The sequence below is a fragment of the Labrus mixtus genome, chromosome 8 (assembly GCF_963584025.1).
Source record: "Labrus mixtus chromosome 8, fLabMix1.1, whole genome shotgun sequence".
NCBI lineage: Eukaryota > Metazoa > Chordata > Actinopteri > Labriformes > Labridae > Labrus > Labrus mixtus.
The window spans coordinates 3,101,731-3,232,364 of record NC_083619.1 but is presented as its reverse complement, the minus strand read 5'-3'; the positions used below and the strand labels follow the sequence as shown (position 1 = coordinate 3,232,364).

The 130,634-nt window shown below is 39.2% G+C and overlaps 5 protein-coding genes across 6 annotated transcripts; 1 reads left to right on the top strand and 4 right to left on the bottom strand.

The window, feature by feature from the left end:
- Nucleotides 1–21,985: 21,985 nt before the first annotated feature.
- On the bottom strand, nt 21,986–40,322 carry LOC132978614 (polypyrimidine tract-binding protein 2-like). 2 transcript variants are annotated; one of them, XM_061043849.1, is made up of 17 exons: nt 40,211–40,322; nt 38,244–38,265; nt 37,883–37,934; nt 37,036–37,199; nt 36,268–36,339; nt 36,096–36,167; nt 35,827–35,985; nt 35,123–35,233; nt 34,235–34,403; nt 33,196–33,273; nt 32,109–32,221; nt 29,260–29,293; nt 26,928–27,020; nt 25,827–25,943; nt 25,065–25,164; nt 24,875–24,952; nt 21,986–23,648 (listed from the first exon to the last, which is right to left on the bottom strand). In XM_061043849.1, the coding sequence occupies exons 1-17, from the start codon at nt 40,216–40,218 to the stop codon at nt 23,519–23,521; spliced, it is 1,572 nt and encodes a 523-aa protein (XP_060899832.1). In that variant the 5' UTR covers nt 40,219–40,322; the 3' UTR covers nt 21,986–23,518. The 2 variants fall into 2 exon arrangements, with proteins under 2 accessions (XP_060899832.1, XP_060899831.1); XM_061043848.1 differs by having other exon boundaries at nt 38,214–38,265; nt 40,211–40,233.
- A 1,148-nt stretch (nt 40,323–41,470) lies between these two features.
- dpydb (dihydropyrimidine dehydrogenase b) lies at nt 41,471–66,513 on the bottom strand. The gene is made up of 25 exons (XM_061043851.1): nt 66,198–66,513; nt 63,083–63,193; nt 62,805–62,887; nt 61,255–61,342; nt 60,907–61,068; nt 58,637–58,833; nt 56,550–56,631; nt 56,164–56,251; nt 55,445–55,552; nt 54,470–54,639; nt 54,172–54,382; nt 52,852–53,036; nt 51,440–51,655; nt 49,651–49,815; nt 49,014–49,082; nt 48,792–48,875; nt 48,459–48,579; nt 48,230–48,349; nt 47,286–47,428; nt 46,774–46,828; nt 46,462–46,583; nt 45,739–45,894; nt 45,538–45,600; nt 42,429–42,506; nt 41,471–42,335 (listed from the first exon to the last, which is right to left on the bottom strand). Exons 1-25 carry the CDS (start codon nt 66,225–66,227, stop codon nt 42,171–42,173), a joined length of 3,072 nt encoding a protein of 1,023 aa, XP_060899834.1. The 5' UTR covers nt 66,228–66,513; the 3' UTR covers nt 41,471–42,170.
- Nucleotides 66,514–67,313: 800 nt separating this feature from the next.
- Nucleotides 67,314–75,060, bottom strand: odr4 (odr-4 GPCR localization factor homolog). The gene is made up of 14 exons (XM_061043852.1): nt 74,976–75,060; nt 74,511–74,620; nt 74,040–74,156; nt 73,758–73,850; nt 70,834–70,940; nt 70,715–70,751; nt 70,342–70,485; nt 69,721–69,816; nt 69,564–69,611; nt 69,276–69,392; nt 69,079–69,187; nt 68,597–68,800; nt 68,226–68,279; nt 67,314–67,425 (listed from the first exon to the last, which is right to left on the bottom strand). The coding sequence occupies exons 2-14, from the start codon at nt 74,607–74,609 to the stop codon at nt 67,355–67,357; spliced, it is 1,296 nt and encodes a 431-aa protein (XP_060899835.1). The 5' UTR covers nt 74,610–74,620; nt 74,976–75,060; the 3' UTR covers nt 67,314–67,354.
- A 990-nt stretch (nt 75,061–76,050) lies between these two features.
- Nucleotides 76,051–114,358, top strand: LOC132978613 (nucleoprotein TPR-like). The gene is made up of 55 exons (XM_061043847.1): nt 76,051–76,310; nt 77,518–77,622; nt 78,514–78,578; nt 79,108–79,198; nt 80,283–80,386; nt 80,693–80,857; nt 81,602–81,694; nt 81,994–82,074; nt 82,157–82,244; nt 82,857–82,994; nt 84,048–84,142; nt 85,154–85,351; nt 85,455–85,562; nt 86,344–86,567; nt 87,744–87,907; nt 88,001–88,125; nt 88,251–88,399; nt 88,509–88,671; nt 90,197–90,331; nt 90,619–90,759; nt 90,876–91,080; nt 91,256–91,452; nt 91,604–91,744; nt 92,373–92,489; nt 92,637–92,840; nt 94,242–94,426; nt 94,593–94,740; nt 94,892–95,029; nt 95,735–95,866; nt 96,082–96,212; nt 96,474–96,684; nt 96,786–96,872; nt 98,172–98,285; nt 98,982–99,086; nt 99,263–99,475; nt 100,196–100,234; nt 100,660–100,854; nt 101,687–101,798; nt 101,875–102,068; nt 103,319–103,389; nt 103,520–103,719; nt 105,126–105,320; nt 105,982–106,088; nt 107,910–107,966; nt 110,131–110,355; nt 110,433–110,622; nt 110,709–110,911; nt 111,280–111,345; nt 111,451–111,542; nt 111,746–111,858; nt 111,955–112,053; nt 112,145–112,286; nt 112,483–112,580; nt 113,679–113,780; nt 113,995–114,358. Exons 1-55 carry the CDS (start codon nt 76,160–76,162, stop codon nt 114,048–114,050), a joined length of 7,467 nt encoding a protein of 2,488 aa, XP_060899830.1. The 5' UTR covers nt 76,051–76,159; the 3' UTR covers nt 114,051–114,358.
- A 1,095-nt stretch (nt 114,359–115,453) lies between these two features.
- Nucleotides 115,454–127,196, bottom strand: prg4a (proteoglycan 4a). The gene is made up of 14 exons (XM_061043846.1): nt 127,031–127,196; nt 126,529–126,645; nt 123,747–123,860; nt 122,890–122,949; nt 122,353–122,415; nt 120,918–121,043; nt 120,639–120,836; nt 120,112–120,228; nt 119,728–119,814; nt 119,386–119,525; nt 118,455–118,614; nt 116,704–116,787; nt 116,356–116,484; nt 115,454–115,796 (listed from the first exon to the last, which is right to left on the bottom strand). The coding sequence occupies exons 1-14, from the start codon at nt 127,095–127,097 to the stop codon at nt 115,618–115,620; spliced, it is 1,641 nt and encodes a 546-aa protein (XP_060899829.1). The 5' UTR covers nt 127,098–127,196; the 3' UTR covers nt 115,454–115,617.
- Nucleotides 127,197–130,634: the final 3,438 nt, after the last annotated feature.

Below are 130,634 nucleotides of genomic sequence, written 5' to 3'. Positions count from 1 at the left end.
TGGGGTTATGGGGTAAAGTGATCATATGGATATTTAATACATTTTGAGCAGATTTCCTTCCTCATTAGCATTTGACACAGTAGACCACAACCTGCTGTTTCAAGCCTTACATCACACTGGCTTATCTAAACATGCAGCTGCCTGGTTTGCCAACTATCTATCCAAGAGAACACAATATGTTCAGGTGGCTGGAACTACCTCTTCCTTTCTGGACATTACTAAAGGGGTGCCCCAAGGTTCAGTGCTGGGACCCATTTTATTTTCAATCTATATAAACAATCTCTGTAATAACTTGTCAAATGCAATGTATCATTTTTATGCAGATGACACCATTATTTATTGCTGTTCAACCTCACTCACCCAGGCTTTTGAGTTTTTACAAGCTGCTTTTAATGTTATCCAGTCTCGTTTATATGATCTTAAATTGGTTTTAAACACAGATAAAACCAAGCTCATGGTTTTCCCTCATACAAAGGTGCTACCACAGAACATTACAAATATTGTAACATCTAAAGGAAAACCTATAGAGCAAGTTTTAAACTACAAGTACTTGGGTTTTATCCTAGATCAGGAGCTTTCATTTAAAGCTCATATCAATAATCTGGTCACTAAACTTCGCATGACGCTTGGGTTCTTTTTTAGAAATAGAGCCTGCTTCTCTCTCAAGAAATTAGTGACAGCGACCTTCTTGCCCATTCTTGATTATGGGGACGTGCTTTATTTGAGTGCGTCATCCAAATGTCTCAAGTCCTTAGACACTATTTTTCATTCGGCACTGAGATTTGTCACTGGCTGTAGTCGTCTCACCCTCCATTGTGAATTGTATTTGAAATCGAACTTGCCTTCTTTGAGGGCACGCAGATACGCACATTGGCTGACCTAATTTATAAGGCTCTTTTAGGCTTGATTCCTTTATATTTGTGTGCTTTATTACGGAGAACAAGCAGTCGCTATGCCCTGCGTTCTTGTACTACACTTGTTCTATCTGTTCCATGGGTAAGGACTGAATTAGGAAAAAGAGCTTTCAGCTTTGCTGCCCCTCGGCATGGAATACTCTACAGACTGAATTAAAACTCCCTGAATTTATTCCACTTGGAGCTTTCCGTTCTATCTTGAGGGACAGACAGTGTGAAACCATTGAACAGTGCCTGTGTTTTTAAAATCTTAAATTGTTGTTTTATTGTTGTGTCACAGCTCCCACACTTTCTTTTTATTGAAAACACTATGTTGTTAATCTATACTGTCACTTAATTGTAACTTGTATGTGCTGCTGACCTATTGGCCAGGTCACCCTTGTGAAAGAGATCCTGATCTCAATGGGTTCTTTATCTGGTTAAATAAAGGTTAAATTAAACATGTGCAACCAACATATTTAATATCCATTTGTGTCTTATATTGTGTCATGTTAGTCAGATACAGACAGAACACTCTGGATTTCTCCTTAATGAAGGCTGTAAGCATTGTGTACCCGCGTGCTTGTGATTGTGCATGAAGTGTACCGTGCCTTAGGTTGAAGCATGCTTGGGCAGCGTACAGATTGCCAGTGTGACCGCGCCCTAAGAGCTTTTACCAATCTCATGTATGTTGCATTGAGAGCATGATTAGATATATGTATTGTATTCTGTTACTGCAGCTCCTTCAATGTGTGCTCATATAGTTTCCCTGAAGATAGAAACCAGAAAACTGCAGTCAACAAAAACAAGACAAGTCTCTCCTGGTGTTTGACAAAAGAAACGCTCTATGTTCTGGTTTTGTGCCGGGAGTAAGAAGAGTCGTCGTTTTCCACCTCTGCTTTGTCATTCTCTGCTTCAGGTTATGCTGTACACCCTTACATGTTTGGTTGGTTCATAAAAAGTCCCTCCGAGCACCCAAGCACACTCCATACTCTCAAAGTTGGACACATCACATTTATATGTTTGGTATTTAAAGTGAAAATTAACAGGAAATCCTTTTTTTTTCTTCCATTGCTGATGTGAAACCTGTTTGTTGATTCAGAAAGATTAAGCTCCGCCTCCATTTCTTTTACCGGGCCAAACTTTCATACAGGATACATCAAACATTTGTAAAGATACAGTATATCTTTTTAGAAATCCATGGATTAATATAATAATAATAATAAAATTAAACTTAAATAAATATATATACTGACAGAATTACCGTAAATTCAGCTTGTATCAATTTGAGCCCACTTGGGCATGCATTTGGTGAATTGGTGGTAAATGGACCAGAGCTTGTATGGTTCTTTTATAGTCAGGTCATCAGGTTACATTCATTCTCACCACGTTCACACCATAGACTGTTCACACACTGATGGCAGAGGCTGCTAGAGTCCATCAGTTTTAACTTTCATACACATTCACACCCCGCTGAGGTAGCAGCGGGAGCAATTTGGGGTCAAGTGTCTTGCCCAAGGAGATGTGGATCAAACCCTCGACCTCCAAGACGAAAGACGAGCGACTTTGCCAATGATTCACAGCTATCCTGTTTCCTAAAAGCACTGACAGGTTCAATGATTGCCTTTTTTTTCATCAACACAATTTGGGGAGAAATTAACCACAGATGCCTGGTGATGAATTCAGAAATGGAATGAGAAATGTGGCCAAAAGTCAATGAAAGGATAGATTTATATTATTATTAGCTCATGTTAAATCCTATATTACAGTTTTGACGACTTGCCTTTACCTGAGGTGATGTACCATGGAGTCTATTCTCTTTCACTGTTATCCCATCAGGTGCAGACTGAATTGGGTGATTACAAGGCGTGTTGTTCACCCTTTTTCATGAGTCTGAGTTTAGCATATTAGCATTTTAACATTTGACCATTACAGTAAAACACAATGTATGGCTGAGGCACACAAGTCCTTATTCTGAGTGTTCATTTTGGTCTTAAAATCGTAACCCTCTGGTTACCTGTGTCCATTCTGTGGACATTTCAAAACTTATTTTACTGATATTTTTGTCATTTCTGATGCTATGACATTCATTTTTCACACAGGTGTGTATTTTTACTAAATTTTTATAATTTGAACAATTTCAGTTATAAAAGGCCTATAATGCTCTGTAGAACAAAAAATGCAACACTTGTGACCCTTGTCCACTTCTTAGACACATCTAAACCCATTATAATCACGATTTTTGAACCTATGGCCATTGCAGCATAGAAACATAATTTTCTTATTATAGGCAATCAATCTGTGGACCAGACTTCAAATTTGTAGATTTGACCATTTTTTATCATATTGCGCCATTTTTCAATTTTAGATTGCCAGCACAAATACATGCAATTTTCCTAGTAACCAGTAGGGACAGTGTTGAAGCTCCTACAGCCCATAATAATAAATGAGTTCAACTAAAATGATATGTGAATGTAGATATGAGAATAAATAAAGGTTGAATTAATTGATTTCAACTGAAGAAGAAGTTGGTCAAAAATCTAAATATTGAAGAAATTTGAAATAAAGATGCTAAATGAAAAGTCAGGAACCTGGAATGTGTGTACCAACTTTCATAGGCTTGCCATCCATTTAGTAGATACTGAGATCTCTGGACGTTTGACCAGCTGACTGATATTACTCTTCTCGAGCCAAACTGATAGAATATCTTAAAAGACGAGGTTATGAAGATTCCTAAAGTAGCATCGTGTATTTGGAGTTTCTAGAAAGGTGGAAGCTACCTACACTCGGGTTTACAGCCTGGATAACATTTGAAAGGTGATCGTTTTAAGAACCTTTTGTTGAAGAGCACTCATGTGAAATGATCGTAGATTGTCACATGAAAGAGAATCAAATGCATCATGTTTGTTTATGGGTGGTTCTTTGACTACAAGCACTTTCATGTCCTTTGGTCATATTTAAGAAAATAATAACTATTTTACAAAAAAAAATCTCTCTTTGATAAATAAACAATAAAATTATCTTAAATGTTTTTAACTTCTCTCCAATATGTATTTTACTTACTTTTCAACATCTTTATATCAATCAATCAATCAATCAATCAATCAATCAATCAATCAATCAAACTTTATTTATAAAGCACCTTTCAGACAAATTAAATTGCAGTTCAAAGTGCTTTACAAGAGTGCAGAAAAGTTATTGACGAAAAAGTAGTTTAGAAAATCATTGAGAGACTAATGCACACCAATAAGAATTAAAAAAATATGTATAAAAATGAAAAAATAAAATATGACACATAAAAGCAATAAAATATGAAAATTAATACATAGGAGAAGAATATTAAAAATAGTAGTAGGATAAAAAAGACAATACAATAATGTTAAGATTTTAATTTATATAAAGCAATATATATAAGTCAGACTGAATAAATTAGAGACTGCGTTTAAAAATCTCAACATTGTCGGCTCCTCTCAGACCCTCAGGAAGGTTGTTCCACAGTCTCGGAGCGTAACAGCTGAAGGCAGCATCACCAAATGTTTTTGTCCTGCTCTGTGGAACAACTAAAAGAGAGGAACTGGAGGATCTGAGGGGCCGTACTGGTTCATAAACTAAAATCATATCTGATAGGTAGTCTGGTGCAAGGCCATGTAATGCTTTATAAACTAATAAAAGAAAACTAACAGGCAGCCAGTGTAAAGATTGTAAAACAGGTGTGATGTGTGCTCTCCTTCTGGTCTTTGTCAGTACTTGTGCAGCAGAGTTTTGTAGTAGCGGTAGCCGATTGGTTGTAGTTTTGGGAAGACCAGAAAGGAGAGCGTTACAATAGTCCAGCCTGCTAGTGATAAAAGCGTGCATTAGTCTCTCTGTTTGGCTCAGAGAGAGAAATGGCCTCACTTTGGCGATGTTTTTCAGGTGGTAAAATGCTGTTTTTGTGACACCCTTCACGTGGACCTTAAAATTAAAATCTGAGTCAAAGATCAACCCAAGATTCCGTACTTCTTGACTTGGGTTGAGTCCTATTTTTTGTAATTTGGGGGCCAGTTTCTCTCTCTGAGCCTTTGAACCGATGATTAAAACTTCCGTTTTGTCCTGGTTGAGCTGCAAAAAATTCTGTGACATGCAGGCTTTTATATCTAAAATACAATTAAAAAGTGAGTCAATTTGTCTGGTGTCATCAGGAGACACGGCCACATAGAGCTGAGTGTCATCAGCATAGCTGTGGAAAGAGATTCCGTGCCTCCTGATGACACCACCCAGGGGTAACATGTAGAAATTAAAAAGTAATGGTCCTAAAATTGATCCTTGTGGTACCCCACTGGAGACCTCGTATTGTTTGGAGGTGCAGTCTTCTATCGATACAAAACATTTTCTGTCACACAAATACGAGGTGAACCAGTTAAAAACATTTCCAGAAAGGCCTACATGCTCACTTAGTCTATCTAAAAGAATGTGGTGGTCAACAGTATCGAAAACAGCACTGAGGTCGAGTAGTAACAGAACAGAGGGCTTGTTGTAGTCTAGGATTTTTCTGATCTGTGAATTACTTTTAGCAGGGCGTCTCAGTGCTGTGGCGTGCCCTAAAGCCAGATTGAAACATTTCAATCTAAACTTTTGCTTAAAAATGGCAGGTTTGAGATGGGTCTAAAATTACTAGGTGTTAAAATATCCAGGTTCCCTTTTTTTAAATGAGGTTTAATTAAGGCAGTCTTAAAATCGGTAGGGACGACACCTAGCTGTAAGGAGTGATTTACTATGTTGAGGACATCTTCTGATACTGAATTAAAAATATGCTTCAATATCACTGTTTTGCCCTTGACCCGAACTTCACATGTTCAACAATGAAAATGTAGTATCTCTGTTGGTTTACTTAACACCAGAAGAAACAGCTCGCTTAATGTTTTGTTTGTGCACATGATTTCTCCTCTTATTATCATTTAATAGGTTACAACGTCCTGTCATGTTTTCTAATATCGAGCCCATTTTCCCATGTATATTGGGGGAAAAAAAATGTCCTCACTATGATAGTAAAACGTGTGTTAGAGCCAGGGTGTGTTTACTCCAGCAGACAGGAGAGAGAGGTGGAGTGTGTGCGTGACAGACGTCTGGCCTAATCGCCTTGCTGGAGGAAGTGGGACGTGAAATCCACCAGCCGCCCAGTAACACACACACACACACACACACACACACACACACACACACACACACACACACACACACACACACACACACAGCATGTTGTCTTCTACCCTCATTGCTCCTTCCAGGAATTTAAAATAAAACATCTCGTTTACAAGAATCCTGGTTGTTCCAGGGACTCGAGTCATGATGTAAACAACATGTGTACAGAAGCCTTGTAGGACACTTTTCAGAATAATTATATTGTTTTTTTAATCAACTATCTTCATAAGCCTAGCAACCAAGTGACAGTCTGTGTTGCACAGTGATGTATTTGAACAAAGCCTGCCTTTGTTTCTGAAAGCCCTTCAGTCAGAAGTAGCTCCTGGCATCATGGCTCCGTCTGTATCCGTTACCCTGCTCGCCGCTCTGCCAGGCGCCGCTCTGCCAGAAACTTGTAAGGATTTTTTTCCTAGATTAGTGTATATCCAGCCTTGTCATCCAACATACTGTTCATTAAGATAATCAAGATCTTCAAACCCAGATAACAAATCTGTGTTGGAAAAAAATCCATATTAAAGGGACAGTCCACCAATCTTACACTCGCTCCGGTTCATTCATCTGTAGGAGCATCACCTGCTTGTGAAATCACTTTGTTTATTATATTTGGGAAGAGTTTTTCATTAACCAAAAAGAATAAGCATGTTTATGTCGTCATGATTGTTGGGGATGATGTCTTGAGAATCTATTTGATTAAGACAAAGGTATTGTTTTTAAAAGGAAGGTTTTTTATGGTCAAACTTTCTCCACTGCTTTGATGTTGAACCAGAATAACTTCATTGCTGGTCTTCCCATTTTAGCTCATTCCTTGAGCCAAAGTATTACACAATTTTTTTTAAAAAGCTCATATTGCTGTTAATACTGTTTCTGAAGTTTGGGCAAGTTATCATTTATTCGACAAGGGACACTCGACCGTCTCATTCAGAAGAGGAAGCAGGAGCTTTTCCGTCTGAAAATGATTCTCTTTCATTATTCACTGAATATGAATAACAAAATAAGTTTCTGGTATTCTCCTGAGCAGAATGGGATGTTTTCAGAAATGCTTTTATGAAACTGCAATACTCAGGGATGACTCTGTAGGGTAACCTTTTATTTCAGATCAAAAGTCTGTATGGGGAAACTAAACCTCCTGTAGCCATAGACACATTTTTCATGATTGATATGCTGAAGTGATCGCATTATTCTATTATTATTATTTTATCAGGATACAATGTGACTGAGTTTTCCTTTAATGTGCACTGCAGCTACACTACAACAGGAGCATTTTTGAAGGAAACCTGAAATATATGATTGTTGCTGGAAAATTCCCCACGGTCTCTACTGAGGGCAACTTTCTAGTTTAATGCCAGGTAATGTCTTTTATTTTACCTTACTTACGACTGTTAGTCAGGCTCTCTTAGGCCCTCATAATGAAGCTAAAACGTGCAACTTAAGTGGTATGAAATTATAAAATGTTCTTGCATTATGAAGCAAATGGTTTATCTTTAAAAAGTTACTCCATTGCATTCTTGTTAAATTTTTAATATTTTTAGCTTTACTATCAATTTTACTTCACTTGTGTTTAAGTTTAAGTTGATGTGTTAGCGTAATTAGCTACATTTAAGCTAATGTTGTAAACAGTTTAGCTGGATTAGTTTTTGCTTTTTGTCCCTAACCCGCTCAGATTAACAAAGACATTACCAAGAAATGAAAGTCACGTGGTTAATGAAAGAAATATTTTTACATAGCCACAGATAGCTTTGTATCATAGATTGTTTTTCATATACAGTGATGGCGAATTTCATAGGATAGCCCTTGGAAAATCCTTCCAATTTTACATCTCTGCCTTTCAGACGTGGATTGCATTCACTTGTGAAAATATTAAAATGTTCTCCATTTTTCTGATATCTTGTTAAATCTGAAAATCATCCCCATTTTTTCTAAACTAACAACTTAACTATCTCATTAATTGAGAAAACGGGGCATATTTTTATTGTCATAAAAAGAATTGGGGTATCAGAAAAACAAAGTTCATTTTATTCAAGTGGATGCAACACGCTTCTGTTCTGCAACACTTTCCATATTAATGAAAAAACTCAGCTGCTAAAGCTTTACGTGATAATGACAGGCAGTTTTTTGACAAAATGGAAGAACTTTAGACGGCCTAGACAAACAAGGATGCATTATTTTACAAATAATATTTTTCTGAGGCAATACTTTTGCTTTTTTTCCCCCCCAGTTTCCCCACTTATCAGATTGTACAGAATGTCTGTGTGTCCTGTCCAGATTAATTTTTCTCCACTCGGCTGGATGTGTCACTTCCTGCTCTCTGCAGTTGTCATGGAGAGGCCATGGCTCCAGCGATAAAGAGCCATCTGCTGTCGGCATGGCCACCTACAGCCTTGCAGCCATCATAGCTACAGTGATTGATCGCCCCCAGAGAGTGGCAGAAAAAGATAGAGAGAATATGATAAAAGGGCAGGGGCACAGGATGAGGTGATGGAAAAGGAGGGGAGGAGAGGAGAGGAGAGGAGAGGAGAGGAGAGGAGAGGAGAGGAGGGGAGGAGAGGAGAGGAGAGGAGAGGAGAGGCACAGGCCCAGATGTCCATTTTGAGTCTCCCTCTCTGTTTCCAATGGAGACAAATGGTAGAAATATGACATTAAGAGCTGGTGCATCAATTGCCCACACACACACACACACACACACACACACACACACACACACACACACACACACACACACTAAACCAAGCAACAGTTGAACAAGCTCTGATCTGAAAACTAGGAAGGTCTTGTCAGCTAGGTGGGTGAATCGAAACTTGCTTTGAGTAGATATTGATAGTGGGTCGTTGTCAGGCTTTGTTTGGACTGAGCACTTAAGTTTCATTCTCTGAGCATCAACAGGAGAGGCAGTTGACGCGTGTCACACCCTCTGTTGATTGCAAGCTGAAAATCTGGGGCGGGATTTTCACGACCACTTCTCCCTCAGGCACACCCACAAATGGTGTCATACCACCAAAACATGCGATCGCTCAAGCCAGCTCAGCTGTCTAACGAGGTAATGACTGCCATGCCTGCCCATGAGGTCTTTACCGCACTCTCTACAGACGAGGCTACAGACACACTCTGCTCCACACTATAGCCTCCTCTCTGAACAAGCTCTGCCCTCTGGTGTCCACTCGCAAAACCCACCCTAGTCCATGGCTCACGGAAGTCATAAGAGAGCAAATAGCAGGACTGAGGTCAGCAGAGAGAAAATGGCAAAAATCCAAACAGTCCGCTGACCTCAATGACTATAAGCAAAGACTTGTCTCATTCTTCTCCAGCCTGAATACGGCCAAGACAACATATTATCAGAACAAGATATGCAATGCCACAGATACAAGAAAAATGTTTTCTGCTTTTAACTCACTGCGTCAACCACCTCCTCCTCCACCCTCCGATCTGTTCACACCAGACATGTTTGCCTCGTATTTTACTGAAAAGGTTGCAACCATCAGTAACCAGTTTTCTGAGCCTGACCAACTCAGCCCAAAGGCACCAACTAAAAGTGCCTCACTTGACTCATTCTCCTCTCTGACTGAGGATGAAGTCTCTAAGCTTGTACTAGACTCCCACCACCTGTCCTCTGGACCCAATACCATCAAGCCTCCTGCAGACCATTTCCTCTCCGCTTAATGCTACACTTCAGCCCAGGTTGAAAACTACAGACCGGTTTCTCTTCTGCCCTAAAAGAGCACATGTCACTCCGCTGTTCATCTCCTTACACTGGCTCCCAGTTACTGCTCGCATCAAATTTAAAACTCTGCTGCTCGCTTACAAAACAGACACAAAAACGTCTCCTCCTTACTTTAACTCTCTCATCCAGGTCTACACTCCCTCCCGCCCCCACTACGCTCTGCCAATAAAAGGTGTCTGAACCAACCTTCACAACAGGGTCCTAAGTCTCTGACTAGACTCTTCTCCTCTGTCGCCCCCCGGTGGTGGAATGAACTTCCAAACTCCATGTGATCTGCAGAGTCCCTCTGCACCTTTAAGAAAAAGCTAAAGACCCAGCTCTTTCATGAATATCTACTAACTTAATGATGATGGTCTCCATATTATTGATGATGATGATGATGGTAATGACGATGGTTTTTGTTTGATAACGATGACTTATAAGATGGTTTCTATACTGATTATAGCTCTCAAGAACTGCCCTCAATGTTGTGCTTTGCCTCTGGTCACTTCCTGTCAGCACCTGTGTGTCCAGTCAGACTCAAAGCTGATCGTTTGCTCTTACTGACATTGTTCCCTTTTTTCTAGATCCTTGCTTGTGTTGTTCTTACTCTCTGATGTACGTCGCTTTGGATAAAAGTGTCTGCGAAGTGAATTGTAGAATTGTAGAATTGTAGTTATGTTATGGCAGTGTTGCCCTACCTCAACTTCTCTGATATCAATTCCATACAGTTTATTAGTGTTATCATGATGAAAGGGTTAATTTTCATACTCTGATGAGCTACCTTCTCATCATTACAATGAAAGAACAGTGAGAAGCCATAGCTTCAGGCTTTTCCCTATTTACTCACAACGCTGAGCAGAATGAATCAATCCAATCACTGTCGTACAGTCTGCAGAATATAACTGTGTTATCATGCCAGCTGAGTCATCTCAACTCACTGAGTTGATTAAGAACGTCAGGCACCAGGTCTATAACAGTTGGATAATGTTTTTCTCAAATATTAGTGTCATCGACATAAGAAGATTGGATCAATGGATCTGAGAGATTTAATTCTTTTCATTGTTGAGATTTACAATTTCAAAAAGATTATTGAGCAGTTCAGGTGCAGAAAATAAAAACTGGAACATGCAGTCCTCAGCAGCCTCTACCATCAGTGTGTGAATGTGTAGGTGTGACCTGAAGTGTAAAAGAGCTTTGAGTAGTCAGAAGACCAGAAAAGTCCATTTACCATTTGTTTGTCACAGTAATGTAAAACCCAGTAAAAAGGCGGCCATTATCAGACATCAACTGGCTAAGTCTATTGGTGTTGTCCTCTGTCCCTGTTAAATAAGACATTTCAATGTCACAGTACAAGGCACCATACAAGCCGTTAAACATCATTTCACACTCATGACATGCAGATAAAAATCCATGAAAGGCCAGAGTTTATGTTTCACAATATTAATATGTTGGTTTTGAAATGAGTCTAGCCGTGAACGCTCACTGGTTCACTCAAAATGTGAAATAAACCCATCCAGTCCTTTGTTTATGCTCTGCATAAGTCTTACAACACAGAGAAAAATGCTCTGTTTCAAATGTGCTCTCCTTGTGATGTCACAGTGGGATTCTGGAAAAAAAAAATCCTCTCCCCATGGACTCCACCCTCAGCCTGTAACAAAACTTTTGGGCAGGTCCGCCATTTATATTCTCACTACAGAGGAGTAATGTCTACTGGGAAAAATTGACCAAAGCACAATTGTTACGCCACTACACAAACCCACAGCTAACTGCTATCCTTGCACCTGACTCTAAGGCCGGTGAGCCTGTAACGTAATGCCTCGCCTTACAAACGTTAATGTGTACCCTGCCTTACCTGAATGTGTCTGCAACTGTCCTGCCTGTTTGAGGGGTGTGTGTAGGTGACTCACCCCAAAGATCCTCGTACGTGCCGTGACCAGCTCACTCGGACAGCCCGATCCAGGGAGCCACTTGGGATATGATCTCCTCCGCCAGCCCTCTCTTTCATATCAGTTTAGTTCATGTGTAAAAAGAACTCGTGAAGTGTTGAAATAAAAACAAACGTTACTTCAGATTCAGTCTTTCAGGTGTCTGCGTCTTTGCGTTTCCCTCTTGGCGTCTCTTTGACTCAAAACCAATTTCTCCGCCGGCTCCTCCGCCGGTGCTGCTAATGAAGGTTACAGAGACAGAGCCACCACACCCCCCTCAGGTGTGTCATCAGTACTGACCCTGCTTCTCCTCCTACTAACCACACCTACCGCTAAAGACACTGAAGTAAATCCTCCTAACGCATTATCATAACAACAGCACAGATGTTTCATTTAGACCACAGGGGACTGTTTGAAAAGGTGGAGAAGGGGGATTATATGTCCTCTTTAAAGGGATACTTCACCCGTTGAAACATGAATCTGTATTGACATTGGGTCATATATGTAGAAATGTGAAATACATTTTGAAGTTGGTGCCTTCTTGGCCGAGAAAAGGCAGAAAGTGTCTTTTTGGCTCATGTGGATGAAAGACACCAAATCCCAGAATGCACAGCACCGCAGGCCACTCCCACTGAAGCTATGATCTATTTACAGACATGTTTACTTCAACACATGAGGCCGTTTCCTCAACTGATTCAGAAATGTCTTCCAGAAGGAATTGGTATCTTGTAAATTCCTGGCAGAAAACAGACTTTTATACATCTTCAAGAGGGAAGCCTGAAGAGGTTACTAATATAACAAAACCATACTGACAAAACTCACTCCCTGCTTGGACAGGATATTGTTGGCTTGTTAACTTGTTATCGCATCAGCTTGTGCTCTTTCTATTGCTCTGCTTCACACACACACACACACACACACACACACACACACACACACATGCGCGCGCGCGCGCACACACACACACACACACACACACACACACACACACACACACCCCTCCTAGCACATACAAACACCTCTCCTCTTTCGTTGTCTTTTGACTTGGGCACAGTGGGGGTAAGAATTGTTGATTTTGAATGTCTGACAGACCACTACACATCTCATCTCGCCAACGAAAACCAAACATTTGTATTATCTGAGTTTTTATTAACATATATCGTCATTTATGAACATTTATTTGTTGTTACAGTTTTTTCCAATTGCTAACACACTAAAATGACATACATAGCACAATTATTTAAACTGACACACAGAGAGCAAAACCTCTTCTCAAGTCTCCAAAAGTCTAAACACATTTTCTGCTTTACACACATTTTGCAATTCAAAATGGCACTTTTTACATGCACTGAACACAGTTCTCTGCATAAGACACAACAATCTGACATAAAGTCACATGTTTGCCATTTCAAAACAGTACCATTCAAAATGACACTACATGAACTAATTGGCCAATGTATGTGCCACCTGGCCAAACACCTCAATGGTTAATTGTTATCACTTCAATCAGGAAGTAAGCACTATGAAAAGACCACAAGTGAGCACCTCTTTTTTTACAACAACAAGGGAAGAGGTTGCAGAGAGAGGAAGAGGGAGGGTGAGAATGAGAGGGGGAGGAAGAGTGAGAGGTAGGGGTAGAGCTGGTAGAGGAGTTCATGGCCAAAGAAGACAACAACTTTCAAATGAAATCAGAGTAACCTTAGTTGATCATGTCATCATGGGCTGACAATGTGAGAGGCTGGACAGAGAGTGCAGCCCAACTTGAGCTGTTTTTCTGTACTGGTATATGTAGCACTGACTTGTTTGGTGAAAAATAAAAAAATAAATGTTTCAACAGCGTGTGTATTGTGTGCATGTGAACATTCTGAAGAATTTTCTACAATTCAAACTATTTTAGTATTATGGCAAAGCATACTAAAGATGAGAGTGGTCTTCATTATGACCAACAGTGTGTGGTTGGTTAGACAAAAATCTGGTAATATGAATGAATGAATGAAGTGTGTGCCATTTGGTGCAAAAGCATTATCAAAATTTTGATAATGCTATATGTAGTTTTGGTTGCAGTGCTTCATTTTGCAGGATATATGAGGTATTTTGCAGTTTGGGTGTGTGGTTTTGTGAATTGTTTTGTGAAAAGTATTTTGATAAAACCAGCCTATTTTGCAAAATTGTGTTTTAGCAATTGGAAAAAACTGTTATGAAATTACAGTAACACCCTACCTGCCTTTAACTACCAAAAGCAGGCCAGCATTCTGCAACACTGCCCTGGTGGTAACACTGCATTATGAAAAGTGAGATCATTATCAACAGATTTTCAGTTCATTCCCCTGAACTAAGATGTCCCAGTAAAAACTTGGGAGGACTGACATTCTCATAAACGTTCAGCTGCTGTATTACCCCATGTTCACTGTGACAATGTTCTCTGTGGTGGCTTGTGACATTCAGCAGTATTTTTTGTATTAATTCCACGAGAAAGCTTCACACCACTGCAATGTCAGTCTGTAACCCACATTTTAAAAATATATTTATAACTGTCAATGTGTAAATCTTGAACAGGGTAATTTAAATAATATCTAATTTATTTATCTTATTTCATCACTCAGTTCATCTCCTCATCTAAATCAATAAAGATATGAATCAGCCCCTCGTGGCCCACAGGGAAAAAATCCATTACTACTGCAGGAGGTACGAGATCCACACTGGACACTGTGAGTGTGTGTGTGTGTGTGTGTGTGTGTGTGTGTGTGTGTGTGTGTGTGTGTGTGTGTGTGTGTGTGTGTGTGTGTGAGTGTGTGTGTGTGTGTGTGGTGTGTTTGTGTGTGTGTCTGTGTCTATGTGTGTGTGCGTGTGTGTGTCTGTGTGTGTGTGTGTGTGTGTGTATGTGTGTGTGTGTGTGTGTGTGTGTGTGTATGTGTGTGTGTGTGTGTGTGTGTGTGTGTGTGTATTTGTGTCTGTGTGTGTGTGTGTCTGTGTGTGTGTGTGTGTGTGTGTGCGTGTGTGTACGTGTGTGTGTGTGTGTGTGTGTGTGTGTGTGTGTGTGTGTGTGTGTGTGTGTGTACCAGTGAAATATGACACAGGGTGTCTGGGGTACATCCATTTCCAGCAGTGTCTGCTGATGGCAGTGTGTCAGCCTATCAGATTGCTTAATGACTCTGAAGTCATTACTTACCTCATCTTAACATCAGTTATTGATTGGCTGACTAAGAGAAGGATGATGGACGTGACGAGTGGCCGTGATGAATGGACAGCTTAAGATGTCTAATATCTTATATTTCTTATTTTCATTTTATATTAGTAACCTATAACAGATTAAAATAAAGGGATACATCACATTTCTCCATAAAACAAAAGCCGGCCATGTTGTATATGCAGGCGGGAACAGTCTGTTTGGAAACCAAAGGAAGAGAGCTAACTACAGTGGCTGGGAAGTGTGAAGCAGTGTGAAACATTTTGAAACACATTTTTACGTGGCACTACAGGTGTTCAACTGCTGTTCACATGGAACCCTTCTCCACTTCGGCCTTCAAAGTTCTCGTTTGAATATTTGCGACTACCACCAAGTTGAGACAATGTGTGAGGGCGATTTGGGACTTCAGTGGCTCTTTGATGCTCAGCCCATCTTCACAGGGACATCCAGCATCACACAAAATGAACTGTTAGACTGCATGAATGAAGTGTATCAGGAGGACAAAGAAGTGGACGAGACATCATGTTGCATGACAATACAGTGGCAGAGAGATTCTTGGAGTTCTTTGAGGTCAAAGGTCAAACTGCAGTCGGCCACTTATAGCATCAAAGTTGTGCTGGAACACCTGAAGCTAGAAGATAAGCAGACTGTGCTGTGATGAGCGGAAACGTCTGTGGTGTGCTGTTGTTGTTCACTGCTACACCCACCAGCTGAACCTGACCTTACAGCAACTCTGTTCAGTGAGGATGAGAGTCCTGAAGGTGTTTTTTGCAGATTTAAAGGCTTCATATGTGATTTTTTGATCCAGCAGATGTCGCCCTTGAGCACCAGCATGAAACCAAAACTACTCGCGCTGCATTGTTGTGTTAGCATGCTAATGCTAGCGATCTTTATTATGCTCGTATCTTCACACTGCATGTAAATTTACCTGAAATGAGCGTGATCTAGAAACACAGTTAAGCAGTGAGTACAGTATGTTATTCTTCTTTTCTCTAGTCCCTCAATTAAACAACTTTTATACGTGAGGGGAGGAGTCAGCCGGCCGTCCGGGCGATGTAAACAAAGTGAAGATAGGACTCTGAAAACTCTGAAAACATCACAGACAGTGGGACTCGGGTGTTACACCCATTGTAGACAGTCATGACTCACAGAGTTATTTTCAGAGGATCTACTTGATTTATATTTAAGTGTGAAAAATCACATAGAAAGACTTTAACTGCTTTTTCCAAAATTTTCTCTGGCACCCCTAAACATGCACCTCCAGCAGTGAGGTGGAACCTCAAAAGCAGGACTGTCGATGCAGTTTGCCCTGCGTCCGTGTATGGAGGACATACGCACACAACCAGGATGGGACGAGGCCGCCATAAAGTGAGTCTTATGGACTTTCAAGAAAACTCCGGGACAGAGCCCTTTCTGCAAATCCTGGAATTTGTTTCTTTACTAATGCCAGAAGTGGATGTTTTGAAGTGGAGCATCGATGCACCTGTGGTTAGCTGTTAGCTCACCCGATTCAAGGACAATGTTGAGATTATACCACAGCAAACTGATGAATTGGCCGCCGCCGACACGACGGAGCTGACCAGCCTGGCCGGCCTGTAACCAACACTGAGCCAGTACCAAGTCCATATGATGAAGCATCTGCAGATCTGCTTTCATAGATTATTTTCATAGGTGGTGTAAGATCCTCCTTCAGCTGGTCGAACGCTTTTTGTTCTGTAGTGTTACAACCCGGCTCTTAGGCTGCAACTAAAAAAGGAGTCGAAGACGAGGTATACCAAAATAACACCAACATTATTTACAGCATAAAGGGGTTCACAAGGGGTGTGAGAAGAAGATGAGAGCCAACGTCTGTCCTGAGAGGGTTGTATGGTTGAGGACTACACCAGGTGTAGCTCGTTCAATTCTCCTGCATCTCATCGATCTAACTGTTTTTTGTCCAGCTCACACTTCTCCATGTTTAGTGTGAAGCTTGTGCAGCACAGTGTGATGCTGGTGTTGGTCTTTCCCTCAAACCAGAATGTCATTCATATGACATGAAACTCCTTGCAGCCCATCGATAATCTGCATTCTCCGTTGAAATGTTTTAGGACTGAAGACCTGAGATCTTACAAGAGAGGTTCTGCTCTACTAAAGGCAGGATGTACTTTACCCAATAAAGGGGTTGGGTCTCCCCACAGGTATGCCACATATCGTTTCTAGCAGGGCAAGTTACTATGAGCGGTGGGCTCTACACATTTGTAAAATGGCTGGTGATACACTGATATGGGCAGTTTTTTGTTTCCTATTCTTTGTTGTCAGTGCTTCTCTTTAATTTTCACTTCCTCATTGATATCTGTTTGCTGTTGTATCACTTCCGACTGCCTGACCATGTGACTGATTTTACTAGCGTAAAATCCTTGTCTAACTGAATTCTCTCCACTAGACCGGTGTCTGTCAGTCTCACTGCAGTCTCGTATTAGCTCATCATGAAGTGCTTGGTAGTTGCAGTTTATTCTAGTACATATAATGCAGTTATGGAAGAGTCTAGCATTAGCTATGTTAGCTTGCTGCACTCTTTGGTTGAATCTTGCTCTCCTCATATTTAAAATTTTTCCTGGGCAAAAAGTATGTCTTAACTATGTCGTAGTGCTGGCCAGTCTTTCTTTTATATCATTGATACATGTAACATGGTGTACACAGAATCAACAAATGAATAGAAAAGATGAATCGTTTGGGTCAGGGTTTCATAGAAAGGACAACAAATAAAACCATGGGGCAGATAACCTGGGATACCAGAGACAGTTATAATCACCTGGTGTTTTTGTTTTTGAGCCAGCTGTGCTCTGTTTATGTGACTATGTGAGCTTAAAGGGATACTTCACCCATTAGCATTAATCTTTGTATCATTAGAAACCTGGTAGTATTTTTGAATGGTCGCCCTCATTTTCCCCTGAGATGAGAAATCTTTGTATTTCTGAGTCTGAAAAGGAGCTTCCAGTGACGCAAAAATCATCATATTGCGTCACTGGAAGCTGTTGTGGTTAGCAGGGTGAAACTATAACGCTAGTTCCTCATATTTTCGACCACTGAAGCTACAGACCAATCACAGATCAGTGGGTGGGAACTCACTCCCAGAATTGAAACTTAACATCTGCCATATTGCTTGGAAGCTATGCTAACAGGCTCTATGGAGAAAGCTGACAATGGCGAAAAAATATAAATATAGCTGCGAGACGGTTGCTGCCGACAGGCCGGTCTTGTGTCTCGGCTGCTGAGCTGGCAGCAGCGGTGAGGACGAGGAGCCGGGGCCGGCTCGAGCTGGGACGGACTGGTAGTGTCGGTGCTCTCACTGTTTGCCTAATCTCTGAATCAGTTGAGGAAACGGATTTATGTGTTGAAGTAAATATGTCTGTAAATAGAGGACCTTAATGGGAGTGCCCTGCGGTGCTGTGCATTCTGGGATTTGGTGTCTTTCATCCACATGAGCCAAAAAGACACTTTCTGCCTTTTCTCGGCCAAGAAGGCACCAACTTCAAAATGTATTTCACATTTCTACATATATGACCCAATGTCAATACAGATTCATGTTTCAACGGGTCAAGTATCCCTTTAAAGCTACTCTTGTCAACCCTACCAATTTAAATACTAGTAGGTTACACAGAATTAAAGCATGAAGACAACGTTAGATGGTCCCTTATTGGAGCAGAAACACACAACCTCTTGTCAGTCCTCACAGGTGACGCTGAATTAAGGCCATTCTGTTTCAAGCAGCCACTGTGTGGTTTAAGTGTGGTTATGGGAAAACTTCATTATTTTGGAGATTAGGAGCAGACAGTCCTTTCTTCATTGTTGTATGTCATTTTTTAAATCTGAAGTGTTCTAGTTGATGGTTATAAAGGAGCTTTATGGTCCCAGTAAGTTATGGATATTAGTTTGGTTATCTGTCTTCAACCCGCTGCCTAATGACCTAAACCTCCTCCACCCCGGAGTCCCACTCTCCCCTCCCCCTCACCACCAAAGGACTGTGGGAGGAAAATTGAGGTATGGATGGGGGGGAGGGGAGGATCAGACCAACCACAGATCTACGGATCATCTGCATCACTAAACACACGGACACGCGCACACACACACGGGGTGGAGCTCTGAGGTCATCAGGAAGACTCAAATCTATTGGTCAGCTGTAAGGTCCACAAGTTGCATGAGGAAAATATCTCTCCCCCGTTCTTTCTTTCTTTCTTTCTTTCTTTCTTTCTTTCTTTCTTTCTTTCTTTCTTTCTTTCTTGTGATTGGCTTACATGCAGGAATATTTTCCTAGATATATTAGCATCGGCTGCTCGACTGACTTTGCACAATTTATTAAGACAGACAGATTCTACAATGAATCTTTAACATAACGTCTTCCTTCTTTCTTCCTTTTTAATTGTTTTTTTACACTTTAAACAGAGGACATTTTGATGTGTCACAGTATGAATACTACAGATACAAATTGCAGAATTAATGATAAAATACAAATAGTGACATTGTGATGTCATTGGAGACAGGATGCAGCGAAGAGGCCTGCTTGTTAAAAAATGTTTCTCATATTGATACCACTGTATGATTGTAATAGAAGAATATAATAGATAATAATAATAGAATATGCTAAGCTTAGTATTAATGAAGATGAATTTGTAAGAGATAGTCTGATAGAGTCATAACAACAGTTCTCAGTCAAAGACCAGAAGAGAATTGTGTTTTCAAACAGGTAGGTCACTTGTGGGTGGCTGTGGATCAGTGGTAGAGTCGTTGTCTCTCACCCGGACAGTTGAGGGTTCGATCCCAGTTCCCGCAGCAACATGTCTGTTGTGTCCTTGGGCAAGACACTTAACCCCAAGTTGCTCCTGCAGCTTCATTGGAGGCACATGAAGTTAGTTACTTCTGCTATCAGTGTGTAGGTGTGACCTGCAGTGTAAAAGCGCTTTGAGTAATCAGAAGACTAGTAAAGTTCTATATAAGCTCAAGTCCATTTATCATTTACTTGGGTAACAGTTCACAGGATCTCAACCGTAGTGGAGGTCCATGACATCAACTGAATGCCTTCTTTAGAGTTCAGTGGAGCAGCACCTGCTTACAGCTCCATCCTCCATCTGTGTGGAGCAACAGTTGTCCAATGATCTGGATACAGTCTCACTGTAACTTTATCCCCCTTTGTTCTCCTCTCGTATTGCATGTATCAGGGTTTGTCCTTCTTAAAGAAATGTTTTAGGAGATAAACCTGACAGATTAAAGAAAGATGACATCGCACATCATTTCACAGGAAATCTCCCACTTTGAGCATCTTTCTCTTAGTGATGGAGAAATCAGAGTTTTAGTTTCAGCCTTTTATTGGTGACAGGACTTGGTTAACACTGACCTCTTATGGATTACAGTAGAACTGCATCTAATGCCAGGTGCTGACTCCAATGGGGCACCCAACAAGAAACAAGAAATGTAATTTATTTTCATGGAGAGAACCATTAAAAGTATTCAAATTGTCTCCTTTTTTTTTTTTTTTTTTTTTTACATATTTTGTGGCTCTGTAAAAAATCTTTTAAAACTAAAACTCCTTGGTGATCAAGATTATCTGAGGCTTGTTGGGAACTTTTTGATTAAATTCAGGGTATCTTACCTGAGTCTGCTTTAAAATGAGCCATTTTCATTGAATTGGTCACTTGCACAGAGTGTATGGGAGTTTTGTTGTAAATGATTGGTTCTCAACTGGTCTCTCAACTCTTTCTCACCTTTACTGACAAATCGCGACCAAAATGTATTGAATTAAAAATGTTGGCCGTATGAAAATGTCATTGTATTTCATCATCACAAAACAGAACATTAGTATTTTGAAAGTACTCAATTGTCTTATAAGTATGTTGTATAATATCTTAATTGTGTAATTGTTTTGATGGCTTCAGACTTTCATGTCGCAGAACTTCAGTACACACAACACAGTAAGCTTTTGGTCCCCCAAAAAGAAAACTTATATTTGATGTGTCCAGTGTGGTGATTCTGTTTCCTCATGCAAAACTGTCACCATAAAATCAAGCTTTATGCTTCTTCTAATATTATTTAATTGCAATGGCAACCACCGTTAAGGAGCATTACTGCCACCTACTGTGTGAATAAATTACTCAATAACGGCACGTGCGCTACATCATAGAAACATGTCGTTCGATGTAAAAATGCAGCATTAAAGTCTTAATATGTGATTTTACACATTTAAATATAATATAAATCAAGTATATCCTCTGAAAATAACTCTGTGAGTCATGACTGTCTACAATGGGTGTAACACCCGAGTCCCACTGTCTGTGATGTTTTCAGAGTTTTCAGAGTCCTATCTTCACTTTGTTTACATCGCCCGGACGGCCGGCTGACTCCTCCCCTCATGTATAAAAGTTGTTTAATTATCATCTATCTATAAATCTCAGTCACTAACCACCTACTTTCCTGGGAGCTCTTGAGCTCTCCTAGGCTCCTCAAGATCGTCGGTTGACGGCTTGCCAGAACAACCCCCTATCCCTTTCCAAGCCCGGCGCAGTCTAGGCCTGTGAAGACTGTTTCGTCATGAGCCGGGGATCCGGCCGAAGATTTCTGCCTTTTAATAAGACAGTTTTTTCTTACCACTGTAACTTTTGCTGCTTTGCTTAAGTGCTCATGATGGATAGGCCGGATCTTTGTAACATAGCAATAAGTAAGGTCTTTTACCTGCTTTTTGTAACATAGCAATAAGTAAGGTATTTTACCTGCTTCTTGTAAAGTGTCTCGAGATAACACTTGTTATGAGTTGACGCTATACAAATAAAAATTGATTGAATTGATTGATTAATTGAGGGACTAGAGAAAAGAAGAATAACATACTGTACTCACTGCTTAACTGTGTTTCTAGATCACGCTCATTTCAGGTAAATTTACATGCAGTGTGAAGATACGAGCATAATAAAGATCGCTAGCATTAGCATGCTAACACAACAATGCAGCGCGAGTTGTTTTGGTTTCATGCTGGTGACATCTGCTGGATCAAAAAATCACATATAAAGCCTTTAAAAAACAACTATATTTGCATTTCTTAATGTCAAACAATTTAAAGAAGAAAAACAACTGACAGAAGTGAACAGAGAGAGAGAAGTTTATTGACAGGTAGGCTATAGATGAGCCATGAGGCCTGGAGTAAGTTGGAACACAGACATACTGTAATTTCAATTGGGTTCATTGATAGAAAATACATGAAACTATGAAATCTTACCACAAAAGAAACGAGCTTAGGTAGAAAATGTGCAACTATCTCCTTAAATAAAACCTTTGTAGTCTAAAATAAGAACCAGAGATGAGGAAACACAGTTTGAAGATAAGCTCAGTGGAAAGTGACCCAGTTTTCTTCTGCTCATGTTTTTTGGACAGCTGGGCTGGGTTCACATCTTAATTAAACGACTGTATCAAGGCATGAAAGATTGAATCAGACCACAAGCTAAAGGCACATGAACTTTGGTCCAAAAGGTCTCCTCCCAAAATCAGAGACCAAGACCAGAATCACATGTTGAAACCTTGTCTTTACAGACAGTATTAGCATGCATTCTACCTACCTGGCTGTGTGCGCACCAAGTTAGCAACGGATTATTAAAGCATCAAATTTAAACAGGAACATCTATTTCTGGTGTATCCAAATGTACTCAACAAGCAGCCTTCTCAAATTATTTTTCCAGTTTCCATATAAGCATTGTGACTCTATGCATCAAAAACGGTCAAAGCACACCCTGTAAACTGTTGTTCTGACCGTGTTAGCCTGTGGGAAAAAGAGCGGGAAACTACAATGTCAGACAATACAGCTTTTCTTAACTGGCATACTGGCCAGTTAAGAAAAGCTGTATTGTCTGACATTGTACCAAAATGTATGAAGGGTGGTTTAATTAATTTCTTTTGAGAACCTCTGACCACTTCAATTACATCTGGTGTTCAAACTTCATGCAAAGTTATCCTGTATGCTGCAGAAAACATTTAAATCTGGACTTAAAATAAGATTGTGATCTATTCAAAATGGAGGAGAGAACATGAATCACATTTTGATTATTGATAACAATTCTCATCTACTCCTGTAAACTTGAAACTAAAATGGTCTGTATTCGTTTTAAATTTAAAAGAACGTATCTGTAAAGATGAACACACTGATCTTTGAAGTCTGTTTCACTGCTGACCAACATCAGTGATCGCTGTGGTAGAGTGACGTCGAAGGGGCGCTCTGCTGCAGCTTGAAACCAAAACCAACAATATCACAGTGAGCTAAATCACCCTGGAGAGCTTTAAGAAATCACTGCAGAGTTGCAAATTTAACATAAAGACAAATCTTCAGCTGATGTTCACTATTTATTTAGTTGCAATTTGAGATGTCATAAAGCTGGAATTTCTTAACTCTTTAGGATACTACTGACATTTACACAGCTTCTACTGGTCAAGAATTGGGTTGATTTGGGTTTTCATAATCTTTAAACTAAAATCTATTCAAATGCTACTCATGAATTGTAACTTTGGGGTTGAAGCACATGTTGGTGTTTAACTACTACTTATTTTGAAAGGTTTTGGAATAGTGCACAAGAGGTTAACAGAAGATACTGAAAAGACTAAGTATGTGAGGGACTTCCTTGCTCGGTTAGATGGTGGACTTTGAAAAGGAAACTTTCAGATGGTGATTCCCTCCCATGTCATAGTTGTGAAGCTCCATTAGAGCCTGTATGGCTTCCTCTACCGATGACATCTGGATCAAAGACATCTTACGGTCCCTGATGAAGGAAGAGCAGAAACAGTTTAGTCGTTTAATATTAGGGAGGTTGTTCTTTGTCGTCAGCTCGGTGTGAACCAGCCTTAAGATTTACCACTGAACATTATAAACAAATATAAACAGGAGGTTTGAAGATGGTAAACGGGCTTAAGTTTGTAAAGAGCTTTTCTAATCTTCTGACTGCTCAAAGTGCTTTTAGACCGCAGGTCACACCTACACATTCACACACTGATGGTAGAGGCTGCTGAGTAAAGAGTCCATCAGTATTAACTCATCCATTCATACACATTCACACACTGATGGTAGAGGCTGCTGAGTAAAGAGTCCATCAGTATTAACTCATCCATTCATGCACATTCACACACTGATGGTAGAGGCCGCTGAGTAAAGAGTCCATCAGTATTAACTCATCCATTCATACACATTCACACACTGATGGTAGAGGCCGCTGAGTAAAGAGTCCATCAGTATTAACTCATCCATTCATACACATTCACACACTGATGGTAGAGGCCGCTGAGTAAAGAGTCCATCAGTATTAACTCATCCATTCATACACATTCACACACTGATGGTAGAGGCCGCTGAGTAAAGAGTCCATCAGTATTAACTCATCCATTCATACACATTCACACACTGATGGTAGAGGCTGCTGAGTAAAGAGACCATCAGTATTAACTCATCCATTCATACACACTCACACACTGATGGTAGAGGCCGCTGAGTAAAGAGTCCATCAGTATTAACTCATCCATTCATACACATTCACACACTGATGGTAGAGGCTGCTGAGTAAAGAGTCCATCAGTATTAACTCATCCATTCATACACATTCACACACTGATGGTAGAGGCTGCTGAGTAAAGAGACCATCAGTATTAACTCATCCATTCATACACACTCACACACTGATGGTAGAGGCTGCTGAGTAAAGAGTCCATCAGTATTAACTCATCCATTCATACACATTCACACACTGATGGTAGAGGCTGCTGAGTAAAGAGTCCATCAGTATTAACTCATCCATTCATACACATTCACACACTGATGGTAGAGGCTGCTGAGTAAAGAGTCCATCAGTATTAACTCATCCATTCATACACATTCACACACTGATGGTAGAGGCTGCTGAGTAAAGAGACCATCAGTATTAACTATTACTATTATTCATTCATACACATACACAAGTGAATGAAGACTCACTCAATATACTTCAGTTCTACTTACTGGAAGAATTTGAAGGCCTTAACGCTTCCTCCACCGTTGGAGAACAGGAGACGTAGATCATCTTCTCCAAGACCATCACTGCACATAAAGACAAACTGTTATTGTTTTTTTTTTTTTTAAAGCAGAATGAATCCAAAGCAAAGCTGAAGAAATGAACCTCTTTGTCCAGATACAAAAACATTACTCCTACCGGACATTGGAGAGGTGAAGTGTTGCAGACGGAGGAAATATATTCTGGAAGTTTTTGGATCCTGGTTTCTTAAAACGATGGAGCGGAGAACCAGAAAAGTCTTTAAAAATAAAAAATAAACAAAAACAACAATTAGACATCAGGGTTAAAACATCAGGGTGAAAGTTATTTCATGTGAATGCTACACATAATATGTTTCATTTTTCTATCACATGAACTTCAGCACTTAATAGTCTAGCTTCAGTCTAACACAGATTCAGAAAATATATTGTAACGGCCCCCACCCCCGGCCATTACACTCGGTATAAATAATGTAGCCTTTAGCTATGTAGCCTTTAGCTATGAAGCTAGTCCCAGGAGGAGATTATGAGTGAGCTATGAGTTCTGGTCACTTCAGTCTAACTGCATATCCAGATTTTTACCATTTTCAAACTCAATGTTGATTCAATATAGTTAGTTTTTGAAGAATCACTTAATGAAAAATTTAATTTCATGTTTTGGAACCTAGAAGGCTTTCTGAGCTTTAAAAGTTATTGCTGCTGGGAATGATTTTTTGTAAATCGCACACAAACTTTTTTGGAAACAGCTTTTGAGGAACATCTTTTAAACATAAAGAAACTTTAAAAGTTGTAACGACACTTCAAAGTTGACTTTGACACTTTAAATGTCTGAATTGAAAACACAACAGAGAATGTCACGAGTAAAAGTAAATCCTTCAAAGATATTGAAAAAGGTCCTTCTTGGATGCACATAACCTCCTACCTTTAGTGAGTAACTGATCATCCAGTCCTTCTCTGGGCAGAGCCACCGTTTGGTGTTTTGACAGAGTCACTCTCATCACTTTACCAAACACCTTTTGGCCATTCAGATGGCTCATTGCTACATGTAAGGAACAACAGAAATATGGAAATTACCATTTGCAGTCATACAGAAAGAAAAACCCTTAAGATCCTGATTGGATCTGAAGTGGTACATGGACTTTAAAGTACAAATATATATGTATTTATATATTAAAGCTACTGTGAGGAACTTTTGGTTTGTGTTGACTTTTGGCCCCCCTGTGGACAAAGTAGGATCTACTATCTAATGGCTGATTAGAGTCTTGAGTCTGCCACCTTCCCTGCTTTTCCCAGTTTTTCAGGTATTAATAATCATTAAAGAGGACATATTATCCCCCTTCTCCACCTTTTCAAACAGTCCCCCTGTGGTCTAAATGAAACATCTGTGCTGTGCTTTGGTTCAAAATATAACATCAATCAAGCACCAGAGGAGGTTTGTGACCCTGTATAAACCAGCTCTCTCAGAACGCTCCGTTTTGGTGTGTGTGTCTCTTTAAATGAAATGACTCCCCCCCCTGAGTTTTCCCCATAGACATCACTCCTCTGTAGCGAGAATAAAAATGGTGGATCTGTGTGAAAGTTTTGATCTAGGCTGGGGGTGGAGTCCATGGGTGGAGATACCAGGGGAGGGGAGGGGATTTTTTTTAACCAGAATCCCACTGTGACATCACAAGGAGAGCACATTTGAAACAGAGCATTTTTCTCTGTGTTGTAAGACCCACAAACAAAGGACTGGATGGGTTTATTTCACATTTTGTGGGTCTGTAGACACTCAGGTTACCCAAATATATGTTCAAAATCACTAAAAGTGTATTTTTTATAATATGTCCCCTTTAAATATAATCAATCATATCCACTATAGTTCCGATTCCATTCCGGTCATTTATCTCAGTCTGTTTTATAACCACCTAAAACTCGCCATAAGTGTTTTGATAACATTGATAAACCTTTTATTTCTTGATGTATTTCTTGCAGTCCAATACTAGTGTAGTGATTGATATTGCTTACATAAAGAATAACTCACCCAGCTGAGCCTGGTTTCCATCAGACAACTGAATCAGTGCACTGTCCTTTTTGTTGTAGAGGATCTTCACCCTCTGGACATCACCATAGACTCCTGAAGGTTGAAGAGAGAGAGAGAGAGAGAGAGAGCAGAGGAGGGTAGTACAGACAGAGCAGGAGAGATGGAGCACACAGAGATAAAAGAAGGAGAGGTGTAAAGAATGTAAAGGAATAAAGTTAGTGGAAGAAAGACAAATGAAAAGAAAAGATGGAATCTTCCCAATTTGACTTCCACAAGACATTCAATCAAAAATAATCCAGAAGAACCAAGAAGAGCTTTTGATGTCATGTCAACCAGTGACAACATTCAGACACCTGAAACTTCCCCGGTAACTGGCTGAGTTGGGAGAACTTTGACTGGCAAGTGTGCACAAGATTCCATAAACCAGCTTGGAGACTGGTTATGAAAAGGTGAATCAGCGATGGACAGTGTAGGGAACAAAGAGAAAACCTCTCAAAGGACACAAACTGAATACTGCATGCCATGTACAGTAAATCCAGAGAGGTGACCCACCCCTTTTTGAAAGGTCTCTGTATATCCTGGAGTAGCTTATTATTAGTATCTGGGCTGGTTGGCAGTCTGATTCTTAGTTTAGGGCCAGAGCAGCAGTTCACTCTGACTGGAAAGTATCTGATTAATGACACATCTTAACAAACAGACATAAAGAAAGGACGAGGTGTAAAGATTGTAATATGTGGAATAAGTCAGGAGGAGCACACCAGACTGTCATGATCAATTTAACGGTGAGAATATACATTTTTCATTTGGGTACTACATAAATATTATTCAAAATATTGTACCAGAAACTACAGTTTGCGGTTGTCGTTTTGTTGTTCTTTCAATCACTAAAAAGACAGAATGAGAAATTGAACGTTTATAGCTTCTTTTCTTACATCACAGCTTAGCAGATAGCTCAGATACTTCATATTTAACTGAGGGACAACTCTACTCCACAATTCTTCCCTTCAAAATGCACTCGCTCTACATTTTTCCAATGACAGCTCTATGAAGTACAAGCTCTGGGAAGTGTTGGTTTTGTTTCCAAAAAAATCATTTTGTCCTACATTTGCAGGTCACATTAATTTAAAGGAAAAAAATGATAGTACATTCACAACTTTCAGGATAGTAAAGTACCCACAAGGATTTTAAACAAGTCATATTTGTAGTTATTCCTCCTGCTCCTGCTGGCCAATAAAATAAAACTCTGTGCATTTCACCCTCCGAGGGGGATATCTTCCAAACCTAAATGTTTTTTTAACTTGAAAATTAAAATGTTTTTTTTTTTTTCCATTAAAGTCAAAGGAGAGGAAGGACACAGCCCCACCTTCACTTTCTCATCGGATAAGGGATGTACGCTTGAGAAAATCAGATGCACACTGCGTGGTTCTGAAAATAAATTCAATAAAATCTGGAAATCGTTCCTTTCCATTCTTTGGCAAACCCTCCACACATGTACAGGATTAAATAGTGAATTTGCTTTGCCTTGACACATTCTATCTTCTGACCTGGTCGTGCTGCTTCTGGCTTTTATTTATTCATTTTTTATTTTTTTTATTCCACCTTATCTATACATCAGAATATTATTATTAATACTTAATTGTGTATATTTATGTTTATTTTATTTATTTTTCACCAAGTGCCTCAACAACTAGTCTTTCATCTTAGCCGTCAACAGAATATGGCGAGGTAGTGAAAGAGTCTTTATACGTGAATGACAGCAAGGGGGGGGGGATTGTATGGGGGTGGGGATCTGTTTGTGTTAATGTGTGTAATAATTCAATAAAAATAAAAATAACCTTGAAGAGAAAGTCAAAGGAGAGTAGATGACGGATGAATTTTCTTTGGATGATTTATGATTAAGTCGTCTAACTCAGAGTAGCAAAGACTCATATCAGTTTTGGCTGAGTGGAGACAGTAGATGCTGTGTTGAAACACCCTCATGCCAGGTCAGGATCACACGCCCCGAGTGGTTTCTAAAAGCAACACACTGAGAGAAAGTTATCTAACTGAAGGTCCAGTACACTGTGTTGTTTGACAACAATGAGACTTTTTTTGTCTTTGTTCTCATCAGTTAACAGATCAGCTGACCAAACAGACAAATCCCCCAGACTCACTTTTCATTCAGAGTCGACAAAGCAGACTCAGTTTTGTTCAATCTTAAAAAGGGGAGAAGTTTAGAGATAAAGAAAGACACAGAGGAAAAACCGATTCCACGACATCACTGAAAAAAGTGAAGCAAAAATTGGATTAACAGAGAGAGATTTACAGATAGAATAGAAGAGGTTGAACATACCGAAGAGGGTAAAGAGACTTTGAGGCGTGACCATCTTTAGAGAGAGAGACCGCAGAGCAGAGGACAGGAAGAGGAGGAGCAGAGGAGGAGGAAGAGGAGAGACGCAGGTAGAGATCAGACCGCCCAGCGTTGGACGAGAAGGGGGAGGGTGGTGGTTTCCATGACGATGCAGGGGTTGAGAAAACATTAAAGGGCATGGGGGTTGGGGGGAGGGGGGTCAAACATGGCAAATCATAAGTTAGGTTAGACCCCATTTAGTTAAGAGAGGGACAGGAAGTGAGGAATAGTTGGGGTAAGCATTATGGGGAGGAGGGAGAGGGTTTTAAGATGAACGGCCAATCGGTTGATGAAGTGTTTAGGAATGGAGGAGGGAAGAAAGGAGTTGGGAAAGGGAGAAAGGAAGAGAGGACAAAAACCAAAGCAGAGGTCAGTAAACAGAGCATCAGCGGAACATCAACGGCGTCTGAATGATTGGTTGTTTGATTCCATACACGTACACACATACACATACACAAACACACAAACACAAACACACACTTTCTGCTGGATGCATTTCTCAGTTAGGAAAAGAAAGGATTGGAGGGAAGTAAGAAATAAGACATTAAAAGGCATGTAAAGCATAAAATAAATAAGTGAATGACAGAGAAAGAGATAACCAACATCAAGGGGCGGTACCACCAAGGAGATGGTCAACTAGAGCATGTGACTGGAGGAAACAGGCGCCATAATGACTGCGGACCATGACTGGCATAGACATGTGGAAAGGAAATGTATAAAAAACAATGAAACTTAACTTTGAACTGTTTGGTGGAAAAATATTATTTTGTTGGAAATCTTCAAATACATTACGCAAAATCATCACTAAAAGCAACACATGTTAGTTTGACATAAGTAACCTCTCCTCAAGGTGTACGATTATCAGCTTTGAATGAGAGACACGGTCCATTTCTGAAACAATAGTTTCTGTCTGATGTGGAAATTTACTCAGAAAAAAAATCATTTATATCTTAATTTTCAAAAGTCTTCTTAACCAATCTTCAAGAGGGGAATAAATGTAAACTAGGACATGTGTTCATTTCCATTTAACAAGTTTAAGAATGGGTTTGGTATTAAAAAATAATTTCATTAAATGAACGTAGAACAGCGATACACTCTGGGGTTTGTTTTGCAAAGCCACCAGAATACAGGGAACACAAATCTTAGAACAGCTGTTAGTCTGTCCTGTTGATGACTCAGGTGAGAATGGAGTCTCGACTGAAAAACAATTCAAAACATGAAGGATGGCTACATCATACTCAACCTTTACCGAGCCACAGGATTGTATTGCGCAAACTCTGCAGGGTGCAGGAGCTACTGCTGACAAGCTGATTGGTCAACAGGGAGAATACTTCTACTGAGCAGTCAGAATACAGGAGTTTCACTAAAAACTATCCGGACTGTTATTTAAGCCCCTGTGACGTTTGGCTTTCAGTATGAAAGTCAAAGAGGCGACATGTTGGGACCAAGTCATCAGAGGAAGCACCAGAGGCATTACAAGGGTGTGACAAAATCTCTGGAAGAAGGCAGAGCCAGAGGGGCCTCTACGTGTGTGTGTGTGTGTGTGTGTGTGTGTGTGTGTGTGTGTGTGTGTGTGTGTGTGTGTGTGTGTGTGTGTGTGTGTTTACATGCTATGCTCGTCGAGCTTCTGCATCCCCATAACGCAATAAAAAAAAAAAACACACTGGGACACCAACATTATGCTGAATCAATGTGAAAGTAAAAAGGTGTGATGATGGCTTCCTTACAGAACTGTTTTGTTATAAATAAATAGTATTACTGTTTTGCAGTCTGACAAAGACTAAAGACTCAAAGTGTGAACACCACCGCTCCACCAGAAGCAAGAATGAGAGACAGAGAGAGCAGGACTCTGACAGGTGGAAAACTCAGAACCAGTTAACAGATACTGTGGATAGAGAGGGAGACGGATGAAAGAGGACAGAAGACGCACATTCACAATCAGAGAAGAAACGAGAGACTGACAGAAGAAGTAGAAGATTTAAGTGTTCAGTTAAAAAAAAACCCACAAAGCTTCAAAAACACAACAGAACATTAATGCTGTCACCATCATCTGCCCAAGGACAACAGATGGAAATTAGCTAGTTAGCTAAATCTGGTACAAAGCATCTCTTCTCTTCTGAGACTAATGTTTTTTTTTTGTACACTGTCCCTGATTCAAATAAACCATTAAACTAGATTAACAAGTCAGATCAATTGTTAAGGTTCTGTTATTGAAAGTTGTCAAATTTAGGACCTGTCACAGTTTACCAAGCACAAAAATCCATCTTAAGAATCAAAGCATGAAACACACAAAACACACTCGTGCTAAAGAAAGGATCCTTCTCTTTAAACCATGTCATGCACAAAGAACTGCCTCGAGTCAAATACATTTATAAACACTGACGGTAGTCTTCAGAATTAGTTTTTTTAGAAGCCCAAAATTTAAATGTAGATAAAGCAGTAGTAGCCATAGCTTTAAGAAAGAGTTATATGCAGCTAAATACTTTTCATGTGTTTTGTGTAACATCATTATTTCCTTGACATTTATAAAAAAATACGTTTTTGGTGTACAATTTAAAAAACAACTGGAGCATCAATGTTTCAGATTATTTAACACTCTAAAAGGTTTAAAACTTGAGATCATGTTTACACATTATGACCGGCTGTCTGGTTGGAAGAGGTATGATGATTCCCGCTGTAAACTGTTTCCAAGTGATTACACACTCACACACACACTCACACACTCACACACACACTCAGAAATATGCATTAATAAACACACTGGTTCAGAGTAATGCTTCAGGTTTCTTTACCTCTTCATTCAGGTTGGATGCCAACAGGACTCCTGACACTCCAGATCCAGATAAAGCCACACGGCCTGCAGCTGCTGCTGCTGCTGCTGCAGCGCTCAGAGGACTGATGGCTCCTGATGGTTAGAAACATCAGATAAACAATTTACAATTTAACTGCATTAAACTAGATTCTGGCTTTAAAAGGATTACATAGACCAACAACATTTTCAGAAATGCAGGTCCTGACTTTCCCTTTCAGACACTTTTACACAGCAGGAGATTTCCAGAATTGTACAAGTTGTCACAACTTGAAATAGTCTGTTTTGGTCTATGTCAGGGAGAGTGCCGTGGTAGAGCATGCAGGGGGAGGAGTCCTCTGTTTCTGGGTCGATAGCACTCTAAAACATGTACCAGGAGTTACTCATAATACAAACACGATCATGAAAAACAATGTACAGGACGCTGAAAAAAAAGAAACCAGAGAAAAACAGCTCAACAAGTTTACTGTTCAGGTTCAGAAAGGTTTGGGTACTTGTGTTCCAGCTATTTTCAAATTTTCAGGAGTGCAGTGCTTGTTTGAAAGGGCTCTAGATCCAACAAAGGCACAAAACAATAAAACACCCAGACATGACAGTTTACAATTTCTCTGGGAGGCTGCAGCATAAAAAAACATGCACTGAAAAAAGGAAAAATCAAATTGAGGGAGGGTACTGTGCTTCATGACATGTTATTATACTGACAAACATCAATGACCCTGTTAAACTATGACTACTTGTTCTTCTTCTTAAATTTCCCTTTTACAATCAAATGTTGTCCATGCTGGTTAAGCACAATTTTTTACTTCAGGATTGAAAGAAAAAATAGTTTAATAGTTTTGCCAATTTTAAGGAGCCTTACAGGACTAGCATGGACACAAGGATAGAAGTCCATCTAGTATTTAAAATAAAAAAGGTTCAGTATAGTCTCAACTGAGCACAGAGGCACACGAGAGTAATCATGTTAGATAAATAAAGCAGCTCATGACATAATAAAAGCCAGCAGCAGGAGACAAACAGCAGCGATAGACTGATGGACAAACAGAATTTAAGAAACATTTAAATATCAGTACCTCCACCCTGCGAGAGGGAGAGTGAGGACGAGTAACCTCCTCCACTAGAGTAGGAAGCTAGCGCTCCAGATGGGGTACCTACAAAACAACAAAAACAAGATTTACTCAACAAAAACATCACCAACATGTACCTGAGGAGAACAATCAGGCAGTAACAGTACAAGTATTTTACCAGAGGTACATTTATCTTATATATAAAGCATCCATAAATGTGATATTATGACCTAAGAGCAAGGAACAACTTGAATTCAGTTCATCTTATTATCTTACTCCTGACACACTATTGGACAATATGATGTTGATAGCATTCCAATATATCAATACAGACACGTAAAGCATCTTTGAAAGATGGTTCAAGCCCCTGGTTCTACAAAGATTTATTCATGTTTAGGGAAGGAGACAAAGCCTGAGCTCTAGCAAGAAACCAATAAGCTGACTTTTAAACAACTCAGACATTAATGCCACATCCTCCTTGAGAAAAAAAAGCCACTATTTCTGTGGAAAATATTTCCAGCTATAGTAAAACCCCAGCTGTCTCTTTTCCTGAGATAACCGAGGAAATGTAAAGAAAACAAATCCTGTATAACTATTCATTTGATGTCACACGAAAAAAAAAAGGTTCAATAAATGAAGAATGAAATGTGTGACTGAGCATACTAAAGGGTGTTCTTTATTTCAGGGGTTAAAAGAGGGGCGTGACAGTAGAATACTATTCAGCGCCATGATGAAGTTCCTCTGTCATCATTCCTTTACACTCACACGTTGAATCTGTAATGTTGATGTGTGTGGTTACACATCACCAAAGGGTTTGAACACAAGGTGGTAGCTTCACATACCCACTCAGACATACACACACACAGCCCCCATTACACCTCGTCCTCTACCTCTGATGACCTCTGATTCTGCCTCCATGCATTACACATTGCAGACAGGGGCACAAAGTATTCAGCCTTCAACTGGCAGTGTGGAGCCAGTAGAAACCCCAGAAGAAGATGTAAATAAATGTGGTGCAGACAGATAAGGACAGAGGAACATTTACCCAATAAGGAATGGTCCTTGTTGGCTGACTCTCCATCTCCTGTAGGAAGGTCAGGCCTGGTGTAATCTCTACTTTTGTCGTTGTTGTACTTGACGTTGAGGTTGACCAGTTTACTAAAGTCTATCCGCAGCGTGCAACATGAGTTATAGATGTTCTGTCCATCCAAAGACTAAAGAAGAAGAGGAAAGACAAGTTATTGATGAAGAAGTTTTAGTCGGGTCCAAAAAGAAAAACATCAGTTTAAATCTGAAAACTGAACATTTCTTAAAAAGTCAAGACATTATTGGAATACTAACGGTTCAAACAGACTTCATTAATAAGTTCAACTTTCAACAAAGGATGGGTTTTTTTAAAAAGAGAAAAAACTGCAGAGGAGACACACACACACACCAATTCAACTGGACTAACAGCCCCTTGATGTATCTGCAACAATAGTCTATCTTATCCATCTCCAGAGACCACATCACCCCCGTCCTTCATGACCTCCACTGGCTCCCCATCCCCGAGCGTATCAACCACTAACGCCCCCCCTCCCCCCCTACATTACTTCTTCGTTGTACTGTCCTCGTCGTTTTTTGTTTTATTGTTTTATGTTTTTGTCAAAGCGTCTTTGAGTTTTCAGAAAAGCGCTATATAAAAGTTGAATTGGTGTGCTGAGTAGGTGCAGTTTCACAACATCCTGACATATTTATTAAAAAGTACAATGTTTTGTATCACTATCAGATATAAGATGTGATCATTAGCCTACTGTTAAGGCTACGGTAGCTAACCAGATATTCTTCTGTCTAAAGCCAGGACACACTAATGAATGAATGCTTCAGAACAAACAGCACAAGTCCACCTGGTGTTACAAATTGTTCCACTGCTTTGCTAGAAGTGTGATCCTACCAGTTTAGCTTGCTGTGCATTGACGGGGTCGCTGAACTGCAGGAGAGCCTGAAACTGGTTGTTCTTAGTGAAGGTTATAATCTTCATCACGGTCCCAAACTTACTGAAGATCTGGAAAATCAAACCATTGAACAAGAGAATTGAGAAAACGACCAAGCTTGATCTGAATAATACTTTCGTCTTTTCGACATGCTGACTTTTGCTATATGGAGAAAAATAAAGAGCTTTAATGCAACGGCCAAATAAAAATCCCAGAATAAGCTATCATCTGGGGATGAATTATTTTTTTAATCAATAGAAATAGAAATTTGCATTTATGTTCTGATAAAATCCAGTGGCAGACATCATCTCTCAAAGTCTATTCTAGCTTCTGGAGTTACTTGTGGTTCAGTGAACAATTACCCGGAGGGAAATGTAAGTGTTGGCCTGTAAACATCTGGAGCTCCCAGAGGCTTCATAACAACATAAGAGGATAGTCAATAGGTCGGAAGATATGTGTCTGAGTGACTGCTTATCAAACTTCATTTTCAACATTCTTGTTTAAAGCTAGTAAGAAATGCATAGCTTTACAGTTTTTGTCAAAGTAAGAGGTCAACCAGTGTAGCCTAAATAAAACCTCTTTTAATTTACAGTGTCAAAACAATATGAAAAACATCAAATAAACCTGACTTCAGGGTTGATTTGTTCATCTAGTGTGTGTTTACCTGTTGCAGCACATCAAGAGTTACAGGATAAAACATGTTGTCAATGATAATTCGCAGAACGGGGCTTGGAGGCGGAGCTAGGTCCAGAACTCCAGGGTCGGAGGATGGAGAGCTTCCATCCTGAACTGCTGATACCGCCTGCAATACTGCCTGGGCCCTCTGGTTGGAGAGAAGGGATATGGATACATAATAAGGAAAGGGCTAAATGTTTCCCACACACACTTGTGGGGTAGAACTGTTTGATGTTCAAATATTTATAATTTGCACACCTGGTTTAGAGCGGAGTCAGTTTTCAGCTCCTTGTGGTTTGAGTACTGGATGAAGACAGGAGTGTTTCTGACCTGAAATAACAACAGTTTCATAAACTAGCAACAACAACAACAACAACAACAACAAAGGTGACTGATGTATAATGTGAATGCATGCTGGTGTTTTTCAGACCTGTGGTGTGACAGCTGTATAGTAGTTCACCATAGTCATGGCAGCTTCCTCTGTTCCCAACTCCAGAAATGCCTGGACAAAATGTTACAAGGTGTTTTAGCAGTAAAAACAACATCTCACTGTCCTTTTCTTGTTTAAAGAGGACATATCATCCCCCTTCTCCCCCTTTTCAAACAGTCCCCTCCTCCACCTTTTCAAACAGTCCCCTGTGGTCTAAATGAAACATCTGTGCTGTGCTTTGGTCAAAATATAACATGAATCAAGCACCAGAGGAGGTTTGAGACCCTGTATAAACCAGCTCTCTCAGAACGCTCTATTTTGGTGTGTGTGTCTCTTTAAATTAAATGAGCCCCCCCCCCTTTTTTTCCTGGTAGACATCACTCCTCTGTAGTGAGAATAAAAATGGCCGACCTGCTCAAAAGTTTTGTTCTAGGCTGGGGGTGGAGTCCATGGGTGGAGATACCAGGGGAGAGGAGGGTATTTATTTTTTTACCAGAATCCCACTGTGACATCACAAGGAGAGCACATTTGAAACAGAGCATTTTTCTCTGTGTTGTAAGACTTATGCAGACCACAAACAAAGGACTGGATGGGTTTATTTCACATGTTGTGGGTCAGTTACACAAATAAATGTTCAAAAACACTGTAGAAGAGGATTTTTCATCATATGTCCCCTTTAAAAAGAAAATAATTTAAATGATAAGACTGTATTGTTTGATCTTAACCCTTAAGTATTGGCTGATGGTAAAGTGTATCATTAAAGTGTACCTGGTTTTTCCCCTTCAGCATCAGTATATTGGTCACCTTCCCAAAAGGCAGACCCAGAGCAATGACTTCAGTCTCTGACACTTCATTGGGAAGTTTCCTGATGTGAAGAACTCTTGAGGGAGGGGATTCATCCAGACGCTGTTTCTTACTGTCACTGCCATTCGCTGAACATGGACACACACCATCACAAAACACACACGCAGCAATAGAAAGAAGGAGAGTAAGTCACTTACTCACACAGTAAGTTATATAAATGACTGAAACTTAAGCAGCTACATAGAGCTTAATCTTCAGAGTCCTTGTATTGTTCATGCAGCCTGGCTCACTGTCACCTCGTGGTTTCTTACTGCTTAAAGGCATATTTAAATAACACCTGTCCTTTTCCGACTTTGAAAAGTGCTCTGTTTTTGCTCCTTTTTTCTTTTCTTCAAAAAATAACTCCAATCCTTTCTATTCTTAGTTTAGCCTGACTCATTGTTTTCCAACACGTTTTTGTCCTGTGGTATTTTAATATTTGTTTTCCAATTTAAAATTGTCTTATAAATATATTATTTTTTATTATTTTAAGGTTTCATGTTATGTTATTTGGCTCTTTTATACATGCTTCTAATATTTTCCAGGTTTGTGATCACCTGTGAGTATATGGGCAGCTGGTTGAACAAACCCTTGATTATAATCCTAAACCTTTATGTTTTTAAAGGGTACAAGTAATTATTTTTTAATCCACAACAGTAGAATTCAATATCAAAGATAAGACAATATATGTATAATTACCATTAATTTCTCATAGCACAGTTAACTATGATACCCCGTTAACCCTTTCATTAAAAACTGAAAGTAAACGTACCTGTCATCGCGTTGGGGCTGCTGCTGTACATGCTGAGCTCATCTGAGCCTCTCTAGAAAGAAAGAAACACAAAGATCATAATCATAATCAATATTACTCCTAAAGGTAGAATAAGACACTATCAAACACTATGTAACATTTTGTACTGGACAGTAAAGGAGGGGGGGATCAACAGATATCCTGTTATAGGTCAGTGTAACAATTTGAAGAAAACTAAAGTGAAAAATTACAATTTGTTTCATCCTTTAACTTCACAGACAGTTTTAACTAGGTATTAATCAGAACTTGTGGACAGGAAGTACACAGACAAAGTAAATACAAATGTGCTCACTAAGTGAAAGTAAAATGTAAAACTGCTTGCCTTCACACCAACCGCAACATCACTGTGGAGAGAAAGGTGGAAAAACCCAAACAGACACAAATTCTGTTATTTATATTATCAAGAAAATTAAGGATTACTAATTAGGGATGTAAAGATGAATCATAAAAATTGTGATAAATCGATTCAAAGGTGTCAAGGTTCACATCGGTACTCTGAAAAATGAATCTCAATAATATGGTGAGCGTCAGCAGCTGGAGAGCAAGATTTAGAAATTGAGGACGCACCAGCGTCTTTTAAATCAGAGGTGTGGAAACATTTTGGCTTCAACAAGACAGAAAATGAAAGAGGAGAGAAGATAACAGACGAGACAAAAACTGTGTGCAGATATTACAAGAAGACAGAGAACTACACAAATAACACAACCAACATGATGCAGCTTTTAATCCACACCACAGTGAGAAGCTCCAATCACCTCCCCTTGTTGAGAGGAAAATTAAAAACATTAAAAGGCCAAACCGGTTAGCAGCTCCTAAAGGAATCTGTTTCAGTCATACTTTGTCTACAGTCTCATTTTGTAAAATAAATCGGGAGAGAATCGTATTGTGACAGGGGCGGTTCTAGACCACTTTTACTGAGGGGGCCAAACTGGGGCCAGTTGTTTTGTCAGAGGGGAACATTAAACCCAGGTGAAAAATAGACAAAGATGATGACTCATGCCAAATAATAGCGCACATCATTAAATACCACAACATAAAATACCATGATTTATAATTATTTCAGTAAGAGTATTTAATACTAGATTGTGAGTCCAGTTGTTGAGTCAAATACTGTGTATGCATTATTAGGGGGGCTCTTCCTTCAGGAGGGGTGGCCACAGGGGGGACCAAGCTCAGTGTTACAGGGGCACTGGACCCTGTTAGCCCCTGTCTAGAACCGCCCATGCATCGTGAGTCGTTACATCCCTAATACTAATCCCAAGTATTCAGGAGACTGATTTATGATGCCCAAAAATTAACCATTAAAAAATACAGTAATTGCGTCATTACTTTATATCTTACACCCGATATAAATGATAATACATTAAAGGCTGCCTTCACATACATCAACACTATGATGAAGGTTTAAGCCTTCCTCAGACACAATTCCACAATTGATACTTAAAGTCCCTGTAAAGTAAAATCAGCAATACGTCTTCAAGCACGCTAAATATGTTGCAAGAAGATAGCTTTAAACATGTGCAAAGACTGATTTCCGATTATTTTCTAGGTTTTAATGGGCGGAGCTAAATCGGGTCGTTATTACGTAGATCGGCCCTTCTGCTCGCACACTTAAACAATGTAAACGTGAGAAGAAAGACTTTTATTGCTTATCAAAATTTGACGTTTTTTGTTGGATTGGTTTGGAAACGTGACGTCATTTTCCCATGTGACGATTGCACATAATGTCGATCCATTTATCTGTCAAATGTGAGATGTACAGACAGAGGTCGCTTGGGCATTAGTATACACAAAGACAAAGGGAACGCACCCCAATGACAGGTGACGTGTGTGAGCTATAACAGGGCTAACAGCTTCTTTCACTCCTCATTTCCGGACGTAATATTAAACTCCTGATATCCGGACGTACAACTAAATATTAGACCGGTTGCTGTAGTTACGCTGACGTTGCAAAATAAATCACATTGTATCCTATAAAACAGGCGAGAAGGTGCAGCACTGAATCAACGTGTAAATGTTATCTCTACCTATGAGCTTGTTGAGTTGACCGAAAATAGCTCTTGTGTCATGTTCTGTCATAAATGCATGCACACGTTTCCATATATGCCAGACAATAATAAACCATTTCTTCCGTGGGGCTGGGTGTTAGCTTCCTAACGTCATGCTATCTTCAATATACAGTATCAAGGTTCGCAGTTGAGCTAACACAAAGAATACTAAGAGAAAGACTAATCATGTTCAAATTCACCGAAATGCAAGGTGCACCCTGAAAGAGAGAAACACATTTACCCGTCCATTGCAGCTCTTTGTCTTCTTCTATCTGATTATACTATTTCCAAATCACGTCGGTGGCCAGGCTGGGAAAGCAAAATGGGCGTTCTTCTTCTTTTCATGGCCTTTGACACCTAACAGTACCAATGTGTGCATTACCACCACCTCCTGTTGAGGAGGTTAACTCAGAGTGTTAGTAATCATGTTATTAACTTCAAAGTAATGGCTCTCATTTAAGGCCTAGTTAAATGCGATTTAATCCGATTTTGTGCAGGGATTGTCTACTCCATAAAACCGCAGGATGAAAGTAAATATCTCAATCAGAATCTGTGTGGTACATTAAAGTCGTAAATTAACGAGATTAAAGTCGTAAATTTACGAGAATAAAGTCGTTAATTTACGAGATTAAATTCGTAAATTTACGAGTTTAATCTCGTTAATGAACGAGTTTGAGACCTGCCCGCGTGAAGACTTAAAGTCTTTAAAGAACAAAATAATAAAATCGTTATTTTAGTCTATGTCTATTTTGCACAGGATGGTCTCGAACTCGTTAATTTACGTGTTGAATCTTGTAAATTAACGAGGTCAAGACCAGCCCGTGCGAAAATGATTGAAGTAGAACCCTCAATGTCTTTAAAGAATAAAAGAATAAAGTCGTTATTTTAGTCTATATCTATTTTGTGCAGGCTGGTCTCAAACTTGTTAATTTACGAGTTTAATCTCGTAAATTTACGAGTTCAATCTCGAAAAAAACCCAAAAAACTTTAAAAATTAACATGGCCCTAATCCTCCGTCATATGACAGGCATGTTAATGTGTTGAGGAATAAGTGGAGTATGAATGGAGAGTTCAATGAATCTTTGGCAAAAATCTGAACTAAAAGCTCTTTCAAATAACTGGAGCCAGAAATTTAACAGCAGAATTGTGATTTCTTTTGTAATTTCATCAGCAAAAGCAAAATGAATGCTATTAATAGAATGATGGTGTTCTGTAAAGTGTAGAGTAACTGCGGACATAAAGCACTGCTCTGTTTACTGAAGTACACTTAAGGTATTCATAAATGTCAATTAAAGATCTGAATACTTCCACCACTATTGTCCAGAAGTAAGACAAACCCTTTTACTAGAAGGTCAGAACAATTTATAAAATTAAAATCCATCAATTTCATTTTAGCATAATCTACAATGTCTGAGATGTGACAGGACATGACCTTCCAGTGACCTCCTGTTCGTACTGTTCCCTCCAAGTATGATTTAGTTTGTGCTCCAGTGTAAAGATGTTTGCTTCTGAATATCAAAACTTTATTTGAATCATAGATCAATCAAAGATACATTTCCCTCTATATAATACAATTAAATGCACATTTAATTGAAACAAGTGTCCATCATTACATTAAACAAAAAGTGGTTATACAGGGATAACAACAATGCCAAAACCAGCAACTTATAAAGCCCTTTCTGTTAGATTTATTTATCAATCAACAACAGATTCACAGATTCATAAAAAGGCAATTAACCCATTTCATTTCTCAGTGCTATATGTAGTGTTGTCTGTAAAACTGTTCAATTTCAAATCTCTGGCAGTTTACAAGTCAAAGTCAAATTTCCCATAAAGGCATAGCCATTAACGTGTGTGTGTGTGTGTGTGTGTGTGTGTGTGAGTGTGTGTGTGACTGACAGTAAATGAGGTTTGTTTGATCCAGATGGGTGGATCAGTGCAGTCAATTTACAGTTTACCAAAATCAACACATATCAGTTACCTTCCTTCTCTAGCAGGTAAATAAAAAATAGTGGATGTCATTGTCCAATCTCTTTCACATATTTTACACAATCAATAATAATTTAAATGCATGTTTATAATGTTTACAGCCATTTTTCTTATGACTCAAAGATCATTAGGAAGATTCACTTTTCATTACATAAAATCTAATATCTGATCTCCACGATCACAAATGTGGTGATTACATTTTGGTGTTTCCTTTAGTAGACAGGACTTATTGGCACACCCCTCTTAGGTGTATAAGGCGTTGTCCTGGTAACCATTTTGATGCAGTCTATGATCGGGCAAACACTGAGGCACAGAGTGCAGCCCGTACAGCTGTCAGTCACAATGGGAAGGTGGGTTTCTGGGTCGAATTCTATAGCCTGGAAAAACACAATATGACACCAGTTACATCTTGTAAATGGTGAGAGGAATAATTACAGAGAGAAATGTCTTTATCTAACAGACAGACATACCTGGTATCCAGAGTCATTGCAGGTCATGTAACATTTACCACAGTTGATGCACATTTCTTCATCTATCAGAGCCTGGACCTGGGGACACAGGGAGGAGGGGGGGGCGTGATTTTTACGAGCTTAGAGAGAATCATTCTTTGTACATTTCCATTTCCTTATTTGACAAAATAAATGTTTTTTACACTCTTTTTCTTGGTAAGATCATTACAGCGGCCTCTTTATGAAAAGTCCCAGTTACATTCCTGAAATATTTCTAAAGGTCTGTTTGCTTATGTATGAAAGTAAAAGGTTAGTGCTTTATATACTTATTCAAACTGTGACATTATAGATGGTAAAAGCTGTCTTTAGGAGAGGCTGCATTTAGTCTGCTGAATTAAGATGTGTCTCACATTAAAGTCTTTATACACGATTTTTCACACTTGAATGTAATATAAATCAAGTATATCCTCTGAAAATAACTGTGAGTCATGACTGTCTACAATGGGTGTAACACCCGAGTCCCACTGTCTGTGATGTTTTCAGAGTTTTCAGAGTCCTATCTTCAGTTTGTTTACATCGCCCGGATGGCTGGTTGACTCCTCCCCTCGTGTATAAAAGTTGTTTAATTGAGGAACTAGAGAAAAGAAGAATAACATACTGTACTCATTGATTAACTGTGTTTCTAGATCACGCTCATTTCAGGTAAATTTACATGCAGTGTGAAGATACGAGCAAAATAAAGATCGCTAGCATTAGCATGCTAACACAACAATGCAGCGCCAGTTCAAATTCAATATAAATTCCAAAAACTTTATTTGTCCCCGGGGGGCAATTCAAGTTGTTTTGGTTTCATGCTGGTGCTCAAGGGCAACATCTGCTGGAAGAAATTGCATATAAAGCCTTTAAAACTTCACATATCAAATATTAAAGATCAATCAAGATGTCAACAACATCACATAGTATGAAATCACTGCCAAGATTTCCTATTGGCTTCTACAATTCCACAATTCACTTAGCAGATGCTTTTTTTCAAAGCAACATACATCAGAGAGTAAGAACAACACAAGCAAGGAACTAGAGAAGAGGAAACAACGTCAGTAGGTGCAAACAAACAGCTTTAAGTCCGATAAGAAACAGGGTCTGACAGGCTTTGCACAGAGGCACAGCACTTTTTTAAATAATCAAAGTTAATATATAGAATAGAATAGAATAGAATAGAATTACTTTATTGATCCCAAACTGGGGAATTGTGATGTTACAGCAGCATGTTATCAGAGCAAATAAAACAATATAAGAATAGATAAATAGTGAATAAGCACTTAAAGTATAAAAAAAATAAGAATAAGAAGAGATTTATACATCAAGGATTTAACTTAACATTCCTGAACATTTATTCAGGCTTGTCAACTGAATGTAAAAATACTTACTGGAGGTAAGAGATGTAAGTTTGCAAAAACAGTGATGACAGTGGTAAATATGTAATAACAATATAGGGGGTTCTCCAGAGCTGTGCAAATTTGTGGCTGAATATCGAATATAATAAATAATATATAATATCTGAATATCTAGAGAGGAGGAAACAACGTCAGTAGGTGCAAAGAAACAGCTTTAAGTCCGAGGACACAGACAGAGGGTCTGTGAGGCAGAGCACAGAGGCACAGCACTTTTTTAAACAATCAAAGTTAATATATTGTCATCAACAACATCGCTCTTGAGATTTCTAATCAGCATCAAACCATCCTAAATATCATCATGGTCATTACCAACATCAACAAGATCATTAAGTGTGTTGGTGTTAATGACAGAGCTCGGTCTTTAGATTTTTTCTTAAAGGTGCAAAGGACCTTTGCAGATCGAATCGAGTTTGGTACTCAATCCACCACCAGGGGGCGACAGAGGAGAGGAGTCTAGCAAGGGACATGGGTCCCTTTAGAGCAGACTTTGAGAGGTTGAATTGAATGGGGCATTCATACATTTAGTCATATCAGCAAGACTTTACGAAAGCTGAGACTGTAATGTCATCTGGCAGGAATGGTAGGTATCGTCAGCACAGCAGTGGAATGATAAGCCAAGTGAGGTGGTGTCTATGGAGAAGAGAAGGGGACTGAGCACTAACCCTTGAGGTACCCCTGGGGATAAACTGTGCCCTTTCAAGACACTCTGCTAAAAGATCTCCTTAAGATGTCGGACATGAAACAGCAGAGGGCAGATCCTGTGAAGTTCACAGAGCGTAGATAGGAGGATTTGATGGTAACTGTGTTAAAGGTAGCTGACAGGTATATCAGCAATAGAATTGAGAAATGACCCGCAGCTCTAGCCAAACGTAGCGACGGTAGAGAAGTTTGGCCCAGCTTAAAGGCAGGGTTAGTCATTTTCTCCACTTACCCACTGGTTTGATTTCTTTGTAAAAGCCTATTTGTTTAGGAAATTCTTTGTTTGCGGGGTTTTTGATTTTGTCTATGCAAAAGTCAGTCTTACCAGTTAAACGTAAACCGCGACAGTCTTTAATAATCTGTCAAGACAACTGGGACCAGAGTAGATCATCAAACAGTGAGTAAACAAAAAACACCATTGCGTTGATCATGTCTTGCATTATGGCGTCTGTGGGCAGCTATCATATACATAAAATCTTTAGGAGCAGTAACCATGATTGCATGAGGGGGTTGTTGCTCAATGGGAAAACTTATTGAATTTCCAGGTTTTGGAAATAATGACATTTGTTCCAGGTGACAAGAGGAAATGAAGGCGAGGGCAGTAGGAACAGATGTCCTGGCTCAGTTGACTAGCTGGTCTTTACCCAATTCGGTCTTAACACAGTGAGAGCTGCAGTGCACCTTATGGACCTATGTACCCAAGAACCACAACTGAAACGGCTTTTTCTTATTTTTACAAGCCTGAACCTGCCTTGCTTGAATTTCAGTGGGCAATCATCAGCTGACGTCTCCTACTGATGCTCAGAAGGGAAACTTACTGTAAGTGCTCAGCCCAAACAAAGCCAGGCAATGACCAACTATCAATCTCCATTTAAAGCAAGTTTTGCCTCACACACCTAACCTGACTTAATAAACAGTATATTTATATTGTATATTAAATTATAAAATGGCTATACAAAAAAGAGACAAATGGGTACCTGCTCTATGTTGTCAAGTTCCTGGTATGCTCCAATGTAGCGCAGCGCTCTGGCAATGACGTCCTACAGTAGAAACATAAACATTAGCAAACACACACACACACACACAAACGTGGTATACGTAAAGAAACAAGACACTTTCCTGATTTAATACTTGATTCACAGAAGAGGATGTTGTGCGTGTCTTTGTGTGTTTCATACCTTGACAGCAGGAACAGGTTTTGTGGGACGCTGAGTGCTGATTCTGCTGATGGTGTCTTCAGCTTCATCAGTTTGATCAGCATCTCTGAGCTGCTTCTTGTACTCTGCAACGGCCTCCTTCTTCTCTAGAAGGTACGGACCAAAGCTAGGGAGGCTCTATGTAAACACAAGCACACACACACACACACATAATTTCAGTATGACTGCAGATACAAATAATTAGTTAAATTATTATTATTATTTTTTTAAAGATGTAATTTTTGGCTTTTTGTGCCTTTATTCGAGAGATGGGACAGTGGATAGAGTCATAAATCAGGGAGAGAGAGAGAGGGGAATGACATGCGGGAAATAAGCCACAGGTCGGATTTGAACCTGGGCCACCCACTTGAAGGACTACAGCCTCCATACATGGGGTGCGCGCACTAACCACTGCACCACCAGCACCAGAGTTTAATAATTATTATGAGAAAGAAAACATTACAGGTCTTTGGTCTAATAGGAAATTGAATTTAACTTCAGAGAATAATGTTTTAAAGGAGTTGTTTGCACATCCAACTATGAGGTATAACTTATAGCATTGAAAGGTAATAAATAAAGTATGTCTTCATCATTTGACACAGGTGTTTTCTCAGGTCTGATCCAGTGTCTCCTTCTCTAATCCCAAGTGGTCTACCTGTACAAAGAAGCTGTACTGGTCGATAAAAAACTAATTGTTCTGTGTACCTTTCCAACGAGATCTTCAATTCTTGGCACTGGTTTTCCTTTTTGATGTTTCACTGTTGGAGGAGATTGACCATCCCAGTCCTTCAGCTCCAGACTCTTCAGGTACAACAAGGTCTTCAGACCTGAACACACATGTTCATCCAAATGGTATCGTTATATAGTCTCAATATCTTCTATCTAAAGTAGAGATACATCTGGAGGGCTGAGAGCATGAACAGTTGATATTTGACTCTTTAGGCTATGGATATAAAGGTATATGAGGAGGATATCAGGGTACTGGTGTCACAATAGAGGAGAAAGTCAGTTACTTACCCACACAGTAATCCTCAATCACTGTGAAGTCCTGATTCTGTACTGCACTGCACACCTTTGGTAATCAGACACAAGGAAATCAACAGATATAAAAACACATTATTAAACCAAACAAAGGTTGTGTTTGCTTGTTTTCTGATGAAGTATATAGCTTTCAATCCTTATATTAATAATAATAGATCTCTGATCATAATATATATTATTGGTCTATTTGTATTAAAGACCTTAGATTCTCACTGCTTCTATCCTCAATCTGCTCCGGGATGAAACCCACATTAGTGTCTTTTGTAATACTGCATGCACTTACTTTTTGAGTAACAGTGGTTTGTATGAACCTGAGAGAGAGGAGCTCTCAGAACTTCCCATTTTAAAAACCTTCTGTTTATACCTACTACTGAAACTTAATTAAGATTAAAGTCTCATTTTCAAACAAAATGTATTCATCAATTAATGATATGCTACTCAACACATCACACCAGCCTCACCCTGCTGTTACAAAGTTACAAAGTTACCTGTAACACTGAGGCCCCGGCATGAAGAAACTGTAGTCCACTCTCAGCTGAGTCGATACCTCCAGTGGCCAAAACTGGGAAACCAGGAATAGCTCTGCCGATGGCCGATACTGCTCTGAGAGCGATAGGTCTGATGGCGTTACCTGCACACATGGTCAGAGTAAGCTTTTTGGTCTAGCATCTCACTAGAATCTGCTTAAAGTGTAATTTATTAGTAACTTCAATTTATTTATTTAAGGATGATAGAGTGTCTTCTCATGTTACCAACAAATCTGACACCAAAAGTCTCACTAGGTCTCCAACATTTCAGGCTGTAGTTGTAGTCCAATACAATTTGAAAACATAAATACTGGTTAACCATCGAAGAAACAGCTTTTTGTAAAACTCTTTTATAATTGTGCATTTCATATCCCGGTTGAATCTGTGTAAGGATTTTTGTGAACAGTATGCAATCTTGCCAGATGGAAAATACAGCAATATCGTACTGCAGCTTTTAGCATACATTTGGCCTTTTCTGCAATTATTGTTCATATAGAGGGCAACATTATGGTACAAATACAGAAAATATCGTACATCTGTCAACACTGACAGTATGTCTTATTTCTTTGTCAGACTGTAATAAATGTACACATCCTGACTTGTACCATTTAGCCTTTGAAAATGCATTCATCCTGTCCGTCGTTTGTGCCTCTGATTGGAGGGTTTTAAGGTTTGGTTTATAAGGATTGTCTCAGATTTTGCTTGGAGTTTATACATCATCATCAAAAGAAAGTCTGACTAAGAAACAAAAGGTGTAGGTATTCACCAGACTGAGAGTCTCTAATGTAAATCTTAATAAAGTTGCACGAGTGCAATAGTTAACCCCTGGAAGTACCCGTCCATAACTACTGTACTAGTTATTTACAATTACAAGGGATTGTGTATGTGTTAGTGTGTGTCCTCACCAGACACCCCTCCATACGTGGTGCGTTTGCCCTTTCCAACACCAGGCCAGGGGGAGCCATCGGCCTTCAGTCCCATCATACCTGAGACTGTGTTGGTGGCTGTTACACCGTCTGCTCCACCTGCAAAATAAACTCAACAATAACAACAACCCACACATGTTCTAAAAACAAATCAGGTAATTACAATGTCAAAAAAACAGTTTTTTAATAATGGAATTAAAAAAATTACCTTCATGAGCAGCCTTTGCAATGTCAACAATATTGGTAACGTTTGGTGTCAATTTGGCAAAAAACGGAATGGAAATGGCTTCACGCACCCAGCGACAGATGTTACGCACCAACACAGGGTCCTAACGATTAAGAAACATAAACAGCATTTAGCAATTTTGGAAAGCTTCACTAGATGGTGGCCTCTATAATGTACCACATCAGGGGGTAAATCATGCAGTACTATAATTAATATAGAGTATGATGATGTATATAATATGCCTATGAAAAGCAAGATGGGCATGTACTGTCAATGTGTGTGTGTGTGTGTGTGTGTGTGTGTGTGTGTATCTACCTGTCCACAAGCCAATCCCATTCCTCTCTCGCCCATCCCATGAGGACATGACAGGTTCAGCTCCAGTGCATCTGCTCCTGATTTCTAAACACACAAATGATTGGATTTGACATGTTCCCAAACCACAGTTTAAATCTCTGTATGTTCTAATAATAATTACCTAATTGTTATATTCTGTAAATTATGTTAAGAGTTTCTGTGAGGATTAGACATTTCACTCACCTCCGCCATCTTGGCCAGTATTGTCCAGTCTTCCTTGTTGTAACTGCACATTATACTGGAGATCACCACCTGACAGAGAGACAAGGCAGAGCTAGTTTTCAGATTTCTTGGAGACATAAGAGAGTGTCAAAAACATATATTGGTCTTTCCCTTCATCCATCTAATATGACTTTGACAAAAGCTATGGGGGCATCTGACTTTGATGTTTGAAGAAACAATGCTAAGAGTGTCACTGCTCATTGGTAACCACTACCATAGGCAGATCTAACTCCTCACATTTTCAGGATAATATCGGGATATCCTCGTCTTGAAATTTTCAAGGATTGCCTTTCACAAAAGTACATTGAAGCGTGAGATTATCGGATCTGAACACACTCTCACAACTCAAAATACTCCACCACTTCCAGGGGTTGCTGGGAGAAAAGTCAGGGTGAACAGATTTGACTTTGCTTTCTCACATGCGGTCCACCCGGACATTGAAAAGTCATTTTCCGGCCATTTGAAAGGGATTTAGAAACACCTGCAGCCTTTTGAGGTAACATGAACATATTTGACAAACTCCTGCTTTTCATGTTCTTTGTAAATGGAGAACCATGTCCACTGAGAAACAAATAGGTTGATGGTAAAATATACTCACATTATTGGGGAAGTCTTTCTTTAGCTCTTCTACTGACTGACACCAGTAGGCTGCTGTCTTCTCACTGATGAGCTCAATGTTGAGGAAGGAGCCTTGGCCTGGTCCAAACACATGACCTGAGGTGGTTCCACGCACAATACGAGGGGACACATTGGTCACCAGGTCCTGCAGAGACAGATTACTTAGATTGACATAAGTGGTTTTTAAAAAATGGAAGAGCTTAGCAATCAAGTGTCTTTTTACTCGAATGGTACCTCATCAAGATAACACAATATGGAATAGTGACTGTACCATATACATGATGCACACAGATACATATTATTATATTTCTACATGTCTGTATCTTAGAGTTGTACTTGATGGCCTTGAGGAACAGACATTGCATGTCACTGCCCCAATGTAATGTGACAAACAAATATCTTGAATCTTTTTTGGCTAGACGGAATCAGAATCAAGCTCTATTTCATTCATATCAGCAGGCATGCTTCCAGTAATGTAAACATCTTACTCATAGAGCGAGTAAATGAGGTTCCCTTCAGCTGAAACAAATGTATTTCAGCTGAAATTACCTTACAGCATTAATCTTGTAAATTCGCAATAAATAGAGGAATTGGAAAGTGCGGGATTGGACTTTTTGTTGGACAAATAAATCAAATTATTTGGCTTTACAACATTGTGTTTGACATTCTTTAGCTAAACTGGCTAAAAGCACTAGCAGCCCCGGCGGCTAGTGGCGGCTAGCGGTGGCCAGCGGTGGTCCCGGTGGCCAGCGGCTGCAGCAGCCAAAACACAAGACGGGCCTGTCGGCAGCAGCCATCTCGCCGGCTAGTTTCGCCATTATCAGCTTTCTCCATAGAGCCTGTTAGCATAGCTTCCAAGCAATATGGCGGACGTTAAGTTTTGATTCTGGGAGTGAGGTCCCACCCACTGATCTGTGATTGGTCTGTAGCTTCAGTAGTCAAAAATATGAGGAACTAGCGTTGTAGTTTCACCCTGCTAACCACAACAGTTTCCAGTGACGCAATATGACGATTTTTGCGTCACTGGAAGCTTCTTTTCAGACTCAGAAATACAAAGATTTCCCTCTCAGGGGAAAATAAGGGCGGGATGCACGACCATTCAAAAATACTACCAGGTTTCTAATGATACAAAGATTAATGCAAATGGGTGAAGTATCCCTTTAAACCTTTTTTTTTACGTTTGTTGGATGTTTCCTTTCATGGTTAGCTGCTGTTATTTAGATATAGTCTGTAACAATCTATGTTGTGTCTAAAGTCTGTCTTTATGGTAGCTCTTGTTTATTTGTTGTACAGTTTGTCCTTTGGTTGTTTGCCATAGTTTTAGTTTTTGTTCATGTCGTCTGCTTCACAGCTGTCTCGCAGAACTTCTAAGAGATGTTTGTCTGCAGAGTTTATTGCCTTATTAATTTGATTTCGAAGTAAACATGTTCATAAAACTCAAAACAATTATTAAGGCATTCTCAACATCTTTCCTGGACATCTTTCCCTTTCCTAAGTATACCTAACACAAAAAAAAAAAAACCCTGTAAGATTTGCTTCTTGTTGCCCACATCCACACAAACAACTTTAACCAACTAGGGGCAATATTTGCTTTATGAAAAAAAAGATGAAATTAAATATCTCATGCTGTTCTTTCAATGTCTCATTACCTACAGTATTTGGATTGGGTCATCTCCTAATTGTTGTTTGTTCCTGTTGTGACTACTCTTTGTGCAGGCTTGGTGCTGACTTTGTTAGTGTGCATCTATGTATGTTTGTGTGAACTATACCTTATCCAGCCCGAATGTTTTGGTCAGAGCGAAGCCCCAGCCTTGTTCAAAAGCTCTCCTGATCATAGCTGTACTGGTGGTGGGTGGGGCAGATGCCAGGCCAAATGGGTTTGGAAACTTTATTCCACAAACTTCAACGCTGATGTCCACCTGATCTATAGCGCTGTAGAACAACGGCAGCTTAGGAACCTGGTCCACTGTCTGTCCATGCAGGGACTACAGTAAGAGAAGAGAAAAGTCCATCATTTAAATGACATCAAAACATTTTCTCAAAATAAGTAATTGTTTTGTATTTTTCAGTCCGACTCTTTGGCTCATTACTCAGACCTGTGGGTGTACTTAAACTGTGTTAAAACCAATGTCAAGACACTTTGTCCTTAGATTTTAAACACAATTAATTCAGACAGATATACGCAGTTTTGTGCAAAATCAGCAATTCCAAAGTGGAAAACAAGTAAATAACATTTAAACGCTATTTACACATGCAGCTACAAGTGGGGACTGTAACATTGTAACCCTCTGCTAACGACAAAAACCTGTACATACCAGAAGAAACTACACTAACTCTTCTCTATGGATCAGCTAGCTGCAGAATATATATTAAAAAAAAAAACATCCTCAAAACTAGACAAAAATGTGCTGACTGACGATGGCTTTTGGTGACTTACATCCCAAAGATTGATGATATCATGGAATCAAATAATAGGATCATAAAAGTATTTCCTCCTCACTAATCTGGTAAACACTCTGTGTCCCAAAGGGTCCCTGCCTTAGACGTTGACTGAAGCATCCATTTTTAATCTAACATGGAGGGCCTGCAGTAAGTTGCCACCCATTTAGCAAGCGCTGTCATTAAATTATTTGATTTAGTTTAATCAACAGGTCCAAAAGGTGCTCATCTGGCTTTGAAGATGTTGTTGACTGCTGGAATCAGTCTAATTTGCTAGCCTGTATGCTAATCTTATAGGCTCAAAGTACTTTGGTGATATTTTACCTCCATTTGACACAAGTTGCATATAACTTTTGACTTGTCAACTGAGCTGTTTTTAAAAGTGAAATGATCCATTCAAACACACAGTTATGTCGCTTTTTTCCCATCACTGCGGTTGCAGGAAGATGCTGACCTTAATCAGACCTTAATAGCATTGTGATTAACCCTCCTATGTGTAATATCTAGCTCTTCTCCAAAGCAAAATTAGACTCTTTTTTTTCTCTATGTGGAAAAGACCAGGCATTTCCAAAAGTAAATAAATGGTTTATTTGCCAGCTTTGAGGATCTGTCACAGAAATGTTTAACTTCGACCTCCCTTGGTCCAACCTTGTGAATGTACAAGTTTGCCTTTTTTTAAACATAAAACGTGTATATGCTACAGGATGAGCGATGTAGTAGATCTAAGTAGAGATGATTGTACCTGTATGTATCTGTGAAGATGCCAAGAGGCCTGCTTGCCATCATTCACTGATTCCACTGTGGTGTTTGCCAAACCAGCAATGTCTCCTCCTGCAAACACCCAGGGCTCACTGGTCTGCATTGTGTCTGTGTTCACCTCTGGAGTACCCCAGCGGTTCAGCTTGACAGGAGCCATGGCCTCAGTCACTAAGATATGAATTTTAATTTGCATGAGTACACGTGTTTGTTACATTTGGACCAGTTGTGTTTTCAGCAAAAACTGGAGGTCAATGTCATTTGAATTATACACAGTATACGATAGTTCTCCTGTTTTCATGAACTGAAGCTAAAAAAAATCAATGTAGAAAAACATAAATAAATAGTTCATCTGAAGCAGGCATTACCCAACCATCCATACATACATCCATACATCCATCATCCATCCATCCAGCCATCCATACATACATCATACATCATCCATCCATACATACATACATACATCAATACATCATCCATCCATACATACATCTATACATACATACATACATACATACATCCATCCACCCATCCATCATCCATCCATCCATACATACATCTATACATACATACATACATACATACATCAATACATCATCCATCCATACATACATCTATACATACATACATACATACATACATACATCAATACATCATCCATCCATACATACATCAATACATACATACATACATCCATCCATCCATACATCCATCAATACATCATCCATACATCCATACATCTATACATACATACATCCATACATACATCCATCCATACATACATACATACATCCATACATACATCAATACATCCATTCATCCATCCATCCATACATCCATACATCCATACATACATTCACCCATCCATCCATACATACATCCATCCATCCATCCATCCAACCATCCATCCATCCATCCAACCATCCATCCATCCATACATACATACATACATACATACATCCATCCATCCATCCAACCATCCATCCACACATCCATTCATCCATCCATCATCCATCCATCCATCCATCCATCCATCCATACATACATCCATCCATCCATCCATACATACATCCATACATCCATCCATACATACATACATACATACATCAATACATCCATCTATACATACATCCATACATCAATCATCCATCCATCCCACCATCCATCATCCATCCATCCATCCATCCATCCATCCATCCATCTATCCATACCTACATGCATAAATACATACAAATACACTACAGTGTGAAAACAAACAACTGCAGACACTGTTGCTCATTTACTCAACAGATAATTTGTGAATCACCTTGCGGCTCGTTGAGTATTGACCCAAAGGCACTAATGATGTAATCAGCCTTCAGCCTGACTACTTGGTCCTCATCCTCCAACCAGTCACCTCCCTCAGTCTGCTCAGTGCGACAGAACTGTAATCCTGCAACATGACCATTTTTCATGATGACCTCGCGAGGAGAAAGGAATGGCAGGAACTCGCACTTTTCCTCCTTGGCCAACTCCATCTGACAGAATAAAGCCCATGTTTTTAAGCACTCTATATATGCATTTATCTATATACAGTATCTGTCAATTAAAACCCTTAGCTGTACCTCCTCAGGAACAGCCCTGATGTTGGTGAATCCCTTCCTGAAACACACATAGACTCTTTTGGCTCCACAGCGAAGAGCTGAGGTGGCACAGTCAAACGCAGTGTCCCCGGCCCCAAGAACGATCACCACGCCTCTCATCTCTGGGAGGGAAGAGCGACACTGACACATACCTAGACAGAGTGAGATGGAGAGACTCGGTCTGAGAGATTGTCTCTGACATGATGATCTTATAAACCTTATACTGTATACTTAAACATATTTAGCTCTAAACCCACTGAGCCCACTACTCCCCTTTAGATTTACTGAATTAAAGTAGCCTAACATTTTGGGTTTTATGAAGTTAGGTTGTATGGTATATGTTATAACTTCTACTCCTAAGAAGAACCAGTCGACAACTTTATGTCCATATATTCACTCTTTATATAGAATGGTAGCAGAATGTAAACGAGATGGCAACGTGCTGCAATCAAGGGTAAAACGAGTGACGTTCAAGTGCAACCAGAAAATAGGAAAACCCATACTCAAACTCAAACTAATAACCTAGTTATTTATCATACTCACATTACAACAGTATACTTATAAAGTAGTGTCTGTAGTGCTATTATCAAGAGTTCAGCTTCATTATTTGCTGTGGGTTTTACACAATCCTCTTCAGAAAAATTATCATTGAAGACTTGAAATGGGGTCTTCGTGACATGAATAGTGTTGATGTCATTTTAGCTCAGTGTAATCTGGACTTTGACCGGGGCCAGTGACACATAGCTTAGCTCTGTGTAGAAACTCTGGCCATTCCACCCTCTCCAAACAAGGTCAGTACTGACTTATATATTGTACATAGTAATTAGTAATTATTAGTAAAACCCCATCAAAAAAAAAGAAAAGAAAAAACGAACTTTCCCTTTCTTACCATGCATGGGGTGAGAGTGTGCATGTTTAGCATTTGTTTAGCTTGTTTGTGTTCGTTCACATCAGTACCTTTCTTGCTGGCTAAGGCCACCATGGGCAGAAAGTCTTTGGAGGTGAAGAAACCTTGATCCATGGTTAAACCATCGAAGATCTTGGCCCTGTTGGCCTGAGGGAGACCTGGAGACACACAAATGCAAAACATTTTTAGAAACTTTAAAACAAGGTTTCTCACATGTTTACTGAAATAAAGTGCCTTAGAGTTCAAAGGCTTGCCTCCCCCCACCCCCTTGCTCCCTATCCCTCTTCCTGCATCTTATCCCATCTCTCCCCCTATCCCTTTCCAAGCCCGGCGCAGTCTAGTCCTGTGAAGACTGTTTCGTCATGAGCCGGGGATCCGGCCGAAGATTTCTGCCTTTTAATAAGACAGTTTTTTCTTACCACTGTAACTTTTGCTGCTTTGCTAAAGTGCTCATGATGGATAGGCCGGATCTTTGTAACATAGCAATAAGTAAGGTCTTTTACCTGCTTTTTTGTAACATAACAATGAGTAAGGTCTTTTACCTGCTCTTTTGTAACATAACAATAAGTAAGGTCTTTTACCTGCTTTTTGTAACATAACAATGAGTAAGGTCTTTTTACCTGCTCTTTTGTAATATTAACAGACAAAGAGTAAGGTCTTTTACCTGCTTTTTGTAAAGTGTTTCGAGATAACACTTGTTATGAGTTGACGCTATACAAATAAAAATGTATTGATTGGACTGTGTATTTATATCATTATTCAAGCTCACCAATCCCAAGGAAAACAGCCTTAAATCCTTCCTCCTTCAGGGAGGTCAAGGTCATCCCATTGATACCTAGACCCTTCTCGCATTGAACCTGGAATATCCACAAAGAAACACATTTCATAAGATCATTATGGCATGTTCAGGATGCTCTAGAAACATCACATTATCATGTATATATTCAACACCATGATGAAACTATAATCATTTGTCTTTGCTAGCTTTCTTTCAAAAATGGTACTTATGATACATTTAACATGTATCTTATCATAATTAAATTTTAACACCCAAGAGCAAACCTCATGCCTTAACTTTTATTTTGGAAAAATTAATTTCAGTATTTTGCAGCATGAACACTTAATGCACTTTAAAAAAAACCTTTGGGGCCTTACCTTGACCCCCAAGTCCTTCATCAGGTTTATTTCAAACTGGACAACCTCATAGGGAAGCCGGAACTGAGGGATTTCTGCTGTGCTGCAGGAGGGAAAATACATTTTTAATGTTGAATTTTCCTTTTTTGTACAAGTGTATATTTGTGTAGAAATAACACTTTAATTATTGCCCATTCAAGGCAGTCCCTGTAACTTCATGCCACTTCATGTATAACCACACACTGGAATATTACCCCATAGAGGAATCTATGTAGTACAAAAGCATTATGAAGGTGGAGCTATGTTACTGCGCTGTTGCAGAATTGCAATCTCAAAAGGGATACAGTTTCTTATATCTTGCCTCCTACCGCCTTGATTTCCTACCGCACCAACTTGTTTCATTTTTGAGAAGGCATTTTATAGTCACATCTAATAAAGGACAAAGTCTTCAAGCTTCTACTGGACTCTTAGCCAACTACTAGTCTGCTGGAACCAATTCCATCAAACCTCTTCACGTACCATTTTCCATACACTTAACCCAAAGCCACTTGCATCAACAACTCTTCGCTGTGTCAAATGTTATCAAGCAAGCTCAGGTCACCCCGCCCCTCAACCCAACCAAGGTTGAAGCCTACAGACAAGTTTTACCTATACCCCTTTACTCTACCGATACTGCTGTACTATCAGTAACAGACAGTTACTATTACTGCTAGATCTTTTCTTTGCCTTTGACACAGTGAACCTCCAAATCCTCACTTCACTCTCTCTGAGCTTGATGTCTCAGGATCGACCCCCCCGCTGGTTCATGTCATACTTGTCACGGATATCTTTCAGAGTAAGGAGAAGTGTCCAAAACCTACAACTTATTCACAAGGGTGCCTCAAGGTTTAGTGCTCAGTCCCCTTCTCTTTTCAATAAACACCTCTTCACTTGGTGCAATGATCCACTCCCATGTTTTTTCATACCTCTGCTATGCAAACAATACGGCATCAATGGTTTAACATGCTTTATTTTAATTAGATTCTGCATTGTTTTGCTTTCTGTTAAAGTTTTGGGATTTAACTGCTCCCTTGTGGGTTTCGGGTAACGTAAAGGGCTAATTCCACTAAAATACTAAACTACATCTGTCATGATTTGATGCCCTTAGGCCACCATAGAGGCAATTGTGACGTCATCAGTGTTGTATCGGAGTTAGCAACATAACAGCTACATGTGGGCTAGATAATAAAGAAAGTGTTAAACTTGCAGCTAAGACTTGCTGCTCCTTCTTGAGGAGTTACCGTTCATGACAATATCTCTACTGGCAGGCCTGCATGCACATCCAAACCTCTGCAGAAGATCCAGAACACAGCTATGGGACTGGTCTTCAACCACTGGTCTTAACAAAAACCCTTGACTCTCCTCCCAGGTACACACTACCTCCCGCCCACTACAGTCACTCTGTCAATGAAATGCGCCTGGTACTCCAATCACAATAAGGCCCTCCTCCACCTTTAAGTATAAGCTAAAGACCCAGGTCATTATAAACACCTCTTCATTCAGTGATATTGTTGCTGTTGGTAACGTTGGTTATGATGATATGAAACGATCCGTCATGTTACTTAAGGTCATGTTTAATTTTTTTGTTCTGACTGGATGAGGCTAGTTGGTGTCGGTGTGAGTTAATGGATATGATTAAACAAACAGAAAACAGCTGGGAAGCTGCGGTTGATGAGGGTGAAAAAAAAGAGTGCAAAGAGCATGACGTCATCCCTGATCTCCCCGTTACCGTTTGTAATGGAGACTTTTAGTAGAAAATAAACAAACCTTGAAGCGGTATTGTAACAGATAATACTGATATTCTCTTTGATGTTGTTGCTGATGATGACTATAAAATAAAATAAAAATAGTTTTAAAAACTTTGCATCTAAACGCCCCGTGCATTGCCTCGTTGTCTCATTCACAGTGGTGGCAGAGAAGAGGACACTGAACAAACTGTGATCTATGATGTATAATCTTTAAGCGCTCAGCTCAGAACAAGGTCTAAGGTAAGGGTCAGATTCACAGCAGAAACCTGGAGCCAGTTCACATTCTCTGGTATGATTTTATTTACAGTTGGATGCTGATACCTTAGTCCTCCAATGTACTTCTGCTTCTCAAATACGGTGATATTATCGTATCCAAGACGAGCCAGGAAGGAGGCACAGCTGACTGACGCTGGACCACAACCAATCAGAGCTATCGATGAGTGGTAAGATTCTGGCATTTCATTGGCTGGTGGGAGTTCAGGATTTCTGACTTGAGGGATGCCCATCTTACTAAACACCTAAGAAGACAAAACACACACAAAATAATTAGTTTACTTCAACCTCAACTTTATTGTCCCAGAGGGGACATTTGGTTTGCAGCCAGGTGAAAACAATAAGAAATCTAGAAAACACAGACCTATAGGCTCAGACAACATACATGAAAAACATTAAATACATATCTTAAATTAAAAGGATTTGGTCAATGTTTTATTTCCTTAATGGCTTTATATGTGATTTTTTGATCCAGCAGATGTCGCCCTTGAACACCAGCATGAAACCAAAACAACTTGAGCTGCATTTTTGTGTTAGCATGCTAATGCTAGTGATCTTTATTATGCTCGTATCTTCACACTGCATGTAAATTTACCTGAAATGAGCGTGATCTAGAAACACAGTTAAGCAGTGAGTACAGTATGTTATTCTTCTTTTCTCTAGTCCCTCAATTAAACAACTTTTATACATGAGGGGAGGAGTCAGCCGGCCGTCCCGACGATGTAAACAAAGTGAAGATAGGACTCTGAAAACTCTGAAAACATCACAGACAGTGGGACTCTGGTGTTACACCCATTGTAGACAGTCATGACTCACAGAGTTATTTTCAGAGGATATACTTGATTTATATTATATTTAAATGTGAAAAATCACATATAAAGCCTTTAATAATGACAGTTTCACATTAACATTCACCTTAATAAAAACCGAATGATTCATCACCTCCAGACTGGATTATTGTAACTCTCTTTTGTCAGGGTGCTCTGGCAAATCTCTAAAGACTCTTCAACGGGTCCAGAATGCTGCAGCTCGTGTACTGACCAGAACCAGGAAATGGGACCACATCACTCCTGTCCTGGCTTCTCTGCACTGGCTCCCTATACAGTCTAGAATAGAATTCAAGATCCTTCTTCTCACCTACAAAGCTCTAAATGGCCAGGCACCATCTTACCTGAAGGAGCTACTAGTGCCGTACTGTCCCTCGAGAGCGTTGCGGTCCCGGAGTGCAGGCCTGCTGGTGGTACCTACAGTCTCCAAGTGTACTATGGGGGGTAAAGCCTTCAGTTATCGGGCTCCTCTCCTCTGGAACCGCCTTCCAGCCGGGGTCCGGGAGGCAGACACAGTCTGTATTTTTAAGATTAGACTTAAAACTTTCCTTTTTGATAAATCTTATAGTTAGGGCTGGTGCTGGTGTAGACCAGCTCTTAGTTATGCTGCTATAGGCTTAGACTACCGGGGGAACTGGCACCTTGAGCTCCTCTCTCTCTCTCTCTCTCTCTCTCTCTGCATATACAGTACATCATATTACTGCATGTATCTATCTATAAATCTCAGTCACTAACCACCTACTTTCCTGGGAGCTCTTGAGCTCCCCTAGGCTCCTCAAGATCATCGGTTGACGGCTTGCCAGAACAACCCCCACCCCACCACTACCCCCTCCCCACCGGATCGTGGGTTGGCGGCCTGCCAGAACAACCCCCCACACCCCCTCCCCTCCCCACCGGATTGCTGATGGACGGTCTACCTCCCCCCACCCCCTTGCTCTCTATCCCTCTTCCTGCATCTTATCCCATCTCTCCCCCTATCCCTTTCCAAGCCCAGCACAGTCTAGTCCTGTGAAGACTGTTTCGTCATGAGCCGGGGATCCGGCCGAAGATTTCTGCCTTTTAATAAGGCAGTTTTTTCTTACCACTGTAACTTTTGCTGCTTTGCTAAAGTGCTCATGATGGATAGGCCGGATCTTTGTAACATAGCAATAAGTAAGGTCCTTTACCTGCTTTTTGTAACATAACAATGAGTAAGGTCTTTTACCTGCTCTTTTGTAATGTTAACAGACAATGAGTAAGGTATTTTACCTGCTTCTTGTAAAGTGTCTCGAGATAACACTTGTTATGAGTTGACGCTATACAAATAAAAGTTGATTGATTGATTGATTGATCAAGTTTTAAGCCAGAACTCACCTGTAAAGGCTTCACAATTTTAGAGCCGTTGAATGGTTAATGTTATTGTTATATGACAATTATGTAGATAAAAGACACAAGTGAGACAGCTTATTAAATGTTTCATTCAGAATAGCTCGGGAGCTGTAAATGTTTTACCTCGGTAGCAAACTGCTGTAACCCTCCGATGTTAATAGGTCCCTCCTCTGAAGCGTATAAGTTGCAGCCCCCCACACACAGCTCTGATGTGGGACAAACCATTCCACAAGTCAAGCCCAAGGGGTTGTCAGAGAGGATCGCCCGCGCTGCTCCATAGTAGTTCTAGTACACACACAGATACACAAACATGAATGATGAAATAGCACTTACACCTTTCTTCATATTTGACTACTCTTCATTCATTGTTTGTTTTCTAACTTCCTCTGAGCTATTCCCTAAAATCATTGAACCAGCATTCAAGAATGTTTGCATAAATGCGTTTATATGTATATATATTTTTTACAATACCTTATTAGAGATGCTTGTGATAAATGACTTAATGTCCAGGTTAGTAGGGCAACTCTTCTGACAAGGAGCATCCGCACATTTAAGACACCTAAACACAGATTTGACTTTCATTTGAGGGTTTAGCCAAAATGTGAAAAACTTTTAAAAAAGAAAGAAAATCTTTTCTGGTCCAAAACAGCAGCAAACATCATTTGAAGACATTCAAATCAAACATGTTCAAAAACAATACAGCAGTATTGACACACGCTGTCTCTCTTGTTGCTTTGACTCAATGACAGCAGATACAAACTTTAGTTTACAATGATCCCCATTTCAGTCTGAATGTATTATATACCAACATTTGCTCGTTAGCATTTGAAATAAGTGCAGCTAAGGCAAAGGGTGATGTCATTAGTTTAGTTGTTTTTGGTTTGTAATCAAGCGGTAACCGAAGTGAAATATGAACATTATAGATCCAAAACATAGAATGGCCATGAACAGCAAACGGATCACAAATCATTTTGAGGTTGACATGAATGTGAGTGCCAGTTAGGGCTGGGAAATTAATCAAAAATTAATCGAAACCGACATTCAGAACTTCTAATCGATGTAATCTTGCCCATGTCAATTATTTTCAGGGCAGAGTCAAGTGACAACACGTCCAATCCTCGACATGGAAGCAATGTCACATTTTGTCTTTCGGGAAGACGACACCAAACAAAAATAAGTCAAATGTAAACACTGAGGAAAAACTGTTTGCAAGAAATGAAAGTTATTTATTTTCTTCTGTTTCAGAGAAGTTAATTTCTACTTTAAAACTAAAATGTGTCGTTTTCATTTCAAGCGATGCTTTGATTTCAGTTTGATATATTCAATAAATAACCACAAAATAGTTCATCAGATATGCACTCTGTCCTTAGAAAACATATCCCAGCTTTAATAGTTTAGCATATTTACAGCAGAGACCTCGTCAGTGAACTATGAGGGCAAAAAACAAATAATCGTTCATTAATCGTAATCGAAGTAAAATGTTCAATTAATCGTGATATTGATTTGAGATCATATCACCAGTCCTAAGCTCTCATGGAAATTCAAATAGTACTTTTGAATGTATCTTACTAAAACTCACCTCTAGGAAAACCATAAAGAACTCTTCAGAGGATTCTAGAGACCTGATTCAGATAATCTGAGAATTATTAACGTCTGTGCCAAGTTTAATGACAGTCGAACAAATGCTGCCTCTTCACTCTGAACCAAAATGGTGGTGTGGTTTATATAGCCATGCTTCTTTTAGCCAGCTGCTTGTATGACTTTAATCCATGGCAAATTCAATGTATTCTCATATGCAGTTCAGATCTGATCTACTTTTACTAATCCTTCCTGTTGGTGCAACTTATCACATTTGATCTGCTAATAATAGGAGTTCTCTATGCTGATGACTTTTATCCTTAATATGAGAAAGTGAGCTTGTGAGATTGGGGTTAAAATTATGTTATGAGTGACATTTGTGCTTTGAAAAAATACCCCCACATAATGTATACAAAAACGATTCATTAAAAATATTGACTCACCTCAGTGCTTCTCGTAGAGCTCCACGCTCACTCAGGGTGGTATGTTTGATATCATCAAAGTTGTTCTCTAATTTAACACAAGACTGAAATTAAAAAAAAAGGAAGAAAGAAAGAAAAACATTAATGACAAAAAATGAAAGGAAACAAGGACACATGAAAACAAAACTTGGTGGGTGACAGACAAAGAGGATGACACAATTAAACGAGTGCTTTTGGCAAAAAAAATGCTGCCGACATTTAGCCAAGATGTGCCGGTTTGAGAGTGTTGATTATCTTACATCACAGCCTCGCTCAGGGTTTCTCTTCCAGTGTTTCTTTTCTTTCTTCTTGTTTTCTGTGGACATGATCTGAGCATGAGTCTTCACCCTGGGATTCAGAGCCAGGATGCTCTGTATGCAATAAAATAAAATGGGTCAACACATTGAAACACATTGTTAAGTTACCATGAGTTAGCTGCTCCTGAAAGCAGATTTTAAGAATGCCACAAAGTTATTCAGACACTGCCTTTTTAAAAACCAAAAAATCTGCAGAAATCCTACTATCTCAGAAAGTCAAAGCCCTTTTCTGTCACAATAGCTTTGACATGTTTTGTGACATAACATTTGTGAATAAATGATTAAGCAGGATCTAGGAATGTCAGGATTAAAGAACTGTCTATTTAAAGTTTTATTAATTGCATTTTTTTGTCTTAAGAAAGTATAAATGGAAATTCTTGCTTGTGCTTCATTCAGCTTGGAAACTACATGTGTCCCAGAACACACACACATACACACACGTAGAGTAGGTAGAGTCGTCGCCTCTCAACCGGAAGGTTGAGGGTTCGATCCCCAGCTGAGCAACATGTCTGATGTGTCCTTGGGCAAGACACTTAACCCTGAATTGCTCCCGCTGCTTCAGTGGTGGTGTATGAATGGGATTAGTTACTTCTGATGGATGATACTACATAGTGATCACTACCATCAGTGTGTGAAAGGGTGTGAATGGGTGGGTGTGACATGTGGTGTAAAAGCGCTTTGAGTAGTTGGAAGACTAGAAAAGCGCTATATAAGCTCAAGTCCATTTACCATCCATTTACACGTGCACACACACACACCTGCTGCCAAAAACATTGAAGCTATGGAACATTCTGGGAAATTTGCTTGTTTGGAAGGTCGGGGTCAAGGTGATAAGATAATGGTGGGCTGTCAAGTCATTGCACTAAGGTTATGTGACCTGCTGCATAGCTGCATGAAAATATCCATTAAAAGAGCAAGTTGTGTATTCATGAATAAGTCCACTGAATTCTACAATTCTACAATTCACTTATCAGACGCTTTTATCCAAAGCGACGTACAAGCAAGGATCTAGAAAAAAGAGAACAATATCAGTAAGAGCAAACGATCAGCTTTGAGTCTGACTGGACACACAGGTGCTGACAGGAAGTGACCAGAGGCAAAGCACAACATTGACGGCAGTTCTTGAGAGCTCTAATCAGTATAGAAACCATCTTATAAGTCGTCGTTATCAAACAAAAACCATCGTCATTACCATCATCATCATCAATAATATGGAGACCATCATCATTAAGTTAGTAGGTATTCATGAAAGAGCTGGGTCTTTAGCTTTTTCTTAAAGGTGCAGAGGGACTCTGCAGATCCAATGGAGTTTAGAAGTTCATTCCACCACCGGGGGGATGACCTCCCTCTTCTCTGTCCTGAATGGATCAAGCCATATTTACTGACGCACTTTAGGGTATTAATGATAGCGGTATCTAGGTCCTGGTAATAAGTTAAGTCAACATTATTAGGACATTTAAAACAACCGAGGCTGGCCAAAGTGCTGAACAGAGTAAAACCTAAAACACATATCAAATCATATTCAAATAATAATACAATTTTTATTATTTGGATCAAAACATCATAAAAATCAGTTTTTAGATGTTGCAACCCAACCCAGTCAACCTCGAGGACTTCCTAATTACCCTAACAGTCAAAAATATCTGTAGTGTGTAGGTTATTCTAAAGTTACATTATGAAGACTTGTGTAAGTCAGTGTACTTCTTGTGATAAAAGATACAACAGAAAAATCAAAGTACTTGGTCTTTTTCGATTCTCTGATTTTTTGAAATTTTCAAAATCCAAAACAAAAAAGGCCAACCAGAATTTACATTTTTAGACACTTCCAATCCATTATTCACAGAATCACAACATATAAGAGAGTTCAGTACAGAGTTTTCTGATCTATTGCTCCGTCTCTACATGTGCAGACTCATACCTTCGCTCGGACCATGCGTCACTTATCTACAGGTTGTACAACAAATCACATGCTTTGTTGCACAAGACCATAAAGCTGTATTACGACTACATAACATGGATTTGATTTCTTATAATCCCTACTGCTGTAACATGGTGGAAGTAAGTGTTGTTGAAGAAAGAAAAGGGTTTGCGTACTCTGCTGTGTATATTATGAACTGTATTGTTCTTCATAAAGTCAACTGGACTGCTTTACTCGGCTCAGACATTTGAATATCTTCATTTACAAAGCTATCCTAGGAACGACCGGACTACCTTTTCCTCTTTTTAATTCTGAAGGATGAAATCCACATCCTTCATATGTTGGACTTTGTGCAACTTTTTTGTGCTTTGAACAACTTAATTACCCTGAAAATCTTGAATCCAAACTTTCTGTATGCAGCTCTTTTAACTGATGATTATGAAATGTGTACTGTATGTGTTTGAGTGTTTTTGTTGTTGAAACTGTGTATTGCTGCTATTCTTTGCCAGGTCTTCCTTGAAACAGAGATCTCTGATGTCATTAGGGCTAACCTGGATAAAGAAAGGTTAACAATATTTGTATAAATATATATTGGTCTCTATCAGCTGTCTGCAAAATTTTAGTGTCAAATCCACTCCTTAGTGCAACTCAGTATACAAACACATATGTGGGACTCAGATTAATGTAAAGAGTTGGGGACTAGAATTTAACAATCATATTTAGACATGTAAAAACTCGTCTGAAATCTTTAATATTGAAATATTATATGGATCTCATTTATAGAGACTTTGTCACTGGTCTTTCCAACAATTGAGACGTCCTTTAAAATGCTATTTAACAGTAAAATCCTGACACAAGAGTACAGATATACATCTTAATAAAACAACATTAAACCCTCTTCAGTCAGTGATTAACAAGAGGAATCATTGAATAAGGCTAAATATTTAGAAAGTGTATAACTTTGTGTCTATATTACAACAGCTTGAAACTCTAATGATCTGTTTTTCAGATGAATATTGTTAAATCTGAGGTAGAGCTAACACATGAATGTATATGCCACTTGTTGATAGTACACAAGCTATTTACAAAAAAACATAAAAAGTGCTAAAAACTAAATGAAATAAACAAAGAGCAGTTTACCTCGATGTCTGGAAGATCTTTACTCAACATGATGCTTCTCCTGGGTAAAAGCTTTCGAGTGCTTTCTGAAGATCTACCAGGGAATGTTTTTCTGAATTAGAGGTCCGAAACTCTGACGGGGATGCTCTTCTTCCAAGTGGAGTTATCAGAGAGCTGACCGTCCTTATCACTCCTGCTTTTCTTACTAGCAGTTGGTTAACAGGATAACTGCTTAAAAACACGTTTTTTTCCCCCCTCAACTTAATCTATTGATAAGAGCAGAGCGAGTCTCTCTGGGGTTGAAGTTCAAGAGGAGCTGGGTAGTGGACATGTTTCTGGGTGCATTGCACTTGAACTCTGGACAAATTAAACAATAACTTTAAACTTTGAGGGTTCAAACTCCACCTAATGAGGCGGGGTGGAGTGGGGCCCTGCAAACACACAGATCTGTTTTAACTCCTTCCTGCCTCAAAGACTCTTCATATTTACTGCTACTCATGGTGAGCCCTTCACTCTCCTCAGGAAACAGGCCTTACACAGCCAGTCAGAAGTTTCATATTGCAAACCATTTTTGGTCTTTTAATAGATAGAATGCTGATAAGTCTTCCCTCTTTTATCTTATTGGGTTTGTCAAATCAAATTAATTTCTTCTTCATCTCAATGTTTTCTTTTTCTAATATTCTGATCTCTCTGTCTCTCTCTAATGCCCTGCTCTTTTGATCGCTCTCCACAAGCCCATTCTTGTTTCTTCTCAAAAATCACTTCTAAACATTTGCTTACATAGTAGCTCTCTGCAGGTCCAGGTTGCATAATTGTATGCATTTATTACATCATTATTATTTTTTTGCCTTAAGTTTCATTTCTGTACTTGCAGCATGTTTGATGCTTATGCAGTTGTTTTGCCTATTTGCAGCACATTTGTGTCTTTGCATTTGTTGTGGTAGTTTGCATTTGAATGTGCAGCGTTTCTATATATGCTGCACGTTTTTCTAAATGTATGTCGTTTCATTAGTTTGACCCCTACCGGCCACCGTACACACTTAATATTAAAGTATTGATAAGATTATACAAGAATATTTTTCTGACACAATTCATTACAGCATTTTAGCAAAACTGCAATTTATAATTTAACCAGCAGACATTTTGTAGAAACTTTATTCAGTGTGTGTATATGTGCGTCAAACATCACTGAGATAGAGCATCGAGGCAGCAGAAGCGAGAAGGGCGACAGCAGTAGCCATGACGATTCCTGAAAAAAAACCAGAAGAGAATCAGGAAAGGTTGTTTTTTTTTTAAATGCACATGCATCATGTTTTCAGGTTGAAAATTAGTTAATTTAAAATATATTGAAACGTGCCACTGGTATATTATAGTTGTATGGTTATAATGAGTCAGGAACTTCTTGACAGAGAAGGCCTTTAAAGGCAGGGTTGGTAATTTTCTAAAACTAGCTTGATTTTGAAAGTAGCATTCCCTCAGTGCGCCGTCTGCACCCCCTCCCCACGCCCATCACTTACATGCACAAGCCCCATTGGTCCAGAAGCGGACCTCAGCTCATGCTTTGAGTGTGGACTAGTGAACACAAGAGGTAGAGAACGAGCAGGGAGACAGGGAGGCGTGTGATTGGTTCATCAGATTGGTACCTCATGGCAGACATTGGTCAAAGTTTTTACAGACTTACAAACTGATACAGATGATGGATTATCTTTGTTCCTTTTTCAGAGAACATGAGTTATTAATTTCTGTCAGGACCTAAAGACAATTTCAACCAGAATCTTAAAAAGTGGATCTGGAGGAAATAACCAACCCTGCCTTTAAGCTCCAACACAATCCTGACTTGAAAAATACTATCACTAAAGCATTTCCCTGCACCATTTCTTTAAGGCTGAAAACTGGGCTGAAACACAAATTATGCAAATATAAACTTTGCAGTCTTTTGAGAGGGGGCAGGAATTCAATATCGATTATAGGAAATATTTTCTATTCTTGGCTGTAATGTCATGAGAATCTTTTTAAATCGAAGTGATTGTTAGAGGATTATTCCATTACCAACGAAACTGCTCCTTTTGGGCTTCAGTTCATCCACGGTTTCCACAGCTGGCTCTGAAGACACAACAGTACATTTGTTATAAATATGTTTTTCTAAACCAATTAAATCTGGTTTTAGGTTACTTCACTTTTCCTACAGGTCACACATGTGTACACAAATATTGTTTAGGAGAAATTGTAACTTTTGTAACTACATGTGATTCACACATTTCATTTTGGGGATTTTTTGATGATCTAATTATAGTTTCAGTATGTATGACTATGATGCCATAAAAGAAAAGAGGAGAGACAACTGGTAGTTTTATGCCAATGTGCTATGAAGAAACAACAGATTTTTAGGGAGAAAGTGTGGAGATTGACTTTGTTCCTACCTTCTGCAACATCTCCTTCTATGAATTCAGCAGGCATTTCCTGCGTGGTATCTAAGTCTCCCTCAGCCACGTCGATGTCCAGCATCTCTTTCAGCCTGTCCGTCACTTCAGACAAACTCTCATCACTGAACCGATAGTCACACACACTCACAGGCCTGCTGACTTTGACTGGACAGTAGATACGACAAGGGAGGCAGAACCGCTCTGAAAGAGAAACACAAAGGGACAGAATTAATATGAGAGGAGAAGCTGAATTGTTAGTACTTAATTATGAATTGTTATAAAACAAAAATGTGACAAATGTTCTGAACTAACTCTTTATTGTTACAAAATTATCACTGCTTAACCTTATAGTCATTGCTTAGCCTTAGTATTTTCTATTAGTAGAAAACAATAATTATCTTTAGGCGTATGATGGGGGAGTTCTTCTTCTTCTTCGAGTGTGTGTGTGTGTGTGTTTGTGTGTGTGTGTGTGAGCGTACCTGTTTCCTTTTTGCCACCTCCTCTGCTCTCCTCCTCTGATATAAGCAGCTCCTCCAGCAGCATCTGAACCCTTGTGGCCACCGTAGAAACCACATCCCTCTTCAGCAGCTGTCGGAAAAAAAAAAAGATTTCATGACTAATTCCTAAATAATTATTTTGATATAGTTTGACATTTCCCACTCGATGAAAGAATTACCTTTTCAGCAAGTTTAGCCTTTGGTTTGTTGTTGTGTATGTAAGCTGTGCTGTGAACAGCTCCTCTGACAGACAGAATACCTCCACATGACTGCATCTCGTCTGTAAACCTCTCGTCCTAATACCAGAGAAATCATCGTCCTCTTTATGAACATCAACAGTACATCACAGCATGAGTCTGCACAGTTTTTGCGAATCCTAAAGCAGATTTAACTAAGTAGATATAGGCATTAGAATTTCAATTTCAATTAAAATCTTGGGAGAGTGTGTGCATTTATTTTTGTCTTACCGGTGTGACAAGCAGCTGAGCCGTGAATGTCTGAGCAACATTCCTCTTCTGCAGAGAAAACAAACTGTTTTTATTAATAAACTCCCGTCAGTATATAAACATACATAAAGTGTAAATTCTTTAACTGTGCACTCAGTGTGGACTGGATTTATCCAACCTGTCCGGCTGTGAGCTCACTGTCCTCTGGCAGCTTCCGTCCGCCTATCAAACAGTCTCCAGTCTCGATGTGGTGGACCCACAGCTTCAGTCCCTCCTGAATCAGAGGGAATGTGACGTGAGAACAAGTTCCACTGAAGTCACTTCAAAACTTTATAATGTGTCTGCCTCCTTTTCAGAAACTGAACTGAAGATCTTTTCCTCACTTTTTGTTGGAACTGAGTAAAAACCCGAAGTGGAATTTTGAGTTGGACTGTTTCTTATTTTACTTTGTGAGGACTGAGGGATTGTGGGATATTGAGTATTTGTTATTTTTTGAGTGTGGGTTGAGTGTTTGAGTTTATATTGTGGTTCATTAATATAAGACTATTTTGCTTTGAATGATATTGGTTGTGGAGTTTTTATTTGTGGGGTTTTGTCATTGAATGTAAGGGTGTACACTTTTTATGTGACGTTTTGGTTCAAATAATCCAAACAAAAAACTCAACTAAAACTTTAAACGACAAAAAACAACTGACTTATCTTAAAAGCCAGGTGAGAGACCTGGCTGGCCCCTCCTAAAACAAAATATTAAAGGATCATCACATCTCAAAGTCAAACTGTCACAGTGTATACACTTTACCTTTAGATGTTTCATCACGCTCACTGAAGTCGTTCTGTCATCGGGTAGAGGGACCAACATGTCAACGTTTAAACAGCAGGACACCGTGCACCAGGAGGAACACACAGATGACTGGTACCTCCAGTCTGCAGGCTTGGCCGGGCTCTGGAACCACCCACAACATGACATCACATGATTACATTCTGCATCAGTCAATCTTAAAATAATCACAAATGTGAATAAAAAAATATTTGAATGGAGTCCTCAGGGGAATTTAAAACAGGTGCTAAAGAAATGAAGTTTCTTGAGATGTTGACATTAATTGCAAAAGACTTGATCTGATAACTTCAAACTGAAGCTGTAGCTTTGTGAGAAATGAAAGATTTAATCCTACCTTTGGATCTTTGATGTCTAAGGTTCTGCAGACAGTTCTGGTACATGCGGTTAAAGAATATCCGCTCACTCTTACAGCTAGCAATCTAATCCAATGGGAAAGGCTGTGCAAAAGGATACTTCCTGGTTTTAGGGTTGATGTGCAGTGTGATACGGTCTGTGACGTCATCGTCTGCAGGAGACCACAGATACTCAGAGGAGATCAGATTCTCCACTGCAAAAACCAGCTGCACACAGAAGACCCACACACAGAAGGGTTAGAGGACCAGAACTCACAGATACATGCACGTAGACAAAGAGCAACTCAAGCAAGCCCAACTGGAAGCAAATGTGATGTGTGCCAAGTTCATCCAGAGCTCACTTGCAAGAATATAAATGTATTTAAATCATTGTATAATATCAAAACAATAATAAGCAGCATCTTTACGGCACACACTTGTGGAAGTTTAAATGACTCGAGCTTCACAGGTTGTTTAAAACACATTATAGAAAATCACTGTACACAGTAGATACAACAATTAAAGAAATGGTAACAGTGTGAATGACATGAATAGATTCAGCAAGGTTGATGTTGTGAGTTTCAGTAGTTTTATGAATGCTTCAAAAAAAGAAGACTTGAAACTATTTTTAGACGGGTTGTTTCACATGTGATTAATAAACACAACTCAGCTGTTACTGCTCGGTCCTAATAGTCTAAATGGATAATATCTGTGATTCAGAACAGTCTTTTTTAATGACATAATGTTAAGATTTATTTTGGGGCTTTTAGCCTTTTCATTGATAGAACAGTGGATAGAAGAGGAAACTGGGAGAGAGCGGGGAATGACATGCTGGAAAGGAGCCACAGGTCGGTCTTGAACCTGGCCCGCCTTCCTGGAGTACATGGAGGGCTACCTACCAGCTAAAGCATCTGCACTCTGACAAAATAAGTAAAAGAAAAATCTTTCAATAAGAAATCTGTAAACAGAAATGTTCTTAGTTACATTAAATTAATAACATTTTCTTTTTGAATGAGTACTTACATTATTTATAGTAAGTGGACATGAACTTGTATATTTCTTTTCTAGTCTTCTGATTACTCAAAGCTCTTTCACACTGCAGGTCACACCTACACATTCACACCCTGATGGTAGAGACTGCTGAGTAAAGTTGAACCCTTGTCCTTCCGGTTGAGAGATGACCGACGGAGCCACAGCTGCTCCAATATAACAGCTGTAATATTTGAATGCAGTTCCTTACAAGTACTTTCTGTGACTAAAAGGACAGTGTCTTCCCTATTAGGAAAGTTGAATTCATGATATGAATTGCTCAGGTCATTCAGACAGGAACTTCCCATAGCCCTGTGTAACCGAGCTGTTGGTGTTCATTTCAGAGATATTTAATCAGAGTATTCCCCCAAACAACTCAAAGTTAATAAACAGTCAGGAAAGTCCAGAGTATGATGTTTGACTTCTCAATCATTAGCCTATCAAAGCCCTTCTATAAATGATTTGAAGTCATCTCCAGGTGTCAAAACAGAGCTGACTCCCTAATATTTATTTAAATGTCATCTTATTCTTCTTTCTATCCAACTCATCCTAATGGTTTGGAAGGTGTCAACGGTCTTCCCTTTTCTCTGAAACATACAAAGTCCAGAGGGAAACATGACCATTTAACTTTTTTAATAAATTCCAGTTTTCTTTCCAGCTGAGACACATTGTTAACTTCAGGTGTATCGTGTCGTTAGATGACATGGAAATTATCATTTACTATTTGACTTCATCTTATATTGACTTATTCTTCAACTGTAATCACTGATCATGAATTTGTGGTCCATAATGCTGGTGCTTAAATTTTGTCAAGGACCTCATGGATAGCCTCATGTATCACCCATCTTGATTTCTGGAATGGCCCATCGCCAAATTCAGAATTCATTAAGGATCATTTGTTGTTTCTGCCTCCAGGCTGGAGCTTTTAACATCATAGCTCTACAATGTAAACCTCTTTTCTTCTCGACTTTAAGGACACATTTAAAAAACAGAAAAAGACCCACATGTTAGGACATGAGGCAGTGTAACTTGTTCATTGATTTGTGTCTTTAAAAGTAATATTTTGTTTCTAAATTTGGATGTATATCTTTTTTGGATACTGCTCTACAAGGTGCTACATTAATAGATGTACTTAATAATTAGTCAAACCTTTCCTAGGAAAGGGAACATGGAAAACACATACAGGGCAGAGCTACTGTATTTTAAACACTGTTAAGAACTGGAAACATACAGCAAGTTGTTCAAGTAAATAGTGAATGCGTTTATTTTAGAGAAATGGTGTGTGACCCTGATTTGAGTCAAAACAGGACGGATAATATACCAAACAGCTGGAAGATTAAGGGACTAACAACATACTCACAATTAATCACAAGAAATACAAAAGATTCATTTTAAATGATAGCTTCAAAATACGAGCTGGATCAGATATTTTTTATCTACAAGTGAGAAGTTATCTTTCAAACATATACAGGAGGATACATTAACAAATGAATTTAAGCAGCAGTTGTTCCAAAATAAAAAAAAGCTAAAGAAAGCATTCAAATTTATATATAAAATATTGCAAAAGTATGCATATATATCTCCCCCTTGCAGGTTCAAACTGTTGGAGACAGTGTGGAGAGGCAAACTGTGCACATATTTTCTTGAAATGTCCAGTTTTATTATCATTTTGGGAAGAAAGTTTTTATGTTCATTTTTGAGTTAAATACACATTTAGAGGTAGAATTAATTTTATTTATTTTCAACTTACTTGAGGTGATAAACGCTGCTGATATTTATCTTTTTAATATTTTGCGAGTGACGGCCATGAAGCTGATAAAAAGGACATGGAAACAACATCCACCTAAACTTAAGTTAGGAGAGGTGACCTACAGAAACTATACAAGATGTATCCAAAAGAAAGAAAGACTTGATGGGCTGTACAGGTACATGAAATCTAAAGATCAGCAGATGGGAAACCCCCCACGGATCATCACAGATCATCATACACAGACGGTGTGTTTTCATGAATCCCACCTGTTGAAGCGTCATGAGTGTGTCCTTGGCATCGCTATCATCAATGATGAAGACTCCTAAAACAGACAATCCTCCAGGCAGCATTCTGGACACCTGAAAACAGATCAAAACAACAGCAAATGTCACCTGTAGGAGTCTTAAAGCCTTCACAAACTACTTCCAAGTGTGTTCTAAAACCCCTTAAAATACTGAGTTTGTCATGCAGGAGCCCTTTGGAAACCCTTTAAAGCTCAGGAGCACATGTGTCAGTGTAGGGTTTGAGTTTTGTCCTTCTTTGCTAACCTGTCGAGCATGCTCAGTCACCCACTCCTTGTCCAGACAGTTTCTAGATGCTGCAGTTGACTCCTCACGTTGAGGTGTCCGGGTCGCCATGATGACAAAATCCCTTTGGGCAGAGCTCTAAAATGTGTCAAGATCATAGCATGTGTGCAGTCTCTTTGATCAAAACACAGTATGATTAATTAATCCCACAGAGGGCCAAAGTGCTGCGAATTACATTAAAAATACAAGTAACACAAAAAAGCATAAATATTTATATTGTGAAAAATAATAAAAACATGCATTATAAGTTTATTAAAATATAAAGTTATTTGTTAAGAAGCAAAGGTTAGCTGGGTAAATTTTTTTATGGCATTTTCATTGCTAGTAAATGAGCAGCTGTTATGAGATTATGAAAAACTGACCCATCTGCTCAACGTTATGACAACCTAACAAGAAGACAGGACAGGGTTTAGGGTTTAGGGTTTTCCTTACCTGTCCAATAAGCAGTCCGGTGACTGGACATGCACGCTGTTCACATAGTTTAGACAGATAAACCTCTACAGTGTCGTCTACTATGTAGCCACGACCCATAATGTCCCGACCTGAGGAGCGACCTGAAAGAGGAGGAGGAGAGATACTAAATTAAACAACACAATGTTTCTTCATCTGTAGGCTGTAGTGTCTAACTCAAAAAAATGCTTCAGGTCTTAAGTTAGCGTCAAAACTGCAGTTTACTGTGTTAAAAGCAATTAGCTGTCAAATCAAGTAACACGTAGGCTTAACAGGAAGTTGTATGACTAGTTGTAGCATTAACTATAGTTTTAATCAGATAATATAACTTTACGTAAAGCAGCAGAAAGTACAACTTGCACTTTTATAGAACTGCACTTCAGCTCCAGAATCACGACGGAAAATATCTGACAGCAGCAATATAGTAATGGAAATAAGAAAACAGACCGCTTGCTGTTTGGTCAGTCAGCAGACGAAATAAAAACAACGGTGCGTTCTAGGGTGACGCACTTCCGTCGCATCCCTCTGACGTAGAGGCGCCAAATGGTCAAGTTAGAGAGATACATGCAAACAACAAACAGAACATTGTCAATTCTCTTCAGATTATAACTTGACAAACAGCAATTGCAATCTTTTCAGACACCTCGTTTGCTCCTCTGCCTGATAGCAATATTTGAGGCACAGTTTAAAAACACTTACCAAATAATAATAACTTCTATAGCACCTTTTAAAAACACAGGTTTACAAAGTGCTTTGACAAACAACAAAAACAAGAACAAACTAAACCAAACACAGAAGAACAGAAACAACAGCAAGAACATTACAAATGCAAAATACAAAAAATAATTAAATACAATTCAACAGAAAAGAACCCATAGTGCATGATACCCAACAGACATATATAACCCGACCATCACAAGAACCATTATAAGAACCATCATAAGAACCCAGGAAACACAAGAACCATCATAAGAACCATCACAAGAACCCAGGCAACACAAGAACCCAACAACACGAGCTGAGACCAAGAGGACCAAAGATTTAAAAAGATGTAAGAAACTAAAAGAGCTAAAAGCAAATCAAAAGAGAACAGCAATAAGAAGGTAAGAGCAGTAAAAGAAATAGACACAAGTGAATAAATTATCAAAAAAGAATATAATAATATTAATAATAATAAAAAGTATATATAAGTATAAAACATAAATAGACAAAGTAAGTAATATAATAAATTACCAAGTTAAAACACAAATGAGGAGAGCTCAACCCCGAACTGCACGCTGCAGTAATGGACATTTGGAGGATTGCGCCCTGAATAAAAAAAAACATCGTTACCCAGAACATGCTCTTTTCAAAGTGTGATGGTCGACTTTAAAATAATCACGTTTAACATGATAAAATAATTTCTATTAAAGTAGTTCATTCAGTTCAAGGCATCCTCGATGTGGAGTGTTGCTCTGTACTTGTCTTTTATTCTGAAGGGTTGTGGTCGGCGTACTACTTCCTGCCACAGGTTTGACACCGGCTTGATGTATCAGAGTAGGAGGTCGGAAAACGTTATTATAATTTGAGTTTAATCCCAGAGAAGAAGAATAACTTGAGTTTAGTGTACATTTTCGGGTGGATTGGTGGAGATGGCGGCCGTCCTGCTGCAGATTCTGGAGCGGACGGAGTTGAATAAACTATCGAAAAGCGTCCAGAACAAGTTAGAGAAGTTTGTGACGGAGCTTCAGGAAGCTAACGAGGAGCTAAAGACGCAGCATGAGAGATCCAAAGCTGACAGCGGTATGTTACTAACTTTACAATCAGCAGATAAACATGTGAGCTATATGACAGACACCTCCAGTCACATTACACTAGTTTTTAATGCCTTCATGCGAATTTGATAAAGTAACAAACTAAAAAGTAAACGTGTGGATCCACAATGCGTGAACTACAAGCTAACGTTAGCTGTGACGTCACGGAGGCTAGCTTTAAGATAACAAGCTAACGTGGTTAAAGCTGGAGATACTTTAAAGAGTTTCTGTATGGTTTATTGAATTGAAAGCACTAGACTATATTCTTGAAATTGAGCGACGAAACACATCTTTACTTCTGTGGTTGTTTACAATTAGCTGAAGAAATCCAGAATTTTAGTTTCCACGTTGTTTCCATCGTTTCCATGGAGAAATAATTCAATGTTATTGTCATTAATGTTTAAGACCTGCTGCTATCTCCTTGTATGGAATCTTTTATGAATATTTTTGTGTGTGGATATTAATCAGTAATAAATAGGGATGTAATGATTCACTCAACTCACGATACCATACGCAGTGTTTCCCCTGCCATTATATTAGGGGGGCGGCCTTTAGGAGCTGCTAACCGGTTTGGCCTTTTAATGTTTTTAATTTTCCCCCAACAAGGGGAGGTGATTGGAGCTTCTCACTGTGGTGTGGATTAAAAGCTGCATCATGTTGGTTGTGTTATTTGTGTAGTTCTCTGTCTTCTTGTAATATCTGCACACAGTTTTTGTCTCGTCTGTTATCTTCTCTCCTCTTTCATTTTCTGTCTTTTGAAGCCAAAATGTTTCCACACCTCCGATTTAAAAGACACTGGTGCGTCCTCAATTTCTAAATCTTGCTCTGCAGCTGCTGATGCTCACCATATTATTGAGATTCATTTTTCAGAGTACAGATGTGAACCTTGACACCTTTGAATCGATTTATGAATTTACGATTCATCTTTACATCCCTAGTAACAAATGAAATCCTGAAGCATGCCCCGCTTAATGTGCTGACGCCATTTTCAAGCTTCCTAGCTGCAGTAGACAAATCCGTTTCTGTTTTCACAGCCGTTATTCTGACCGTAGATACTTTACATCATCATAGTCTTTCTACTGATCAAAGCTAAATTAAACATGAAACTAGATTTGTCTTAGTGATTGAGATAAACGCTGTCTTATTACTGTACAGTGTCATTTTGTTTCATTGTTGAATGCTTTCTCTCACTACAGAACAGCAGTACTTTGAAATTGAAAAGAGGCTGGTGGAGAGTCGGGAACAGATCCTGTCTGCCACCAGACACCTGCAGGCACTCAAGGATACAAATGCAAAACTAAGTAAGTTATAAACACACCTAATAACCTTCAAGTACCCCTCTTATACTTCTTAATGAACCCTAATCAGCATTATTATTTGTATGGTTGCCTTGTGCTCTCTGTTTCCATCCTCTAAGCTGTTTTAGTTTAGTGTTCAACAGCACTCATGGCTTAAGAATACAAAATACATTATTGTCTGTTTTTGCATACAATGGCAGAAATGTGTCTCTTGTGGGTGCAAATATATGCCATTAAAAAAAAAAAACAAGTTAACACTTATAATGATAAAGTGGGCGATTGTGGCACATTTACACTAGTCACACTTTGTTTATTTAAATGTACAATTTAAAATCAATAAAATGTCTTCGATATGTAGAATCTTTTACAATGTTTTGCTACAGCAGATGTTCTCATGCTGCACGTTTCAAGTCCAGATGAACACAGGACAAGGTTAATAGTACAGTATCTGTTCCATCTGTGTTGTTTAATGAAGTTCACTTCGCAGATGCTTTTATCCAAAGTTTTAACTACAGCTTCAGTCTGCTAACAGCTAATTTTAAATCTCCTTTGTTTAGGACAAGCAGACAGCATATAGATTAATCCCTAAATTTCAAAAGTTAATCGTTATTATTGGCATGTTTAAAATTCCATTATTTCACATTTAAAAGTAAAAGAAGTAAGGATTTTATTTTGAATTTTTGTGCTGTCTTAAACTGAGTGTACTTAACGTGTTTTGGAATGGTGTAAAGAGCTGCTCCTCCATATTGTTTATTTGCAATTTAATGATAAAGGTCAATAGTTTGGGACCCTCATCCCACACAGTTCATGTTGGGACGAGCTCACAGAACATATCTACTGATGGAAGAATGATGTAGCTCTCTCCTCAGTGTTGTAACGTTTCTGTCTGTACAGATGAAGAGCTGAGCACTCTGAAGGGAATAGAGGCGGAGACTCCTGAAGATAAACTCCCACAACAGGTAAACGGACCCAATGCACTTCATGATGAAGGAATGTAGATGTTGATCTGTTGTACAAAGTACATGTATTATTATCTTGTTGATATGATTGGGCTGCTGTCACTAAAGGTTTAAGAAAGGGATACTGCCTGATTCAGACATTGTAGACACTTTATCTAAACATGTTTTAGAAAGATCAAAGAAATAACTTTAGTAGTGAGAGGCTTTGTCCCGCTCAGTCAAGGATCACACTCCGTTGCGTCACAGCACATCTTGAATCTGGAACATGTATACCATAAAATCCTATTTCTCGGAAGTCATAATGAGCTGTTTGCATAGTTTGAGAAATAAGCATTTAAATTGAAAGTGATATAATTTTGTTTCTATTTTTAACAAAAAAAAAATTAACAGACCCCTTTTTATTGACTGATTGTTAATTTAAATCCTTTTTACGAGTACTTTCTAGAAGCTATGAATAAAAATAGTGTTCATGAACTGATGTTTGTTGTTTTATTGACTCTATTTTTGTGGTTTGTGTGTGTGAGTATAGCAGACCAAGACTAAGTATGAGATCGAGGCGGAGAAGAGGGAGCTGGATCGGCTGCTGGAGAAGAGAACCCAGGAAGTGGAAAACCTTTCTGGTAAGATATAAGATACACACACACACACACAGCCCAAGCACAGAACTCTTTGTTACATCACACGTTATCATCTTAAAGTTAATTTTTTGCTGTTTTCAGAATCTTCCTTTCTTAACGTCCCAACTTAAGGAGCGAGCGAAATAATAGGAGGAGAAACATTCCAATATTTGTTTTTTGGTCAGTAGGGTCTTGCCTGTAAGAAAAATGACTTGAAGGGTTCCTGTCTTAAGTTAGCCTTAAGATTCAGCATTTGTTTATACTACTTGGACTACAAACATAGAAAACCCATGGCCTGCATGTAGAAATAATTAATGTTTTTGTATAATCTGTAAACAATGATAAGCCATCCCAAAGAATATCCTGAAGCAGTGAAAACAGGGGTTTGTTTTATCTCCAGTTTAAGGCCAAATAGAGTGGTGGATCTGTTACACTGCTGCAGGTCAGATATCTGAAGACAACCTGGAAGAGCAAGAACAAAAAGCCAAATTCTCCTACAGACAGCATGATCTCTGGCCACAATCTTTGAGACACTTGAAATGAATAAAATAACATTTTAAAAAATTAAGCTAAACCTGTTAGAGACTTTTTATTTTCCTTAGTCAGGAATTTATTTCTTGAGATTAATTAAACGATTTAATTAACATCATCAAGATAACATTTCTTTAAACACAACTGCAGAATTCAATCAAATTCAAAACCAGAATTCAATTTAATTAGATGCAAAAAGTGTGCCCAAGTAAACACTTGAAATACTGTGTGTATGGATTCTGTTTACATGCAACAACAAATCCCACATTAGAGAACATTGATGATGTTGAGCTACTTACCTTAACTCTTATTATTAAGAAGATTTTTCTGAATGAGGCCATGGACATTGGATCTGTTTGGATTAAAACATACATTATCCTAGTTTGTTTCAGTATCCTAATTAGTGCAAAACCAAAAAGTTGAGACAATTATAATTTATAAATGATCATAATTGACCTCAGGTGGCTTTACATATATATATATATATATGTACATTAATCAGATTATGATTTCTGATGTTTTTTCTAAACTTCCTGTATGTGATGTTTGTTTACAGAGGACGTGAAGCGTCTGAACGAGAAGCTGACAGAAACCAGCAAAGTCAAGTTGGAGCTGCAGTTAAAACTGGATGATATACAGTCATCTGAGGCGTCTGTGCAGGTAATGTTTGTGTATTCTTTATAGCCTTTTCCTGCTTCTCCAATGATGGCACATATGATTACAAATTCTTGGCTAATATTTCAGTATGTTTGCTTTCAATGGTATTTTTCCAGTGTTTCAACTTTTAACATATTCATGTGAAAACTGCATGTTTATTACATCGGCCACGAAATTATTTACTAAAGCAGGGTAAAAAAATTCTGAATCTGTGTTTGGTTCTTGACTGATCCAGTTGGCACAGAACCTCAGTACGCTAAGTTGCTAATATGCTTTTTTGGTTACATGTCCTGCCTCTGTATGTTGTAGCACCGAGAGAAGCGCATGGAGCAGGAGAAAGAGCTGCTGGAGAAGAAGATCGAGTGGTTAACTTCAGAGCTGAAGAAAAAAACAGAGGAACTGTTGTACAGTAATAGAGAGAAAGGCAAAGAGATACTGGAGCTAAAGGGTAATCTGAAGAACAGCAAGGAGCAGGTGAGACTCAAACAATATGCACACATTGAGTATTCATGTTTCAATCAGTTACATGAAATCAATTGTGACACTTTGTGTGTTCTTCTTCTCCATGTGAACAAAATGTAATTTGGGCTTCACACTGTCTGTCTGTCAGCCAGACCAGATATATGATTTACCTTAGCAAGAACTGTTTAGTCCAATCAGGTCTGCCAAAGTCTGTCACAGACTACATCAAACGTTGACCAGTTTCAGCTTTCACTATTCTAGATCGTTGTACTCTGATTTGACTGAAAAAACTTTTTAAAAGCAAAAACATTAAAGGGATACTTCACCAGTTGAAACATGAATCTGTATTGTAATTGGGTCATAAAATAGAAATGTAAATTTCCTTCTTGACCGAGAAAAGGCAGAAAGTGTGTTTTTGGCTCGTGGATGAAAGACAACAACTCCCAGAATGCACAGCCGCTGCCTGTTCCTCCAACAGCCTCAACTAGAGTATCCCTTTAAGATAAGAGCAATCCAGGGAACAGCACTTCAAAGTTGAATGAGTCTAAAAAGCAATGAAAACATTTGAGTTTTTATGCATTCAAATGTAAAGTCAGTCTGAACAATCCTGCTGTGTGCTGGATTAATCTCGCTGTGCACAGGACAGTGTGCGTGTGCGTGTGCGTGTGTGTGTGTGTCCATATTTTATGAAGAATTGGATGAATCTGTGTCTAAATCTTTAGTTCTAATAGTGTTTGAATAACTTCACTCTTACAGGTGAGAAGACTTGAAAGTCAGCTGACTTCTCTGAAGGATACCAGTGAAAATCAAAACAAAAGAGCAGCAGACCTCAACAATAAACTGAAACAGGTAATAAAACACACACGTAATGTTTGCAGCCATGTGTAAATGATTATTGTCGACATCTCTAAAATACAGCTGAGGATTCTCCCACCACTGTGAAGACCCTAAACTGTAAGATAATAATGAAGTTTGAATTTACAGTAGTCAGAGACTTCTAAACAACCTACATTTAAGCCTCAGGTTCACTAAGTTATTGAAGATATAAGAACCCCAACAGTTGCTTTAGAAATTAACATTTCACTTTTTGGTGTGTTCATATTTTTTTGTTAATATTTGCACATTATATGCACATGATGTCTTTGTAGGCTAAAGATGAGCACAGTGCCATGGAGGAGAAATACCGCAATGAGCTCAATGCTCACGTCAAGTTATCGTCGCTCTACAAGGTAAGAGTTAAACTCAGCCATTGTCCTGTCATGTTGCAACCCAGCAGGTAGACTGTATGTAACATCTTTATTCTTCCTGAAGGGGTCAGCGACAGAAATGGAGACAAAGAACCAAGAACTGAGCAGAGCTGTGGAGGAGCTCAGCAAACTGGTTAAAAACACAGGGGAAGGTAATATCATCATCATCCTCCTTCACACATGCCACATGTTGATACAGCTTTTAAATATCATGGCTGATTGCTCCCTCTCAATGTTTTGTCCTTGGATGATTTACAGGATTTCTAAATCCTAATTGTTCAAAAGGATTAAGCTTGGGCCTATTGACATTTATACGGTCCAGCCCTGCCACACACCTACACGTGTCTGATGTTAAACCTGTTACATCATCCATGTTGTGATGTAACAGGTCGGGGAAAGTAAAATGATGCATGCCACTTTTATGCAGATATAAACCCAGAACCCCCCCCCCCCCCCCCCCCCCCCCGGGTGTCTCACATGGCATCAGAGCAGGTTGTTTTAGAAAGTTAACACCTTCTGGTTAAATATTGTTTAACCAACTTCACTGACATCATCAGAGAGCAGTGTCCTGCCTCACTTTTCACTGGCCTCATGCTCACCCCTCTCAGCTTCCATCACAAAACCACCTGTCCAATGAGGATTCTGATAAAACTGTACTCCCCCTTTACATTATAAACTGTCTTTTTTCTTTTTAAAATCATATTGTGTGTATGTTTCCATCTAATAAGTACGTGTTGACCTGTTTGAGTGATCTGTCTTTATAGCTAACAAGGCTCTTGAGAAGAAGGTGTCAGAGGGAGAAGAACTCAAAGTGCGACTTGAGGCAGAGCTAAGAGAAAAGATCAAGAAAATGGAGAAAGAACTGGAAAATTCCACGATGAAGGCGGCTAGCAAACAAGGCTGTAAGAACAAACAATACACACACACACACACACACACACACACACACACACACACAACTGTCCTGTGATTTCAGCACAATGTATTCTCATATTTGTAAAGTGTGTGTGTTCACGTAAAGTTGGATCAAAAAGACTGAAAATATCCTGGTCAAAATATAATTAAGCATACTGAAAAAAGGAAGTGACATGAAAACGGGAGGTGATAATCTATTATGCAAAGGTTGATCAGGAAAATATTAGTTTAATTAGCCAGTTTTTCACATGTTATAATGCCACTCTTCATCAAATCAGTGGAGACGTTGCCAGCTCGATTACATACTTTTGTTAAAGAGACTGAAGAAACAAATGAATCCTAAGATTCTCTGAAATCAACGTGCATTTCTCAAATACTTATATTTACAGTGGTTGGGCTAATATTATCATTTAGAATGAATGTTGTGCCTAACACAACAAGTAAAGTACAAAGGAAACTTGATTAGGGTTTCAAAGGAGGGAAGCTTTCCATGGGAAGTTAAGCTGGGGAATTTTGTAAATATTCCAAATCGGAAACTTTCCATTGGAATGAATGGGAAATTGAGGTTAATTTAATTGAACTGTATCATATTCAAGCATAAATCTAAACATTTAGTTTTGTCATGAGCAGACATCCATGCAAAATACTACGATTTAAAATCATGACGTGTGCATGTGATGGAGGAATGCACAGTGCATGTAGGGGGCGTGGCCTCAATAGCCCTGCAGTAAGCAGTGTGCTATGTGCATGTGATTGTGGAATAGCAGATATAGTCAAGTGGACTGGCATGACATCTGGTTGTTTTAGTCAAGATTATGCTAAAATATATTTTCCCCAACTATATTTAATTTACCTGTTAAGGGCCAACCTTCAATTTAGTAAATTCCCGGTTTATTCCCGTTAATTCCCATGGAAAGTTCCCTGAATTTTGCAACCCTAAACTTGAGTCATGGTCTCAGACACTTTGACCTCACTGTATGTGTATTTGGTATGTGTAAAGATATGACTGGACACACCTTTTTGTTCATGTATGGCTCTAGGTGTCCCCTCTCTGTCTGAGGAGCAGTTGAACTCTATGTGTCCAACAGCAGCTGCCATTGCTGCTATCGTCAAGCCTGGCATGAAGTTCTTTGATGTAAGTTTACACACATGCATAACAACAAGTGATCAAATTAAGATTAGAAAACTTTAAACTGTAATCGGCTTCTTTTACTTTGTTTGGCATAACTAACTCTGGGGCTGTAAGACCTCCTGCAGCACTCACACTCAACACTTTCACCCTTTAAGGCATAGTAAAGCTTTCATATTGATACCACATCTGCTGGGATGTATTTTTTGTCAGTTTTCTCTTCCAAAGCAACAGACCCTATGGTATTTAAACCTTCTGTTTAGAGTAGTGCATTGCCACTTAAAAGGCATTATGAGAGAAGTCTAGGCACGCTTGTTCAGGGCTGGATTGGAAAAAGACAATGAACAAGCAAGAATAGATAAAGCATCGGTGAGTCACTGATCCTTTTCCTCCGAGTTAGTATAGCTTCAATGATTAATTACATTTTAAGATACAGCTGCACACAGACATTACTGTAACCTATAACCTAAGCCTTTGTGTCACATTGTTAATCTCATAGCTACTCATCCCTTACCTTATTGCTATGCATCCTGCAAACAGTTGTGTTTACAAATGGTAATGTATGTATTGTCCAGATATCACACAAGGCTTTCTTAACTACAGGAAACTAATTGTCTCTTCAGAAGCTTCAAAATTAATCACAAAATAACATACAACGTTAGTAATTATATAATATGACTGATAGTTTTTTGGCTGATGTACACTGTTTACAATTGTTCTCACAAGGTTTGTTCTTGGAATGAAAAAAAATGCAATTTCCCCAAAAATGTTATTAAAAAAAGTATTAGTAAGAAGAAACATTTAGAAAGATGTCCTCTGAAAATGGTCAGTAATAAAAATAAAAAAAGTGGCAGTTAGCTGTTAAAAAGAAAAAACCCCAGTATTCTGAATTTAAAAACAGAATCTGGCTGACTGAAGCTCGCGTAGTACTTATAATGAAGGTAAAGTAACAGTAGTCTGCTTGATTTAGGTTGTTGTAGCATGTGTTGATTCTTTGTCCTCTGTCTTGGTGTTTAGCTATACAATGCATACGCAGAGTGTCAGACGCAGCTTCAGCTTGAGAAACAGGAAGTCAGGAGAGTGAGCAGAGTGCTGGATGAGATCGTCCAGGAGGTGGAGTCCAAGGCTCCTGTTCTCAAACGTCAGCGGGAGGAGTATGAGAGCATGCAGAGATCCATGGCCTCGCTGTGTAACAAACTGGAACTGGCTCGAAGTGTGAGTGGTCATTCTAGTGTTTTATCAAGTACATTTATTTTTATTTCATATAACCGCACATTCTGTTGTTAAAAAGTGTATTCTGTTAAATTTTTCTCATTAGGAGATCTACAGTTTGCAGAAAGACAAAGAAGAGGCCAAGCAGGGCTGTGAAGCCATGGAGAGAGAAAAGTTAAGGGCAGAGAGACAGCTCGAGGACACATCTGCACAGGTTCCTACACACACACAAAAAACACACAAAACATACAGACTGTCTCCGTAACAGGTTCAAAATAAACTGACCCTTAAGTGTTTGCTGCAAACTACAAAAGCAAGTTCCATTTGATATTTTAAAACATTTTATTCTCAAACTTTAAATTCACTATTTTATTGATTTTGAGTTCAACATGCAACATTTATTTGATGTTTTACTCAAAACGGAACATATGGACAAATACATACGAACATGTATTTTATACTATATTGCTAATTCAAGTTTTCAGAAGCTCACACAGACGATGGCGGGGAATGTTCAGGAGAAACTGTGTGTGCAAAAGGGGTATAAGACAGAAGACATGCAGCATGACAAGAGATACAGAAATCCTCAACTTCCTTTACAAAACTTTTATGGAAGACAATCCTATCATGGGCTTGCTTTTGTAGGCAAACTCGACATGTGACAGCATTAGTCACATGTTGCTCAGGTGTGCTGTGTGAAGATATTGATATCTACAGAGAAAGGTTGTCTGTTGGTTTTAATTAAATCAATTTATTTAATACATACTCTTTATTCTGTCTTTGTGGGTTATTTAACAAGTTCAGCCATCGGTTTCTAGGAGGAACTTAAGTTAAAAAGGAGTTCTCAGTGATATCTTTATCTCTTTAAGGTACTCAACAAAAAGGTGAACAGGATTGTTAAAATGTTTTAGTAATAATGAAAAAATAAGAGAATAACAGGAGGACCCTAAACATGGATGCAAGTGCTCCCAGTCATTAATGTTTCTTGTATCTAGGTGTGTACTCTGCTGGTGGAGTTGGAGGAAGCCAGAGGTAATCAGGTGACAAGGGAAGACGGCAGCTCAGCCAACATTTCCAGCACCAGCGAGGTCATCAGTTCATGCCAGCTGACCTTCCGCAGTGTGAATGAGATGCAGAGTCAGAACCAAAACCTTCAGAGGAGGCTGAGGGAGCTGGAGGAGGAGAAGGACCAACAGCAGAGACAGCACACATCTGAGCGGTAATGTTTCCAACTGACTGTTTCTGTACAAGTCATACCCAGGTCCAAAATCCAAAGGTTAAAGAAAAGTGATAGGTGCAAAGAAGAAAGGAATTTCTATTTAGTTTTAGTTTCAGTGGGATAAAGAGAGAGCAATAATATGGTATGTTGTTTTTTGTTTTTCATGAAATGATGGTGGGATAACCATCACATGTTTGAGAGTTAGGAAACATAAAGACAAATTTTTATTATTAAACCGCCATTTCGTCATTAATAAGTGTGTAAGAGTTTTTGAATCAGACTTCCACATAAAGAAACATATTGGTGTATGGGATTGATCTAAACCTACATTTTAACAAAAAAATGTCCTGGAAAAGTCCTGGAAATGATCTGGGGAAAAGAGTGGGAACTCCAAATGTCTTTAGTATTTAGGAAGTACTGTCTTTGTCAGTATCTAAGAATTAAGATAAATATATTCTTTATTAATCCCACGAGGTGAAATTACATTTTACACTCTGTTGTTGAACATGCTACACAAACATAGGCTGAAATACATGCGCACACACACACACACACAAACAGGATCCTATGGACATTCACTAATACAGAGATGTCAGAGGAGGCTGCCCACAGAGAGCTCCTGAGCTGGTTGGGGGGGGGGGGGGGGGGGGGGGTACGGTGCCTTGCTCAAGGGCACCTCGGCAGTGCTCAAGAGGTGAACTGGCACCTCTCCAGCTACCGGACCAATTTCCAGACTTGATCCGCACCGGGACTTGAACCAGCGACCCTTCACTTCAGGAAATTAATCAACTTAAGCGAACCCAAGTTACCATACAAACCTTTAACATGCACCCATTATTAAATCATATAATTAATATTATAGTACTCATTAGAGGGAGATGTCAGAGCAAAAGTTGTGTGTTTGTGTCGCTGTTATCAGCTCTACAAACATTAAAAGTCACATTTTCTATTTAAACTTTTTACACTTTACACAAAAATTAGTTCTAACATCCTTATTTTTATTAAAACAACTGGTTTACTGAAAGTTACTATAACTCTCCTTAACTAGAGTAACTTACTATCCTGTGGACGAAGCTGTGACTCTTTTTACTGAACAAGCCAATTCATTTATATAAGCTCAGGTGCAGCTCTATTGTATCATTGATAATGATTACAAATGTGTTTGGTTTCCTTCAGGGTGTCAGATTTAGAGGGACGTGTGAGTAAGCTTCAGAAGGAGGTGGAGCAGCTGAGGGAGCAGAGGAACCAACAGAAACAACTGGCTGACTCCAACAGCAGACAGAGAGACATGTACAAAGCCTTGCTGACGCAGAGCACCGGCTACAGCCTGCCTCCTCAAGGTGACACAAAGAGGCCGACGTCTCTGTGACTTTATTTTACTTTGACAGTGCAATGATGTTAACAGAATAAGAGCCCTTTGTGTGTATCTGCAGGTCCGGACTCTTTATCCCACACCGCCTGCGTCAGGCCCACGGTCCCGGCTACTCGCTCTACTCCTCAAAGAGCTGCAGCTGCTGACTCAGCACAGACTGCCCAGGCTAAAGCTGCTTTAAAACAGGTATGCGCAAGCGTTTACAAACACCCTTAAATCTCAATTTCTTCACATCCTCGTATAAATTGAGTGAAAAATCTCAAATTTCTGTGTTTGTGTGTGTGTGTGTGTGTGTGTGTGCGCGCTTCCAGCTGAATGATGCCTTCACTTCGTATAAGAAAGAGAAGGCGGAGAATGACAGTATGTTGAATGAGACAAATGACAGACTGCAGAACCAGCTGTCTGGACTTCGCACAAGCCATGCCAAGCTGAACTCTCAACTAGAGTTCAGCAATAAGAGGTCAGTTAGACCACTCCTGGTGCTTTTTTTCTTGTTCCCTATTTCAGGATTTGAAGATCGATGTATTTTTAAAGTCTGTGTTTGTTCTGGTCGTCTCTTTGATTCTCAGGCACGAGATGCTCCAGGAGACTGTCTCCGCCTACCGCAGAGAAATCTCTGCACTTCAGGATAAGAATCAAAAAATGGCTGCAACTGCCCAGCGACACGAGCACATCATCCACACGATGAGCCAGGACCTGGGACAGGCTAAAGAAAAACTTGCACTTGAAGAGGTGAGAAAGAAGGGAAGCTATATATCATTCCACGTTTACATATGATGTTGGAAAGGTATCAACTCTATAAATTCGTTACACATTGACTGAAAGTTGGACAAAGTATCTTCTTTCATTTTTTTTAACATGTTCTTGTTGTGCATCGTGGTAGGGAATTTAAAACAGTGTACCATTTGGGGCAGCTGGGGCTCACTTGGTAGAGTCGGTTGTCTCTCAATCGTAAGGTTGGGGGTTCGATCCCCAGCTCCTTCAGCAACATGCAACACTTTTTCCAAGTTACTCCCTCTGCCTCGTCGGTGGCATGTGCCTGTGTATGAATAGATTAGTTACTTCTGATGGTCACTTTACTCTGCAGCCTCTACCATCAGTGTGTGAATGTGTAGGTGTGACCCGCGGTGTAAAAGCGATTTGAGTAGTCAGAAGACTAGAAAAAAGCACTATACAAACTCAAGTCCTTTTAACATTTAACCCTTTATTGCTCTAGGACTGTGGCAAATGAGCACTGATTCAGGGCCTATTAAGACGGGGCACAGATAAGGCCCATCAAAACCAGAGGGGAAAACAAGTCACGGCTCTTCATTGATTTTGTGTCTCCTTTGGATTTCCGCAGACAACAGAAAAAATCCAAACACAAAAATCTGTAGCTGGATTTCTACAGGGTAACTGAGTCTTTAAAAGAGAAAAAGTCATTAGAGAAGTGAGGTATGTGTAGGAGGATGTTAAAACTGAAGGAACATGAGGCTAAAACTTCACACACACACAAACAACTGGTAGAGAACAATGAAATGAAGACAGACAAACAGTATTAGTTTAGTTTATTGTTTTGTGGACAGTCCCCTTTAATTAACTGTACAGTAAAAGAAGCAGCTTTAGCCTTTACGGCTCATTTCCAGCTGTAGTCCCCGGCCAGTTGTCAGTAAGCAACCTAAAACGCAATCGTTAAGATTTAAAATACATTACATTTATAATTACAACAGGCCTAAGCAGAAGGAAAAGAGACATACATTTCACATTTACATATGATGTTGGAAAGGTATCAACTCTATAAATTCTGTGAGACAACGTTACAAATTGACTGAAAGTTGGAGAAAGTATCTTCTTTCATTTTTTAAATATTCACACACAATTGGAGCAGGCACAAACAAAGCACAATCAAAGCAGTTCATGCAATAAAGACAATACTGAGGCAACAAGGGAAAAGAATAATCACAGAGGCCACATTGAAAGCACATACAAGACATGACATGGAGGCAGACAGCAGCGGTCATTAAGTTTGATAATATAATTTCAGCCTTAAGTCGTTTAGAAATCCTATGACATGCATTTTGTGTTAAATACTAAAAAGATTTTCAGCATATTGCAGCGTCTTTGTTTGTCCCCTATTGGACATAGTTTAGAGTGAATGATGCGCTGTACTCTTACCTCTTTTAGAGCTGCCTTTACACCACTCCATGAAGCATATATACTTGTTGGATTTATTAAAACTTTGAGCTGAACATCACCTCGCTATTGTCTCTTGTGAAAGGTGCGTGTAGAGAATCTGACTAAAGAGAGAGACATGCTAAGACAAGCCGAGAGTCGCCTCAGTCGAGAGAAGGAAGCCATACTGACAGAGCAGCGGAACCAGAACCTTCTGCTCACCAACCTCAAGACGATTCAGGTAACATTTATGCATAGAGTAATATGTTGTTTTATTCAGCTAATTTTGACTGCTAAACTGCATTTAGACCACAGGGGACTGTTTGAAAAGGTGGAGAAGGGGGATAATATGTCCTCTTTAATAGATAAAGATTTAAGACCATGGTACTTTTTCCACACTAGATATAATATGTAGCCAAATGAACAGTATCTGTTGATCCATATCTTGTTATTGTCTACTGTTTACTTGCAGTTTCTGTCTTTTATAAGGAAATAAATGATATGGACTTTTCTCTCACATTGATGTAGTTGACGATGGAGCGTACTGAGACAGACACACGGCAGCGATTAAACAGCAAGATAGAGCAGCTGGAAGCAGAACTGGCTTCAATGAAGATCAGGCTGGACCAGGAAGTCGCAGAGAGACACACCCTGGGGCGCACCATGGATGTATGTTGAGTACATAGTTATGTAATTACGTTCAGTCCTTCGTGTTGTCTGACACAGCTTGTGATCTCGTTTTATAAATTCTCCTCATCCAACTATAACTTCCACCTCCTCACCAGGCTAAGTTGTTAGAAGCTAAGAAACAGCTGGAGACCCAGAACACATTGCAGCAGAAGACCAGGGATCTTTTGCGTTCCTCTGAGCAGCAGCTTGCTGGACTGAAAGCCCAACTGTCCTCTGCTTCACCCTCTGATGCTGTTAACACCTCGAGCAACACGGCTACTCCAGCTTCTAGAGCGTCAAGCCTCAAAGCACCAATGAGAGGTAATCGGCAGTACAGGAGCCAAGACCTTTTTTATTTTTTATTTGGACCAATAATAAGAACTTCAACAAGTGTCAGACCTCTGAAATCCTGAGATGTATAAACATGTAGAATATATTGATGAATGATATGTTGGATAAGGATGTAATATGTTATTTAATATGTCCATGCTCTCAGTATGCTCTCCAGTGCCAACAGCCTCCCTGCAGGCCAGCCAATCAGAAAAGGAGCTTGTAGACGTGAAAGGTTGTCTGCGTACTGCTGAGGAACAAAAAAGTGAACTAGCAGAGCAACTGAAGAATGCCACTGCTTATGTAGAGCAGTACAAGGCTGTGGTACTGGCTTTGGAAGACAGTCTGAAGAAAGAAAAGGAGGTACAGGTCAAATGTTTTAATATAAGTTATTAAGTAAGGGGGGGATCAGAGTCCCCCCCCTCATATCTGTTTTCCTCTCCTACAATCCACTCTTTTTTCAAATCATGCACACCCATCCACACGTGTCAAGTGATCATTCCCTGTTGTTTAGTCTCGCTTACCTCTGGAGATCCGTCTGAAGGAGTATGAGGAGGTGCAGCAGCAGCTGGAGGAGAGGATTTCAGAAGCTGAGAAAATGAAGCAACAGGCGCAAAACGAGAGCAGAAAGGCTGTCGATGTGGTTGAAAAACAAGTAAGCCTGTTGCACACTTTTTTACAATGAAACATTTGCAGCAGAAATGGGTCCATTGTTTAAACAGTTGTCGCGTCTTTCATTATGAAGGTTTTGAGGTGGAGGGACACAAATACAATCAGTTTTTACAATATAATTTAGGACCTTAAATAACTTAAAGCAGCTGTAAGTTAAATTAAAATTAATAGGAATCAATTAGCAATTAACGTTGGGCCTTTTTAATAAAGCAACGAGTAAGGTCTTTTACCTGCTTTTTGTAAACAGACAACATCTGTGATGACTTTACAAACAAAAATTGTTTAAACAACCGAGGTCTGGACCTCACTGATATCATCGCCTCCTGCCGTTACATAACCTCATTTCATTCTCGATTCCATTATCACAACAGTCGAGCCTCAATTGGAGATGCTTGTTAAAAGGGTTCTGTGTGTCGCCGTCCAATGTGCAAATCTTAACTGTGCAAACTATGCAGATAGCAGCCTAACTGTTTCTCCGCGCTCTGTGATATGACTGTTAACCAGCTACTTCAGTTGCACTTAAACATCAGTGCACCCTTGCACCAGCCTTTCAGCCTACACAGTATTGAGAACCCAGTGTCTGAACTTATTTTCCCTGCCATCTTCTCCAGGTGTTGGAGCTGCAACGCATTCTGAAGGCCAGCCAGGCAGAGCAGCAGGAGGCACTGGAGAGAGCTGCTGCTGCTGTCACACTGGAGCAAAAAGCCATACAGGACAGCCTGCTGCAGGTTCATTCATATACACTAAAACCCTTATAATTGTGTTTATCCCCAGTAAGCATGCATATCATTCAGAGCATCATACTCCTATTAATCTGCAAGCAGCAGCATAAACATATTTGCCTTAACTATTCCCCCCCTCTGTCTACCACCCAGACAAAGCTAGCTGGAGAAGCACAGGCTAAGTATGAGCGGGAGCTGATGCTTCACGCTGCTGACGTTGAAGCTTTGCAAGAGCTGAAGAAAGGTTTCCAACAAGAAGCAGCGCGGAAGAGGGAGTTAGAAGATCAACTGAACAAGTCGTCGGGGCTCCTGCAGGAGAAAAGTGCAACCTGGAACACAGTGGAGAGACAGATGAAGGTAGGACGACTATGGCCTATATATCCTCATAATTAGTCAGAGTGCAGACTTTTGATTAATAATATCGTAGAGTGAGAGCGACTGCTGGCTGATGTGAGCACTCTAGTTCAGGGGCACTGGTCTGTAGTCCTTATGGTCCCTAGCATGTGTCTTTTTGGGGATAAGGATTATTGTGGCTTCCTTCCACTGGTTGGGGACACACCCAGAATCCAACAGGTGCTGGAACAGTCTGATGAGAACCCCACCTAACTGGGTAGAGCAGTCCTTGAGCACCCTGCCTCTAAGCCTGTCGGGGGCCTTGTGGGGGTTGACTCTGTGGAGGATGGAGGTCACTACGGCCCTTTTTCAAACCAACCCCTACACACTTGACGGAGTGCACTCCATCAGAAGTCACACTCTCAGCTGAATGAAGTCCCCTTCATCAAGGTGTAGGGTAGAAATACAGCGGCAAGCTTTGGGACAAACTTCCCTCTCTCAGGTGGAAACAGGAACTGTGTGTTACCATGGTTACTCAGCTGTATCTTGTGGGAACGGCTTTTTTTTTGTAGCTAATGCATTCTGTAAAAATATTTATGTAGCCTAGATTCTTCTACTTTAGTTATATTAGTGTAGACTTATAACAAAACTATTAGATTGAGCCTACATTGTTTATTGTAATTTTTAGATCAGGGTGTCCTAAATTAATGCAAAGACAAGGATAATATTGTTGAACATCAGAGCAGCAAAAAGTGTTGAATTGAGATTTCACAAAGACATCAAAAGTAGAAAACTAAATATTAACAGCGAAAAGTTGTCTGCAACATGATTTAAGGGGGTGTAGTGGCCTGTTTTCATCAACAGGGAGGGCTTTGTGGGTGGAGCAGATCCAGTTGGTTGGTGTGCTGCTGCTGTTAGACCGGGTGAAGAAGGTGTTGAGCTGCTCTGCAAAGGAGGCAGGTTTAGGGGCTCTGCCCATCATGATGTTTAAACCCTGCCACGCCTCCCTTGCATTTCCACAGGTTAATTTGCGCTCCTACTTGTTTCTGTAGATGATCTTAGCCAGCCTAGCCATCCTTCTGAACTCTTTCTCTAATTCCTTCACCCTGAGCTTGTCTCCTTGTAAGAAAATAATTTTTTTTCTGGACTAGATATTCTGGTGGTGGTTGTGACATATTGCTACATATTGGGCAGATGTGGGGTTATGCCACACCTGTTAAAATCTCCCAGTACAAACACTGGCTGCTCTCCAGTCTGATTGACAGCTCTGTGCTCAGCAGCCAGGTCCCTGGTACGTTTGTACAGTCATTTGGGAGAACTCTCATGTTTTAATAAATCAGACCCCAGAACCTTAGCAAGGTGAAACCCTGCTCTTGAAAATGTCTTGCCTCTCTGATTGGTCATAACGGGACGGCTCTCCTTCAGGTGGATCTCGCCAACAAGAGTCGTGTCTGTGAAGACCTAAGAAAGCAGAATGCGCTCCTGCACCAACAGATTGATGAAGTGTCCACCAGGAGTCGTCAGACGCAACAACAACAACAATCACAGCAGCTTGACCTGTCGTTCAACGAGGAAGGGAAGACCACTGAACAGATACTTGAAATACTCAGGTAATGTCTTTGTCTTTTCCCTTCACACAGAAACGCACCGTTTTGTAGAAATGGATGAAAACTTTAATTATTTTTTAAACTACATTTTCCATATATGCACTCTGTATCCCAGTGTGAACTTATTGTAAATGGATAAGCTGTGGCTCTGCATATTTATGTGTTATAGGTTTGTGCGACGGGAGAAAGACATCGCCATCGCTCAATTTGAGGCAACAGAGGGAGAAGCTCTTCGTCTCAAACAGCGAGTGGAACACCAGGACAGAGAAGTGAAGGAGCTTAAGGAAGCTCTGAACACTGAGAGGGAGAAAATGCAGGTATGGAAAAAAGTGACTTAAGTAAGGATGGGCAATGAAATTCAGGGGATTTGGACAGTTTACTGTTTTATGATTGGTAGCCACCAGCAATTTGAAAATAAAAAGCTCTGTTTGATAATTGGTGTCTGTTTAAACGACTTCCTCGGCTCAGGCTACAGCAAAGACGCTGGCGCAGCAGGAGGAACAGCTGAAGAAGATGCAGACGATAGGTGCCCTTCAAGAAACCAACAGGATGCTGAAAATGGACAGAGATAAACTGGAACAAGAGCTGAAGCAAGCTCAGGCTAAAGTAAACTCCAAGTTTTACATTTGAATGTTTGTCCTCTTGTTTCTCTTACTGGTTTTAAGTGTCGCTACAGTATGTCTGAGGGTTCAGTCACTTGATCAATCCATGCATTTTGCTTTCATTAAGCGGCTGAAGCTCATTCAGGATAAAGATTTTTCAAGGAGGACTAATATCTGTCCATATAAGTTTTACTTTTAAAGCTTGTAACTTACAATTTGTGTTATCTATTTGTAGGTTTTATTAAGATAAATGTAAAAAATAGGCTTTAATAACTGTTGTTTTGCAAACTTTTGTAAAGATTTGAGGTCTCATTTTATGCCTGGTGTTTACACTTCAGGAACTTCAATTCCATTTTCACCATGGTCCCTCACACAGGGTCTGATCCTCGGGCAAAGTTCTTTAAATACAGCTAAAAAGAAATGTTTATTTGACCGTCTGTTTTGATTTTTAAAAACTCTTTGATGCATCAGGTAATGGCTACCCAGTGAGTTTTACTGCTCCGATGCACCGGTACTTTACATTTTGTGCGTTCTCGTGATTTTTGGGTATTGAAAAGAGCGTTGCTGTTTCACCAATGAATATAACTAGAGCAGGTCGGACCAAAACATAGAATAAAGTCAGTAGAAGAGGACATTTCCCTTCAATGTTCTTAATCTTCTGTTAAGCTCACAACATGCCTCCTCTTCTGTTTTCTTCGGCCTCCGTCAGGTTATGAAGCTGCAGTCAGACATTGGTCCTCTACACCACTCTATGTCTCAGCTGTCAGAAAAAAATGGCTCTCTGTGTGCTGATAAGAAGATACTAGAGGATGACCTAAAGCGTTGGAAAGCCAAAGCACAGGTACTTTCACTGTTTGTATAAACTCACAAACCTGCCTTTTGTATACCTGCGTTTATGAATTTTATTTCTCAATTGTACTACAGATGCACTTTAAAGAAATAAATAAATCTTACTTTCTATTTGAATAGTATTTGAATATTTCAGGTTATCCTCTTTTTCACAGTTGTATCTTCGTTGTGTGTTTCATTTAAACTTGGCTTAATGTCCCCGTGCAGCAACTGATCAGTCAGCAAAAAGATGGCAATGATGAGGAGAGACAGAAATTTGCCTCTGAGAGAGAAGCTCAGCAGAGACGTGTCGCACAGCTCGCTGAGGAAACAGCCAAGCTAAAGATTGAACTGACAAGGTAGAGCACCTACTCAGACGCACATGAGCTCAGGTTGAAAGCAAAAAAAAAAACATAGCATGACACTGACATGCCCAGATTTGATCAAAACACAAAAAAACATTAGCACAGTAAATGAATCCAGACTGACTATAATTATCCTTTTGTTTGTGCCTGACCTTAAACCATAAATTAATCAGAGGAGCAATTACAAACGGCTGTTTTGTTTCAAGGCAGATTGATTCAAATAAACTCAGTGAGATTTTTGTATCTGTGCATTAGATCCAATGTGAGCAGTAACTCTGCTCAGTCCCAGCTGCAAGCCTTCAGAGACTCTGTCGCCCGTCTGACGTCAGAGCGCGACTCGCTAAAGAAAGACATGGAAACCAAAACCGGTGATATTCTGGAGAAGATGAAGACTATCAACCAGGTCAAGAAGATTGGACGACGCTACAAGACCCAGTATGAAGAGCTCAAAGTTCAGCACGACACGGTGGGACTGATTTATACATTGGTCTAAGTTAGCGGCTTGTGGAGCCAATCGGGTTAAGTATGGAAAAAATGACATTTTTTGTGGGTGTGTTTTTTTTTCAGGAAGTGACTAAAACCCAGGAGGATCTCAACAAGGCCAGAGAGGAGCTCAACACGCTGAAAAACGAGGTTCAGAATAAAGACGAGGAGGTGAGCAGGAGAACTGGAAGACGTATTAGCCTCGCCTACAACATTTTATGAATATCTCAGATACCAGGGGAAAAAAAACAACTTTATCAGATGGGGGGGGGGGGTATATATACAGTGTTGGGCTCGTTACTGAAGAAAATGAATATATTACTCATTACTCTTTTTAAAAGTAATATAATTACTTCACTTATTACTCCCTGCCAGCAGTAATATGTTACACTACTTGTTATATTACTTTTCGTTTCATTAGTTCTTTTTCGCTTGTAGCTGTCCAAGATTAAAATCCAATCTTGGTTGTTTAGATTGTAGGGCTACAGCTATCCTCCGCGGCCGCACAGGACTCGTTGGTGGGGTTTATTTACAGGAGCTTCACGTTGTTGTGCAAGAGGTTTGAGGTCGTGTTTTTTGCAGTAGAAAGAGACCTGTTACCGGGACACAATCTACATCTGACAACGATCTTTCCTCTCAAGAAAACTAAAGTAATGGGAATATTTCCAGCCACTGAATGTAAACATAAGCGCTTCCATCAGCGTTGCCAGGTATGTGCAACAACAACTGACAAAATAAGCCCAATGGCCAAAAAAAAACTACCTGCGGCAGCTCCTAAAGTGAAGCCCAATTCCACAGAAAAACTGCAAACCTGGCAACCATGATGCTCGCTACCTTCCTGCATGGCTGACGTGCGCGATGAAATTAATCTGGGGATTGTTGCATTTTAAATTAGAAGTGGGGTAATAACAACAACAGTAAGGTAGTAACAAGTTATTTTTTGCGTGAGTAGCTGTAATATTATTACTGGAATTTCATTAGTAATTCGTTACACTACTCGTTACTAGTAAAAGTAATATTATTACTGTAACACGTTACTAGTAATGCGTTACCGCCCACACTGTATTTATAGTACATATTTAAACTGAGTTATATTGTAATTTGATGCTTACAACTTTCCCATGATGCTTCATTATGTAATCAACATCACCCCCGCTTACTAATATTGCCTGTTAGTTCACACTGTAGAGCGATGTTGATAGATTTTCACAATAGAAATTTCTATCTTGTTGCTTTTTGTTATTGAATGAATATTTGTAATATTTATGGCCAATGCTTGTTTCTTGTTTTGTTGTCTTTATCATGATTTGAGTCATCGCACAATATTTGCATCTGAAATATCAAATACAGTATTTTTCAACCAAGATTGTATTAAATACATCTGTGTGTGCAATGTTCTTGTTTTGAAGTAATCATATCTTTGTAACAGGATGTTCAACTTATAAAGGTTGTTGTTGTTTTTTCACACAGGTCCAGAAATCCCAGAAGGAGCTGGAGCAGGCCAAGAAGGAAAACCAGCAAGCCAAAGAAAAGTTCCAGGAGATTCAAAACCAATTATCACAGAACCAGAACCAGCTGACAGAGGTACTCTGACACCAGTTCAGTCCAGTTCACTTCAGACCTTTATCGTCCCTGGAAGGGGAATTTGATTTACAGCAGTGGACAAAAAAACACAACAGATAAAAAGACATAGGGCAGAAAAATTTAAAAAATGTCAGTTCGTCGAGCATTACAAGTCAGCCAGCCCACAATTGCTGTTATTTATTTTATAGAGCTTTTGATGTTAAAGTCTTAGATGTCAATAGATTCAGCCAGAAAAAAACAGGAAAGGGAGATTTAAAAATCAGTGGAAAAACATAATTGATCAATTTTTACATCTTTTATAGGGGGAAGGAGCCAAAATGATTTACTTCATATTCTGTCTACAGCAGCAGCGAAATGTATCACGCTGAATTGGCTGAAGCCCAACCCCCCACCCCACCTATGACTTATGGATACAGACATTGTGGGACATATATGAAATGGAACAAATAACACACTCAGTGAGGCTTCAAAAACACAAATTCACTAAGAGATGGAGTCCAGCCATGACGTTGCTAATGCAAAAAAAAAAAAAGAACTTTTATCTTTAGGGCAGGGTGTCTCGTATGTGTGTTTTTCTGCTTTTATTTTCTATGTATTTTTTTTTTTGTTTTTATGCTATTTTTTTATTCTGTACTGTGCCAAAAATTGAAATAAAAAATAAGTTGACTTTTTTTTTTCACATCTTTGCTCTTCAAGGTTCAGTCCCAGTTGTCCCAGACCAAGACTCAACTTCAACAGAATCAGAACCAGCTGACCCAGAGTCAGAAGGAGCTTCAGCAAAACAAGATCAGCAGCCAGCAGGTAAGAAGTACAGTAAGAACCACAACTACAACACCTGATAAAGACGTTCATTACTTGTGTTGAAATCAATTGTTATCATCTTAGGTACTTAAAATGTTTATTGCCATTGGATCAAATGTCACAGTCATTTCAGAACTATCAACCGACCACTGACTAAACACCTTCTACATTTAAAGGTACAGAACCAGTTAAAATCAATTCAGTCTCAAGTTCAAGCCCGCCAGAACCAGATCCAGCAGCTCCAGAGGGAGCTCCAGCAGGCTAAAGAAGCTCTGCAGAAGAACCTTGCTAATCAGAAGGAGCTACAGCAGACCCAGCAAAGCAGTCAACAGAGCCACAACCAAGAAGTCAGCAACCTCAAGAGTGCCCTTTCTCAAGCAGAGAACAAGGTGTTTACTCTATTTATTTACTTTAATTCAATACTTATTCCAATGTTCATTATTACTTTAAAACATTATTCAATTTAGAAATCATATACGTTTTCACAGAACAGACACTGAGGCTGCAAGGGCTGAATGCAGCTTCCTGTCCAATTTCCAATTTGATCTATAAACAAATTAATCATAAAATGTAAAAGATTAAATTACAGACTACTTAATTGGTAGTTACAATATATCTTATTTTTTTAGTTATGTTCTTCCATATATTTGTTTTTCTTACTCATTTTTGCCCGCAGACCCCCCACCCCCCTTAAAATCTGTCTATAAAACACAGACACCCCCAAGAAGAATTATTTAAAAAATAAATGTTTCTAAACATGACTTTTCTGTTTACACATTTCTAACAGATTGCCTCTCGGTAAGACTGGAAAGGAGTTTTTGCTCGCAGTGCCACTGAGACAGAATACGAGGCACATTTACGTTGAATAAAAAAATAACCTAATGGTTAAATGAAGGGCCTCACATGTTTAACAGTCAGAGACTATAAAACACTTTGAAACAATAATAATACAAATCCATAGTTTAAAAAAACCCAGATCTAGACCATACTGAACACCCCAAGTGCATCTGTATATTTATGATACCTCGCTTGCTGATATTTAAACCTCTGTGTAATACTTGTGTAATACTGCTGTTTGCTAATCAGTGCACCATTGTTCACCTTTTTAGGTGACTGAGCTTCAAGGCTCTCTGGACAGCGTGCAGAAGGTTTGGAAAAGCTTCAGACTGAATATCTTTTTAGTTATCTTCATACCTGTTGTATTGTTGTTTTCTTAAGCATCATTGTAATGCTTCCTATATAACATACTTTATCTACATAATGCATGATTGAAGGAACTAGCTACTATGGGTTAAGCTTAATCTGCAAAAATGCTGATATTTAATTTGGAGATTTTCTGAGGAAAGGCATTCACATGGACTGATTTTGAATTATCATGGATACTTGATTGAACACTGCAGATTGTGTAACTCTACAAATATTTCTTCCTAAATAAATGTTCCCAATCCTACCTGACTCTTCTATCCTTACCCTAATTCTTTTATTTATTCATGTACTATGCCTTCTTTCTCCCTAAATCTCTCAGGTAACAGTAAATAACTTTTTTGTTTTTTTACTATTTCTGCTTTTTAAGGTCATTGGTGAACGTGACGCAGACATTCAGCGTCTGCAGGAGCAGCTAACAGAAGCTAACCAGGCTAATCAAGCTATCCAAGCTACACAGGCCAACCAGAGCCAGAGCTCCCAATCCATCCAGGCCAATAATGCTAACGTTGCTAGTGAGGCTAACAAGGAGCTACAGGAGGAACTGACAAAACTCAGACAAGAGGTACACAACTTTTCCAGTATATTGTAAACACTGTCACAACCTTTCTGAAGGTGTTGCTGGCAGCAAATTCAAAACGAGCACATCATTTTTGACAAACAGTGACATTTCTCAGTTTCCACGTTTTATATGATAGCAACCTCTGCCATCAATGTGTCAATGGGTATGAATGGGTGGATGTGACATGCGGTGTGAAAGCACTGTGAGTAGTCAGAAGACTAGCAAAGCGCTTTATAAGCTCAAGTCCATTTACCATTTAACATATGTTGTCTTTTTAATTTTTTTGAAAATCCACATATTCTGTTTTTGTTTTTACATGAGTGACAACATGTTAGGAAATGGGGTTGTGTGTGTATATACACATTTATACATATGGAAAAAAAGTAACAGCTGTTTAGAGCCCTGAGCAAACATTTTGTATATTGAAAAAAAGAAGTGGCCGACTGGATGCAATGACCTCTAGTTGAGTAGTTTGTACTCACTGCTTAACTGTGTTTCTAGATCACGCTCATTTCAGGTAAATTTACATGCAGTGTGAAGATACGAGCATAATAAAGATCGCTAGCATTAGCATGCTAACACAACAATGCAGCGCGAGTTGTTTTGGTTTCATGCTGGTGCTCAAGGGCGACATCTGCTGGATCAAAAAGTTGTATATTCTTCTTTTAATGTATATTAATTAACGGTCAACTGTTCAAAAGCGTCACGCTAATCGATGCAAAGCTCACTCTCACTGGCACGGTTTCATCTTTCTGTTTGTTTGGTTTTTTTTCTGTCCCTAGTCCTTAAATATCATTCACTATAGCTGAAATAGTGCTGTGTCGTTTCCCTACAGCTGTCCGAGGGCAAGAACAGAGAGGAGCAGCTCAGACAGCAGACAGCTGAAAAAGAGGAGAAGACTAAGAAGGTCATGATGAGTGCCAAGGCAAAAATCAATCAGCTTTTGAGTAAGTTTCACTATGATACACAGACATGCTACCAAAACACAGCAAACAAAGAAACTAAGACGTCCATATCTTCTAGGTTCCAAGGAGCAGCAGAGTAAGGAGATGGAAGAACTGAAACAAAATAAGGAGGAAATGGAGGTTAGAATGAATGCTCTCAAGTCTCAGTATGAAGGACGACTTCTACGGATGGACAGAGAGTTAAAGGAACTGAGAGAGACACAAGTTCACTCTGAGCCCAAAGAGGAGCTACAGGACACCAGCGGAGCCAAGGTACACGCTCATCTTACCTGCGGACATGATAAAGAATAGAAAACACAACCAGAATCTGACTATTGTGTTTTAATCCTTTCTCTGTAGATGTCAAATCTTAACACCGGTCCTCTACAAGAACATACATTACATTTGTTTTTGATTGCTTTGTTTATTTTATTTTAGTGTTTGTTTTTCCAAAGAACATTTCCACCCTCTTGAAATGTTATGACCTTTTAAGAAAGGTTTGATGTTATTCTTGAACTTTTTTTTTACTTTATTGTTTAACTATAACTACAATTAACTTTTTTCTAAATAATGTAACGAAAGTCTCTTAACGCCCCGTTTTCCACTGAGCAGTCCGGTTTGGTTCACTACAGTTTGGGTCATTTTGGTACGGTAAACGCTGAACTTGCTTGCGTTTCCACAGCCAACCGTACTCTTATTTGTTAAGCAGAGTGTAAGCCGCGTCAGCTATGTAATTGTGTTGGGCTGCTATGATGTCTCACAGAGTAGCCCGCTGTTAATTAAGTTCAACAAAGAAGAAGAACAGGTAAACAAAATTACCCTTTAGGCTCTGATTGGTACCTTTGGAACCCCAACAGAACCATCACTGTGAATATACATATATGTATATATATTATTTAATTTAAATGATTAATATACACACTTATTTATGTAAATACTGTAATTGACATCTTAATTGACCCATCTGTCACATAACTACATTTTACTTATCATGTTACTTGTTTTGTTTTAATTTCTTTTTTCTCTCTGTGTGCCTGTACAATTGTCCTCCCCGTTTTGTCCTTTGTGTCACTATTTGTTTTGTTATTTCACGAATAAAAGGTAAAAATCATTTTTTTTAAATCATGTTACTTCAGCATCTTTTTGCACTATTCACCACTGCACTGTTTCATATTTAGTCATGTAAATATTAGTCTTTTCTTATTATGTTTATTGTTGATGTTTAATGTTGTACCTGTACATAAGAGAGCACAGTTCAATTCCTTGTGTGTAAGCATACCTGGACAATAAATCTGATTCTGATTCCGAGAAGGGTACCAAAAACGTAGGACAGGTCCCTTATTTTGGTACCATTCCCAACTTCTGACGGTGGAAACGTCAATAAATGGGTACCTAACTGAACGGTACTGCCTGGTGGAAACGGGGCTTAAAAAGAAATAGCTTACTGTGCTGCATGACTTACTCTCTGAGTAGCAGTGTTTTGTCTTCTCATTGCAATATAACAAACCAGTATCTTCTTTTAGGTTGGGGACCAGCCCAGATCTTCAGACCAGAGACCCATATCTTTGAAGAGTCCTGCCCAAGACAGGGGAAGGTAATGGATGAAAGCAGACACATAAAGTCAACCCCTGGAAACTCTGTCAGTCATAACCAATCAGATCACAAAAACATTCAAGTATATTAACGTAAGTAACTTTAAAATGTCTTGATGCTTTCTTTGACAGCTCCAGCTCGTCTGACCCTCCAACAGCCAATATCCGCCCCACCCCGAGCACTCCATCTCCTAGCAACAAGCCAAGTCCCGCCCCGGGTAGTAAGGCTACACCTCGTGCAAGTATCCGGCCCATGGTCACCCCGGCAACAGTCCCTGTCCCAACACCTACCGCCACTGTCATGCCAACGACCCAGACCGACAGCCAGGAAGGTGAGAGCAAGAGAGAGAGAGAGATATCAAACATAGAATTAGAACAAGTAGATAGATTATCATTTATCATCATGTCAATATATTGCTGTTGGCCTTCTCTTTTTTTTAAAATTCTAAAATTTTATAATTGATTTGACAAACAAGTGGATTTCTATTTTTACAGAAAACCCAACACAGTCATATTTTTGTGATATCACCAAAATGTAATTTAAGAAGCTCCATTAGGCTCCCCAATATTTTTTCAGAACTTTCCTTTTTTAATGTATTTTAGATTTTCAAGCATTTGTTCATGCTTGGTTTGCTCACATTTTCCATCCTATAGCAATTGCTCTTTTAGCTTGCAGAGACACAAGTCTATAGTACACACTGGCTCTCCTTAGTCTCTTGGGGTAAATGTCCCATGATTGCATAACTTCCATGAAAAGGGGATCCTCAGTTTTTGTTATTTTCATAATCATAACAAGAACCTCCTCACAGAAACTTTTAAAGGCTTTATATGTGATTTTTTGATCCAGCAGATGTCGCCCTTGAGCACCAGCATGAAACCAAAACAACTCGTGCTGCATTGTTGTGTTAGCATGCTAATGCTAGCGATCTTTATTATGCTCGTATCTTCACACTGCATGTAAATTTACCTGAAATGAGCGTGATCTAGAAACACAGTTAAGCAGTGAGTACAGTATGTTATTCTTCTTTTCTCTAGTCCCTCAATTAAACAACTTTTATACACGAGGGGAGGAGTCAGCCGGCCGTCCCAATGATGTAAACAAAGTGAAGATAGGACTCTGAAAACATCACAGACAGTGGGACTCGGGTGTTACACCCATTGTAGACAGTCATGACTCACAGAGTTATTTTCAGAGGACATACTTGATTTCTATTATATTTAAGTATGAAAAATCACATATAAAGACTTTAAACTAAAAATTGATTACATTTTTTTTTTCTAAAAATTCTACACATAATACCCCATAATGACAAAGTGAAAAAATAAAAAAATAAAGAACGACTATATAACATATACGTAAGTATTCGCAGCCTTTGCTCAATACTTTGTTTTCCATTTTGGAATAAGGATGTAACATAACAAAATGTGGTGCACTTTATGTTTGGTTTATTGGTTTTATTTGTATTTTTATGTATCTGTGGTCGGTGTATTTGTAGGCCTCGTGTTTAGCCACGTGTTACATCATGTTATTTAACTTGTCAAGGTTACAGTGTCATTATGAATACGATCAGGTGATAGCTGTGACCTCATAATCAGGTAACCGTGGTGATTTGGTTGCATTAGGACAACAGTGAAGGTCCAGGTGTAAATTGCACAGCATGCAACTGATAGACAGTTAGTGTTTATGCTGATTGTCAAATCATACATGTGTCAAGTCTTGGTTTGTGTCTCTCTACAGCGCTGATATGTTCAGGAGCCTCTGTACACTCTACTGGCTCCATTTCAGTAAACACACCTGTATCACTAACTCAGCCAACCAGCACCCAGGCCACAGCTTTTGTACAGCCCACCCAGCAGCAGGCAGCCAACCAGGATGCAGGAACCAGTATGGAGGCAGAGCGACCATCTACTTCCTCGTCTCAGATTGGAACAGGTGAGCAGGATGTTGTCCAAATCGATCCTCAGCTAACATGTCCGATGTGTCCTTGGCCAAGACACTTAACCTTTAATTGCCCCCTTGCTTCATCAGCGGGGGCACATAGCAGGGTTTGAGGTAAAGTGATGGCAGCGCCCACAAACCGGCCATAGAAATTGTACTATATCCCCCCCTAATATTTAAAATGTATTAAATTGTAAATCATTAATAACTCACTGTGCATTACTGTAGGGTTATCACAGTACAGCGCAGTGTGTTTTAACAGATCATTGTTATTATTAACATTGTAAACTTTCACATGATTGTTTATTGGTTGTTTAATCCTAAAATGTGTCTCATGCTATTTGAATGTTTGAAGATCTTCTCTCTGAAGTGATTGAACACTTCACCATTGGACAAATTTATGGTGCAAGTTCAGAGAAGCGTTCAAAATCAAAAGAACACAAAAATGTGTGACCTTTTTTATGTTTCCTCAAATATCAGATTTCTCTCAACAGAAATATGTAAAACTTTTCTACATGTTGTTTTTTAACCTATGAAGCCAAGATCACTACGTTTTGATTCACTGTTGATGCCTTACTGAAAACCAGCGTACCACCAACTGTTTAATCATGTTCACTTATATCCTGGTATCCTTTTTATCTCCTGATTTTTTAAGTTGGATCAAAGCGAGAGAGAGAGGAGGAGGAAGAGGAGGAGGATAGAAGACCAGAGAGTTCACACACGCATCCATTCAATAAAAAACTACGACTGAAACCAACAATGGAACTGCAGGTAAACCCTAACAAAGATGCTAAACGGACTTGAGCTTTATGTAGCGCTTTTCTAGTCTTCTGACTACTCAAAGTGCTTTTAAGGCCCTGACACACCAAGGAGATCGTCGTCCGTCGGTCCTACAGTAGTTGGACAGTGGTCAGCGCCCTAGTTTTTGCTGTGTGTCCGGCTCCGTCTGCCTTTTTTTTTTGGGCTGATTCGATTTTACCAACTGAGCCCCAGCCGCCCCTTTGCCCAAAATATTCTTCAATTTGGCTTTTAAGTTCCCATTGCAGTCACAAAGAGCACCTTTTGTTGGATAATCGGATATCTTTAGAGCCACCGATATAATTTAATTTAATCGCCTTTTTAATCTTAGAACCATCAGTACTTTAATTAATTTTAACTGAGATCTGTAACACATATACTTCTGTTTATGAAGGCACCCCCCCCAAAGCCCCTTTCAGACTGCCTTTTTTCACTGAAGTGTTTTAACTTGTGTCTGTGTACATTCATATAGATTCTGCGACAGTGTTGTAATGGTGTCCCAGTCTGTAAATCCATGTTGTGTTTTAATGTTGCAGGAGCTCCACATACACACAATACGCTGCGCTCTCGTGCTGACTTAACCCTCTCACTTCTGTTCAATATGAGACAGGGTCTTATTTATTTTTGAGCATAACATTGTTCATTTAAAACCTGTATGTTTTATTATATGCAAAGTTAGGCTCTAGTGAATGACTTATTTGATGTTCTGTGGGACAGCGAGTCCATGCCTACATGCTTCCCTGAGGGAGAGAGATAGACCAAAGGGAGACCCCCTGTCAAAATAATCAGGCCTGCAGGCCTTTTGGATTTTTAGGCTGTGGCAGCACATCAGCTTACATATTGTTTTTGTTACAGGCATGTGGTTTAAAACCTTACTTGAGACAGTGCAGAGGTACTACTATTCATTTCCATCTTTAAAACCAGAAACAACAACCTGACAATCACTGAGGTACAAGTTTCTTTAGCCTTCATCTTCATCATCTTGGGAAGAAAAGTAATAGGTATCGATGAAGAAGTAACTTTTACAATCAGTTGGAGCTTCATGTTCACAGCTTTTCACTCTCTCTTGTGATCATTGGAAACTGAATGTCTCAAAATTGCTCCCCCTGATTTTTCTTCCCCAAGCTTGACATTCTGACAGCATTTATGTCCTACTGGTTTTGGGAGAGTAGTTATAATGTGATGTGAAGCATTTGAGTAAAAGTATAAAGAACAGGTACTTTAATGCACAAACAGCTGTCAGAGAAGCCAGTGTTTCAACAAACCATGGTTCTTTAGTGTATGATTATAATGTAAGGTCATCTATTTATTTCAGTAGATATTTTACATATTGCTCCTTTAATGTTCAGAAGTGCAGTTGGACAAGTCTAGTAAAAGGGACTCTGCCTTTAATGATTGATTTGTTGTCTGCCTGTATTTCTTCCTGTATTTCATGTATTACAATTCAGAAGTGTTACTAAGCATGGTATAATGAGGTGAATGTTTCCTGAATAAGAGGGCCAACATTACATTGTTGCTCCCAGAAGCTGCTGTACTTAGCAAACTTTGTCTTTTGTATAAGTTTGTTTTTATGTCACTGTTTTATTTTTTCCCTAAAATCCGGTGTGACCCACTTACCTATTTGTGATGTAAAAAGTTGGCTGTGTCTGATACACTGGTGCGACCAATACACCAGTATAAAATGCACTCTTATATTCCAGACTTTATAGAATGTATTTTTATGTGTTTGTCTTTTAATCCATTCATTATAACTTCACATGATTACTGCTCTTTGTTTCATTTCAGATGGAAGGAGAGCTGAGTGAAGAGGGAGAGCAACATGATTCAACTGATGACAATCAGGTTGGTTACCAATCAGTGACTAAGGAGGGGGAAGAGGGGGCAGACTTGAAAATCAGAGTCCTGCTGCAAGAAGTTTATGACACCACACATGGGGAAAGGTTAGGGCGGCTGTGGGTCAGTGGTAGAGTCTGTCGTCTCTCAACTAGAAGGCTGGGGGTCGATCTGGTGTCCGGTGGTGGTCTTGGGCTTTGGATTATTTAATACTGATGTTCACTTTACACAGCCACTGCCGCCATCTGTGTGTAAACGGGTAGGTGTGATCTGAGATGAGAGAAGAACACAGAGAACATGAACGCTACTTTACTGACTTTGAGGCTTATTGTGAGTCATGTTAGTCAGATACAGACAGAACACTCTGGGATTTCTCCATAATGAAGGCTGTCCACGTCTCATGCCCGTGCTTGTGCTTGTGCCAGGGATAAGGAAGTGTAATGTGATTCAGAGCGCTCACACTTACTTATTAACTAATTTAAATGATCATATACACACACTTTTTAATCTAAATAGTGTAAAAACTACCTCATGTTTACTTCATTCACCACTGCACTATTGTCTTATATTATCCTATTTAGCCTTGTACACATCAGTCTTTGCTTATTTGTTTATTTTTGTTTTTATTGTTGATATTTAATGTTATACCTTTGTACAAAAAGATAGCGCAGTTTACCTAAGTTAAATTCCTCGTGTGTTTCAGCATACCTGGCCAATAAATCTGATTCTGATTACTGCTGACTAGCGTCTTTTAAATCTACGTACGTGTAAGACATTAAGGGCGCGGTCACACTGGCCATTCGTACCGTGCTGTACTCGAGCACGATTGGCCCCCCGCTGCGCCACTCCCACGCTGGCCTGCACGGCCCGCAGTCACACTGCACAGGACTAACTGTGCCTAAGCACAATTACCTCTTGTACATAACGTCGTAAAACAACACATTATTATGAAGCGTGTTCAGTTTCAGCGTCTCAGAGAGAGAGAGTTATGCCATGAAACTCTGGATTTCTCCATAATGAAGGCTGTCAGCATTGTGTACCCGCGTGATCGTGCATGAAGTGTACCAAAGCCAAGGAAGTGTACCGTGCCTGAGCACGGCACGGAGCGGTCACACTGGCCAAACAAACTTTACTTTAGGGTTGAAGCGTGCTTGGGCACGGTACGGATGGCCAGTGTGACCGTGCCCTAAGTGTCAGTTAATGGATTGCTTTTTTGTATTTTTCTTTTAGTCTACTTGCAATCCACAACAGTAAAAACATTCTTGTTGGATTGAAGCTCATCAAACCTTATCCTTCTGTAAATAAACATCAGAGGTTAATTTGAATCAGTTGGAGATCTCCCAAATTCTCTACCATCCAAGGTTCCCTCTCTTCGGAGTACAGCCATAGATCATGTTTTAAGATCTGAAAGAATCACAACATTTAGCCAAAGGTAAATTTAACATTGTAACTGTAACTTTACATATTATTGTTTTTTTTGTGTCTGAAGTTTCATATTGGCCTCAGATTATAAATATAGTTCAAATGGATTGAGGACCATTCACTCTGTATTTCATCACTGTTTTTGAAGGAATCTTGTAATAACTTGTAAAAATATGTTATGGCAAGCAAAATATGTTTCCTCCAACAGTGCTTTTCCAAAGTGTGGTCCGCGGCCCCCTTGTGGGTCGTGTGGGTACTGCAGGTGGGCCGTGAAAAGCCCTCCACCAATTTAAAATAAAAGAAATATCACAATAATGATGATTTACCATGAGTCAACCCTTTAAGTGATTAGTAAGGCGTGTCATGACTATTCATAGACATATTGTTGAGTAAACTTTTGTGTCTATCTACGATCATGTTGTAATGTTCAATAATTTACCCTTACTGAAAGTTATAGATGTAGTCATAAATTTTTTTTATAATGGGCCCCAGAGTCATTTTGTTTTTCAAAGCGGGCCGCAGCAGTCTTAAGTTTGGGAAAGGCTGACCTAGAATAAATTGGTGTGTAGCCTCTGATGAAAAGATCTATCTTCATCTACAGTCTGTCAGACTAAAATCAGTTTTTTGAGTACTTTCCATTGCCAGGAAAACACAGGATATTTTTTGTGAAATGTGATTGTATTGCTCAAAGTAATAAAAGCACCTTCTGTTGGGTAAAACATTTGATAATGGGTATATTTTTGCAATGCAGGCGCTTCCTGAACAGGGATTTCCTGGAGTCGATGAAGACACAGAGGAAGAAGTCGTGTCCCAAATGGACGCCTCTCATCAGATGTCCTCTCAGGTCGTGTCTGTCATCGTGATCGACACAGACAGTGAGAGCCGTGAGAGCAGAGAAGGGGAGGAGAAGCAGGAGGAGGACGACGGGGAAGAGGAAGATGAGGAGGACGACGACGACGAGGAAGAAGTAGATGAGGTGCTGTCTCTAAATGCTTTAAGATTTGATCTTTTGCCTTTTTGAGTAAATTAACCAGATTTCTGTCTTTGGATCAGTATGTGGAAGAATATGACGATGATGAAGATGACGACGATGCTTGTGACAGCGGAATGGTGCGACAGGAGGACGCTAAGGAGGAGAGCGGGAATGCAGAAGAGGAGGAACCATCGGAAGCCCCAGAGGCTGAGACCAATACATGTGGAGCGTCTTCAGGCTCCCAGCGCCCCTCTGAGCCGTCACACAGCAGTAAGCCCCCCTGTAGTCTACGTTTGTTTTCACCGCTCCTCATGTTAAAAAAAACGCCTCATGTGACTTTTACTTTCCTCTTCCAGGTGAAGGCAGCAACAGTACAGCATCAGAGCCCGACCCTCAAAGAGAAACTTTACACCTCCCCCCAACCCCAACCCCATCCTCTGTGCTCTCCCCCTCCTCTCTCACCCCCCGCCTGCACCACCCACGCAGGCCCCCACACCCCCTCCCCCCACGGCTCCATATTCAACCAGCCGCTCCGGAGCTGGGACCCCCACACACACAGGTACTCACACAACACACACACAGCGTGCTCCTGATGAATGGGTTATCGCTTAAGACCTTTTTAGTAGAGCTTTTAACTGAATCTCATTTCATCTAGTTTTATTACATTTTGAACCTCCTGTGTTTCCTCCTTTAGAATAAATGATAGTTTTTGGATTGTGGGTTGGGGGGGGGGGGTTGTTGCTGTTTAATTAAATGCAAAGCACTTTGTGATACATTTGTTGTATGAAAAGTGCTATACAAATGAAGTTTGATTGATTGATTGCTACCCATTATCCAAGATGTTTGAAGGACTTTGGTTTTATGAATATTAAAATTGTGTTTATTAGAGAGCACTTTCTGACTGTAGTGAAATGTGTTTGTAAGCAGAGACAGTCATCTCAGCTGCGCAGACCATCAGTGGGACGCCAGCTAACACCTGGAATAGGCAGTATGGTAAGAGACGGGATGTGTGTGTGTTGGTTTTGGTGTCCAAGTTGAAATGGTTGCTTATAATGTAGTTCTGCACCTGTTGTGACGATGACTGTGTTTGTGTTCTAGCAACATTTCTTTGATGATGACGACAGAATGGTTCCCAGCACTCCCACTCTGGTCGTACCACACCGCACTGATGGCTTTGCAGAGGCTATACAGTAAGATCTAGCTTAGTCATTCAAGTCAGCTGCTGATGTGATAGAAAATATCAGTCCTGCAGAAGAAGCAGAGCTCACACTGAAGATGTCTCTTGTTACCATGTTTAAAAATAAAGTATCTCATAGTTCTCCTCTTTTAAAAAAAATTGACATATATTGAGCCGTTGAAACCCTCTCACATGTTTCCACTTCCATCTCTTCAGTTCTCCTCAGGTCGCAGGTTTGTCGACCAGGTTCAGGTTTGGACCTCCAGAAGACCTGCTGAGTCAGACATCAGGCTCCCACTCTGACCTGGGACAGTTGGCCTCCCAAGGAGGTATGAACATCCATGAGCACATGCAGCTGAGCCAGACGCAGATTGTTCCATTATCGTTCATTTTTTACACTAAATACTGAATGTATGTGTGTGCAGGTCTGGGAATGTACGAGTCTCCTCTGTTCCTGGCTGCTCATGATGAAGATGGAGGAGGAAGGAGTGTCCCCACAACACCTTTACAAGTGGCTGCACCAGGTAAGACACTCAGTCTGTACATTAATAAATTCAATGTGTATCTGTTTTTTTTATTGAAAATGCTTCCACATGTCGCCTCTGTCTCTGTCAGTGACGGTCTTCTCAGAATCTGTGCCCTCAGACAGCGCTGACAACATGGCATCCCAGTCAGTTCCCATGGTAACTGCCACTGCCGGGATGGCTTCTGGTGGAGATGATGGAGATGAGGTCTTCATGGAGCATGAAACAGAAAGGTGAACAAAATGTAAACCCTCTCTGACACCAACAGAGCTAAAGCTGCACAAAGGGAAAACCCCTGTGGTGTACTGACACACCCGTTCCTCATATGTTCATGTGTGTGTGTGCTTAGAAGATAACAACAAAATCATTGTTCCAGAAAAGTAACTTATGTGAGGATGGAGCCTAATGTAACTGCTTGTTCTTGTTCAGTCCTGGTATTGAATCATCTCTGGAGAGCCAAACAGACATGGAGTCAACAGGACAGCAAAGTGATGATGCATCATTACCGTCTACTAGTCAAGAACCTGGTAATGTATTTTATTGTTTTAATGTATTGTCTTTAAAAAGTAGAATTTAAACTCTCTTCGCTGGATTTTCATCATGAACTACAGCTAACATTTTAATTTCAAGCGATGCTTTGATTTCAGTTTGAAATATTCAATAAATAACCACAAAATAGTTCATCAGATATGCACTCTGTCCTTAGAAAACATATCCCAGCTTTAATAGATGAGCATATTTACAGTAGAGACCTTGTCAGTGAACTATGAGGGCAGAAAACAAAAACAAATAATCGTTCATTAATCGTAATCGAGGTAAAATGTTAAATTAATGGTGATATTGATTTGAGGTCGTATCGACCAGCGCTAACTAGCTGCACCTGAAAGCCTCTCAAACAATCACTTTGAATTTTCTCAAAATCATGTTAGACCCTGTTTTTACACAGTTTACAAAATCAGATTAAAACTTGAACGTTTGGGGTAAATTAAGTCATAAATCACTGCATTCATGTAAGAAATTAACAGTTGGTCAGATAATCCTGAACAACCTTCTTCTCTTCTGTCTCCTCCCAAGAAGCTGTGTTTCTAGATTGTGAATTCTATATTTCCTTCCTCTTTTAAAAACAAGTCACTGTACTCTTACATTGTGAACATTTAAAGAATTTCAGTAAAATGATTTTTAGTGTAGTGACAAGTTTTATCAACCAACAGTCAGCCCTTCAATTGAGTATGATTACAAGCATTCATATTCTACTTTAGTTATTCTATCATGCTGTTTCCCGGATTAATGACAACCCTCCTCACTTCTATATGTCACATATTTAGTGCATGTACTGGATAAATATTGAAACTCTGCTATTTGAACAGAGGGTAAAAAATAAAGAACCCCTTTAGGCTCTATTTACAATCCATTTTAAGACGTTGAAAGAAGCTTCAAAACCTTTCTGATGTGCAAAAACAATCCTTTTGAATTCCTCGGCTCAGGGTTGCAGCCTGTTGTTGTTTTTAAATTATTCTCATAGTTGAAATGAATGTTTGTAGTTTTCTTTGTTCACATGAAAAGTACTGTATGCCCCCCCTGTTATTGTTAGTAATACCCTTTCTTATCTCTCAATGTATCCGTAGACACCATCATTGTTCCTCAGCGGCGCCTGCCTACCACTCTACCTCTGATCAGAGGGAGCAGAGGAGGAAGGGGCGAGCCCAGGATGATGTTCAGCCGCAGAGGTAAGTATCTGAACCAGTCGACTCTGTGTCAGTAAAGACGATGCAGGTCTACAGACCTCCATCTGATTCATAAATCCTAATCATTCAAAAGGTAATGATTAGAGTATTTAAGTGAAACAGACAGAGAGCAGCAAACACAAGGGGTGATTCATAACATGAACAGAGAGATTTAATCATCTCAGTTATTCACCATAAACACGTTTTTCTCTTTCAGGAACGATGTATCGTGGAGGAAGGGGAGGGGCCATGGGCAGAGGGGGCATGAACTAATGATGATCCCCAGTCACTGTTTAGGCTTCTCATTTCATAAGATTATAAAATGTGTTGCTTATTTCCTTGATTTTTATACATAGTGTTGAGACTTTCAAAATAACAGTTTCTGATTAGTTGAAGACAATAATCCTGCTACGTGAGGGATTATAAACCCTTTGTGTTTGCAATGCTCACATCTCATGTTATAATCATGTTTTTTTTCTGTATTAGATCTGTCCTGGTTTTACTATTGACAGTTTGTTCACTTCCTGTGTCTTTGAACTGGTCGTACACTTGTTTTATTAATAAAGTTACACAATCTGTAATAGGGATATTTTGTTTTGTTTTTCTAAGTAGATTGATTGATATGATGAGTATCAACACATCCCCTCCCTGTTATCAATACCAGCATGTCCCTGTTTGGGTGAATAAAGTGCCTAAAAGTGGCAGCAGTCATTTAGGAAACACTCGACACACCATGCTACGTGTACAACCAGGGCTGCATCTGAATTGCCAAGTACATACTCAATCTTTCAGTAGACAGTAGACAGTACCTACTATCCGTGCTGTATACTGTTAGTACCTACTATTCAGTAGGCACAGTAGGCAGATATTTGTTCCTACTTCTTCTGATTCATTCAGTGAGGAAGTGACGTCATTTACGTTTCCAGAACCGGCCGCATTCACCCGTTGTTTTTTTTTTTTTTTTGTTTAGCTTCATTCAAGAAGAGTAATGCGCATATACAGTCAGGTAAACAAAAAACAATATCACAATGTAAATCAAGTAAAAGACAGATTAAATAACTAAATAACATACAGTACATAAAGCAAAGTACAAATGAAAGACAGTAATATACAGAATATAAAATAAACCAATAAAGACTCATTTAAATAGTGAAATCATTATTTAAATAGAGGGAGAAAGGTTTTATAATAATGCAGACATTTGTTATATTTTCTGTTGTTAATTTAAAGTAGTGATTTCAGTCGGGACTTTAACTCTAGATTAAAAATTGATTCAATTAATCCACGCTCGTTTGTTTTGATTTGGAGGCGGACGTGAAGTGACGATTTACGTTTAATTTCGCACAGCATTGTGGGTGGTAAAACACAATTCATTTCCTGAAAGGATGCATCCGATCCATACTGCATGAAACCCGGAAGTTAGTATCCATACTGAAATGTTCAGTATACTGAGGTGGACCCAAAAAATGCATACTGAATGACTTCTACATTATTTGAATTGATTATTTCTAGTTTTTAGATTGTTTGTTGGACAAATACATCACCTTGGGCTCTGGGAAAATTGTTTAGATTTTTGGCTACTTTTTCTTTAAAAAATGTTTATGGAAAATAAATGAATTACAAAAACATATTTGTTAGCTTAAAGATTGAATAATCACACTGCCAACAATAGGAAATAGTTATTCATGAAAGAGGTTTTTATTTATAAGAAAAACTCTTTACAGCTGAAAGATTTCCAATGTTATTGCAGGATGAAGGGTGAAGCAGTTTACATTTGTGATATTTGAGTTTCAATGCAGAAAGTATCAGAAGTTGTTCTTTTCTCCTCTTCAGGGTGTTCCTATGGGCACTGCAGCCAAACTTTGATGGAGTTGGTCGGTTGGGGAGGATTTCTATTCTGAGCAGCCGTGTTGGGTGCCGCAGCAGGGCTGGAAAGGGGTAGAGGTGCAAAGGCTGAGTCTGGGTCAGGTTTAGCCAGAGCTGGCAGGTTACCAGAAATCTTGATGTTGAAGAAAAGAGCTGTAGAGAGAGACGAGGAACACATTTCAGCTTCACTTTCAAAGAACGTGGAGAAGAAACATAAAACAGTCTTTATATGTGATTTTTCATACTTAAATATAATATAAATCAAGTATCTCCTCTGAAAATAACTCTGTGAGTCATGACTGTCTACAATGGGTGTAACACCCGAGTCCCACTGTCTGTGATGTTTTCAGAGTTTTCAGAGTCCTATCTTCACTTTGTTTACATCGTCGGGACGGCCGGCTGACTCCTCCCCTCATGTATAAAAGTTGTTTAATTGAGGGACTAGAGAAAAGAAGAATAACATACTGTACTCACTGCTTAACTGTGTTTCTAGATCACGCTCATTTCAGGTAAATTTACATGCAGTGTGAAGATACGAGCATAATAAAGATCGCTAGCATTAGCATGCTAACACAACAATGCACCATGAGTTGTTTTGGTTTCAAAAAAATCGCATATAAAGACTTTAAAATGGAGAAATGTTAATCCTTTTCTCTCAGTGAACATTGAGTTCATCATTGATTTTTGATGACAATGAAGGAATGGTTCTTACATCCAGAGAAGACGTAGTGCTGGTATGGATCACTTCTCCGAGGACTGGGTATAGACAGAGCAGAAGTGACCGGGATGGGGAATCCCTTCAGAGAGGATTTGATTTTGATCTCTTTACTAAGAAGAACTTCTGGATGAGAGAAATAAATAACAGCATTTAAAATCTCCCACATTTAGTTAGTTGGAAACAAATTCTATAGCTATTTGAACTGTTATTACTCTCTAATGTTTAATGTAATTTCAACATTTGTTACAAACATTTTACTTTAAATTGGATATGAATTGAAAACTGAAATGCTTGTTAGTAATTTGTCATTTGTTGAGCAAGCTGCTGAGACGGGTTACTCACCAGCCTGGAGAGAGAAACGACTCTGTCTGTTGCCGCAGGAGGGAGTGCTGCCTGATGGGAAGGTAAACCTCTGCATGACGTTACCTAGTGGACAAAAAGGGTATAGCTCTCATTTGACATTTCAATGAAATCGAAAAAGCTTAGCGATGCTCACATTCAGGGTGCTGACTAACACGAGAAGCATCTCTGATTGGACATTGAGTTTTAACTTTTGGGTGTAGTATTTAACTCAAAGGTTCCACCTATACCTTTCAATAAAGCCTCTTACCCATCTGATACTCGAGATAAGATTAAACAATTCCACCCAACTGCATTTGGGTCATGAGACCATTTCAAACTCTTTCAGTTTATTTTCAGTCTTGTGGAATTACAAACCGAGAACACAATCAGAACTGAGCAGGCTGTAAAAGAAAACAATAAGAAGATCCTGATTTTATTTCTAATCCTACTAAAGGCTTCACACTTTTCTTTCAGATAAAGATTGTAGTTAGGGCTTACTCAGGCCTCAGACTGCTGCTGAGAGACCTGAACATCGAGGTGCACCCCCGTGTTCATTCATGTTATAAACATCATGTCACTAAATACTAAATCTTCTTGTCCCATTAGTGTTATTAACCCTGAATCTGGATGATTCTACAGACAGCCTGCTGCCATGGCCCTGCCTGACTCCAACTTCCACAACTATTACTCTCAGTCTTAAGTTATTATTATACCTGTCATTCTGGCTGTTAGAATTGACCCGGACCCCCTTATGTCTCTTTTTGGAGTAGTTCCCGAGGGACGCAGCTACCAATCGGAGGGAAAAGAGTTATAGCTTTTACCACTCTTGGCTCACCGCCTGATACTCCTGAAGTGGAAGGATACTGCCCCACCTTCAATTTCTCATTGGATAAGGGATGTACTTATCAACCTGAAACTTGAGAAAATCAACCTGACATTCTTTGGCAAACCCTCCACACATGTACAGGATTAAATAGTGAATTTGCTTTGCCTCGACACATTCTATCTTCTGACCTGGTCGTGCTGCTTCTGGCTTTTTATTTATTATTTTATTTTTATTCCACCTTATCTATACATCAGAATATTATTATTAATACTTAATTGTGTATATTTATGTTTATTTTATTTATTTTTCACCAAGTGCCTCAACAACTAGTCTTTCATCTCAGCCGTCAACAGAATATGGCGAGGTAGTGAAAGAGTCTTTATACGTGAATGACAGCAAGGGGGGGGGGATTGTATGGGGGTGGGGATCTGTTTGTGTTAATGTGTGTAATAATTCAATAAAAATAATTTTGAAGAGTTACTATTATACCTGTCAACGTGCTGCAAAAACAGCTACACGACAACAACGGTCATTATCATCCCGAGGTGCCCCTGAGCAAGGCATCGAACCCCCAACCGCTCCCTGTGTAGCAGCCCCACTCTGACATCTCTCCACTAAAGCATGTCCATAGGTAAGTATTTCAAAATCAAAAAAAGGAAGTTTCTTGCCAAGTGTTGCAAGTGCTTGCTCATGGACTCTCATGTTGGACTCTCGTTGGGTCTTTGTAAAAATATACTGAAACAACAGTCTAGACCTTTTGAATGGATCGTTCTGATTTGGTACTCTACAAATACAGATTGATTGATTGACATCTGCACTGTTCTTTTGGTCAGTAGTCACCTCTTGAGCTCTTGAGATTTGGAATCACGTATCTGAATCCCTCCTAGCACCTCTGTTTCTCCGTTTAACAGTCATTTTAAATTACCTTTCTTAAAGAAGAACACAGTCTCAGATCTGCTCCTGGTGGCAGGCGCTGCTAGTGCAGCACTGATGCTTCCTGTCAGACCTGGGAACTCAGAGGCCAGAGGTTTAGGGAAGCCCGGCTCCATCACCATGTTTTCATCCAGAAGCCAGTACTGGTCTCCCTGAAGCAATGATAGGGATAATGATGAGGGAAAGTACTCACTGCAGTATATACTGTGGAGGTCGTTTAGAAGTGAGTTTGTATTGTGAAAGCAAAGGGAATTTCCCTTATATAGAAAGATCTCTCTCTCTGCAGCTTGTGACAGAGAAATGGTCAAATATTCGTTGGATGACAAACAATGAAAGAACTTAAATTCAACATATTGAGATTTTAAAATGAAAGGAAAAAATATGTTTAGATTACACAAATGTGCAGAATCAATCAATGTTAGGTGGATAACTTGACTCATTTTCCTGAATGTGCTAAAAGGTTATAAACGCTCTATGTGCTCCTGTAACATCTTGTTTTGTAGAATTAGAACAGAATGGGTGTGTTTGGATATTTTCTACTGTACTTGTGGAGGTATATATATATATACATGTGTGTATACGTATATATTTGTTGTTATTCTATATATTTATATTTTTTATATTTCAGGCATGGCACAGTACATTTCGTTGTACTCTTGTGCAATGACAATGAAGTCTATTCTATTCTATTCTAATTCAATTTTTTAATAATAGCTTGGATTTATATAGCGCCTTTCAAGATACCCAAGGACACTTTACAGTAAAAAGGGGGGCACTAGGAGACAACAAAAAAGAAATAAGACAAAACAAGTTAAATCTTTAGTTTTGTCAACAGTTAGCCATAAGAAGGTTCAGGTTTAGTACTGAAGGTAACGTTGTGGTTGTGTTGACAGCAGCAGGGATACGACCAGCAGCAGTTGTACCTTGATGATGTAGGTGTTTCCCCTGCAGTTGCAGCGTGTGAAGACGGTATCGATGGGAGACGGGACGCCTAAATTTTCCAGGATATTCTGTGGACGACCAACTGAGCGACTGACAGGATTCACTGACCAGAACAGCTCACCTGCAAACACAAAGGAGAGCTTCAACAGAACTCCTGAAGCCCTCTTTAGAATCCCATAACTGCAAAAACCCCTCTGTTGTTGAAAACTTATGATTAACTGCATAGTTTCTTTCCCGGCATTGTGTTAGACATTACTTACACTAGAAACTTGAAATAATAATGTGCAACAAGAACAAAACAAAAAAACATCACAAATTCTAACCTTTAAATATCAGCATGGTCCCATTGCTCAGCACCGTCAGTCCATTGATGGGAGAGTCACTGCAGAGGTTCTGATCAGCAAAGACTCCTTCACACAAACACAGTTTATTGTTCACTGAAGGTGTTTAAACAGTTATCCAGAAGCTTATTCACATATTAGTAATGGGTTCATTGATCAAAGCAACACTTTTTTACCCATATGTGCTTTATGAATCCCATACTTCAAGAATTTGAAAGCCATTTACATTTATTTTTTACAATGTGGGAATTCTGTGCATTTGTGAATAACTAAAACAAACAAAATGTCATGTGTACATGTAAAGATACGTAAATCTACAGTTGGTCAAAAGCAGACATAAACACATCATGTGTACTGTTGTCTTACCTGTCACTGGTCCCTCAGAGTCTTCCTTCACTAAAGACTGAACAAAGGCCTGCGCTACGTCCTGCAGGGTGCTGGGTCTGGGTCTGGGGTCTGCAGGGCCTGCAGGGTCACTGTAATCTTGGAACAAAACACACTCCGTTTCATTGTTATCAGAATCAGAATCAGAATCAGGGTTTATTGCCAAGTACATTTACACATACAAGACATTTGACTTGGTGTATTGGTGTTAAACAATTAACAAGGAAATAAAGCAGAACTAGCAACAACTTAAATAATACAGAATAAGAAGATATTACAATATATAAAATATAATTTAAAAATGGAAAATAGAAAAAATAGAAAACACAAAATGTACAAAAGGTGCAATGTAGGAGCTGTGCAGTGGTGATGTCATAATACATGTAATTTATCTTTTTCAAAATCTAGGTGCACCTACATATCTAGAAAATCCATTATTATGTCTCAATCAACTTTTAAAAAAAGTTGTATTTGAAATGAAAGCAGTCATTTTTTAATGTTTGATTTACCTTGACTTGGTGCAGATGGAGCCACTTCCCCAGGTTGTATCAACAGATGGACGTTCAGTGTACCTCCATCAGCTCCTGAAGCAGAGGGACGGACAGGAGTGCTACTGCCCTGAGACTGAGCGTTGTAGCTTGGCAGAGATGAGCCTGATGCTGGTGATTCTGGAGCTCCACCATGAAAGGTAGGGATGTTTCTCATACCTATCGGAGAACATGTTGTTTGAATCATCTTTGGAGTGAAAAATAGTGATTTAAAAATAAAATGAAAATATTATCACAAACCATGTTGAAGTGGAATGGTTGGATTAGCGGGAGCGGTCGGGCCAGAGGAGCTAGCAGTGGATGGCTTGATGACGCCTGATGTCCTTGAACATGGAGCCCCAGGGTACTGTGAGCAGTGACTGCGTGCTAAACAAAGAAATATGTTTAAAATAACAATATAAGCATTTATCAGCCCATCAAGGATTCACTTTAGTATTGTGTTCTCAGTGATTAAAGACTGGATCAAATTACAAATATAAAATAAATAGTTTGATTCAGTATTCAATATTGAAATGACACATTTGTCAGTGAGTAAAATACCTGAGAAGGCGACACTGTGTGAATGATGAAAACATCAAAGACACTTTTCCTGAGTCCAAAACTAATTTCCCCAGTCGGACAATAAAGTGTATTTTATGATTTTATAACTCTGACCTACCCAATTTGACACGGTCTTCAAGTATCTCTCTGACATATTTTTTTTATAAAAGTCTATAAATGCCTTGTGAGGAGTCTTTATGTGGCGGTGAATCAGGATGAAGTTAATAGTGATACCTCTTTATGATCTTTAAAAAACAAACAAGGCCATCAGCATGAAGATGGTCTTTTTCTACACAGTTCATTTAAATGTCAAAAACATTTAATGTAAACACACTATACAGCTTTTTGTAATAATCCACAGTGAGTAAAATGATAAACTGTGTTGTGCCCTTTGTGAAGGACATTTCATATTGTCTGAGTTAAGTTTTGTTTTTACACTGCCCCCTCCTGGTTGTTAAAGTGAACTGAGTAGTATGAGCATGTGAGACCTTTAAGTGCTGTGGAGAGTGCAGACAGCAGGTTCTTCACCTCCTGCAGAATGATCTTCCACTTTGTTGCCTTTGACACTAATTGTCCATAAGTATTTATTATTTTGTGTTCTTTGGTGTACAGAGGCAGAATGTAAGTTTTTAAGTTGTTTCTTTAGTCGATTGGATTTTAATAAGTTGATAGTTAGCAGAGCAGTAAGCTAGCAGCATGACTAAGCATGTTAGGTTATCTAATTGTTTCTTGTGCCCTATTTTCTGTTTGTTAGTTTCTAATGTACTTTGTACTTGCAATTTGTGCTTTATTACAGTTTTACAAGAAAGAAAGAAAGTAAATAAGAACGGAAATACTGTGAATTCTTCAATAAATAACGGGAAAAGTTACGCCTTGTAATTTTTTGGAGGACTTACACTTGTTAGCTAACTGTCTAGCTCTGAAGATAAGCAACTCATTGTAAGGACAGTATAAACTGTCTAAAGAAAGGTGTATTTATTTTAATCAGAAAACACTCCCTGTGTAAAAGATCAACACAAAGAAAAGAGGAGCCCGTATCCTACACAGACCAAAAGTTATTAACATTATCATGTTAAAATACAATGTTGCCCACTTTAAAGCCTTGAAGTTGATATTTGGATATAATTCAACTAACCTGTGTACCATTCCTCACTCTCACTGTTGGAACTTTTCTTTCCTCTCTTTGATTTGCGTTTCTCTGAGAAGGTGGGAAAAAAAACAAGAAATACATACAAGTATGTGAAACGGAACAGAGAGAGATGTATTTTAACTTTATTTGTTTTACTTTTTGATTATATCTGTAGGACTTTGTGACATTGTTTAAAATGTTCTGATTGAGTTTATTCAAAAATGATTTGTAATCGTTATTACTTAAAAAGCAAATGAGACAAATTAATCTATTTTCAGTGTTCCTCTCAAAACTTGGTAAATTAGCATACATAAACACAAATGATCCCAATTAGAAGGTTTGATTACACATCAATCAATCAATCATTATGTGTATAGCCTCAATTCATAACAAGTGTCAAGTCTGGAGGCGCTATATAAGAGCAGATAAAAGGGATGGGGGGGAAAAGGCTACATTTTGGTTTGGGCAGAAATGTTACACACACAAACACAAACACATTGAAGTAAAAGCTCCACCGGTAGTGAAGGAAAGGTGGATTCTTACCTGAAACTGCAGACCTCAGAGCCTGGACGGTCCTCGGGTGTGAATATGCCACATTTGTATCTGTGGAGAGCAGAACAGGAATTTTATTTAGTGTCTTTACTTAGTGCATAACTTTCGTGAAAAGGGGATCCTCAGTTTTTGTTATTTTCATAATCATAACAAGAACCTCCTCACAGAAGCTTTTAAAGGCTTTATATGTGATTTTTGGATCCAGCAGATGTCATCCTTGAACACAAGCATGAAACCAAAACAACTCGCGCTGCATTGTTGTGTTAGCATGCTAATGCTAGCGATCTTTATTATGCTCGTATCTTCACACTGCATGTAAATTTACCTGAAATGAGCGTGATCTAGAAACACAGTTAAACAGTGAGTACAGTATGTTATTCTTCTTTTCTCTAGTCCCTCAATTAAACAACTTTTATATACGAGGGGAGGAGTCAGCCGGCCGTCCCGACGATGTAAACAAAGTGAAGATAGGACTCTGAAAACTCTGAAAACATCACAGACAGTGGGACTCGGGTGTTACACCCATTGTAGACAGTCATGACTCACAGAGTTATTTTCAGAGGATATACTTGATTTATATTATATTTAAGTATGAAAAATCACATGTAAAGCCTTTAATACTGATGGATGAATACCTCTGCCATTATTGTGTGACTATGACATGACGTGTAAAATGTGCTCTCAGATCACTAGAACAGCACTATATAAAGCTCAAGAACATTTATCATTGTTGTCATGAGGAATATGAGGAGAGCTCACAGGCCAATAATCTGTCAGTTTGTTGCATGTCTGTCAGTGTGGTATCTGAAATAGTAAACTATAGTGTATTTTATACTGTATCTGCTTACCACAGTATCCCTGGTAGTCATGACAACAGGTGTTGTAGTGGACACACTCTGGGTCACACTCACACAGCTGACCGCGCCTGAATGCCTCACCACAGCGACCCCTACAGGACTGACCTGAGAACAACAGAGCATTGTCATCGGAGCATTATTATTGCTTTTAACCTTGAGTGGTATTTTTCCTTTGCAAGACCCTGCCCACCTTCTTTTCTCTAGCCCCGCCCCTGACAACGCAGGTCCACCTGAATGGTAACCCTAACCCTCCTATTAGAACCCCGAAAGGGAGCATGCAAAATAACCTGATCACAGTAAAAACCATCACTTCAGCCCCTACTGTTGAATAATCAGCTCAGCCCCCCCCCCCCCCCCCCATAAAAAAACAGTTCTTATCTACCACATTTTAAAAGTCTTATTTTTAACGTGACTTCTCGTTTTATTCAGAATTTTTTTAGGTCTTTTATCAGTCATCTTGAAAAAACAGACATCAACAAGTTTGTATTATTGGTGACATAAATATTTATGTCTTCAGTCTCAGTGCTTGCTTCTGATTTTATTAAACTTTTAGATTAAATTTTTTTTTTTTTTTTTACATGACCCAACATTTGAAGCTCCGTAGTCATGACAAAGGGAACACACCCGATCATGTGATCTCACATGGTTTCTGTGTGGATTATGTGTGAAAATAGAGGATTTTTCCATCTTTGACCACAAAGCTTCACTCCTCTCTCCTGACCCAAACACCCTACACTGATGCACTCTTGTCCTCTTAAATGTACCCTCTGTGCCAAGCTTTTGTCGAGCTTTTACTACATTAAACAGATGTCATATTAACAGCAAAAACCGCTCCACCTTGGACTCTTCAGTATCACACTTATCTTTTAGATTCGATAACCGAGTCAGATACAAAACGCTTTCTCTCTGCTGTGGCTGAATCAGGAAATAAAGATGTATAGAGCGTAAGAGGGAAAAGTAAAAACAGCTGCTCATGAACTCTTTATATGAAGTACAAAATCAAAAAAGGAAGGAACACTTATTTTTCACAGCTTCTTACTGATCATGGTCATAAACCCAGAATCCTGTTTAAATCAGTAAAATCTGTGATTGGTCTAGCCCGATGTTGTGTCCTCGACAGAGAAATGTGGACCACTTCTCATCCACCTCACTCACTAAATGAAAGAGATTTGTCCAAATGTGAACACTGTTAAGGTAGCCTTTTGACTCGTACTCTCCCTCATCACTAAATCTCTCTGGCAGCTCAAAGAACGCACTGTTTATAAAACATTCATCTGCCTTTCAGTCTGCAATCCTACTCGTTTAAAAAAAGCTTAACTATTAATAACTGTTGTCTGTCGTCTGGGGTTTTAAAAATGCCACACTTTACACACTTTTAAAGAAACCCTCTCTTGATCCCAGCTCCCGTTTCATCTAAGATATTAGAAAAAAATGAACTCAACTGATTTATTTTATGATTGAATTTCAGTCTGGGTACTGCTCCAGCACTAAGACAACTCTGGTCAAGGTTTCCAATGATTTACTGTTTGCATCTGATTCTGTGCTGTACTCCATTTTTATTACAGTGGACCACAATGTGTTGATCAGCTGTTTGAGGAACACTAAACACTGGTCTTCTATAATGTGTAGAGATGCCTTTTCCTTCTGTGCTCCTTTTGGGGTCGTACAGGGGTGTATTTTAGGCCCCCTCTCATTTACTGTTTACATGTTACCCCTGGGTGAAAACATGTTACATTAAAGACACTCAAGTCTATGCCCGCTTTAAACTCAGCTACACTAGACAATCTGAAGTCTTTGTTATTACCCCATCTGGCTCCTGTACCAGCTTCATTAATAATCTCTCATTCAGTCTGAGTGCTCTATTTTAGAATGTTTGCAAAGAGCAACCCACGAGGTCCTTTCACAGCTTTCTTTTGAAAGCCAGATGAACAGAGTAATACTTGCTTTCTCCTGCCGACTTAGAAAAGTTAATTCATTATTTTTCACCCAGGCTCGACTACTGAAATGAACTTCATTCTGTCACCAGCAAGCAGAACTAGAAAGACTACAATTCAAATAAAACCAAACAGCTTATAAAACATGGCAAGAGAAGTGACACATGTCACACCTGTCCTTACTTCAGGAAATGATTTTAAGATCTTATTGCTTGTTTTTAAAGCCTTAAAAGGCCAGGCCAGCTTGACTGCTCCTCTAGCACCCAACTAGTATTTCATAAAACTCTGCTGGTCATAAGACGTGAGCATTGCAGTTCGTGCCTGATGGCCGTGGAACTCCCTATCTGAAGATCTCACTATTCTCCTTTTAATCACTATAGGAGTCACTTTTTTCTACTGCCTTTTTCCTTTTCGAAGTTGTTATTGTTCTTCTTTACCAGATTTTCTATGGTGTATGTTTTTTTTTGTCTTATTTATTGGTGGATTCTGTTTTATGTTATTATTATTGTAGAGAGATGGTCAAGGAAAGAAAAGAGTAGTCAAAATGAGGATAAAAGATCTTTAAAAAACATACAGCTCTTAAAAGTTAAAAAGGCTTTTTTTTCTTGTACTATTTGTCTTTGGCTCCTTTTATGACATGAGTAAGGAAGGATTCATATTTACACTTACACATTAATAATAAAAAATACTTGTTGCATAATTAAATTTCACACTCTTATGGAATATTTGTATTGAATGCAATCTTTTTTTGTAATGTTATAAGTAACAGCTATTTCTAATAACCATGAACAGAACATTGTTTTTATCCATCGGTAAAACTCTTCTAGTGACGGTCTTACCGGTGGAGCAAGTCGCCTCAAAGTCCTGGCAGCACTCATTATGTTGGAGGCAGCTGAAGTCACAGGTACACTGCTGGCCTCTGGTAAAGCTCTCACCACAGCGACCCACACAGCTGCCTAAAAAACACAGTGAAGGTGTTTGAACAAGCAAGAAGTGGGCTGTGGACGTCTAACAATGATCAGTCAAACACACACCTTTAGACAAGGTATACATGCATCTCTGAATATCAAATATCTATTATAAGATATTGCAAACATGATCTGACAATAGATGATGATGTCACAACCTTATTGAGAGATAATACCGTCTAACCCTAAGGCAGAGGCTCACTAAAATATGGGACAAGATTAGTTTGTTAGTCAGTAATCCAGGCATTTATAATTATTGTATTGCTATAAGTGAACTAAATCAGAACGGCATTAAAGGGTTTTTAAAATACAACATGTGTATTTCCAATACTAGAAACATGAAGTAGAATAAAGTTAAGGACATGTGTCTTACCTGGTCCAGTAGCAGCCGTGTAGGTCATACCAAAGCCAAGCAACAGAAGCCACAGGAACAGCTTCATGATCAAGACTTTGCTCGTGTAGAATCAGAAACAGAATCAGTTACTTTCTCAGTGTGTTCCCTCTCTTAGTCTACTTTCAATCAGTCAGTCATCTGGTCTTTTATATCAGAGAAAAAGGCAGCGAGACAGAATACCTTTAATTACTCATACAAACACTCTCGTAACACACCTACCACCTCAGTGAAACTGCCCAGATGTTTTTAAACTTCCTACACAGCAACTCCCACACACACAGTTTAGAGACAGGGAGTGTAATGCAACTCATTTATAATACTTACATAGTGACAGTAACTTCATCAACATTTTTTTTTTCTTTGTTAAACAACATTTTATTACTGGCTTCGCATTTTTTATGTTTATAATGTTTTTCCAATTTTTATCACTATAAGATAAGATAATCCTTTATTTATCCCACAACTGGGAAATTTACAGTGTTACAGCAGCAGAGAGCAAAGATTGCAAACAAAAAAGTGAACACAGTCACACAGTTTAAATAAAAAAATGAAATAAAAAAATCTACAAAAAAAAGATACCAGAATATAGATTTAAAATTTTAAATAGATCAGCTCATCCATTCTCATCCATTTAATAGAGCATCTTTTTTTATTTATTTTTTGGGGTCTTTTTGTGCCTTCAATGGAGAGACAGGACTGTGGAAATCAGGGAGAGAGAGAGAGAGAGGGGATTGACATGCAGGAGAGGAGCCACAGGCCAGATTTGAACCTGGGCCGCCCGCTTCGAGGACCATAGCCTCCATACATGGGCCGCGCGCATTAACCACTGCACCAGCTGCACCACCAGCGCCCCATCTTTTTATTTATTTATTTTTATTTAACCTTTATTTAATCAGGAAAAAGTCTCATGGAGATTAAAAATCTCTTTTACAAGAGCGTCCTGGCCAAGACAGGCAGCAGCACAATTACAGGGTTTCAGACGTAAAACACATAAATACAGGAATCACAAAAAGAACCATTTATCAGAATCTGTCATAAGTCATCAGCAACAAAGCGATCAAAAAGGGCAATACGAGTTAGCTAAAACATCTACAGTCAGATGTTTCTGCCTCCAGATCATTAAGAAGACCTTTAAAAACATTCAAGGAAACCAGCTCCCGAAGATTTAAAGTATCTTGCAACCGATTCCAAGAAGAGGGAGCAGCATACATCTTTAAACAATTCATCAACATAAATAAATTGTTACATTTAAGAACTTTATTGTGAAGAGAATAGTTAATACTGATGAAATAGCAGCCTCTGCCATCAGTGTGTGAATGTGGTGTGAATGGGTCGATGTGACACGTGGTGTAAAGCAGCTTCAGTATTGTAGAAGACTAGAAAAGCTAAAGTGTATAACTACTTTGAGGTCGACATGGAAGATGTTAATAAAAGGGATGAGGTGTTTGAGTCATTGAAAACTGATGTCATGTGGTTTGAACATTTTGTGATGTTCAATTGTTCAGGCCATAAAAAGTGTCTACAGGAATAAATAAAAAAAAGTAATAAAGGAATAAATGAGGGCCAGTCTGGTGAGGCATTTAATGTGGGTTGATGTGGAAAGACTTTTTTTTAACATTATGCCTCACAAAGATCAGGACACATAAGAGACTAATCCAGAAAAATGGTTTCCTAACACGATTGAAGTATCTTGTATTTTAAATGAACAAAAGTTTTGTACACACAAACTGGCAAAAATATACCAACACATGCATGAAAAATGTTTTATAATGTCCTGGTCAAGGCAGCATTCTTTGGTCTGCTGTTTCCATAAAGACCACTGCAATGAAGAACAGAAAATTACAACTCTTATCCGACCTAAAATCACAACCACACACATCTTACAACCACATCTCATCATATCCATCCACAGAACAAAGCTTGGTGCATATAGTTCGGGGCGGCTGTGGCTCAGTTGAGAGTCGTCGTCGTCCCTCAACTGGAAGGTCGGGGGTTCGATCCCCAGCTCTTGCAGCTACATGTCCGCTGTATCCATGAATGGGATTAGTTACTTCTGATGGTCACTTTTAAATAGCAGCATCTACCATCAGTGTGTGAATGTGTAGGTGTGACCTGCGGTGTAAAACAGCTTTGAGTAGTTAGAAGATGAGAAAAGTGCTATATCAGCTCAAGTCCATTTACCATTTATAGTTTTAGTCTGTATTATTGAGCCTGTTGATACAGTCAGCAAACAAAAAAGATCTGGCATGGCATCTGTGAACTGAGGACTAAGTTCAACCTACTTATCACTTAAAAAACACCAAATCTGTTGTTTAAAATAAAAGCACCTTTGAACACAGTGAGAAGGCTGGGAAGCTATTGGCTAATTAACTACAGGGCAAAGGGCTAAACGACATATAACAAGAATACAGACAGACAGTGGAGATGTCACCATAGACCACACTAAAATTAACAATACATTAAAGATTTTTATTCCCACATGTACATCTCCCAATTTGATAAAAAAATAAATAAAAAAAATGATGCAGCAATTAAAGCTTTCCTTGACCCTTTGCCCATCCCATCTTTCCCTCCAGAGTTGGCAAAGAAACTAGAAGCACCAATAACACAGGCAGACGTATCCCATGTGTAACCCAGGGTTACTAGTGCCATTACCTTCTCACTTTTATTATTTAAATATTGGAAATAGTGTAATAAATTGATTTAAGTTGTATCAAAACAGTTATCATTAATAAGACAATTAAACTAAAATTATCTGTAAAATGTCAGCTTTAATATAAGAAAAGTGCTTTGATAAATATTGTTTTGTGTATTAAATGCTAATAAACATCTGTGATCGGTCAAACCACCTGTCAATCTTAATGTCATTTTGACTAAATTAGCCAATCTAAAATTAGACCCGCCCACATTTCTCTGTGTCTGAGCTGAATCTCCAAGAGTAGTTCTCTTTGGAACGAAACGGAGTGACGGTGGCTGCGTGGAGTTACCTTACATGAGAAAAAGTTGTTGAAGTGATTTGTGTTCTGTGTTCGAAAGAGCACCGTTCGTTTAACTAAACCCTTGGTAAGTCAAATTTGATTTAAGACTTGATAGTAATGTGTTTCACGAACATGTAGTTGTTGAATACACAGATGATAGAGCTATGCAGACACTCAAACACATGTTGCCATGACACCTAGTGTTTAAAATGGATACTGCAGTCCACATTTCAATACATTGGGTCGATATTATCGTGAATTTATAATATAAGTTCATATACCAAGTTACCATTACTGCAGATAAGAATTTTAGGTTCAGTATGAAACAAGCAGAGACAAATAAATTCAGTCAATTATTCATTGATTTATTCATTCTTTATTGATTTGTGTTTCTAATTAACCTGGGCATTTTATTGATTGTGGGAGAAAACCGGAGCCCCCGGAGTAAACCCAGGCTAACATGGAGAGATGCGATCTCTACACAGAGAGAGAACTGGAGATGGAGCCGGAAACACCACCAGTCCTACCTCTGTGAGGCTACAGTGCTAACCATTGCGCCACCATGCTGCCCACTGTGAAGGTGAATCTAGGATCAAATCAAACTA

What these genes read in the sequence shown, in the direction of transcription:
- LOC132978614 (XM_061043848.1), bottom strand. An exon ending in CTCTTGATGTGCTGCAACAG is followed by an intron (nt 35,234 to 35,826) that starts GTAAACACACAC and finishes TTGATTTTCCAG; the next exon opens with ATCTTCAGTAAGTTTGGGAC. An exon ending in CATCCAACCTGAATGAAGAG is followed by an intron (nt 29,294 to 32,108) that starts GTAAAGAAACCT and finishes CTCTCTCTAAAG; the next exon opens with ATGGTCACGCCTCAAAGTCT.
- dpydb (XM_061043851.1), bottom strand. Translation starts at nt 66,227, where the DNA reads ATGTTGAGTAAAGATCTTCCAGACATCGAG. An exon ending in TCAGGGCTGTTCCTGAGGAG is followed by an intron (nt 54,383 to 54,469) that starts GTACAGCTAAGG and finishes TTATTCTGTCAG; the next exon opens with ATGGAGTTGGCCAAGGAGGA. An exon ending in AACCTGTTCCTGCTGTCAAG is followed by an intron (nt 45,601 to 45,738) that starts GTATGAAACACA and finishes TTTCTACTGTAG; the next exon opens with GACGTCATTGCCAGAGCGCT.
- odr4 (XM_061043852.1), bottom strand. Translation starts at nt 74,609, where the DNA reads ATGGGTCGTGGCTACATAGTAGACGACACTGTAGAGGTTTATCTGTCT. An exon ending in GCGTGATGAAACATCTAAAG is followed by an intron (nt 69,817 to 70,341) that starts GTAAAGTGTATA and finishes CCTCTGATTCAG; the next exon opens with GAGGGACTGAAGCTGTGGGT. An exon ending in AGAAGGAGATGTTGCAGAAG is followed by an intron (nt 68,280 to 68,596) that starts GTAGGAACAAAG and finishes TTGTGTCTTCAG; the next exon opens with AGCCAGCTGTGGAAACCGTG.
- LOC132978613 (XM_061043847.1), top strand. Translation starts at nt 76,160, where the DNA reads ATGGCGGCCGTCCTGCTGCAGATTCTGGAGCGGACGGAGTTGAATAAA. An exon ending in CTAAAGCTGCTTTAAAACAG is followed by an intron (nt 88,126 to 88,250) that starts GTATGCGCAAGC and finishes GCGCGCTTCCAG; the next exon opens with CTGAATGATGCCTTCACTTC. An exon ending in TGACAAAACTCAGACAAGAG is followed by an intron (nt 100,855 to 101,686) that starts GTACACAACTTT and finishes GTTTCCCTACAG; the next exon opens with CTGTCCGAGGGCAAGAACAG.
- prg4a (XM_061043846.1), bottom strand. Translation starts at nt 127,097, where the DNA reads ATGAAGCTGTTCCTGTGGCTTCTGTTGCTTGGCTTTGGTATGACCTAC. An exon ending in TCCATCTGCACCAAGTCAAG is followed by an intron (nt 120,229 to 120,638) that starts GTAAATCAAACA and finishes TTTTGTTCCAAG; the next exon opens with ATTACAGTGACCCTGCAGGC. An exon ending in TCGTTTCTCTCTCCAGGCTG is followed by an intron (nt 116,485 to 116,703) that starts GTGAGTAACCCG and finishes TCTCTCATCCAG; the next exon opens with AAGTTCTTCTTAGTAAAGAG.